This window comes from Hydra vulgaris, chromosome 12 (genome assembly GCF_038396675.1).
Source record: "Hydra vulgaris chromosome 12, alternate assembly HydraT2T_AEP".
NCBI lineage: Eukaryota > Metazoa > Cnidaria > Hydrozoa > Anthoathecata > Hydridae > Hydra > Hydra vulgaris.
The window spans coordinates 31,025,792-31,167,500 of record NC_088931.1 but is presented as its reverse complement, the minus strand read 5'-3'; the positions used below and the strand labels follow the sequence as shown (position 1 = coordinate 31,167,500).

The 141,709-nt window shown below is 28.6% G+C and overlaps 5 protein-coding genes across 8 annotated transcripts in view; 1 reads left to right on the top strand and 4 right to left on the bottom strand.

The window, feature by feature from the left end:
• Positions 1 to 20,449: 20,449 nt before the first annotated feature.
• LOC136088655 (uncharacterized) lies at positions 20,450 to 25,553 on the bottom strand. Of its 2 annotated transcripts, XM_065812904.1 has the most exons (8): positions 22,506 to 25,553; positions 21,955 to 22,052; positions 21,722 to 21,850; positions 21,517 to 21,613; positions 21,233 to 21,302; positions 21,019 to 21,109; positions 20,784 to 20,931; positions 20,450 to 20,639 (listed from the first exon to the last, which is right to left on the bottom strand). In XM_065812904.1, the coding sequence occupies exon 1, from the start codon at positions 25,005 to 25,007 to the stop codon at positions 23,793 to 23,795; it is 1,215 nt and encodes a 404-aa protein (XP_065668976.1). In that variant the 5' UTR covers positions 25,008 to 25,553; the 3' UTR covers positions 20,450 to 20,639; positions 20,784 to 20,931; positions 21,019 to 21,109; positions 21,233 to 21,302; positions 21,517 to 21,613; positions 21,722 to 21,850; positions 21,955 to 22,052; positions 22,506 to 23,792. The 2 variants fall into 2 exon arrangements, with proteins under 2 accessions (XP_065668976.1, XP_065668975.1); XM_065812903.1 differs by lacking the exon at positions 21,019 to 21,109.
• Positions 25,554 to 46,735: 21,182 nt separating this feature from the next.
• LOC100202478 (E3 ubiquitin-protein ligase UHRF1) lies at positions 46,736 to 85,920 on the bottom strand. Its single transcript, XM_065812902.1, has 22 exons — positions 85,782 to 85,920; positions 84,597 to 84,768; positions 83,286 to 83,444; positions 83,082 to 83,117; positions 82,260 to 82,375; positions 73,845 to 73,923; positions 72,919 to 73,008; positions 67,934 to 67,980; positions 67,730 to 67,800; positions 66,162 to 66,203; positions 63,860 to 63,933; positions 62,438 to 62,782; positions 60,575 to 60,679; positions 60,368 to 60,474; positions 60,210 to 60,297; positions 60,064 to 60,138; positions 59,911 to 59,985; positions 59,765 to 59,827; positions 59,103 to 59,211; positions 55,475 to 55,623; positions 55,099 to 55,197; positions 46,736 to 47,097 (listed from the first exon to the last, which is right to left on the bottom strand). The coding sequence occupies exons 2-22, from the start codon at positions 84,747 to 84,749 to the stop codon at positions 46,951 to 46,953; spliced, it is 2,229 nt and encodes a 742-aa protein (XP_065668974.1). The 5' UTR covers positions 84,750 to 84,768; positions 85,782 to 85,920; the 3' UTR covers positions 46,736 to 46,950.
• A 13,860-nt stretch (positions 85,921 to 99,780) lies between these two features.
• On the top strand, positions 99,781 to 118,746 carry LOC100200675 (endonuclease III-like protein 1). Of its 3 annotated transcripts, none has more exons than XR_010642363.1 (5): positions 99,781 to 99,913; positions 102,612 to 103,017; positions 103,111 to 103,281; positions 116,810 to 118,154; positions 118,258 to 118,746. XR_010642363.1 is itself a non-coding variant. In XM_065812901.1 (5 exons), exons 2-5 carry the CDS (start codon positions 102,616 to 102,618, stop codon positions 118,643 to 118,645), a joined length of 963 nt encoding a protein of 320 aa, XP_065668973.1. In that variant the 5' UTR covers positions 99,889 to 99,913; positions 102,612 to 102,615; the 3' UTR covers positions 118,646 to 118,746. The 3 variants fall into 3 exon arrangements, 2 of the variants coding, with proteins under 2 accessions (XP_065668973.1, XP_065668972.1); XM_065812901.1 differs by having other exon boundaries at positions 99,889 to 99,913; positions 116,810 to 117,069; positions 118,516 to 118,746; XM_065812900.1 differs by lacking the exon at positions 99,781 to 99,913 and adding an exon at positions 102,207 to 102,268 and having other exon boundaries at positions 116,810 to 117,069; positions 118,516 to 118,746.
• Positions 118,747 to 123,638: 4,892 nt separating this feature from the next.
• Positions 123,639 to 131,306, bottom strand: LOC101234786 (putative ankyrin repeat protein RF_0381). Its single transcript, XM_065812899.1, has 9 exons — positions 130,825 to 131,306; positions 130,608 to 130,706; positions 130,365 to 130,463; positions 130,128 to 130,226; positions 129,937 to 130,011; positions 128,598 to 128,610; positions 126,610 to 127,794; positions 126,272 to 126,525; positions 123,639 to 124,137 (listed from the first exon to the last, which is right to left on the bottom strand). The coding sequence occupies exons 1-9, from the start codon at positions 130,990 to 130,992 to the stop codon at positions 124,087 to 124,089; spliced, it is 2,043 nt and encodes a 680-aa protein (XP_065668971.1). The 5' UTR covers positions 130,993 to 131,306; the 3' UTR covers positions 123,639 to 124,086.
• Positions 131,307 to 135,009: 3,703 nt separating this feature from the next.
• Positions 135,010 to 141,709, bottom strand: part of LOC105848083 (protein-serine O-palmitoleoyltransferase porcupine) — a 13,660-nt gene continuing 6,960 nt past the window's right edge. Inside the window, exons 5-12 of the mRNA XM_065812898.1 lie at positions 138,026 to 138,156; positions 137,601 to 137,795; positions 136,335 to 136,435; positions 136,014 to 136,090; positions 135,850 to 135,913; positions 135,605 to 135,690; positions 135,374 to 135,478; positions 135,010 to 135,260 (exon numbers count right to left, since the gene is read on the bottom strand). Coding sequence (XP_065668970.1) covers positions 135,144 to 135,260; positions 135,374 to 135,478; positions 135,605 to 135,690; positions 135,850 to 135,913; positions 136,014 to 136,090; positions 136,335 to 136,435; positions 137,601 to 137,795; positions 138,026 to 138,156 — 876 coding nt within the window. The 3' untranslated portion in view covers positions 135,010 to 135,143. The remainder of the gene's footprint in view (positions 135,261 to 135,373; positions 135,479 to 135,604; positions 135,691 to 135,849; positions 135,914 to 136,013; positions 136,091 to 136,334; positions 136,436 to 137,600; positions 137,796 to 138,025; positions 138,157 to 141,709) is intronic.

The following is a 141,709-nucleotide window of genomic DNA, read 5'->3' as shown; positions in this document are numbered from 1 at the left end:
TAGAAATGTAGTACAGAACTAGCATGACAACTATGGTCAAGAACTAATTTTAATCTAAAGATTTAATTAGCTTATTTCTGACCAGTTTTCAACTTCTGACAATTTTAGAATGGTTTTGAACTAAATTTACCCCCTAAATTTTTTCAATTACGCCTATGGGGATACACATAACGGTTGGTTTTATTTTGTTTTTTTGCCGCAGTTGCAGAAGAACAATTGATATACATATTCTACTTAATGTAAGTAGTTCTCATATTTTTTTGTCTCCGTTAATCTAAATAGTCACAAACAGCAAAACTTCTAGTCGGCAGCGTCTATTTATTCACTCAATTCATTTAACAACCTATTTATTCACAGAACTTTTACACTCGCGTCAAACTATTATCAGAATTCGTAGAAAGCGATTTCAATAGAAAGTCAGATTAAAAAGAAAACTGTAGATCTATAGACGCATTAAAAAGAAAACTGTAGATCTATAGACGCATCTTTTAAAATAATTTTAGAAGTACTTTTAAGACCGAAGTATTATCTACAATTTATACTTAAAAAAAATAAAAGTAAAATTATAAATGTAAAAAAAAAAAGTGAACACAAATTAAAAACTTTTTTGATAATTTTGTTTATAATTAACTACAAAAACGGTATTTATGTATGGGGACGTCCATAAAGTACGTGCGCAGTAAAATCAATACTTTTGGATCGCCCTCCCCCCTTGTACGCACTTGTACGCTTTTAACCACCCCCTCCCGCTCTGCGTACGTACGCGTTATTTATTTTAAAAATATGACCCCCCACCCACCAAAAAAAAAAAGTTTTCAAAACATTAAATACAAAAAGGATCTACATTTTTAGGTAGAGATTTTTCTGTACTTAACTAAAAAACGGGCAATTATTAACAAAAGGAAAGAAAAATGATTTAAAAAGGATTTAAGGATTTATGTTGCGAGTATTTTATATTTAGCCTTTTATATTTCCACAGATGGTGACTCAAATAAATTAAAAATGTCATGGAAGACAGGCATGAACTCTGCTTCTAATCTTTCAATAGTAATCTCCTCACTAACTTCCTCACTTTCACTTAAATCACTCTCCATTTCAATCTTTATCTTTTGTTTTTTGTGTGCTTTCTTGTGCCGTTTCATTGCAGCCTCGCTCGGCCAGTATTTGTTGCATTTGTCGCAAACTCCGTTATAAAGCTTTTTTTCCAATGAAGGACAATGCAGATCAATACAGCTATATCTTGTAGCAAAAGTCTATGCGCTAGAGGTACAAAGTTTGAATGGTTTGATACGTTTTTCAAATATCGAGGCGGTTCCATCGCTTTGTAACCATTCTCGCAGCACTCGTAGATGGCCGGAAATGGAATGAAACGTTGGGGGATGGTATTAAACCAATTTATTGAAGCAAGACATCTAAATTCAGCAAGCGGAAGAGATCAACAGCAGTTGCTAACGTTTTAAGGAAGCGTGGTGTCTCATTTTGAGCTCCATCAGTCTCCATTAACATAATTGGTTTACGTCTGACCAACTTAGTTTCAAAAAGCTCCCTAACATCAAAAGCATGTGTAAAAGCATTCGATGTTTCGTGTTTCCCACTTCTTATGCGTATGAAAGTATCTCCACTGTAGGATACATTTCCATTATTGTTAACTTCGCATATGTCATACACAGATGGGATTAACTTGTGCTGTGGGCCAACGACAAAGTCATGATCCATAAGTTTGACCTTGTATTCCATATGCATCAGCAACGGCGCTTGAAGGCTTGCAGCAGTAAGGCCCAACGGTACTCTGGCTTTATCACCATTGGACATGAAAAGCACAGCTTTTGGTCCAAACAATTTGCAAACTTCAAACATGTCATCAATAAAAGATTTGGCAAACATTCTATCATTGTTTGTTTTTCGCAACGAATTTTCTGGACGTAGCAGCTTCACTGGAACTGTGTTGACATGCTTTTTTCCTTCAAAAGTGTTTCCACGTTGTGGTAAAAGACGAAGGTACAAACCACTTCTACTCAAGTTGAAGCCAATCTTCGTCAGCTCTTTCTAAAGGTCATCCAAAGTGGAGACACTACGAAGACATTCTGTTCTTCGACGCTCGTCTGCTGCTGACGAATTTTGCACAATTTTTATGATTGTTGATAAAAGTTCTGGTTAATTAATTTCAAGCCGTGGTCGTCCAGGATGGTTTCGCATAAACTGTTTCCAAGCACTTGATACTTCAGGGTTGTTTTGACAAACTGTTTCGATGCCCTCTTTAAGTTTTTGTCTCCGTTTTCTTTGTCGTGCCGATTCACGAATCAATCTGAAAACAAAAATTACACAAATCTTTGATTCCGTTATAAAACCTTCTATACTTAAGGTTTCCTGGATTCTGCGAACTTTGTAAATCCTCAATTAGAAATTCTTATTGACAATAAAAGTTTGAAAGTTTATGGCTGTTTAAAAGTTTGGTTTTTATGGCTAAGACATCTTTCTATATTCTTAAATAAGCTCTATTCGATATATCTCTTAACATTTACCTGTCCAAGTTTATTTTTTTCTCTTCTTATGCTTTTTTTCAAACTGTCTAATTGTTTCCTTGTTACAGTAGACAAACCAGAATCGCGTACGGTTATCAAGGATTAAAGCTGTTATTCAAGATCTGAGATTTTCTTCCAACTTTTCTCTTGCCCCGGATTTGTTCCTTCCTTCTCGTTTGATGTTAAATCTAAATTAGGAAATACCCAAAAATGAACTATTATAAATTCTTGACAATTATAGAGATTTGATGTAGAGAAATTGGTCGAGTTGTCAAATTATGATGAATGAATCTATGCGATTGCGATACAGTCGTACAATGTAGTTTAATTACCTATTCGGTTGAATTCAATATATAGAAAATCACGAGAGAAAAAGTTTGTAAATTATTACAAAAAATGGCTCACTAAGTTCAATTCTTTCAGGTTCTGTCGTAGTTGCGTTCGGAAAACTTTGTATTTTATTTGACGAAGACGGCACTGGATGGATATCTATTTTCTTTTTTCTAGGCGGTGATAAAGCATTTCCCCAGAATGACATGATTGATCCTTTTGACTTTGTTGCTTTCACTTTTAATTCGTTTTCTTTTTTTTCATAAAAAGACTGATCATATTTTACTATTTTCCACAACTCCTGCGCGTGCTGATACTGCTTTTGTTTTTCAAGTGTTGAATATGCTTTCTTATATAACTCAAAGAGTTGAAGATACTTTTTCTCGTTCCCAACAAATTCGTTCGACATCTTGGAAATAAACAGTTTTTTTTTTTTGCAAAGCATTCAGTTATTCGAATAGAAAGATAAAAGTTTTTGTTTATTTGAAAATAAACGATTTAATAATAAGATTCAGTGTCGTTAAAGCGAAAAACGTAAAAAAAAATAACCTGACTCAAATTAATTGCAGTTACATTTTGCAATGAAAAGTATTGGTCTCTATTAGCATTAAAATAGTTGTTTTTAAAAATAATTGTTTTTTATAATCAGAAAAAATACATTTTAACTTTAATAATAATTTGAAGTAGTGCATTGTTTATTAAAAGTTATTAATAAAATATTAATTTAAAATGATAAAAATTAATTTGTTGCAACGTTTTAATTGAAAAGATAAAAACGAGGTTGTGTAATTAAAAAGAAAACAATTCAAAAAAAAATTTGCTTTTCATGTATAATCGACTTTACTGAAGATAAAAAATAATTTGAATAGCGATCGCTCCCTTTCTATTTTCTTTCAGTGACCGAAGTCAGAAAAAAACAAGATTTTTTACATTCGAGAAGTTAATTGCTTTTTGTTTTGTTTTTATTTTATTTTTGTAGATCAAGTTTTAGGAATAATTCTCGAGAAAGATAGTCAAACCGCGTACGTACTCGCTGTCTTGAACACCCCCCTCCCCTTGTAGGCATTTGTACGTTTTTTGGTTTGCCCCCCCCCCCCTATATCTGCGTACGTACTTTATAGATGCCCCCTATATATGTATATATATATATATATATATATATATATATATATATATAATATATATATATATATATATATATATATATATATATATATATATATAAAGGTACAAATGCGTACAAGGGGAGGGGGTGTTCAAGACAGCGAGTACGTACGCGGTTTGACTATCTTTCTCGAGAATTATTCCTAAAACTTGATCTGTATATTAACAATATATATATATATATATATATATATATATATATATATATATATATATATATATATATATATATATGGGGTCGTCCCAGGGCCACCGAAAGCTTTCATGACGCCCGAATCATAACAGCACTTATACGCCTCCCAGGTAGTTCCAAAGAGATCTTAAAGGGGGTGACGTATCAGTTTTTTGCCGACTAAGGACTTAAAAGGACGTAAAAAAAAAGTTCTTTTTTACTGACATTTGCCGACTGCCGCCAAAAATGGTTTAAGCTTGCTTTCATAAGGTCCAAATTTGCCGAATAATTTTTGAATAAAGTTTTTGTTGGGGGAGGGGGCTATGCTCCTTGGGAACAACCCTGGAACCCTATAAGCATGCATTATTTCAAAAGAAATTTAAATCAAAAGCGTCTGCAATCATATAATTATTTTAAGGTGGCACACAACTGAAAAAAAGCAAGTTTTTTGAAAAAAATCAATTTTTAGATTTTTGGGTATTTTGATTCTATAACCATTCCTTGAACATATAAAAAAAAAATTAGTCTCAAAAATGATATAAAAGTTGATTTAATATCATTTTAGTAGATGACACTTGAAAATAAATTCCCTAACAACGCCTTAGCAACCATCAGTCATAGGAGTTTTTCTGAATTCAAAACAGTAAAACACCATCACAAACTTGGTTTTAATTTGTTATACGCAGACTCTTGTTAGTTTTCAGTTTTAAAAGTCATAATTCAAAATTTTATTTACGAACAAGAGTGTTTTTAATCTGTTAATGTTAGTCTTTTATACTGTAACTTTTCTCTCATTTTATACCAAATAATTTAAAAATTGATTTCAATTTAGTTGGAATAAAGTTGTTTTTAAATGAATAAACAAGGAAATAAAACCAAACAAAATTTATCAAGAAGGATAAAACGAAAATGGAATGGTGTTGTTGGAAATAAAAAATCATCTTCTTCTTACATCGACGATGACATCATCCACAACTCAAGCAGCAAGTAGCTGTTCTAGTGAAAGGAAAATCAAACCCAACTACTCGAATACATTTGATTCTGGAAAAGATAACTATTTTGTTTTTATTAATTTTTCAATTCTTAAAGAACTTATAGCTAAAACTGCATGCAACAACTGCTTTCAGCCATTACTTTTAACAGATGTTGATTCCAGTAGAAAAGGATTTGCACATTTGTTTCAATTAAAATGTGAACACTGTGATTATGTTAAAAGATTTAATTCATCAAACAAATCAATAAATGCTAAATTTGATGCAGTAACAGCTAACTCACCATATGATGTTAATATTCGTGCAATAATAGCTTTTCGAGAAGTAGGCTGTGGTTATGGAGCTATAAAAACATTTTCATCTTGCATGAACTTAAAATGTATATCTGAAAATGGATTTCAAAAGTTAAACAAAACTATTATGGTAGCTTATAAAAGTGCTTCAGAGAAAAGTATGTTATTAGCGACTAAGGACTCTAAAAAAGTTGACATTGCTCAGGATATACCATGTGTAAGAGTTTCAATTGATGGTACATGGCAGAAACGCGGTCACAATTCATTGCACGGTGTAGTTACTGCGATTTCTGGGGATAAATGCATTGATATTGAAGTTTTGTCTAAGTACTGCATGGGCTGTAAAATGTGGAACATGGAACAGTAAAAAAGGAACTCCAGAATATCAGTGTTGGATAATTGATCATCAATGTGAAATAAATCACAAATCTTCGTCTGGAAGTATGGAGTCTGCAGGAGCAGTAACAATTTTTAATCGCTCGGTTAAAAAAAATAATCTAATTTATAAAGAGTTTCTAGGTGATGGAGACACTTCTTCATTCAAAGATGTCAAAAACTCAAACCCTTACCAGGATTTTGACATCACTCCAATAAAACTTGAATGTGTAGGTCATGTGCAAAAAAGATTGGGTACACGACTTAGAAATTTAGTCAAAGCACACAAAGGCACTAAAACACCTTTATCAGGTAGAGGTAACCTAACAGAAAAATGTATAAATTCTATGCAAAACTATTATGGCATGGCCATTCGTCAAAATGTCAACAACTTGTATGCTATGAAAAAGGCAGTTTATGCTATTTTATTTCATTTTACCAACTTTGAAAACCAGCAAATGCAAAATCAGTTTTGACCAAGAGGATTGGCAAGTTGGTGCAAATATTGGGCTCTAAATAATACAAATTACAAATCAAAATCATGTATACCTATCTGGATTAAGAATCTTATTTTACCAATCATCAAGGATCTTCAGGCTGATGATCTTCTAATTAAATGTTTGCATGGAACGACGCAAAATGCCAATGAAGCATTAAATTCTATTATATGGTCTCGCGTACCAAAGCACACATTTGTTAGTAAGTCTACAATTGAAATGGGAACATACTCAGCAGTGCTGCATTATAATGATGGTGCTAATGGTGTATTAGAAGTTTTAAAATACTTTGGCTTGAGTGGAATTGTTACATTAGCTTCGTCAAGTAAAGTTGACAAAACCAGAATTCGACATATGAAGTCAAAGTCAACGGATAAAAGTAAAATGCAGAGAAAAAAAATAAGAGCAGTTAAAAAAGGTTTCATAGACGATCAGCAAATAAAAGAAACAACTGATAGTTACATCTCTGGTGGATTTTGATAATTTTTATGTTGTTATATATTTTTTTCTTATTTTTGCTTTTTTCTCAATATGTATTTTTTTAAACTTTGAAACACATTTTCTCATTAACAAAACAGAATTACATAATACAATTTTCAGGATTTGTTTATCATAATATAATACTTTATTTAACCCTCAGAATTTTCATAAAAAGTTATAGAAAGTGAAATATTGATGTTTATAGTGCTGAATTTATTGATATTTCATATATATATTAGGTGATTTTGTTAGAAATGCAATATTTCATGAAATAATTTAAATTATAAAAATTCCCACGGTCAAACAGGGTGAAATATGATTAGGAAGCTATGTTCAAAATTTTAGTTTCAGTAGTTGAGGCAAAATTAAGTTATTAGGTTTTGAAGATTTACTAAAAACACATGTTTTACAACCCATTTTTGGCCATTATGGATAATAAAATTAATTAAAAAAAAAAATTATCTGTTTTTTATTTTATTTTAATATAAAATAATTGTCATTAAAAAAAAAAAAATCAAAATTTTGATTATTTACAAAAAAACTTGTTTTCAGTTGTGTGCCACCTTAATGACTGTGTTTTGTTTCTGTTGTAATTATTTTACATAATACCAAATTTTTATGAAAGGCTTGAACAATACTCCCCAGTGGACATAAGATGTGTTTAGTACATATAAAATGTTTTAAATGGTATTAATACGTTTATAAAACGTATCAATACGCTTTATAATCGTATAAAACACACTATATGTCAACTGGATTATGTAACACAGGTTCTTTGAAATTAATATTGAAAATACTCTTTATGCTTTTTTTCTTTCAAACCTTATTGGTACGTCATTCTATGATAAGAAAAGATGATAAAGGACAACAAATTATCCCAGCATGGTGCAAAAAGAAACTGTTGAAAGTTTGCCACTAGTTGATTTATTCCCCACGAGCTAATGCTATTCTTTGTTTTGCCTGATTGCTTTTCAGCAATAGTGCAAACTCTGCTTGGAACGATTGTCAATAAAGGTTGTATATTTTTACATATAACAAAACGGTTTTTGCAAATAATGCATTCACATGCCATGTTGCAAATGTTGCATTCAGAATAACCTTAAACAGTTTTCGCATCTGAAGTTAAAGCAAAAATATTTTTAGAAGTGAAGAGTATTTTTTTTGTCTTCACGATAAGTTTCAGTGATTGAGGGTTCAGTTAAAAGATTTACTCAGTTCTTAGAACTACCAATTGAAAATACTGAAATTTTTTTACCTTTTTTACTTTTAAAATTTTTAAGTTTTTTTTCTTTCTGTTTTCAAACTTTTTAAGTTTTACATGACCTTGGTATCCTAGCAGAACTTTGTTATGGTAGTCAAGTTGTTGCACCGCATGCTTTGTTTACATATTGCTGCGCCCACAACTTGAATCTTGTGATTGTTGACGCTGTAAATTCTCATTTATAATCAAAATTATTTTTTAAAATTTAAGATACCATATACACGTTTTTATTAGCAGTTTGTCTAGGTTGACGTTATTCAACGTCAGAGTGACAGCTTTGCCTTAAGCCTAAAACATCTTCGTGACACAAAGTGGGAATGTAGAATACCAGCGGTTGATACTATATTATAGAATCATCCAGTAGCTTTAGTACTAATCATTGGTAGACGCTTCAAACAAAATTCTTACAGAGAAAATAAAAAAATTGTAAAGCCAAGCATCTGGCAAAATCAAAATAAATTCTAGAATCTTTTATGAAATTTGAATTTGTGGTTTTTTAAGTGTTTTGGAATAAGCTGCAACACAAGATCTTCAATTATCTCAATACTTATAAAAGAGTTCTATAGACATGATTGTTGCTTTGAGTTTTATTAAAGTTTTTAAATCGTAACTTAAGATTTTGAGAAAAGACTATGGAATTTGTTTGCAGGATTTGGAAAAAGAATCAAAAGACTTTGCAACTTAATAACATATTATAAACAAAAAATAGTTCGAAAAAGAATCGGCATTACAACAAGCTCACACTTTGTAACTCGCTCCAAACAAAACTTCTTTTCTTTTAAAAGTTTATTTATTAACCTGAATTCCACTCATCATTACAAACGTTTTGCATAAACTTATATAAAATAACTACTCACAAAAGTCGACATTACAAAAACAACTAAATACATATTTACAATTAAAATAATTAAGAACTATTATTAAAAAGAAACCACATAATTGCCATAGAATGTTCTTGAACTTTCAAAACGAAATTTTCAATCCTCATTGGTCCTTAAGGATCATACAAATAATAATCGTCGTATTTTGGGGGCATACACCGTTTTCGAGTACTTCGTGATCTTTCTGCAATTGATCTTTCTGCAATTCTCTTAATTGTACGATGGTTTCTTTCCACAATTCCATTTCCTTCGCAATAATAAGCAGCTCGAAATCTAATGCGTACTCCCCAACCATCAAGGTAACTTCTCAACTCCTCAGTTTTATTAGTTGCTTTGTTATCTGTCAAAATTTCAGATGGCGCTCCTCGCTAACAATAGATCAAGCGGAGTATTCGAGTGATGCCATCACTTCCGTATGAACTTAAAAGTTGTTGCCACAGTGCGTATCTTAAAGGTCCACAATCAATTAGAGTAAGATATTTTTCTGTGCTAAAATGCGTGATATCCATGACCACCCTTTCCCAATTTTCTTTAACGCTTAATTTTCCTTTCACCCATTGTACAGTTTCTGGATCTATTGATTGACATCGTTCGCAATTTTAAATTACAGCCCTAACGTCATTTTGGGTAGCGGTTGGAATTACTTTACGAACAAAGTTTAACTTTCGATTCACTCCAAAGCGTCTGGTTCTCTTGTGAATGCTAGAAACAGATTCAGCCTTTGCAACTACTACACCAACGGAGTTATTCAAAGTCTCAGCCTCTATCAAATTATTTAACCATCTGCTTCGAACTCTTATCAATGCGTCAGCTAAACTATCTTTTGAAGGAACAAGTTTTACATTAAAATCAAGATTATATTCTTCGATAAATTGTTACAGAACGCTTAATCTTCTTCAAATCAAAATTTCGCCCATTGCTTTTGAATTCAATCTTGACTTACCAGTAAGAGCGTCAGAAACCCAGTGGAACACTGTCATAGAATCTGTGAAAGTAGTTACTTTCTTTAGATTCCACGTCAAAGCCATATTTATTTCTCGCATTACAACACCCAGCTCTTCCATGTTTATGTGATCATCAGACATTTTTTTCGTTTCCACGATGCATTTTCTTAAGTAGTTTTTCCAATTCGAATAAGAGCACCAATCGCAAAAGAACTAGCGTAAACCCACACATCACCCTCATTACCATGTACAGCCTAATCACCATATACTGGATCGTTCTTTCCCACCTCATCATAAACTTCTTGAAGTACACATGTTAAATGTTTATCGCAAACTTCATTGCCCCAACCCTTGGTCAAACTAACGACTCTAATTTTCAAAAAGGCTGAAAACTGCATGTAACCAACCACAGACTGGCAAGTGACCTATTAACTGCCCACAAACAGAAAACACTACTCTTCTGTTTAACTTTCTCGGAATTGCATCAACTTGATTCTCTTTGGTCTCTGGACCACATCAACTTGCCACCAATCTTGTACACACATAATCCTAATATATGAACCCCATTGCAATCTGTTCACCTTCCTTCCTCTCCAGACCATATTTTTTGAAATATTTTCCGACATAATCAAGACTCGCTCCGTCCTCATTGACAAAAATGTCGTCCACGTAAGCGGATGCTCCCCTCTTCACCAATTCATCTTGATCAATAATGGCTCTTACAACAGATTTCATAACCATTAGCGCAACATTCAACCCAAAACCAAGTCGTGTCAAACAATACTTTTTGTTTCGAAATACTACTGTTTGGATGGCCAAAGAGATTTTTCAGTTTTTAAATGGAGATAAGCCTTGCGTAAATTAATAATTGCTGGTCTGTTTCCTATTCTTCTCCTTTTTCTCAGCTTCTCAACACACATATCTGCATCTCTTGTATGCGTCTTGATAAAATTGTTAGTTTCTATCCAATCCAAACAGTTGAAAATCCACAAAAAATAACTCCGTTTCGTACTTGGATACCATCAACCTCAATAGTGACAACTGCTGATCCATTAAATTGATGAACTTTACCAAGAAAAGTTACTTCCTTCGGAGGAGTCTGGGGTTTATTTTGATTTCTTGACAACAGTTTTTGATTTATGATTGTCTTTGAATATCCCATGTCTACCATAGTTGTCGCTAACCAGCCATTAACTTTTAGATGAATAATAGATTATGCGCTAATTCCACCATTGTTAAGGAGCGAGGTAGCGCATATTCCTCGCTCTTGCACTCATTTCCCTGCGTCTATAAGCATTTTAAAGCTACGTGTCCTTCATCCCCACATTTAGAACATCAAACATATTCTTCGGAGCCAGGTTCTTTGCAAAGAAACAGTTTCTTGCAATATGATTTAAATGCCGGCTGGGTAATTTAATACTTGGAGCCGTGCCCGGTTAGCTTGTAATTTTCTCGCTCCAGAAAAACTTCTTTTTTTTCAAAAATTTATTTATTAACCTGAATTAAATTAACTCCCCACAAAAATTGACTATAAAGAAACCGCTAAATACATAATTACAATTAAAATAATTAATAACTATTAATAAAAAGAAACCACTTAACTGCCATATTATTCTGGAAAAATGAAAAGTTTTGAATTAAACGCATACGAATGAAGCTGAATTTAGTTTTAGATACCCAAATTTTGATGGTTGTGGTTGATTTGATTATGCATAATTTAACTTACTTTTGTTTTATCAACATTAGTAACTAATAAGTAAAGAAAAGAAATCTATTTTAAAAGATACTTATACTATATTCTTTATTAGAGTGAACTACAAAAAAATAATTTTTGAGTTCCCATAACAGAAATTGCCTCACTTATACTCAGCATTTTTTTTTCATGGCGCCTCCTCAGAAAACTTTAACTTTCTTTGGAATTAAATCCGAACTACGTCTCTGGCTTAAAGAGATTCCAGAGTAAAAAATAAAGACTCTTTCAAACTACCAAGATGCAAAACTTTTTCTATAAAATTGTATTCTATGACATCTTAAGCGAAGAACTGTGTTAGTTCTTTTTAGATTTGAATGAAAATCTTTAAAAAAATAGTTTTCGCAATGTCAAATCTCGATTAAATTTTTTAAGTAAAAAGATCAAGCGCAAAGTTAAAGATATTTACCTCAAATTATTGTTTAGGGATCTCATGAAGAAAAGCTGCATTTTTAGGTTCAATATGACACCATTTAGCCTTTTGTTACTGCTTGGTGTCTAAAAGCTCGTAAAGTAAGATTTTGCACAATTCTTGCAGAACTTCAACCTAGCTGGACTGGTGGTTAAGAATACGTAAGAATGTTCGCGAAAAAACCTTGATCTCAGCGTTTAATTCAACTGGATGTACTCCAGCTAAATTTAGAATATGAGTGCCAAAAAAAAAAGGTGAAGGGTTTACCTTTAAAATTAGTGCTAGCACCCTGGTATAAATTCCAGACATACTGGAGTTTATATCAAGGTGGTCGTAGCCTAGACCGCAGCGTTTTTGCAAGTCAAGTCTTACTTCACAAATAAAATTAGCCATGACCTTTCTCTGTGGTTCTCTACGCCTTTGACATCAAAAAAACAATCTTTTAACTTAAAAGATTGTTTTTAAAGCGAGCATCCGGCATCTTATTGATAATAACCGCAAAGTATTATACTTTTCTAAATTCCATTCATAGAGCTTATTGCAACAATGAAGCACACTTACTTATGAACTCAATAACTCTGTAGTTTTAATAAGACATAGTAGGCCTGCCATAAACCTTGAATCAAAAATTTTCCAGGCGCAAATATTTAAAAATCTTTCAAAACCTCCCAAACCATATCTGTAATTAATAACAGATAAATCATAACCTAGATATAACGTTTAAGTAATTAAACTTTTTTGTTTCTTTATCAAGGTGTTCAAGAACAATATCAATTCATTTTAAATACATTATTAAAAAAACACAAAATAATCTTCTATAATTTTATAGCACAGGTAAATAAAAAGAGAATAAAAAGTTATCTTGTTTAATTAAAAGTTGGTTTTACGTAAAGTTTCATTTCGCTGAACATGGCAATAAATCATGGTTCAATTAAATATTGTTTATGTCTTCTGCAGTTTTAAAAGCTTTCTTAGTGTAGCTGTTACTTTAAAAAACTCTCATAGTTTTTCTTTTTTTTCAACTTTTTTGCTTTGTCATAATAAAACTTAAATAAAAATACTTGTCTTTTTACTCTTGGCTTGACTAATAACATTAGAGCCTATTAACTTACTTGACAAATCTGGTTCAAAAGTTGTTTAATTAATTATAAAGACCCAAGAATATAAATAATTATTATAAAGTTGATTTCTTGGTAATATATATAAAGCAAAGTTAATTGCTATTGACATCACAAGTAAATTTATTTTGTACCTAAACAACAAAAACAACTTTTTTACTTTTTTGTTATCAAAATCATCATGTTATATGAGGTTGAACCCTAAATTGAGAATTTTACACAAATCGGCTAATAAATGAAAGTTTATTATCTTGTTAATGGACGAATGAATATTTCCTTTTGGCCCTACCTTTTGGCGTTCCTGGGTCGTCTATAAAGTACGTTAAATACGTAGTGTTTTTATTTAGTCATTGAATTTCAATGACTAAATAAGTTGTAATAAAATAGTTATTCTTATATAATTGTATCTTTATAATTAATATAATTAATAAATAATATAATTGGCATCTTTATATTTATTTGTATTTTTAATAATCTTAAGTTTTAAAACACTGTATCGCATCACCAAAATCTTTTAGTATATTTTACGCAAAAAAACTGAAACCACAGTAATTCAATTCTTTGTATGTATAAGTATAATGATGTTATTATATTATTGTTATATCATATAAATATATATGATATAACATATATATAAATTATTGTTATATCATAATTATGTTGTATGTATCTTGTAACTACCGGAATAAAATTTTTATATAGATGCGGGAGGAAGGGGGGTAGGGGTGGAAAAGGTATACATCCTATGTAGAAATACGACATACTTTGAGGGAAGAGGGGAGAGGCGCAGAAATATGTATCAGTTTGTGATAGGAGAGAGGGAGGCGGATATATATATATATATATATATATATATATATATATATATATATATATATATATATATATATATACAGTATCGGACAAAACGAGTGCAACCAAATAATGCTAATTTAGTTTCTTTATAAAAAAGTGCTGCATTTTTTCAATTTCGAGAAATAACTATGTAACTGTTTAGAGACAAAGTTCTTCAAGTTTTATTTATCACAAAGTTCATTATTTGTGCACGAAAATTTATAAATTAATCAAAGGTATTAAAAAAAGTTGATTTCTTTCTGGACAAAACAAGTGCAACTCAACAAAATGTTGACCAAGCTGTATTTCGCTATCAGTATAGATTCGATCAGGTGATCAATGAAACTTTGTGGAATCGCTGCCCAGGTCTTTTGGATTTGTTCCAACAGTTGATCCTTATTACGAACACCTTCACCATTAATTCTGCGGTTGACGATCTCCCACAGGTTCTCGATAGGGTTGAGATCCGAAGATTGAGGCGGCCAATCCATCACCGATAGGTGGTTGTCTTGAAACCACTGCTTGACTACTTTTGCAGTGTGTTTCGGATCGTTGTCTTGCTAAAAAACCCATTTTATTGGCATATTTCTTTCAGCATGAGGTAACATAACATCTTTCAGGATATTTTTATACATAAAACGGTCCATTATTCCATCGTTTCGATGTATTGGACCTAGACCATTAGCAGAAAAACACCCCAAGATCATTACATGGCCACCACCATGCTTCACGGTCTTATGGCAGTCACGTAAATCGAGGCGTTTTCTGGCCGGTCGACGTACACGGCAAATGCCATCGCTCCCAATGATGTTGAACTTCGATTCATCACTGAACAGGACAGTTCGCCATTTCTGCACATTCCAGTCAATATAAGATGTAGCAAACAGGAGTCTTTTCTTCTGGTTTTTAGTGAAATCAGCGGTTTTTTTGCAGGGCGTCGAGAAAACAATCCGGCTTCAACAGCACGTCGTCTGATTGTTCGGTCCGATACAGGCAGCTCTAATTGCTTTTGTATCTTGACTGATGATATCCAGGGATCCTTCTTGACTGACGATCATGGAATCCTCTCTAGAAGTGGTGGAACGCGATCTTCCACCTTATCTGCTGCCAACTTCCCCGTAGAACGATTTTTGGAACATAGTCTTGATACGGTCCATTTTTTCACGCGATATTTATCACAAATACTTTTTTGTGACATTCCACTTACTTAATTGCCAATAATTTTCTTTCTTAGTTCCAATCCAAGATCGTCGGGAGTCATTTTTGCACTTGAAGTCATAAAAATAATAAAAATAAATAATCACGCTTCTCAAGGCTTACCCTGTTACATTTACCTTGTGATGATACAATAATGCTCTGTGGAACACAATGTCTTGGTTGGATGTGGACTGTATTGATGTAATGAAACACTTGTTGTATTTTACTTTTGTACTGATGTTCTTCGATAAAACACTTTGATAAAACTCACTTCGATAAACTGTCTTGATAATACTGACTGATTGACTTCCATATATTGACTGAATTACATGTCAATTTACATGTCTCTTATATAGTAAAATGAACCTGTGTGAACCTGTTCTGGAAGATTCTAGATGCTTCTTTTCGATGCTTCTGGAAGCTTCTGAATGCTTCTGAATGTTTCTAGATATTTCTGGATGCTACTGGATGCTTCCAGATGATTCTTCTGGAAACTTCTGGAAGCTTCTGCATGCTTCTGGAAACTTCTGGAAACTTCTGGATACTTCCTTTAATTATTAAAAAACTTTCGTGACGTGGACACGGACCAGACTTAAGAAAATGAAACAAACCAAAAAAGTTGCACTTGTTTTGTCCGCTGCAAAATGGCACTTGTCAACAAAATTCTGCCTGTGTGCTGTCACCTGTCAGCTGATTGCTCATTTCATGGCATGCTATGACTAAAGACTCCTGAACTGTTTGCTGTGGTAGTATAGTTCGTTTCGTTTTTAAGACATGTAAAATTAGGAACACTTTTTAGCATTGTTCGATGTTGGTTGCAAATGTTTTGTCCAATACTAAATATATATATATATATATATATATATATATATATATATATATATATATATATATATATATATATATATATATGTATTTGTGTGTGCGCGTAGGTGTGTATGTGAGCGCATTAATAATCTTTATTATTAATGCGCGCACATCTAATAAAATAATATTAATTTAGGACTTTTAAAAAAATAAGAAGATTTGTTGGAACAATATATCACAAGTTCTTCTGATGAACTTTCTTTTAAAATAACAAAAAGATTTGTTAGAACAAATTGTTCTAACAAATCTTCTTGTTTTTTTAAAAGAAAGTTCATCAGAAGAATTTGTGATATATATATATATATATATATATATATATATATATATATATATATATATATATATATATATATATATATATATATATCACAAGTTCTTCTGATGAACTTTGTTTTAAAAAATGAGAAAATTAGCTCGTCAATATGGAAAAGCAGTTAACATAAAAATGCCACATAATTAAAGTAAAAATGACGCAGCTGGCAAAGACTGGTTTACTGCTCACTTTTAACGCCTCACAAAGTTGTGAATAAGAAAACTGAAGAAACAAGTGTTTCTAGCTTCCATCCAACAAACACTCAAAAGTTTTACAAACTATTCTTAAATGTTTAAAACCGGAAAATAGAGATATTGAGAACTTAGATATGGCTATTTTTTTTCTTTTACTTCGATAACAGTTGGATACCTGTGTCTTTAATTGCAACGCTGTTCTTTTGCTGTTCACACAATGGTCTTTATAAATATATTTTTCATTTATTTAATTTTTTTGTTGTTGTTGATATTTGGTTGCATTAAATCGTCACTTTTTTATATTTATTTATTTACTTCTGCTTTAGTTTACCTATTATTTCTCTATATTTACATTATACCTACAGTTTTGTTATATACTTTCGCTCCCGTAACAAAGTCTTTTTTTTTTGTCCGTGCTTGGTAATTATTATCAAAGTAGTAATCATACGTTCCCTTCCCTTCATTCAATAAATACACCATAAATGGGCAAATTGGTACTTTTTGTACCATCAGTCGGCAAATCGGAACCTACTTTTAGAATTTTTAGAAATTTTTTTACAATTAGAAAAATGGGACTTAGACTATTAATCTCTAGTCGGCAAATAGGAGAAATTTTTAGTCAGCAAAACTTGTAAGACTCTTCCTACTCCATGCTTGCAGGCCTTGTCGTTATCATAGAAGGATGACATTTAGATTCAGCGATACCTTTTACTAGTTTAAAAATGTGTTTCTTTCTCCCAATTTCTGAGAAGATAATGTTTTCAATAATTTTGGCAATAACTTATTGCTAAAAAAATCTGATCACCCAATACTTATAGCAAAAAATCGCTTTTGTACTGCATTTATTAGTAGTTGAAGTTTTAATTCAAAAAACAACTCACACAAACATAAAAGAAAAAATAAGTCACTATATAAAAAATATTGTTTTTTTTACCCGCTTCTCGAAGTTTTAGAACAGCCTGTATTTTTAACAGTTTTGAGGCAACAAGAGATTCACAATATTCGGACGTTAATTTATGATATACCACGCTTTTATTATGGCTTTTATTAGTTCGGCTAGTGAATTTTAGTCTATTTAGAGACTTTTCTAGTGAGTTTTTGTCTGTTTAGAATGTCTAGCCACGGAGTTAAAACATTAGTTGTATTTTCTTGGAGCCATGTTTTTTTTTTCAAATTCCAAAGCAATTATAAACATTGCTTTTCAAATAATTCTTCGAACCGACTGTCCAACCTTGTTGTAAAAAGTGTAAACTATTGCAATTGTTGGCAGTGATTGCACACATAAATCATAATTGCTGGACGTTGCTTAACAAAAAGCAAACATTTAAAAATCCTTGTGTTCATTGCAAAACTTGAGGCAATCACGGACATTTTTTTGAGAAAGCGTAACTTTAATGCAGCACGATATAATGGGAGATTAAAGTCTTTGTTTAGGTACCTTAGAACAGTGCCTTTGTACTTTAAAGTTAAGCGGCGTATCATATTGTTGATATTTGAAGTATTAGTTCTTGGTCTCTCATAGGAGTTTTTCGAATTGATGTAATCATGACATGATGTGCTGATTTATATCATGTGCAGCTGTCTCAGGTATCTTCCGACGTGCAGCAATTATTTGTTCAGACTTAGCATTTTCCATTAAAAGTTGTACTTGTGGAAGTTTAGCTGATGATATTGTAGCTATGCTTCTTGATAAAAATAATTGAATTAAACATGATGTATGTAGAGCATATGAGATTTTTTTTATTAATCGGATTATTTTATATACAACTGTACAATAAACAGTAATGTAAAGTTTGCAACTTTCTATAACCAACATTAGCAAACGAAAAACAAACAAAAAAGCTGAATATGAAACAGCATCAAGAAACACATTCCATAGTCGAGTTGAACCTTTTTCTATAGAAAAATACTAGGATGTACCTGAATCATATAACAAATGATTGTCAGATTGTCTCGTTTGACCTTTTTAAAAAAAGATGCAAAAACGCGCTAACGCTAGAAAAAAATCTATACTTAAAATAGCCAAAAAATTCAAACATTTGATTACAGTTGTATCAACAACAAATGTTGTCATGGTGAAAACTTATTGAAGATCTTTTAACGCGAATTTTTTTAACGAGTAGGTGTTGTCCGGAAATTAAGGTAATCGTCTAATTAAAATTTTTTTAATAAAATGAAATTTTTGTTATTACTGTAGTTTAAAAAATTTATTTTAATATATATTGTTTTCTTTTAGAAAATATTTTCGTTTAAATATATATATATTTTTTTAATTTTTTTGAAATTTACTTTCAATATGGCTTATTGGCAGTTTTGAACCTTAAAGAAAGCCTTAAAGAGAGCATTAAAGAACCTTTAAGAGAACCTTAAAGAGAGTAACAAAAGGGAGAGAGAGAAAAGGGAGAATAATGTTATAATTTTTGGGCTAACTGCATCCACAAAAGCAGATCCTATAATGGAAAAAAAAAAGAAAATAAAGTTATAATAAATAAGGTAATAAACAAACTTAATATGAATGTTACCATACAAAATGTTATAAAGTTGAAGCCTAACAATGATAGTAATGCTCCATTTATAGAAGTGCTAAAGGATAAAGTTGAAAGAAATACAATATTAAGAAAATCTAAAGAATTAAGAGATTCAAAAGAAAATGTATACATCAACCCCGATCAAACCCAAACTGAAAGATGTAGTTCAAAACAATTAAGAAAACAGTGCAAAGAGAAAAACAATACTAGTTCAAATGGAGATTTTTACTATGATATTAGAAATAATAATGTAGTTAAACTCAAGAAATAGCAATTATCAGTTCAGTTAGTGACACCCAGCAAATTAACTATAACAGCAACACCAATTGTTTACCAACCATCATACAAAACCAACCTTTTAAAAACATCAAATTCAAATAAAATTTCTTGTAAAAAGCGGAATGCCTCAACGGATTGTTTTGGGACCCATCTTTTTTTTAGTTTTTATAAATGAAGTAGCTACATGTATTGATGGTGATTGCAGCATTAAGTTTTTTGCTGGTGACAGCAAGTTATATCAAGCAAGCAATGATGCAAACAACATCCCGCTAAAAAATGAGTCGTTGATTTGATGTTGATTCAATGTTTCTCGTCAACATTGATTCCATATTGATTTTTTGTCCAAAATGTTAGCCACTTATCAACGTTGATTTGGTGTTTACAAAAAACGTTGATCGAATGTTGCTTTTCAACGTTTAATCAACAATCATTTTTTCCTGGTGATTCAACACTGATTTTTATAATACCTGACGGTATTTTGATATCGCTTTTTGATGCATGTATCAAAAAAATATATATCAACAGTTTACGAAATATATATATATATATTTAAACAACTTTAAAATGTATTCTACAAAATAGAGTGCTCAATGTTCTTAAAAGAACTGAGCAATTATAAATTAGTAGAAAATCACTTAAGAAAATTTTTTTTCATTTAACACTGTATTTCATCGATAAAAAGACTCATCAGAAATGCTCTCATCAATAAAAAACTCAGTATTTCTGATGAGTCTTTTTATTTATGAAACACAGTGTTAAATGAAAAAAAACTTTGTTAAGTGATTTTCTACTGATTTATAATTTATATATATATATATATATATATATATATATATATATATATATATATATATATATATATATATATATATATATTATGTATGTATATATATATAAAATATTTGTATATAAAATTTATACTTATTGCTCAAATCTTAATTTGTTTTGTAAAAAACAGGCTGTAAATAAAGGATTTAGCAAAAAATTTATTGATAGAGCAATTCAAAGCTAACTCAAAAGAATAATGAAAGAAAGTAGGCACTACATTAAGTAAGAAAGTTTTTTTATTGAATTTAACACAAAATTTACATTTTCAAACAATTTATTTAGCGTTTGCAGCATTGTTCATTTTCAAAACTTTTTGATTGAGTCGTGTTCCTGATTGACTTAAAAATTTCGAAATGCCTGAATAACATTCGCAAATATTTGCATCATGATGCTGTCGTGTAATCGCATCTAAATCAAAAATTCAAATCAAATTTGAAAAAAATCAAACTGCAGAAATTATAGCAAATAGTTACATAAATGACTGACTAGGATAAACAAAATATATTTCCTGTGAAATAAAAAATCTAAAAAAATGCATAAAACCATTCTTACCCACTATCATATGATACAGGGTGTATGTTTTAAAATTTATCTTCAATGAACCACCCGAGACATTAAAACAGGCCCCAGCGTCCTCGCTCATCAACAACTTTCCAAAAGCAAAAGCCAATTTACCTCCACAACGACTAAGAGAACTTATCTATTATTAAAAAAATAGAAATTACTTAAGGGTCAGAACACATATTATGTTTATTCTATATGAATGAAATTATCTTAATTTCAATACATGGATTTTTAAAATTGACTCTTGAATCACTTTTCTCTTTTATCTATTTTTGCCATCTCAACGCAACTCAACGCAAATCTTTTTTGAAAATCTTTTAAAAAAAATGTAGTAAAATAAACAATATTATTATTATTTATGTAAAATATTTTGTAAAAAATTAACCATGAAAAAATACCTAAATGGGAAAAATAAATAAAACTTTTATTTAATTTACCCTGGCAAGACAAATGTCTTTCTTTGCTATCCTCTTTATCCAAAACACAATTTTTAGAGCCATTTTCTACCTAGGTATAGATAAATTATACATACAAAAATTAAATAAAATTTTTAAACATTATATAGTGATTTTTATTTAAACTTGTCAACAAACATGTATTTATAAAATATTTGTCAACAAAATTATATTCTATAACATATAGTTCTGATTTCTATTAATTTTTTTACTGCACACGCACACAGAATTTAAAAAACAAAAGCAACATTAGGACTTTTTTTTACCAATATATTTGAAGACAACATCATTTTCCCTTGAGATAGATTAGTTTCTTTCGAGAAGTCATTGTTATTTTCAGCAACTGAAAAGCTTGCTATTTCACTATGTAAATGGGGAGTTAATATTGATTTAAAAACATCTATAATTCAGTAAAAAAATAAGCATTTTATTTTAACAAACCATTATTTTACTTTTACAAAAATAGTTAACCTGCTATTTGGAATCACGTTAGATGTTCTTTAGCTATTTGAACTATCAAAATAGTATCTTCCGTATAGTTCTTCATCACCAATCACAATATCTTAATCACTTTCACAAAATGTCATTGCTGTCTTTCTCCTTTAATATAAACTTTACTTTATAAACAAAAAAAGTGCATGATTTGTGTAATTCTTTATTGCAAAATTTTTTATTTGTTAAAAACTAATTTTAGTAAAATTTACTTTTGCTTTGTCCCTTTTTTCTCTTTGATGTCAGTTTCAATATTTGAAGTATCTGCTGCTTTCTCTAAGTGTGACTGAGCTTCTTCATAAACACAAATCTATGTACGTAAAATCATTTATCAATATCTAATGAAGATGTAATTGAAATTTTTGGGGCAAAAGCAGGCCCTATGAGAATGGAGTGCAATTGGTGCACCGCATAAAAATTAATGAATTTTAATGAAAAACCCATGAAAATTAATGAATTTTTTAGTTTTTAAAAAACACTAAAAGTTTAAAAAAAAAACTAAAAACATAGTTTAAAAAACTTTTTTTAATCGTTGGAAATCTTCTTTAAACATTCTAAAGACATTCAGAACATATAATTTAAACAAATGCCCGTTGGAATATTGGATTTAAAATAAGTGATATTAAATGAGACTATAGTCGTATTGTAAAGCAGGCCTAAAATAAATTTGCACCAGCACATGATTATCCTCTTCAGTGCCCTGGTCAAAACAGTTCAATATCTAATTCAATTATTTTACATTTTTTTATAGTAATATGCAAACCTGTAGTGTATAAAATCCTAGCAGGGTATATCTTCCAATCAGAGGTTGATGCCTGCAAGGTTGTGACAGCTTTACGAATTGCAGCGGAACTTTTAAATGGCAGCCAGAAGCATTTCCCATCATTTTTCATCCAACTTTTAGCAATCACTTCCACTTCTTTAATTTTTCCATTTAAAGTTCAACAATGGCAAATGAAATTTCAATATTCTGGTGCAATTTAATTCTAAACAATCTTATATAAGTTACAAAATAAAATTAAAAATACATTAGAGATTAAAAACAATGAACTTCGTAAAACGCTTTTTAGATTTATTAATGTAAAACACCAGTGTAAATATTTTATTATTTCTATAAACATACCAGGTATTTGTTTCACACAAAAAATTTATAAATTAAAATGCATTAAACTCACTTTAAATTTGTTTAATGAACTACATATTTGACAAATTTACAACAAATTTTACAAAATGACACATGCACAGACATTCTTTAAAAATTGATGGTCTGCAAGTATAATCAAAGTTTGTGTTTTTAATTCAAGAAATCAGTGATCATAAGCAATATCACAATGTCTAAGCACAAAAAAAGCATAATCACCTTTTTAAACAGGTATCATCAAGCCTTTCTTCAAAAGTTCTTTTTTTTTCGGAAAAATTGTTTTTAGGTTGGCTAATGAATTTACATAACAAACGTCTAAATAATATGTTTCAAAACAATCAGGAAAAAACTTTCGAACTGAATGAGGATTTAGAGCCTTGCATTTTACAAGATCTACCAAAACCTCTTCTACTAAAATAAACCCTTTGTCTTGAATAAAATAAACTCTGTCTCATAGATTTGATGTGATCTTTTTATTTACCACTTGAGCAGAAATTTCTTTACCATTCCTTTCTCTAAGAAAAATATCCAACTTTTTTCTCTCATCTAATTGATTCACTATTTGGGCAACAGTCTGATGTGATTTTTGCACCATTTTTTTAATTCAACCCAAAAAGTTTTCAAAAGGAAAAGCTGATAGATGATCAAGACTCTCCCCAAATTTAACACAATCATCAGCTAAATGAATCATGCTATGAACATTGTATGTTACCACGATCTCCCCATACAAAATTTGTACTTCTCTGACAAACTATATAAGCAGCTGTTTAGCAAATGCCACTAACAATTCATTTTTGGCCATTTTATTAGAAAGCAGTATGTGCATAGCAATTGAAAGAGAAATAAATAAGTCATAGTTTTATTTTTTTTTCCTTTTTAAAACAACAGGTCCAGCATAAAGCAGAATAATCAAAACTCTGTTGCTTTCCACTTCTCAAGTTCATTTAAAGAGCGTGGTCTATGTTGAAAATTGGATGGTGTATAACTTCGTAAATTTATGAGTTCATTTGAAATACTGTCTTTAACAGATTGACTTATTCTAATACATCGGGGACCTTTACACCAGTTTATTAGAAGTTTTTTAACTACCCCAAGACATACAAGGTGCATATAGTCTAATGGGAATTCAGTTACCATTGGGAAATTTAACTGAACAAGTGGAGAAAGACTCTCAAGCTGGTGACCTTCTTTATAAAAAATATTTTTAAAAGCCATGTCAGTACAAAGTAAAGTAGTCGTTTTCAATAATCTTACGCCATGTTTTTGTGTGCCAACTGCCATACATCTTTCACAGCTATGATAGCCACTATGCCCTATAATGCATTTAACAAATGCTCTTGCAGACACATCACAAACAAAAGCTTTAATAGTCACCAGCAGCTGTTTATACCCATTAGTTTGCAATTTTTTTATTTCAAGAATAAAATCTTCAAAGCACTCATCCAAATTGTTTGGTTTTCCCTGACCATGCCAAATTGCAACAGCATAGGATCCTTTTCTGTTAATTGTAACTAGTATAGGCCAAATGGAAGTCTTTTTACTATTGCACATAGGTGCACCATCAATACTTACAATTAGATCAAGCTTTTCCTTATTTCCAACTGTTGATATGTAATAATCAATTGCACTTTTAACTCCAAGATATATATAATCGCCTTCACTGACATATAAAACATTAACTTTTTGAAGAGATTTTTGTAATGTCTGCCAGCATTTTGGTATAGATGGAGTAAATTTATTTAAGTGAAATAAAAGTGCATTTAAAGCATCATCTTTTATACAGTATTTTAATAACCACTCATATAAAAAATCTTTTGTTGAAGTTAGAGTATCAATACTACTGTATAAACTATTTTTAAATGCAATGTCGTCAACATCACAATAATTAGATTCAACTTTACTTAAACAAAATTTATTTTCTGGCGAAGTGATTGAAAACATCAACATATCACTGTGCACATCTTCAGAAACTTCAAAAATCTTTTGAATGTCTAAATCTAGATGAACGCAATTTCCTCTACCAACAATGTTGCACTCTTCAAGAAGATATTTTATTCTTTTTTCAGTATTTCGTTTTTCTTTCATAAATTCTCTCATATATAGGCTTCTGTCATATTTAGGCATTATTATCTTTATTTTATTACATCACAAAAGAAAAAAAAATAAAGGCATTATTATTCTTATACAGAAAAAATCAATTTAAATTGCATTTTGTACTATATGATTTAAGTTTGCAGTCAGAATTTATCAGGCAAATACTTGCAGCCATTAATAATTTGCTATGATAATAGTAATGTTATTATAATAAGCATTAATAAGCCAAATTGCTGCTAAGTTGTGACTTTTTCATGTTAAATTGTTAAAATATTTATATTAAGATGTTCTATTATCCTCAAATAGTTAAAAAACTACCCTAATTTCATTAGGATAATCTTTATTCAAGAACTGAAAAAATAATTACTTAATAAAATATATGTTTTTCAATAAGTTTATACTCATTTTATACAGTATAATACAATTAAAATTTGAACAAACGTTTTATAACCACCAAAAATAACAAAAATATCCCAGCAGAAAATGCTCAGCAAATTACTGTTAGTAAACGGCTTAATAAATTTGTTTTTTGTCAACAGTAAATCAACGAACGCTCAGTGTTTGTAAATAAACGTTGATTTGCTGTTGATAACATTGCTGTTGCAACAACATCCATTTATGGTTGATCGCCGTTGATCGCTAATATCAACGCAAAATCAACGTTGATCAACATCAAATCAACACTTCATTTTTTAGAGGGATATACCTCATCAATACATTAAAAAATATTTTCAGAATGGTGAAAAGTTTGGCAACTTAATATAGCAACCAAAAAATGTTTTCATCTACGCTATAGAAACAGTTCTTTACCATTAAATTTATACTCAATGAACATTGGTACATCTATTGAATCTATAAGTTCAATTCAAGATATCAGTATAGTCGTATCTTCGGATATGAAGTTTTGTAATCACTGTTCTTTCATTGCAAGCAAGGCACATTCTCGTTTCTACTTACTTTTAAAATCCTTGATCAGTAACAATTTCAAGCTTCTGATCAAAGCCTATAAAGTTTATGTTCGACCTATCATAGAGTCTTGTACATCTGTGTGGAATCTTTTAAAAGATATAAGTTGGTTAGAAAAGGTTCAGAAAACTTTTACTAGAAGTGTCTTTAAAAGATGTTGTATTTCTTATAAAGGTTATTCTTCAAGACTCAATATCTTTAATCTAGAACCTCTTGAGTGCCGTAGAATAAAATTTGGTCTTGTAATGACCAATAAAATTATACACAACCTTGTCGATCTACCTTTTTCTGACTTTTTTACATTTTCTCCATCGTACTATCCTACAAGATGTCATGCACCAAAACTTTCTTCACGAATTAAATGTAAATATGGTTCACGAAGATTATCCTACTGTGAAAGAATTATAAAGATATGGAATTCTCTACCTTATTATATTGTTTACTCGTCCGCTTTGTCTTTGTTCAAATCAAATTTAAAAAAGTACAATGTTCATCACCATTGCACACTATTTTAACTAGTTTTTTTTTTCGGTGTTAAATAAGTGTAATTTTGATATTGTAATTTTGATATTTTGATATACCTGTATCACCGTTTTGTATTTCTTATTTTTAAATACAAATAAGTAAGAAAATAAAGAAAATAAATAATCAATTAATCATTTACATCAGCACACCCTAGTGGAAATGTTTCTTACAAAAAAAAAAAGTACACCAGAAACGGATTCCATTTTCGAAACCACCGTACTTTGTTCTGTTATGACCTAGATTTTGAAAATATTCTGTTGACATCTTTCAAAAAAAAAGGGGGTTAAACGGGCAGGCTATGAATTTTTGGTGTTCAAAATAGGTAACTTCCAGAAATTGTGCAAACTTTAAACTTTGTAATATTGGTACTGGTATCAAATAAGAATGTTTTCCAAAAAATTACAATGATAGGAGCTTGGGAGCAATATTCATCTGAAAAATCAAGACTCACTGTCCCAAATGTGGAAACAAGAAAAAAAAAATTTTTTTTTTGCATTGCCTTATAATAGATCCAAAATTATCAGGAAAATTAATTTATCTTTAAAAAATTTCTTATCGCTCATAAATGGCGAGAAAGGAAAGTTTGAAACCCCCTCTATTTGAAGGGGTTGTCAACTTTACAAGGTCATAACTTTAGAAAGTTGAAATAGTTTTTTCCTAAATGAGAATTTTATCGATGCATTTTAGTCGAGTTCATATTGGTAGCGTTTTTTTTTAAGTGCTATTATTTCCTCCTTCCTTAACACATCCTTGGACCTTTGAGGCCCAAATTTTATGGAAAATTTTAAACAATACGTTAATTACTGTAAAAAAGCGTTTCCATTACAAGTTAAATGTATAAACAACATTCCTCTGTTTTGTATACTTCCTTGTGGTATACCGCAAAAAAAATTTATTAATAGATTCTATGAACTTTTTTTATCTGCTGCAATATTTAATAAAAAATGTTTAAAAATTGATAAGTATTGCTCATATCGTTTTAAAATGCCAAACATTAAAAACTCTCAAAAAGATAATAGAGCTTTAGTCTGCCTAATTTATTTATTTAAAAGGATCAGGAATGACAAAAGTTAAAGAAGGAAGTATGACATTGAACAGAATACATAACTTCTTTTTAAAATCATTTGACTTAAACAATGAAAACTTTCCTAATGACATTCGTACTAAATGTAGAAAAACATTAGAAAGACTTGAAAAAGGAGATAAAAACATTATTTTGAGGAAACCGTATGAATTCTCAAAAGTCAAAGTAAGTATGCTTACCAGAAACCAATCATTCTGTGTTTGTGACATTTGTGAAATTGCTCGAACTACAATTGCTTTAAAAACAACATCTGAAAATAGAGGAGAATCAAGTTGGGAAGGGTAAAGGCATCATCACTTGGAAAAATAAAAATATGTAAAAGTTGTAAGGTTATCATTGGAAGAGGATTACCCCACCCTTGCGCTCTCACAACGAGAAGAAAAATTTAAAAGAAGAACTTGACAAAGGTAGGACGAACCTTTCATTTTTGATTTAATATTTTAAACTTGAAATGAAGAAATTTATGTAAAATATTTGAAATATAAAAACTGAAAACATGGAAGTAAACTTCTTTTGATATTAAGATATTAAGACTTGGTGCTGAAGAAGCTCTTCGAAAGCGCTTTTTCCAATTGAAAAAATCCTAATATTGGAAATAAACAAATTTAAAAACACTTGTAGGCTTAGTAATGCACAGGGAGCCAAAGTTCTTTGTATATTTAGAAGCTGCAAGAAAAGAGAATTATTTGAAAGCATTGTAAGAGAGAAATTAAGTGAAGAAGATAGGTTTTTAAATAATAACTTTAATGTTAAAGAAATGATTTTTGAAAAAGATTGCAGACAGTTGGTTTATTGTAAAAACATTTAAAAAAACATTTGTTGAGACAGTAATAAAAGAAAGAAAATTGTCAAAAGTGTACATTTTAAAGACGGTCATTGTTGTTGGAGGCGGAATTTTAAAAGTTTATTTAAATATTATAGAAAAAGTGACAGAATGTAATGTCAAAAAAATTTTTTAGCTATGAGGAAGGAATAGGTAATGAAAAATACAAAGATGGTGGCGTAAACAAGTTGTTTATTATTGGCTTAAAACAGAAAACGTCGCTGATTTTCATTCAAATCTTGAAAAAATCACTATTTTAAAGCTAAATAGTTTAAAATACTTTTTGTTCATTTGATATAAACATTGGTCAATATTCTTTGGAAAGTGCAGCATCAACACATCCTTGCCTTTGGTGTAACAGCAAAGAAAAAATGCAAGATTTTGAAAATTATGGTGAGCTCGGAACTCTAGGAAGTATCCGTTCATTAGCTAATGCCTACAAAGCCTTCTGTAAAGACTTTTAAAAAATTCAAGCTTTCAGCTGCATCTTATATTGATTGCGTTAACCTTCCACTGGTTGATCTGCCTGATGACATAAAAGTTATTGAAATTCTTGCTTCAATGTAACTTCATTTACTTTGAAAATTTTTAAAAGCCAAAGCTGCACAATGTTCAAATTAAACGTGTTCAAAACTGCAAAAAAGTATACATGTGTTAAAAGAATTAATAAAATCTTCCAAACTGGAAAGAGATTAACATATTATTTCTATAGATAATTCCTTTAAATGTTTAAAATCTGTTAAAATTGTATGTCTTGGTTTAGTTTGTTACCTGAATATGAGTCAACCATTAACGAATACAAAGATGCTTATGCTAAACTTGGTCTACGAGTGTCACTGAAAGTGCATGCTCTTATCAAGCATATTGTGAATTTCTTTTACTTCTCACTTTTTCATTTCTTTATTTGGATTGGAATTTTTCACAAAATTCCAATCCAAATAAAGAATTATGTTTTTGGTCTGAACAGGGCTCTGAACCTGTTCATTATAATTTTTAAAAATTTTTGGGATACAAAGTTTTTAGTAGCCCTAAAGACTATTCATAAAGCCTGCTTAAAGCCACTACTACGTACAACAACCGACCTTCTTTAACAGTTTTACTTTAAGATTAAATATCTTATAATATATATGCATATCTTTTATAAACTTTTATTGATTGTAAATGGAAATAAATAAAAAGGTAAGCATTAATTTGTGTCGTTTAAACCATTCTCTAATTAAAAAACAATTGAATATATACTAAAAGATCAATTTCAAGATTTTTTATTCTTTAAAATAAGTAACCTCCAGATATGCATTTTTACATTAAGACTTATAACGTGTTAAAAGAAAATCATGGTGATCAGAGTTTGGGAACAAAATTATCCTCAAATAATTTTTAACCCCAAATATTTTTTAGGGAAGCCCCAAATATTTTTTAGGGAAGCCCCAAATATTTTTTAGGGAAACCCCAAATATTTTTTAGGAAAGGGGGCAATGATAGCACTTAAAAAAAACTCTACCATTATGAACTCGACTAAAATTCATCTGTAAAATTCGCATTTAGTAAAAAACTATTACAACGTTTTAAAATTATGACCACGTAAAGTTGACAACCCCCTCAAACAGAACAAAAACAGTTTCAAACTTTCCTTTGTCGCCAGTTATGAACGATAAGAAATTTTTTAAAGATAAATTAATTTTTCCGATGATTTTCGATCTATTTTAAGATACTGCAAAAAAAAATTTTTTTCTTGTTTCCACATTTGGGACAGTGCCCAGTGGGCACAGGACGTAAAAAAGACGTCTTTTAAACGTCTTTTGAAGGTTTTGGACGTCTTTTGAACGTTCAAAAGACGTCTTATTTAGGTCCTGTGCCCACTGGGTGGATCTTGATTTTTCAAATGAATACTGTTCCCAGGCTCCTATCATTGTAATTTTTTGTAAAACATTCTTCTTTGATACCAGTATCAATATTACAAAGTTTAAAGTTTGCAACATCTCTAGAAGTTACCTATTTTGAACACCAAAAATTCATAGCCTGCCCGTTTAAACCCCTTTTTTTTTTGTTGTTGACAGAATATTTTCAAAATCTAGGTCATAACAGAACAAAGTACGGTGGTTTCGAAAATGTAATGTACTTTTTTTTTTCGTAAGAAATATTTCCACTAGGGTGTGTCAGTAATGGTTGAGTAAAATTTAAGGTGTTTGAATTGCTGTTTCTTAATATGAAACAACTCATTTTCTTTTGTCCTTCGTGTCGCTGAACCTTTATGCGACGTTGACTTTTTAGGAATTCCCAGTCAATAAGCCACTAGTCGTTACAAGAGTGTTGCAGCAATGTGTTTGTATGTGATTTATTAAAAAGACTGTCCAATTTCGATGTAGTTTTTAAGTTTTAAAGTTGTAGTTTTTTGCTTTACTTTTCTTTCTTGTCTTTTATTTTCAAGAATTTTTTTCAGTGTCTCATTCGGTTAAGAACAATCTGATCAACGCAGTCCTTTCTGCTAGACTTCATTGGAATTTGAGCAGGCAACTAAATGTTTTCAATGATATTGCTAACTTCATAATTTTGAAAAAAAAATCTTAAAAAGATGCTTTTGCAATCCAGCTCTATTTAATGATAGGTTTTCTCCTCAAAAGTTTTCTAAGAAAAAAACCAACAATCCAATGATTTTATATTGTTTATTGCAGTTGCTGGAATACGTATTGGATCAAATAAAAGTTGTTTTCCTGATTGTAGTACTGCTTCTTCTGCTTCAACAAATACATTATTTTCCAGACTTTTACAAGATCTACCAACTTTCTTTGGTATAGGCAAGGGCGCAGAGGGCGCCGCAACCCTAGTTGGTGCCCCTATTTTTAAAATTTTTTTATATTACCAGCGAAAGAACTTTTTTTTTTAGGAACTTTTTTTTTATATGGTGACCCTTGGACATCTGTCGGCCGGGACAAACTGTCCCTTACGATCCTCTCTCTTTGCGCCCCTTGGTGTGGGAGTTATTGCCATCGTTCAATACAAGACTGGAGCTTTTAATACAAAATCTGTTAGTAATAATACGTTTAGATATAAACTTTGTAACATTAAAAGGATATAGAGTAAGGTTCATTAAAAACTTTATAAATTAAACTGTAGCAACTTATTAACAAGCGGTATGTTTTTAAGAACAATTTTTTACAACAATCATTATTATATATTTCAAAAACAAATAATATTTACATGTCTCCGGTTTATATAAATGTCCACCACTTATATTAACAATACCTAAAGAGCGTTAACAATGCTGTTTTACGCATGTGCGTTTGGCATTAAGTTAAATAATAAATTAAAAAATTCGTGGTTTATAATATAAAGTACTGGCTTTTACCCCGTGCATTTAAAAAAACATATATATTTTTAAATGCAAGTCCGTCGCACGAAAGGGCTACTAGGGACTTGCTTGTGGTTGTCGTTAAAAATATATATTAATATTATAACTATTATAATAATACTATATATTATATTATAATAATACTATGTAGTTGTAAAGAAAACTTACAGAAGACAAAGAGAAGTCTTTTCATTGAGAACCTTTAATATATAAAATAAACTAAAAATAGAACGTATTTTTATTATAAATCAATCTTGATGCGTGTTTCTGGTGTATATATATAGAATTTATTTTAGATTTATTTGTACTTCCCCAGGCAATATTAGCATATGTTAGATAACTTTGTATAGAAGATTTTTGTATTTAATGTTTTTATATGAGCTTTCCAAGAACTTTGATATTTTTGTATTTAATGTTTTTATATGAGCTTTCCAAGAAATTGTTTTGTCAATAATTATACCAGGAAATTTAATAGTTTTAGTTCTTTCAATGTTTATGTAATCAATTTTTAGTAATGGTCGCATGCTTGGTATTTTGTTTTTTTGCTGGTTGGAATGAAACAAGATGTATTTTGTTTTGTCTGTATTTAAAGATAATTTATTTACTTTAAACCAAATGTTTAGACTCTCGAGATCATTGTTTACAGATTTTCAATTGATGTTGATGAATAAAACAGATTTGTGTCATCAGCAAACATTATTGCATCGATTTGTTTTAGTAATTGTGGCCGCTAATATAAATTAAAAATAAAAGAGGACCAAGAATGGAACCTTGGGGAACTCCGCATTTTATTTTTCGTAAATTTGAATATTTATTATCTTTCGAAATAACACATTGTTGTCTTTAGACAACTTTTAAACCTAGGCTTGTATTTTTCTAATTATTTTAGTAAGATATTATGACTAGTTGTGTCAAATACTTTGGAAAGGTCTATAAAAGTTCTTAATACAAATTGCTTTTTATTAAAAGAATCACTTATGCTATTAGCTAAATCTAAAATTTCATGCTCTGTTGAGTGCTGGACTTGAAAGCCGAACTGTTTTTTATTTAAGAATTTGTTTTGAATTAGGTATTCATATAATCTATTGTAGATTATTCGTTGAAAGTATTGAGATTGGTCTGTAATTGTTTATTAGAAATGTTTCACCGGTTTTAAAAATAGATACAATTTTAGCTACTTTTAATTTATCTGTTACAGTTACAGTTTTAATTGATGATTTAAATATTTCAAAAATAGGTTTGCGTATCTCCGAAAAGACATTAACAACAATATTACTGAAAATGTAATCTATACCTGGAGGCTTGTTTATTTTAAGAGAGTTTGTTACATTTTCGAGTTTTTAGTTCTTTAAATATTAATTTGTTGTTGACACTAGTTAGATAAGTTTCAAATGAGTTGTTAGGACAATGGAATTTTGAAGCTAGATTTAGGCCTATATTGACAAAAAAAACTTTTAAAACGCAAGTAAGCACTTCGCATGTGGGGTGTTTATAGATTTGCAGAAAGCTTTGATACTGTGGATCACTCAATCCTTCTCACAAAATTGGAATACTATGGAATCAGAGGCATCCCACTAAAATGGTTTACTTCATATCTCCAAAACAGAACACAGTTTGTTTCCATTAATGACACTAAATCTGACTTACAGAATTGCTCAAATGGCGTCCCACAAGGTTTAGTTTTAGGACCACTTCTTTTTCTTCGATTTATTAATGACTTAAATACTTCTTTTAAATTTGCTACTGCTTACCATTTTGCTGATGATACTAACTTGCTACTGGTTGACAAATCACTTTAAAAAATCAACAAATATATTAATCATAATCTTGGAAATCTTGTTCAGTGGCTTCGTTCTAATAAACTGATTATCTGATCTTGAAATGTTATAACTTGTTTCGAAATATATTTGATTAAATTTTTTAAAGTTGCATTATTATTATTCAATAATAATAATAATTGTTATTATTATTTAAAAAAATATCATCTGTATTAGGTATTTTATATAAATGTCGCCCGTTTCTTGATTTCTGTTCAAGAAAAAAACTTTACTTTAGTCTAATTCATAGTCTAATCTTATATGCTAATATAGAGTGGGCTAATACACACAAAACAAAATAATCAAACTACAAGGCTTGCAAAACCATGCTTGTAAAGCAATTCATTATCTAGGTAGAATAAACATTCCTTTTAATGCGATGAAAAATATGAAAGTCTTAAACTTGGAAAAAATTAATTTATATCAGATTTTTATTTTTATGTTCAAATATAAAAATAATATGCTACCAAATTATTTTTTAGACATATTTTCGTCATCATTTTCTTAAAGTTTTAATCTGCGATCGAATAGCTTCCATAACTATAATGTTAAAAAAACTAAAACCCGGGGTTCTGAATTTTTAATTATATCACAAGGTCCCAAAATATGGAAAAACTTGAAAAATCAAAAATTAAAAGACTTAAATGGAATATCGTCGTTCAAACGGCAAGCGATGCTGTATATTATTAGTTTGTAAAAATGATTGCAATAAATTAAACAAAATAAATAAATAAACAACAGTAGAAATAGTAATTACAAAGCTAAATGCAAAAAAATTATTTACAAATTTACTAAAATTAACTTTTTACATAGACATAGATATACGCCAAGTGGCGCTGTTAAGGGATTCTGCGAAAAGATTTTTTTTGGAGTTTTATACCCAAAAATGCTGAATCTTCTTTGATTTCCTTTTTTTATTTATTAAAGTATAGAAAAATAAATATATATAATAGTTATTATATCAGAATTTATATTAAAGTTTGCATCAATATTATATTAATGTATTTTTATCAATCTGATACGTAATAATTTTGTATGTATATTTTCTTTTTTCACGATAATAAATGTATATTTTATATGGTATACCCAGAGAAAAAAAAAATTAACTTAAAAAAACCAGTTGTCTCTTTATTATCTATGACAATTTGAGCAGGTAAACTATTTATTTGCAGTTTTTTTATCTCAATTATTTCTTTCATGATATCCCAAGTTTTTTAAATATAACCATTTGTGTTTTTTATTTTATTTGTGTAATAGTTATTCTTTGCAATTTTTTATTTATTTTTTCAAGCAAGTTTTTATACTGTTTGTAAACATTTAGTTATGCCTCATTTCTATTTTTTAAGTATTTAATATAAAGTTTTTTTTGTTTTTTTTTTTGATGATTTTTAATACCTTTGGTGATCCAGGAACATTTTAAATATTTTACTATTATTAATTTTACTTTAATTCTGATTGTGGTTCTTTTGTTCCTTATACAAATTGCTTTTTAATAAAAAGCAATTTGTATTATGAACTTCTATAAACCTTTCTAAAGCATTTGAGACAATTGACCATGATACCTTATTTAAAAAAATGGAAGACAGTATGGAATAAAAAATACTAGCCTTGATTGATTTAAAAGTTATCTGTACAACAGACAACAACGTGTTATTTCGAACAATAATAAATATTCAAATTTACTAAAAATAAAATGCAGAGTTCCCCAAGGTTCCATTCTTGGTCCTCTTTTATTTTTAATTTATATTAACGGCCACAATCACTAAAAAAACTTTATGCAATAATGTTTGCTGATGACACAAATTTGTTTTATTTATCAATATCAATTGAAAATCTCTTTGAATCTGTGAACGATGACCTTGAGAATCTAAACATTTAGTTTAAAGTAAATTAATTATCTTTAAATACAGACAAAACAAAATACATCTTGTTTCATTCCAACCAGCAAAAAAACAAAATACCAAGCATGCAACCATTACTAAAAATTGATACCATAAAAATCGAGAGAACTAAAACTAATAAATTTCTTGGGATAATTATTGACGAAACAATTTCTTGGAAAGCCCATATAAAAACATTGAATACAAAAATATCAAAAGTATCGGCATACTTTACAAAGTCAAACCTATGCTTTCCCAGGAGAATCTAAAAATTCTCTAATTTTCTTATATACAAAGTTATCTAACATATGCTAATATTGCCTGGGAAGTACAAATAAATCTAAAGTAAATTATCTATAATATACACCAGAAACACGCATTAAGATTGATTTATAATAAAAATAAATTCACACATGCTGATCCTTTACTTAAAAACTTGAATGCTTTAAATATCGATCAAATTAACATCTACCAATCTATATTTTATTTATGCTCAAATATATGCTCGGACTTGTCCCAACTCATTTTACTAATAACTTTTTTCAAACCAACACCAACAGATATATCACACGAGGATCAGGAAACTTCACATTGCCCATTAAAAAAAAAAGTTTTCGATTGTAAATATTAAAAAAAATTTTCAATTGTATACCGTGACCCCTATTTATACAAAAAAATAATACTTCAAAATATAGAACTTACTAAATTGAATAATCTTATTGACCTGAAGAAAAAACTAAAAGATCTCATAATTAACAAAAACAACTTTACCAATATGTATGATATGTATTAAATGTTAAAGATAAATAATATTGATAATAATTAAAATAAAAGAAAAATAAAATAAAAAAAAAAAAAAATAGTAAATAAACTATAAAGAGTAAAATATTACTGAACAGTAAATCTCAAAAGGTTAGTGTGTGTTTGTAAATATACTTTTTAAATTTTTAGTTTATTTATTATTAAATATTTTTATACTATTTTTAAATATTTAGTTTATAAGATCTAATAATTAACAAAACCAATTTTATTGATATGTATTAAAATATAAAAATAAATAAATAAAAAATAATAATGATAAAAACAGGGAGAAAAAAAAAAGAATAGATATAGTTAGCAACTATACATAGTAAAATATTACTGAACTGTAGACCTCAAAAAGTTAATGTGTGTTTCATAAATTTACTTTTTAAATTTTTAGTTTATTTTGTATTTTAAAGCTTGATGAAAAGACTTCCTTAGTCTTCTGCGAGTTTTCTTACAACTACATAGTATTATTATAATATAAGTATATATTTTCAACGACAACCACAAGCAAGTCCCTAGTAGTCCTGTGGTGCGACGAACTTGTGTATATTTTTTAAATGCGTGGGTTAGTAGCCAGCACTTTATATGATAAACCACAAATTTTTAAATTTATTATGTTAACCTCAATGTCAAATGCGCATGCGTAAAACAGCATTGTTAACGCTCTTTAGATATTACAAATTTGTATGATGGATATTTATATAAACTGGAGACATGTAAATATTATTTGTTTTTGAAATATATAATAATGATGGTTGTAAAAAAAAATTGGGAAGTGCATACTATAGTTTTTTAGGAAAATGTTTTCAAAGTTATTATAAGAAGAGTTAATGTGTCCAAGATTGCATTCATGGTATACGTTATTCCACTCTTCTGCCGACAGTGAGTCTTTAAATTGTTGAATAGCAAATATATTGATTTTTCTTTTATAAGATTTAGTTTTACAACTATTGATAGATTTTATATTTTGTGTCAAGGAGAAGAAAATAGGAAAATGATTAGATATATGTCTTTATTACTCCTGCCTTTAGTGAAGTATCAAAGATTGAATTTGTTCATATATTGCCTAATGCAGTGATTGAAGTTGGAGTTACTCGGGTTGCTTTGTTTATAACTGGGAAGATATAATGTTAAAGCATTTTGTCAAAAAAAAGTTTAGTATTGGCATGTTTATCATCAGTCTATGTTTATCTCCAATACAGAATTTACTTTTTGCTTATAAAAATTTTTATAAGCAAATTTTTATAAATTTTAGTTTTTATAAAAATTTGTTTTAAATAATTGGAAAATTTAAATAAATCACTTTTAGGTGGTCGGTATCTTGTAGATCCCAGTACGTTTTTTGATTTGTTGCTTGTTATTTCAATTGTAAAAACCTCATTATCGTCATCTGAGGTCAAAAGGTCATCTCTTATTTTATTAACTTGATCATCTCTAAAACAAGTTATAATTCCACCTCCTCTTTAGTTAGTTTTTTTTACAGTTGATAATAATTTGTAATTAGAAATTTCTAAACTTGAATTTATTCTGCATGATTCGTCCGAACACTACGTTTCTGTTAGGCATATCATATTAAATAAATAATCGCATTTAATAAGAAAATGTTTTAGCTTATCCATGTTGCTATTTAGACTTCTTATGTTAATGTGTATTACAGTAAAATTATTTTTTAAGGTTTTTAGATTGCTTTTAAAAGTTTTTATTTCAAAGGATAAACTAAAATCGTTTTCGTTAAAAAAATGCAAACCAACGTCGGAAATATCATGAAATCAAATTAAATCATTAAAATCAAATAAATGCAAGGATCATTACAATATCTCTGCAGAACATTTGAAACATGCCCATTGTGACACACTAACACAAGGGTTAAGAAAATTATTTCACTTTTCAATTAATCACGAATTGACATCAATGTCAACGTCATCAATGTCAAAATCAACTATTATGCCTCTAGTCAAATCCTATAAAAAATCACTTACCGATCCAAACAATAACCGCGGTATCAGCATTATTCTGATACTAAACTTTTAGAACACCTTATCTTACTCATATGCCCGGAGATAAAAGAAACTTATCAACTTCAATTTGGTTTTAACAATAAGAGCTAAAACCTCCATGCTGAATTTGTTGTAAGCGATATAATTAAGTATTATAACCGCAACAGTTCGCCTATTTATTTATGTTCACTAGATGCTGATAATGCTTTTGACAGCTGCAACTAGGATATTTTTTTTAGTAAACTTAATTTTGATAAAAATCTACCTCTCCAAATAGTTAACACTATATCTCCTCTATACCGTTGCCGCAAAGCAACTGTCTCATACCTAAGTTCCAAATCAGTCTCATTTGATCTCAAGCATAGAGTGAGATAAGGATCGATTCTGTCACCATACCTATATAAAATATACACTGAAAAGCTAATCGAAACTATAAAAAATGATGTCATTGTCGGTATTAATATATATGTAAACTTGACTGGTGTTGTAGCTTATGCTGATGATATCATTCTTCTCAGTTCTACTCTCTCGCGCCTAAAAAACTTATTACAACGTGTAAAATGTACAACAATTTAAACAGCATTAAGCTTAATGCTTCCAAAACGGAACTTTTACTCTCCGAAAAAAGACAAATAACAAACTGCACAATATCCCTACACTTAATAATCTCGGTTTTACTTGGAATACAAAAAAAATTAATTTTTACTTCACTTAATAGAATGAATATTGACAGTAAGATATCAAATTTCTAGGTGCAAACTCTGATTCAATTTGGAATCCGGCTTGCACATCCAAGGCCTGTTATCTAATTATATAAATCATTAGCAGTTCCGACGTTAACCCACGGTTTAGAGCTCTGTGAAAATAAAGAGTCAACAATGAAGTGGCTTGACACACTTGGAAGGAACGCAGTAAAATAGTTTTTTAATGTCTCCAAGTATAGTTAAAACTATATACACTCTCTATTTGAGATTAAGGAGAGGTCAAATTATACACACCAAAACAAAATAAATCTATTTACCCGCCTTTTAAACAATAAAGTAACCTTTGAAATTATTAATTCCCAACTTAACTACTATTCAGTTATATCTTTTTTTTTTAGATGATATAAAAGAATTATGTGATATTCATAAAAAGGGCCGTCCTGAACTGGGGGTGTCATATAAGCTGTCATATAAGCATTTGAGTGGGCACATTTCGCAAGTTTTGAACTATAGTTGGCAAATTGAAAATATTGAGGACCTTTTTTTTTTGTCTCTAGTTGGCAAAAAATACATTCAACACCTCCCTCCCCCATGAGAGACCACTTCGGGACGGCCCTGTTCATAAACTGAATATATAACTGGTTTAAAACCTTAATGCTGGTTTAAAAAAAAGTAGAGATTCTGAGAATGTAATTCCTGCTACTCTTCATATTTTGGTACAGGCGATTAAATGTTGGAATGTAAAACAACAGCGAACAATTTTTAAAAACACACTTGAAGAAAACATTCATAAATGATACTTTTTATATTTCTCTTTTTTTCTTAGTTTGTATTTTTACCTTGTAAATATATTTTATAGAGGGTGATTAATGAAATAATATATATATATATATATATATATATATATATATATATATATATATATATATATATATATATATATATATATATATATATATATATATATATATATATATTAGTAGAAAATCACTTAACAAAAATTTTTTCCATTTAACTTTTTGGTTTACAAGTAATTAAAGAGATCGGACGTGTTATTGGAGCTTAATAAAGTTATTCAGTTTTTTGGTATATGTATACAAAATATATTGTATAATGTATACTTTGTATATTGTTTTCACCGTTTGGAGCAGATTTATCGGTTACTAATACTGGTCTACTGGTTTTGGTATACTTCTCTGCTTTCACGCTGTGATTTTTAACAGAACTGGTAAACTCAAGTTATAAATTTAGTTTCAACTTAGCTTTATTTAATCTAAAATCACATATTAATATATTCAACCAACCGTATATACTCCCGAGGGACAATTTAAATCTTATCTCAATTAACAACAAATATCGTAAAAAATAAAAATAAAATTGGCTGCTTGGATACCGTCACCACAAAAAAATGGTAACCAAGACGGAAATAGAAGCGCTAATCAAGAGAATATCTGTTCTTGGAACAGCGATTGTTGTGAAAGATAATCAAATTGTGGAATTAGAGAAAAGAGTTAAAACGCTGGAGGACAAAACAACAAATGCTGTGACAACAGTGAACATTTGAAATGATTGGGTTAATGTGGTGTTGCGAAACGCAAAAAAACCGAAAGAACAACTAGTTGTAGTTAACGCAGCAATTAATGAGCAGGAGGAGCGAAAGAAACGCGAAAAGAACGTCATTATATATGGAATTAAAGAGTCGAGCAAAACTGACAGCAAAGATAAAATTGAAGAAGACAAGAAAGCAATTGAGGACTTACTAAAAACAATAGGAAACGAAAATGTTAAACCGATACATTTAAGGAGATTCAAATCAAAAAACGCTGCCAAACCAGGCCCGATTCTACTCGAGTTATCCGAAGGCAAAAGAAATCCTCTCTTACTCGCGTCAAAAAAGCTAAGAGAAAAGCAAGGTTTGAAAGAAGTCTATATATGCCCAGACTTGACAGAGGCCGAGAGACTTCAGGACTTTGAGTTGAGGAAGAAACGAAACGACTTAAATTCGAAGCTTGACGCCAACTCGCCCTTTCGATATGCGATTCGTGGAAACGAGATTGTGCGATTTAAAAAACAATTATAGAGAAAAAAAAAATGAAAGCGAAAAAAAGCGAAAATTTATTGTATTTATCCTGTATATATTTGAACGCCACTTCACTAAACAACAAGTTTGAGGAATTTAAAGTATTGTGTCACCTGAATGAACCAAACATAATCGGAGTAACGGAAACATGGTTTAGTGAAACTTCAATTGCGTGTGTGGAAAATTTTTGCTTATATCGTAGCGACAGAAATGATGGCCGCGTGGGCGGAGGAGTTTGTATTTACGTGAATAGCGAAATAAGGTCTTATGAAGTAAATGAAAATTGGCTATTGACGACTGACTTAGAACAAATCTGGACTGTACTAGTTTTCGGGAACGACAAATATTTGGTAGGATGCATATACCGACCAAACGATGTGGTAGATATGGAACTGTTCAGAAATGTTTTCAGAACTGCAAGAGAATATGTGGACAAACGGGGTTTTAAAGATCTTTTAATAATGGGTGACTTTATTTTTCCGAAAATTGAATGGTCAGATGGAGCAGTTCATGCAATAAATTCCAGTGAACACTCGATAGAACATCATTTCTCGGAAATAATAAACGACGAATTTCTAATTCAGCACGTCGCGATACCTACTTTTCAACTAAACGAATCAACGTACGAGAATACATTGGATTTACTGTTCACAGTAAACGAACAAAGATTATTTCATGTTGAGACAAATGCGGTATTAGGGAATATAAGCAAAGGACATCTTGTAATTTGCTTTAAATATGCACTCAATCACCATGAGACAAAAACTGTAGCTAGCAATCGGAAATATATTTTAAAAAAAGCTGACTTCGCAGGAATGAACAAATTTTTTACAAATACAGACTGGGTAAACATTTTTGATGCAATTAATGTCCAGGAGATGTACGACACGCTCATTTTTTATGTTAACGAAGCTTGTCAAAAATATATACCGTGTCACAGCTCGAAAAACAGGACTCGTAAAAGAATTTTTTGGATTGACAATGAACTAAAAGAACTTGTGAAGAACAAAAGATGAATGAGACATTTAAACTGTTGCACAAAGTGGAAAAACAAAAATATGGTAAAAGAATACAAAGCATTGTGTAAAGCAGTTAAAATTGAAACAAGAAAAGCCAGAAAAAAATACGAACGCGAACTGGTCTACAAATCGATTAGAAACAAGAAGATACTATTTAAATATGTGAACGATCAACAAAATGTAAAGAGCTCAATTAAAGCGATAAAAAACGTCGAAGGAAATGTTACAAATACGACTAGTGAGATTGTTGACATTTTAAACGAAAATTTTCAAAACTCTTTCACTAGAGAGGGCGACCAAGTATTACCAGAATTCGGATCGAGATGTGGGGGTAAATATTTAGATTTTGACGAGAGTGCAATTAATTACAGTGACGTAGTAACAAGATTAAGCATATTATCCATTGAGAAATCATGTGGAGTTGATCAATTGAGTACTATCATTTTTAAAAATTGCGCTGAAGGACTAGCAATGCCAATCACATTGATATTTATGTCTTCGATTGATAAGAGCGAACTACCTAAGCAATGGAAATTTGCGAACATTACCCCAATCTTTAAGAACAAAGGCAGTAAGCTAGAAGCGAATAATTATCGACCAGTATCACTGACTTTTGTGCCGTGTAATATTCTGGAGAGCATAATAAAAGACTCACTTTTGGCACATTTTTCGAACAATAAATTTTTATCGAAGTGTCAACATGGATTTGTTAAATCTAGATCATGCACGACAAATCTCATGGAAACTGTGGATTATTTAACAGAAAATATCGCACTGAATCGTCCGGTAGATGTGGTTTATTTAGACTTTGCGAAAGCTTTCGACACAGTGCCGCACAAAAGACTCGTTTTAAAATTAAAAGCGTATGGAATTACAGGAAAGCTGCTAAAGTGGCTAGAGGAATTTTTAAAAGATAGAAAGCAACGCGTAGTCAACGGTGATACTGTTTCGAGCTGGCGCGATATCTACAGCGGAGTTTCGCAGGGATCGGTAATTGGCCCGATATCGTTTGTTTTGTTCATAAATGACCTGCCGGATAGAATACAAAATGTAGCCAAGCTCTATGCAGATGACACCAAAATAATGATCGATGTGAACTCAATAGAGAAAATAAACAGTCTTCAACGAGATATACACAGTGCTTGGGACTGGTCTAAAGAATGGTTAGTGAAATTCAATAAAGAAAAATGCGAAATAATACATTATGGAAGTAACAATCCAAAACACAAATATTCTATGGATAATGTTGTCCAAGGACAAACTACTATTCAAAAAGATCTAGGCGTATTATTCTCAGCAAACATGAAATGGAGACAGCAAATTATATCTTGCAGCTCGAAGGCAAATAAAATGCTGGGAATGATTAAAAACACATTTGTGAAACCGGATGTGCAGACTCTTAAAGTCTTAAACGTGACGTTTGTTCGCCCAATAATTGAATTCGCGGTTCCAGTGTGGTCCCCTCAGCTTAAAGGAGAAATAGAAATGCTCGAGAAAGTTCAACACAGGGCTACGAGACTCAATCCGACTCTAGCAAAAATGAAATACGAGGAAAGACTGGAGATTCTTGGCCTCAGCCCATTATGTGAACGCAGACTTCGTGGAGATTTGATCCAGACTTATATGTTATTAAATAAGATTGAAAATGTGGACTTTTTAAACGGTTTCAAGCCTAATGATTTTCAATTATCTAGAGGAAACGGTGTCAGGTTTGAACGCGAAAAAACAAAGTGCAACTTAAGACACTCATTCTTTACTAACAGAATAACAAAACCATGGAATAAACTACCTAAAGATGTAGTCAATGCAAAATCAGTAAACAGTTTTAAAGCACAATTAGACAATTGGCTCCTTTTAAATAAAATTAATACTGACACGGCTGTCTAAGTGTGTTATTAATACACACACTCGTCGTCTTCGGGCGGCTACAGCATCTACTACTACTACTACTACTACTACTACTACTACTACTACTACTACTACTACTACTACTACTACTACTATTACACTGTGTTTCATCAACAAAGATTCATCAGAAATGCATTTCTGATGAATCAGAATTCTGATTCATCAGAAATGCATTTCTGATGAATCTTTGTTGATGAAACACAGTGTTAAATGGAAAAAAATTTTCAGAAATGCATTTCTGATGAATCAGAATTCAGAAATGCAATTCTGATGAATCAGAATTCTGATGATGCATTCAGAAATGATGCATTCAGAAATGATGCATTCAAAAATGATGCATTCAGAAATGTATTTCTGATGAATCAGAACTCTGATTCATTCAGAAATGATTCATTCAGAATTCAGATGAAATGATTCATTCAGATGAAAGTCAGATGAAATGATTCATTCAGATGAAATGATTCATTCAGAATTCAGATGCATTCAGAAATGCATTTCTGATGAATCATAATTCTGATTCATCAGAAATGCATTTCTGATGAATCTTTGTTGATGAAACACAGTGTTAAATGGAAAAAAATTTTGTTAAGTGATTTTCTACTAATATATAATTGCTCTGTTCTTTTAAGAACATTGAGCCCTCTATTGTGTAGAATACTTTAATTATTCATCAGGGCCGTCTCGAGGAGATTTTAAGGATGGGGGGGGGGGGATTACGTATCTGTTTTTTTCCGACCAAGGCCAAAAAAAGCTTTTTTGTCTACTAAGATCTAAATAATAATAATAATAAAAAAGGTCCTTGTTAACTGATTTATGCCAACTGCCAACTATAGATCCAATTTTGACGACTCTAGTGTCCAATATGCCGACTAGTAAATTTAGTAGGAGGGCTAGACACTGGTAGTTATAAATTAATAAAGTTTTATAGTTTTATTTTTCAGTGGTTAACAATTAAATTGTGCGAACTTCCCTAAGAAACAATAACAGTTAGTAAACAAAAACGTTGCGCAACACATGCGCGTCCCGTTACTCAAACTTCTAATGTATTTTGAAGGTTCTAAAAATCTTCCTAAATTCGAAATTTTTGATATTTAACCGACTTATCCATAAGTAAACCAAATCCAAATTAAAAAGAGGAGCAGATACTTATGAAATTATTCTAGAAATACTAAACAATGATAATAACTATTTTTTAAACAACTTAAAAATGAAAAATAGTTAGCAAAGTAAAATGCGATTTATTAAAAAATTTAAGTTGTAACAAATGAAAATTTAAAAAGAAAATTTGACAAATTTGAAAATAGAATGTTCATAAATTCCAAATTTAAAGAAAGACCAATAAAATTTAATATTTATGTAGTCTATCCACCCAGCAATTTAAAATCCTATTTAATTTTGTAGCACCATACTGTCACCTAATTGAATATCCAGATTGTAAAAGAACAGGAATTATATTCCTTGATAAGAAAAGCGAACTGTTGTCAGTTTTAATAATATGCATACATACACCTCAACCTAATGTTATTGGAATTATGACGTGTGTGGCTAGAAGCACCATGTATCGTGCCTTTACTGGATGGGATGTAATTATAGGCACAATATTTTCAGAGATAAACTTAAAAGTTGAAAAAAATTTAAAAGCTGAATTCACATATTTCTGTGATGATGATTTCTGAATTTATATTTCAACAACCAATTATGATCTTAACACTTTAATGTCTTCAAGTTATAGTGCACAACAGCACAAAAGTTATAGTGCATAGTAGTGCACAACAAGGAAAGCTTTAATTGGAGCCTCTCTGCATGGGTCAGGTTTGCCATTTGATAATATATCTGTATATAATGGAAATGTATATGGAAAATGGTTCAATCACAATTTCATATTTTAGAACTTGTTGAAAAAAAAAATGAAATTGTGACAGCTAGAGGGTTTTCTATTCAAGATTTATGCGCTTTAAACAGAATATATCAGAATCATCCCTCTGAAAAATCAAGCCATCTGTTCCCACGAGTTAAGTTTACTGGTAATTTTGATGTAGCCTCTACCTGTATTTATGTAGAGAGATTCATAGGATGCGCAAGTGATTGGTCTATTCTTTTTTTTCTTTCTTTTAAGGTTATTTAGGTGCTCCCAGAAGTCCTTGCGGTCTTATCACGGAGCACCGCGGAAGAGGATTTGAAGTTCACGCTTCCTTGCTTACCAATGTCGCTTAATGAGCTAGAGCCGGCGTTAAACCTAGGACCTCTGGGTTCTGAGCCAGTACTCTAACCACTGCGCCACGGCTGCTCTAATTTGTATCAACTAAACACCATTCTCAATGGTGGTTAGTTGATACAAAGAATAGATATACTTTTTTGAACATGGAAAATGTTGTCATGTTGTGAACCTTACGATGCTTTGTAATATAAAAATATTCTTACAGTAATAATGATTTTTTTTAAATTTAAAGCAATTTTAATTGAGGAACTGATGTTTCTAGAAGTTCTTTTATATATGATCTTAGTGGTTTTAGATAATAAAATGGAGTTTTTTCCTAAAATATTATTTCCAAGTGGATTTCTTGCCATTTTTTAAATTGGATTTGAATGTAAAATGCTATCTGATATTTCCTTGATAACTGTTATTAGTATATCGCTAATTTGAATAACTAAGTAATTTGAGTTCTCTGTTTTAGAATAAGCTTCCCGTGTGAAAGTCGCTAATGTCATCACTGGTAAAAACCCCGGTTAAAATTTCCAAAACAAAAGTTTAAAATGGACCACCGCTGTCGACATTGAAGCTGTATAATAGATAATAAATACTAAAAAATGAAATTATATTTTGAACAAGTAAAACGCTAAAACATTTTTTATGATTCTTTAGAAAAGTTTTCAAATTACTGTAGGCACATCATAAATCTACCGAATTATTTACCATCGTTTCCGTCGTATCGCCTGTATCGTATCAAAATAATAGCTTATCGATTTCAACTTTAACTAGCAGCATAGTATTCAATACAATATATTGTATCATTCTACCTGGCAGCGTCGTATCCAGGAAATAACTTTTTTAAAGCGTTAGAAAGTGATACATTTATCGACATACTAAAGTTGTTTCCCAATTCAAATCGGCACGAAGGACACGAATGGATACCAGCTTTAAACGCTCGTTGAAGACAAGGCTGTAAAAAATGTACATAAAATAATCAGCTGTGCTTTATATTGCAAATTGTTTACTCAAAAATTAATAAAGGTTTAATAGTAATATTACTATCTCGTTTGCCTTTTTTCAGAGAAATAAAAATCTATACATTATAGAGTTTTTGTAGATACACTCCTCCTTAATTAACTTAACTAAAGTAAAGTTTGAATATATTGATTTGCAGGGACAGAATGTTAAAAAATAGTTATCAGAAAAAAGCTTTTATCATAGATAGGGAAGTTACGAATAGAAATTAATAAAGTTTTTATGAGTAATTTTAATTTTCAAGTGCTTATAATCTAGATAATACTTTTATAATATATTTTTGAAGTGAAGTTAATACAGTGGGCGGCCAAATTATTAGTTACATTTGCAAAAAATATAATATTAACCATTATAAGCTCATTTACGTATTCTTATGTTAAACTTTTATATAAATATCAGTGCTACTAGCTTAAATATTTTTCTTTATAAAGTAAAACACTTATTTAAACACTATTACTATTTTTAAGCATTTATTTAAGAAAAATCATAATACAAAATGTTTTTTAGTATTTGGTTGGGCCGCCTTTTGCATCAATTACTGCTTGTGTCTTTCTTGGCATACTTTGGATGCAATTCTTTACATTTGTTTTTAATTCCTGATCACACCAGGCATTATTTAGTGCCTCTATGAGATTTTTTTTGATGGTTATAGCTTCATGCCTAATTTTCCACTTTAAAAGTTCCCAGGCATTCTCTATTGGGTTTAAGTCGGGAGAATTGCCAGGTCATGGTAAAACAGTAACATCTTTTAACTTTAAATATCTTGTCACTAATTTAGCTTTATGGCATGGGGCAGAATCATGCATAAATGATTTTATTCTAATAGGAGACTTTAATATACAACCTTCAGAAAAAAAAAATTCCTTCAACTTTATCAATGTATTAATTTAATTAAACAACCGACTTGTTTTAAATCGGTCAATAACCCTTCCTGTATAGACCTTATCCTTAGTAACAGAAAGATGAGCTTTCAACATTCAAATACCTTTGGTACGGGTGTGAGTGATCATCACCATTTAATATACACCATGCTAAGATCCACTTTTTGTAAGTTACCACCTAAAAAACTTATTTATAGACCGTTCAAAAATTTCTCAAGTGAGATTTTTGCAAAAATACTCCATTTCAACTTAAAATCTTGTTATGATATTAGTACTTTTAATGAGATATTCAGCAATTTGCTTAATATTCATGCCCCTCTTAAATCAAAAATCCTAAGAGGTAACAATAAACCTTTTATCAAAATCAGATTTTTCAGCTCTAATGTACAAAAAACAAAGGAATTTGGTGGTTAAGCTTAACCGAAAAAATAAGAAGTACTTTGAGCAAATCAATACACATTCGACTTTAAATACATCTCTCTGGAAGCTAACTAAGCCTTTCTTTTCGGACAAATCTACAAATTCTAACGAGTGTATCACTTTGACTGAAAATGGCAATATTATCTCAGACAGTTCTTTGTTCACTAATATTTTTAATAAATATTTCATAAATGTTGCATTGCCATCAAGTATGGCCGACCATATTAAATGGTCTTTTTCTCCTTGCACTTCAGACCCAGTTGAGTCAGCCATAAAAAAGTATGTTGACCATCCTAGTATAAGAAACATTAAAAATAAATTCAAAATGAATGCACATAACTTCAAGTTTCATTGTATTACACCTGATGATATTACAAAAATTATAGGGTCTATAAATGAAAAAAAAAAACAAGTGGTGAAATACCAACTTTTATGTTAAAATCTTACTTAATATACTTTAGGGATAGTCTTACAGATTGTATCAATAATAGCATCTTAGATGGAACATTCCCGTCATTTCTAAAAATGGCGGATGTTTTACTGTGTCTTAAAAAAAATGACCCAACAGATAAGGCTAACTATCGCCCTATAAGTATCCTACCCGCTCTCTCCAAAGTTTTTGAAATGATCGTTTATGAACAGATTTTGTTATTTATGGAGCCAAAATTTGACAAACTTTTGTGTGGTTTTCATAGAGGTTATAGCACTCAGCATACACTTATTTTTTTACTTAATAAGTGGCATGAATGCATTAACAATGGAGGTATTGTTGGAACATTATTAATGGATGTATCAAAAGCGTATGATTTTATTCCGCATGACCTACTTATTGCTAAATTAGAAGCGCATGGTTTCTCTAAAGAAAGTCTTAAATTTTTTATATCGTTTATTAGTGGTCGTAAACAGAGGGTAAGGATAGGACCTTCTGTTTCTAATTGGGTTGATATTTTGTTGGGAGTGCCTCAAGGTTCCATTCTTGGCCCCATCCTCTTTAATATCTTTATAAATGATATATTCTTCTTTATTAAAGATACTGAATTGTGCAACTTTGCAGATGATAATACGCTGTATGCCTGTGATTACAGCTTAGAAAAGGTTATTTTTCGATTGCAAAAAGAAGCAACTAATACCATTGCCTGGTTTAAGTTTAACTTGATGGTTGCCAACCCTGATAAATTCCAATTACTTTTAGTTGGTTTAAAAAACACAAAAAATCAATACCTAAAAATAGGTAATATAACTGTTTTTGCCTCTGATAGGGTGAAACTACTTGGTGTTACAATTGATAAGAATCTAAATTTTGGAGAACACATTAAATACTTATGCAGTAAAGCTAATGCCAAATGTTTTGCTCTTTCACGCATAAAAAGTTTTTTATCCCGTAATAAAGCTACATTGTTGTTTAACGCCTTCATAATGTCAAATTTTTCTTATTGTCCCCTAATATGGATGTTTTGTTCTAAATACTATGACAACCTTACAAATAAAATTCATAAAAAAGCTCTTTGTATTGTCCATTAAAGGTTTGACTTATCTCTTGATGAATTGTTAAGTTTTGATAATAGTCCGAGGATCCACTTAAGAAATTTGCGCTTTCTTATGATAGAAGTTTTTAAATCAATTAATTGTCTAAATCCACAGTTTATGAAGGATTTATTCAATACAAAAAAACTTCCTTTTAAACTTCGTTGTAGCAAAAAAATGATTCTACCTTCAAATTGCTCCAAATATAAGGATACATGTTGCACTATATTTAGAGCCATCTCGTTATGGAACACTCTAGATAACAAGACCATGTCCTCTAAAAGTTCTGAGGTGTTCAAAAAACATATTAAAAATTGGTATGCAAAAAATTGTTATTGTAAAATCTGTCGTTTTTAATTACTATTTTTATTTATGCTGACATTATAATACAATATTTACTCATTTTTCTGTAATGAAACGGTTGTAATTTGAATTTGAATTTGAATTTGAATATTTTTAATGTTATTTGTAACTTATATTATAATTTTGTAAATTGTAGTTTGTTTTTTGTTTTCAAATACTTTTTAAAAGATTAATCAAAAATTGACTATATATATGTGGACATATATATAGTAAATTTATTTATTTGATTTTTTTTGGTTTATTTATTATTTATTGTTTTTAACGATTTTCATGTGAGTGTGTATTGTCTATAATTGTTAAAGTGTTGATTTTAATTAGTTTATTCTTGTTAAAACTATTGTAACCATCAACAAAAAATAAAGTTTTTAAACTAAATTAAATTAAATAAAGATGCATTTAGATGGATTAGAAAACCAATCATGTAACTGAGGAATTAATTTGGTAGCTAATACTTTTTTATATTTATCCTGGTTCATCATCCCTTCAACTATATAAAGAAGGCCACTGCCCTTACCACTTATAACTGACCACACCATCACTTATAGAGGTTGTTAACCATCTCCATAACACAGTCCGGGTTATATTTTTCTTCTTTCCTTCGTCTAACAAAAAAAGACTTATTCATTAATATTTTAAATCGGGACTCATCTGAGAAACACACCTGAAAACAAATAAAAATAATAATATAAATACTCATATAAATGTTTTTATCAGTGATGCTGTTGCAATAAACAACTAAATTAGTATTTCTTTAAATTTTCCCAATCTTCAGCAGACATATGTTGGTGTTGTTTTGTCCAAGTGAGACGTTTTAATTTCATAGCTAGCATAAGTTTAGGTTTCCTCGCAGGTCTGTAGCATTTAAACCCCAGTTCTGCTATTCAACGCCTTGTAGTTCTGTAAGAAATCTTGATACCGGCTTCTTGTATGATCTTAGAAACTGCTTTTGTACTTTTTCTTTGGCTTTTAACACAAATATTACGAATTATCGGTTCATCTCTCGGGTTAGTGATGCGTGGTCTACCACATTTTCTACTTCTGGCATTTTGTACAGGTATTTTTTTATCAAGTTTACCTTTAATTCTGCTTACTGTCATCACAGAAACTTTAACTAAATTTGCAATTTTTTTTTGGGAGTGATTTGAATGTTTTAACAAAGCAGATATTTTTAAAATTTTTTCGTTTAATATATCTTTAGCTTTTCCCATTTTTAGGCACCAAAGTTCAAATATTTTTAGTTAAAATTACTAACTAATGTAAAAAATGAGTCAGAATCACAAAAACAATAAACAGTTGACAAAATTTGTATTTATTACGCACACGTTATCGCGCAAATATCAATTTTGCCACGAATATGTAAAAAGGCGCATTTCGCATGCATTTGCATATTCTAGCTTATCAATTCTAAAAATTGCCACAATTATTTATATATGTTACACTTCATAAAAAAAACATAGAAAACTATTACTGATATTAAAATCCCAAAGAATGTAAGAATAGAAGCAAATTTATTCATTTAAAACTCATATTTAATTGCATTTTTTGTGAAAAAACAAACTGTAACTATCAATTTGGCTGTCCACTAAAGTAGAGGTCTAAAAAATGAAAACATTTATTCAGGAAGGTAATCTGGGTATTTATAACAAGGTATGTTTAGAAAAAGAAGTGTTATATGTAATTTTAGTTGTATGTTTCACAAATTGAACATAAGGTAAGAAAAAAATAAACTTAAGGTAAGAAAAAATTAAACATAAGAGAAAAAATTTCATGTAGAGTCAGGAGTTAAAATATTTAATGATTAATTAATTTATCAACATATGATTTAACTTTTTCAAATTTATTATGACAATATTTGATCATAGCAATAAGCATCAGTTTTTGAAATTTTCAGCTTACTAACTATTTTGATAGACAAAAATTTTTTTAAATAACCTAAAATTTAAATCAATATTTTGATTTCTAGTACACTAATATAAGCAGAAAATGAATTTCAGTAGATAATATAAGCAGAAAATGAATTAAGTAGATAAACTCAAGTAGATAAAAGTAAAGAAAAAAATTATAAAAATAATTAATAACTATAATAATAAATAAAAATAGAAATAAAAAATAGAAATAAAAATTTATGACATGAACCTTGTTCATGCTGATATAACCAATGGCATGAATTTTAAAATCTTAACTTTTTGAGTTTGAATGCTTTAAAACATTTTTTTTGGGTCAAATTTTTGTCTTACTAATGTATTGTTAACTGCATACAAATTTTCAAGCTACTTGTCATTGAGAAGCTCCATATTTGTCATCATGGTCTTTATGATCAAACAGATTCGAGTTTTAATGTTTTTAACAGTCAACTTTTTTAGCCTTTCATCCATTTTATTTGACTTTTTAGTGGCCAGATTCATTCTCAGCATAAATTACTCTATAGAACTTTTAAAGATATTTCTAGTTTTAAAGTGATAAAATGTAAATCACAAAGATCTTTAAAAATAAAATAGAAATCATAGTAATAAGAGTGATAAGAACACATTAAAAAAATGTGTTTTTACTAAAAATCCTTGACTTTTAATACATTTTATTATGACAATTCATGGTCACATCATAAAAATGTTAGGGAAAAAATGCGACAGTTGTCCAAAAAATGTCAACTTGGGTAAGTTTGTAAAAATTAATTAAGTTTTAGCAATTATGTCGCACTAATGCTGATTTGCACTAATGCAACTAGTTTGCCTAAATATTTTTCTCAATGAATTCAGGTGAAACCCTTTCATAACTATATATTTTCCTATCTCAATGAATTCAGGTGAAACCCTTTCATAACTATATATTTTCCTATCTCAATGAATTCAAGTGAAACCCTTTCATAACTATATATTTTCCTATCTCAATGAATTCAGGTGAAACCTTTTCATAACTATATTGGTATAAACTGTCGATATTTGTTAACAAAATCTATATACCAAAAATAAATTTAAAACTTCCTAAATTGATTTTGTCATTCTGTTTACTCAATAAAATGATGCCGATGAGAGTTTATTTCATTTAAAGTTGTTTAACTTAATGCAAAAGTTTTTTAAAAAAAGTTTTAGTTGTAGTTGACTAATACATCGTCAGTTACTGTAAATGTTTCTTTTAACAGTTCTCTTCATGGAATTCTCAGCATTTCTATAGATTTGCATAGGCACTGTTGCATAGATACTATGTTTTTTCTTTCACCACAAACTACTTATTACATTCATTTTTTCAGTAACGATAAAAAAAAAAAAGATGTTGCATAGATACTAGATGTTTTTTCTTTCATTACAAACTATTTATTACATTCATCTTTTCAGTAACATTTAAAAAAAATTTAGTCATAAACTACATTATGCCATCAACTACATTACGATGTTATCAACTACATTATCATGTCATTAATTACATTAACATGCCATCAGCTACATTATCATGTCATTAACTACATTGTCATTATTAATGGTTAGTAAAGCTCTCTTCTAACTAGAATTTTGTTGATTCCAGCCAATAAGCCCACTTAAGGAAACAATGTTATTCTTGTAGAAATTCCTGGCCACACATTGTTACTAACATGTTTCAGCAATGTGGGTCTGTGTGAGCTATATCAAACAGACTGTTGAGTTTTAATTTAAAAGAAAGTTGTTTTTTTTTATCTTCTTGTTTCAGGAACTTTGAGTGGCTCATACTTGGCTACCAAATAATCTAATTAACTTAGTTGAGTTAAAACACAAACAAGTAACCAAAAGTTCTCAAGGATATTGTCAAATAAGTGATTTGCAATCGATCTTGATTCTTTTTTCAAACTTTTTTTCTTTTTTACAAAGATATTTTATAATAACAGTAGTTTTCTTTATTCAAAGTTATAAAAGACAAGAAAAAACTAACAACCTTACAATTTAAAATAACAAGCTTCTTTTAGCTATAACTGAAACATGTATCTAATAAACATTTTCTTTTTGATCTAAGTCTGTCTTTTCTGTTTTAATAAAGATATTTTATTGAGACTTATCACTACCTCTACCAACTTTACTTTGTTGTGGAAGCTTCTCCCATTATTTAAAACAGGTCTAAAGTCTATAATGAACAGGATTAGTAACTACAAATTTGTATATAAAGTTTGTAATACTGCAATTAAATAACATAAAAGCATTAAAAACCTACTTGATCAAAATGTAGGTGGAAGTACTTCGTTTAGGTTGTGGCATGCATTGAAAAATGAATATTGTTAAAAAATGAATATTGAAAAAGATTCAATGACTTCATTAAATACAATTTCATAGTATGAACATTTCATAGGAAGTATAAATACTAGATTATAAAGAAAGTACAAAGAAAAAGTATGGAAGTACTGAGGAATAATGTATGAAAAATATTAGGACTATTTGAATTAACTTATGTTATGCAACAAAGTGTTAAAAAACAAATCTTTGTGGGATAAGTACAAATAGTCATAAATTATTCAATGTTTTTATAATTATTCCTTAGTCATTAATAAAGACAGTGCAAATCCTGCAGAAAAACAATAAATAATGCTACAAAATGTTGTTCAATACTTAGGTGCAATTAATTACTCAAACTTCCAATATCAAAATTAATTTATTGGCATTTTTAGATCAAATCCCATTACTGGTTAAAAAAAACTCCCAAAGACCACCCAAAGAGAACAATACCTTTCTTTGTTCTTATTAAGACTTATTTAAAAACTATTTTCTTAAACATATCATTAAAAATACCTTGCATGTATTATGACCACAATCAGTAGTTATTGGTTGATAAACAACTTCTTGGCAACAAATACACACAAAACGATCTTCAACTGATTGTAAAAACCTCTAAATTAATTGAGTAACTTTGTTTATATGTGCTAACTATTTTGTTTTAATTTTGAGTATTTTTATTCACAACATTAACAAAAATTAAAAAAAATTTAACTTATACTTACTGTATTAAAACAATAAGTTTGAGTTAAAGAACATAAAAATAAAAAATTATATAAATTTTGTGAACTAAATAAATCCCAAGAAAATAAAATGTGTTAAAAATATTTAAAAACACATATTATCTCATTAATAAAATTTTTTACATTTTACAAATAGAATTAAAGCTAACCTGGTGAGATTCAGGTTTTTCAATAAGTTCATCCCATATTTTTTTATTTTTTGAATCATCTTTTATAAGAGTCAGAAATTCAGTTTCAACTTTGTACGTGGTCTTCAATTTTTTAGGTGAAGATTTAGTAGAATTGCTGTCTGAACTATCTAAATTATAACATTTTATTTGATAATTTTTTTAAAATTCTATCAGCATTCAATGTTAGGCAAGTTAAAGAGAGATTTTCAGATAAAAAAAAGATGGTCTGTGGCATTTGTTGACCTTAATAAAGCTTTCTACAATATACAAAAAGACATTGTGTTGTGGACTTTATAAAATTTCAGTTTTTTCTTATAAATAGTTGTGTTTTTTTTTTGTCACGGATGATATTTGGAAGTATATTTCAAAGTTTAGGACCATAGTGGGATAATGCTCGATACCTGAAACAATTTTGTTTCCTTTCATTTTAGTATGACTATGAGAACTGAATTAAATGAAGTTGGAGTTTCCTAGATAATAGGTTTGCCCATTATTGAAAGAACCTTGAAATAGACTATTTCTCTAATTTTCAGTCAACGCAAATTCGATTTTCTATTCCGGTTTTATATATTAATCTTGCTGCACAATTTTGAACAGACTGCAGTTTTTTTACTAGCGTCTTTTCAATTCCAAAGTAGAGGGAGTTGCAATAATCTAGCTGTGAAATATTAGTGAACATAGTATGGTGCACAAATCTTTGCGCAATAAGAATTGTTTTGTTACAGATATTTTTCTCATTATATTGTAACAGTTTTTAACAATCTTATTTGTTTATATTTTTAAAGATAACTCATTGTTGAGTCAATAAATTTAATGCAAATCAAATCCTTGTTGATAAAAGTACCTTTAATAACAATATCTTTTTGATTGTTAGGTGGTGCCATTATTATTATTTTTGTTTTCAATTGGTTAATACATAAAATGATTCACACTCATCCATTAAGATAGGTATCCAAGACATTTTGGTATATCCAGGACTAACGCATTATATCAAGATGAAGGAAAGAATGCTTTTAGAGTTTGATGATCATATGAGTATCCAAAAGTTTTAACATTGATTATGTTTAGATATTTGTATAGTGGTATCATATAGATATTAAAGAGTTTTGAACCCATGACTGTACTTTGCGGTGCTACATTTTTTACATTTTGGTTCGTGGAATATGAGTTACCAATTTTAACTTTTTGAGTACAGTTAACTAAGAATAATTCAAATCATTTAGCTCAAGTAGTTTTTGCTGATCAATAGTGTCAAAGGCAGCACTTAGATCAAGTAACATTAGTAGTATAACAAGTAATTACAAATAACATTATCATAGCTATATTCGAAGACAATAATAATATAAATAAAAGATGGAAAAAGTAATAGTTTTAAAGTTTAAAAGTTATGCATTAGGTTTCAAGTTTTACTTTTTTATGATTGTTTTGAATGCTCTCTCTAAATAATTCTCTAAATAGAATGCTCTATCTAAATATATTGCAATATACAGGTATTGGTTTAGCAAAACTAAAACTGGGAAGTAATAAAACAAAAAGTATGCATTGTAAAGCCAAGAATGAGCAAGCTGATGTTGTTGGTCTTAAGTGTAGAAAATCTTTAACATGAGAAAATCAAAAAAAAAAAAAAAAATTGAAATGGTGGTTATTTTTTTTATCTCAGAGATACTGTTAAATTAGCTGATGGAGCAGAGGAGGCATCAATGGCAAAAATAAGATTTTCTTTAACCATGTTTTGGAATTTTCTAAAAACTTTTGGAAAATCTTCAACAGTATCATTAACAAAGACAAGCCTAAAATTCCATCTCTAATACATGGGTCTGATAAGATTTTCAAAGAACTTTTCCTCCAATTCATCCCTTGAATCTAATGACCACACACTCTTTCTGTCATCCTAAAGAAATAGGTTTATCCACTGTTAGACATTTAAATCGCTTTTGCTTCTGTAGCTAAATTGTAGAATCCTCTTTAATACTCTCTAAACTACTAAATAAGTACTTAACTCTTGCATTTCTATCTGATGTTAAATGGCATCTATGTTTCCAACTTTTGTAAACTTTCGAGAATGCTGACCCCTCTAACTACCATCTTTTCTCTATTATTAGCAAGATCTTTGAGTCTTTAATTAACAAACTTCTAATACCTTATTTTGAGTCTAACATCTCTGACAACCAATACCAATTTTCCTCTTTTTCTACAGCTGACTTATTTCTATAGCAGAAAGTATCTATAGTGAAATAGATGTAGACAACAAGGCAAGAGCTATTGCTCTTGAGATGCCAAAGGCTTTCAATATAATCTGGTCTTATCTATAAACTTGCTTCATATGGTGTGTCTGGGAAAGATTTAAAGATTATATACCAATTATTTTCTAACCGTAGTATTAAAAATCTCTCTTATGTCACAGCTTGAGGCTTACAGTGGCTGTGAATTTTAACTCCAATAAAACTAAGTTATTTACTGCAAATAATTATTGTAATATTGTTGGTATTCCTATATTGATGAATGGCAATACTCTCACTAAGTCCTCTACTTTACATCATGGAAACCATACATACAATCAAAGTTAGCTTCTGCTAAGGTTTATTGTACTTGCTCTTTTCTTACTCATGCTTCAGTACTCTAAAAAATTTATTTTTCCCTGTACTTTTATTGTGTTTAGGCTGATTCTTTTAAAGATGCCCTTTCTCTTCTAGAAAATGTCTGAAAACACATTGCAAATGTATTTTGATCTGCTCTTGCTGCTTAGCTTAAGTTACTGCCCCATCATTGGTCTCTTTTTCTTTTGTACAAACACTATTACGGTTGCTGCTCAAACAAGTTATCATTTCTAGTATGATCAACCAAAACTCAGTTTCATGTAATTGTCTTATTCTTTTACTATATCTGCTCCTGTCAAGCACTAAAAACTTTCATTCTTTAGTTTTTTTCCTTGCACATAAATGCTTTAGAATTCGCTTGTCTTCGTGTTTTCCTGACTCATTCAGTTAATAGATTTTTAAGCCTGCTGCCAACCGTTTGCTTGCTTTTTATAACATTCTTTGTTTTCTGGTAACTCTCAACTTAAATAGTGGTTGCTTGCAGTTTTGTTGGGAGCAAATTAGTTGAAAAAATAAAAATATTTCTAATACCAAAAGAGCATCATCAAAGCATAAGGAGCATCATCATCAAATCATTGAATAATGAAAGTTACAAACTACTGTGTCAAGAGTGATATGTCTGGTAGTGAAACACAGGCAATAAAGGTTGATGATGTCCAACATCCAAAGAGTATAGAGACAATGACCATATGGAAGCGTGTTGTGACTCTAATGAATAAGAAAAGAACCAATAATCTTAGATATTGTGAAATAGTGAGGGTATCAAATAAGATATGATTAAGGTGGTTTAAACATGTAATAAAGATCCATACAATTAAGTATCAGCATGCAGAGAGTTGGAAACTTTAGGAGAAGAAGGCAAGAAAAACAGAAATAAGAAAATTTGGAAAGAATTCTTTACAGATGACATGAAAAAATATAAGTTGATTCAGTTTTAAGAATCCTTAAAAATGTGTATATTGAAAAAAAAATGAAATTTTGAGGAAAGGATTAAAAGTGTAAAAAGTTACCATCTTGCTCTTGACTGTCATTTAGTTTTCGTTTAGCATTTTTTTCAACTTTTGCATTTAATTTTTCAGCTTCTTTCTTTGCCTGACCTTCTAGATAACCTTCAGGGTACTTGAAAATAAACAGTTAGGTAAAGTTTAATTAAAAATAAACGGTTAGATAAAGTTTAAATGTTTAACTTAAACTGTTGAAGTTGTATTATCATGAGACTGTAATAAAGATAACAATCTGTATTGCTGTATAAAACATAAAAAAAACCATATAAGACATAAAATTTTAATGCTTTGTTGAATGTTAAACAGTTCTTTAAAAATATTTAGAAAGATTAAAAAAAAAAATGAAAATAAAAGTTTAATGAAAAAAACTGGCATGACATAATAAAATTTTTATTTAGTATTTAATAAGAATAAAACAAAAATAAACTGACATATTAACATCTTTGAAATAACGACAACAGTTTTCAATCATAAATATTTTAATTTAACTTTTTTATAATTATATATTTTTGATAATAATTTTTATTTTATTTTTTATTTATTTTATATCTATTATTTTAATTTATTATTAATATATATTTTAATAACAATTTTTTATAATAACTATTTTTATAGTAATTATTTATTTATACATAACTATAAATAAAAGTTTAAAAAAAAAATCAAACCTGTATTTCAAGATTCATTTTCTTAATATATTCTTTACCTTTCTTTGTCCAAGGGGCTGGTGACTAATTTAAACAAATTTTTATAGGAAAATATCTAATTCTATAAAATATTAAAAGATAAAAAGCAATTAAATCAAAGAAATTACATCATCATCTCGACGAAGTCTGTACCTCCAAACAATAAAACCTGATTGACCTTTTTCAGGCCAGTATTTAACTACCTGTAAGATAAAAAATTTTAAATAATAAAAGAAATATTTAAAAAACGAAATAAGCAGCTTCTTAAATAGTATACTTACTTTGTATATGCCATCATATCGTATTCCTTCTTCTGGAGCAAACTTGGAATGCTTTGCAAACTTGTAACTTCGAATCTAAAAAATTTATTAAGTATTTTTAAAAGCAACCATAACCTTTTTTAATAAATTAAGAGTCAAAAACATACCACACGTATTGGCTTTCCTTCTTTCCAATTAACTGCCTCACCACCTTTTTTGTCATTGACAGGGCAATCACAATTCTTAGCCAATGCCCTAAAAAAATAAAAATAAAATTTAATTCTAGCAAGCGCATATTAAAATATAATTAAAATCAATACTTTACCTGTTTGTTTTTGTAAGCTTTTGGTCAAATGATTGTTCAGCTGTTCTTTTATTACCAGACAAATCTCTTCCACCACTTCCAGTATAGGTAAATTCATCCCCCTCATCCTTAAAATAAAGCTTAAAAATAAATTCCGGATATTTAGATATGTAAATTACACATTTTAAACAAATTTACAACAATAAAGCAGAGCTGAGTAGAACTTACAGTATCGTCTTCATATCCGCCAGCTAAAACAATTGAATATGCTCCTTCAGAGTCTCTTCCGTGCATGCCACTTACATGAGGTCTGTGAACTCCTGCCTCACTCGCCTATAAATATAAACTTTTTAGTGAGGATTTTAAACTGTTTCAAAATTAATTACATTTATTACAAATTATCATAAAACCAATTAAATAATTGTTTTAAACTTAATCTAATTTAATGATCCTATTCAGGTCAAGTTACCCTGACCTGAGTTAAATTCTGCTGCTTGTAACAACTTTTAAAACAAAGACTAAGAAAAAGTAATTCAAAATATAAGGGCACTCAAAACAAAATCTCCTCTGTCTTGCAGGAAAAGTCTCTAAAACCTAACTTTCAAATTAAAATACGAGATTTAGTAAACTGAGAATAATGGTCAGACGGCACCTGCATTGATTTCTTCTAATAATAAAAAGATATTTATGCTCAAGAGAGTTGAAAAAGATATTTAAAAAATTACAATTAGAAACAGCAACTGTACAAGAAGTTCTAATTGTTGGGGTAGAATGAGGCTTGAAAATGAAAAGAAGGAATAAAAACTTCTATACCTGCCAGGATCCAGGAAACTAGATAGGTGCAATTATCAGTGGAAAGATGAAAGACATCAGCCTAAGGTCTGTCACAAAAGAATCCCAGTCAGCATTAAAGTAACAGTAAGTATTTGGTAGGGTAGTAGTAAGTAGCAATTATAGGGTCCAAAAGTACAAATCAAGGTCAAGGATAGGATCAAGAAGTACAAAATAAAAGATTTAGAGAGTTCATTCCTTGGTTCATATCACCTAAAGCTGAACAAGGCAATAATGAATACAAACTAGAGTCAGAAACATGATACAAATCAATGAGTAAAAGTGACTAAGTTTGTCTGGAAAACGAGTCACAAGTTTGTGACTCGTTGACCCCACTCCTCATTGCATAATTTATGTTATTAATCATTTATGCTTGTGATCCCAACAATATTCCTGTCATAATCTTTTTAAAGTATTCACCTAAGTAATCAAGATTTTTTAACAAATGCTTGCCTAAATTTTATTAATTTATTGCTGGAAAGTAAAATGTCACAATCTTATGTTTAAAAACTCTGAAGATAGCAGTAGTAAAGTGATTTTCAAAATAATTTTTAAAAACATTTAACTGATAACTTTATGGTAAATCGTATCACAACAACACATACATAATTGTAAAGACTGTTGGGGTGTAAGCAGTTTAGTACACAGATAAAATTTTACATGAAAAATAACTATAATAATCATTCTTTGTAACATTGCAGTGTAGCTGCAATGTTACAAAATGAGATAAATTATAACATTTTCCTGTTAAATTTTAGTTTAAAAAGATATTTAGAATACAATTAACTGTATTAAATGTAAGTGAAAACGCTTTGAAGGAGAAACTCATGGAAGAGCACACAGAAAGAGTGCTTATCAAGGGGAAAAAAATCAATATGTAAAAGTTGCAATAAAAGACAGTTTTGAAATTTCAAATACATTATAAGGACAAAAATAAACCTGTACTTTAATTCTATTTAATTATTGTTTGATTGAATTATTTACAAGGACACTGACAAAATATTATTGAAGTTTACTAATATTCCAATATTCTATAATTTTCAGACTTTATCAACTCTGAAAAAAATGTTATACATGTTAGTTCTATTTATATAGCATTTTTGCAAATTTAAACATTTTATGCATAGTAAATAAGCTACAACATAAATCTTTAAAATTACTAGCTATAAACAAAAGTAAAATTTATTTTTTTTAATTTTAAGTAAAAAAAAATAATTTTCTAATCTAAAGATAACTTTTCTATTATTAAAAACTCATTACCTGTACACGGAACTTCCAGCAAGACCCAACAGGTACACCAGGGATTGGTCCAAAATGATTAGAAGGGACAATTGTACATATTTTAGTCCTTCCAACACATGCCATACCTTTTCCCCAATCACGGTTTGTTTTGGAATTAGCAGAAGCCATCTTAGCTTTCTTTGAACTTTCTTTGAGTTTTTGACCAGCCTTGATTACATTGGAACCATCATTTTTACATTCAGGACAGTACCATTCATCTTCTTCAGGTAACGTTATGAGAGGAGGGTCAAGACACTTCATATGATATGCCATATCACATTCATCACACATCAGTGTTTTTTCTGGTTCATCTTTACCAGAGCACTATTTAGAAGAAAAATATTAAATTACTTTTTTCTCTATATTTTTATAAAATAGGTTTTTAAATTCATTTTAAATGAATATATTTATATATATATACACACACACACACACACACACACACACACACACACACACACACACACACACACACATATATACATATAAAGAACAAAATGAGATAAATTATAACATTTTCCTATTAAATTTTAGTTTAAAAAGATAGTAGTTGCAAATGACTTTATTATACTAAGAAAAAGTAAAAAAAGTAAAAAAAAAAAATTGAATAGAAAAAAAGAGAAAAATTATGTTATAATATTAATTCATAATAATAACAATAACAACAACAATAATAATAATAATAATAATAATAATAATAATAATAATAATAATAATAATAATAATGTGCAACACCTAGCTTAAAAACTACTCTATATAATGTCATTTTAAAACTTTATTTGATATTATCAAAACTTTTAGTTCACAAATTGTAAACAACTTTTAATAAATTTTTTTTTTTTAACTATTTAATAACAAAGCAAAATTGTTTTGCAAACCACTTTAAAGCTCAATAAAATGCTCTGCGTCCTAATCTTAGATCTTTGCTGTATTTTTCGATTTAAAACTGTTTGAGCTGGAGAAAATCTATCAAAACTTCTGATGTTTTGGAGCACGTGTCAAAGCTCCATAACATCTTTAATATATTTGTACAATGCTATAATGAATGGATTTCAATAAAGTAAATTATAAACCATCGTTACATATCTAATGCGCTTCAGTTACATCCCTAACAATAATAATGAAAAATAATTGGATTTTTTTATTCTAACAATAATGATAATAATTGGACTTTGTGATTAAAATTTTTTTTTTTTTTTAAATATCATGATAGCACAAAATATCGAACCGATTGATAGCACAAAATATCGAACTGAAGGCAAATTGTTATATTAAATTTTAGTTTCAAAAGTTTAACAAAAATTTATAAATAAATAAATAATAATTCAGCACTAAGTAAAATGCCACCTGTTATGGATCCCACAAGTCACATACAATACTAAATTAAAATATTTATATTACCTTATGGCAACCACACTCTTTGCATTTTATATTTGGATTATCTTTACAGGTATCACAATCCGGCTTGTTTTTCCCTGTGAATAAATGACATTTGCATTTTTAATTTGAAATTAAGACAACACAAAATACAAACTGAAAATCTCAATTGAATTTTTTACTAAACAATACTGAATATAATGCTTTGCTACCCATACTCTTAAATATAGTCTAAAAAACTTTATATAATGCTTTATAACTCATAAAACTACATATTTCTGCTATTATTTTATCATGCAACAATTTATAACTCCTCGGTTGAAAATACTACTAAAGTCATGTTGTCAATTTATTTCTGCTCGGTTTGTTTTTTCTGCGCAGCAACACTATTTGTCAATGCTCTTGTTTCTGAGTTGAAGGGTTGATTGAGTTGGAAAAATAATAAGTAGCCAATTAGAGTGGCTCAAAATTCACACAGTGAAAAAATAATTAGTAGACTAAGAATAAATTATGGAAGCATCAAAGCAAACATCTTTGGAAGAACATCTTAAAAATACATCTTAAGAAATGCTACTTTCTATCAAAAATTCAATAAAATTAAAATTAAAGTACATAAAAATTTAAAAAATGATACATAGTTGTACTTCTCAAATTCTCATGCATGACAAACAATTATGGATATCAGTGTTATATCAACATGTTAAGCACCACACACAAAAAAATTGTACTTAAAATTCACATTTCCACATCAAGTCAAAAAAAAAAAAAAAAAATTATATGCAAGTTAACTCAAAGCTGCATAAATAAAGTTTTTTGTTGTTGTATCAGTCATTTTGTAGGTTCAATACCGTGATTTGAAATTATGATAAGATCGATTATGAGACTTAAACTCTTAAATATTTTTTATGATTGTTGTCTGAAGAATAGGAATTTTTGGTGAAGTTGTAGCCAAGTGCAAGGAGGGTGTAAGGTAAGTTAAACATGGAACAAGCCATTTACAATTTATCTTTTTTGTACACAGTATATTTTATCTATGCGTGTATTTATTCATAAAACCTTGTTTATATAACAATACAGACAATAAAATGTTACATGCTACATTTAGGCATTAATAGCTTTTGTTAAAACAGATTGGCTTAAAATTTAGAAACATTTTAATATCGAATTGAAAGTTTCTAAATTAGTCAGTGCAAATTTTCTGATTTGTAGTTTTTCAAGTATGCAGAATCTTGAAAAAAATTTATAAACAAATTAAAATTAAAAAATAAAATTATATTTAAAAAATATGTGCCATTAAAATAAACTCTTTTCTAATATATCTTTATATTAGTATCAAAATACTAACAAAATTTATACTGAACAAAAAAACATGCTAGATAAATAGACATTTTCTTCAATTGTGGTAATTATTACATTTAAAAATATTTGAATCAACTACATTTGATAACATTTTAGTTAAAAATATTTTAGTTAATATTTTTATTAACTATTATTTTAAATAATTTCAGCTTTTTAATTTTTCCCAAACTTTTTAAATATGCAATGATACAATTAATGTGTTAAGCACATGATAAATGCAAGATGCATCTGGGGAGGGGTTTTACAGTCGGAGGAGAATCTTTTTTCTTTCTTAAGTTGTTGATACAACTCTCTTTTAACTCTTTAACATTGAAATACTTGATGAAAAAGTTTACTGTGTGGAGAAACAACTTAAGCGTGCAATATGTTGAATTAAGCTAATCTTTTCAATCAGCATTCAAACAATCAGTAACAAAAAATAAACATTTGTTTTAATACAAAATTAATAAACAAAACATTGAAATAAGATATAGCTTAATAATAGTGCATGCTAACTTTTCACTAATTGACTATTTTTATAATTTGATTTAAAAAATTTATTTTATCATTTGAAAAACGTAGCTATATAGATTTATTAAGGTAAAATATAGAAAACAAAAATTGAAGCAAATGATTGAGTTTAACTTTTAATTTTGAGAAAAGACCTCCATTTGGGGGCTTTTTTTTTTATTCATAAAATATTTAAAACTTTTAGTTTTTTATTTGATTTTTTTAAAACAAAAATTAATTGTTATTTGCAAAGCTGTAAACACAAACTTAAGAAATAAAATAAAATCAATTGTTAGCATACTTTCATTAATTTACCAATAAACAATATGCTTCAAATGTTGAGAAAAGAAAGAAATAGCTTATATTTTGACATATATATTAAATATATATTCATTAACATATGCATTGTGCAATATTTAGTTTCATTGTATTTTAGTATGCTGATTCACAAAAATCTATGCAATAAATACAGACTTACGAAGTTCAGGAGTATTTTTATCATTACATTCCAATGGACTATCTAAAATAGAGACAAAAAAAATTTTTTCCTGAAAAAATAAAAACTAAAATACTTTTTGTTTTTAAAAAATTTCACTATAAATATCAATACGAAAATTTTTTTAAATTATCAAACTTCTTTATTTATTAATTATACCATAAATTATAATAAGTAACTTTAACACAAATTATAACAAAAAATTATAATATAAATCATAACAAATAATTAAAACATGAAGCCAAAACATGTCTAGATAAATTAAAGAAATGGCTTTAAAAATTAAGAATAATATCTTTTTAGTTAAATATTGATAATTTTCATGCTGCAAAAAACAGGAGTAAACATACACCTGTGAAGTGTGAGGCACAGTCAGTCATTAAAACTAAGATATAACAAAAGGTTTGAAAACTGGTGTACTCTTTTAAACTTAAAAGATTGAAAAACAAGAAAGAAAAAAATACTGAAAAATGAGGAAAAAATTGTCAATGCATTGTACTAGTGATAATTTTTTTTTTTTTTAATATTAAAAATCCAAGAGCTCTAAAATAATAAAAATTGGTAATAATAGATTTACAAATAAAATCATATTACATATTTGACAATTTAATGCTCATTTGTGTGAGTTTGCACCAAACTCCCGGCAGCTATTAAACCCAAATTAATGATGAGAATCGCAAAGATTAAGGTGCTGATCAAGCTAATGCCTTATGATGGGGATAATAGATCTTGGTAATAAATTATAGCCTATAATAAAGAATAGCCTATAACTCTGATCAAAACATATCAAACAACAAATGAAACTAATCAAGGACCAAACCTAGCTTCTTGGAGATCTTAAAAAAAAGAGCTCCTATTATAAACAGAAAAAATATCAAAGCTTAAAGAAACACAAAAATTTAACAGTCTTTGCATACTTCTCCAAGTGTATTTGTCAACTTGCAGTTATTATTAATTGGGGATAATAGATAGCTATAATTTATTACCAAGATCTATTATCCCCAGTTAACAATAACTACCTAGACATAATAGTTTTAAAGAAAAATAACCTTTTTTAAACTAAGTACTGTTTGCTACTTACTTTTAATTCTTATCTAGATATTAATGAGCTTATAAAAGTTAACTGTAAAACAATTTTTAAACAAACTTTTTAAACAATTTTTAAACAAACACTTTTTACAGGAGCTGTAACATATCAAGAAATACTTCAAAGTTGAAGATATGTTATTATTCAGACTGTTTTACAGTTCAAGACAAGAAACTTGTATGCAAATAAAATTTTTATATACTATTAGTCTCATTTAAAACAACCCATTTTAGGGGCAATTATATGAAGGGTGTTAAGTGATAATGCATTTAATTATTAAAATTTCGAAAATACTTTAGGGGTAAAATTTAAAGTTTAAGATTAAGTATTAAGATTTTAATATTTAAGATAATTTAAAGATTTTTAAGAAAAGCCAGTTAACTTTTGCTCTTTAAAATTTTGGCATCATTGACAGCGCCAAATATATATTTTCAAGTTACATAACTCTTTTTAAAAAAATTACCTGAATTCTCTATTTTAAAAATTTCATCTGTGAATATACATTTGCACTCTTCTAATGTTGTTTTATCTGAACTAAATAGTTAAAGTAATAAATTGATTTTATCTTCTTCTTCCTCCTCTTCCCCCCCCCCCTCCTCCTCCTTCTCCTCCTCCTCCTCATCATCATACTTTCATCAAAGAACTTGTTGGGTCACAAAATCATTACCTTAACTGAACTGTTCCAGTAAATTCCTTGGAATTTCTTTTGTTAATCTGTAGATGAACAAATAATATATGACCTAACCTAGTCAAACAATTTTTTATTTTTTATTTCAGAATTATATATATCCACAAAAAAAGTGTTGCCAATGGGAGGACTTTTTTGTTTTTTTTTACAATGCGATTGGTAAAATAACATCAGGTGGCTCAAAAAAGCACACAGGATTTTATTAAAAAGACATATATATGCAGAATTTATGCAGAACTTAACCATATATGCTCGATGTAAAGGCTCATATATATATATATATATATATATATATATATATATATATATATATATATATATATATATATATATATATATATATATATCGCCCACACTCCCCTAAAACGGTTTACGGGAGGAATTTACAGCTCTCGCAAAAAAATTTTTTCTCTCAAAAGTATAATTAATTGGTTAATAAACAGTTTTTGCAAAAAAAAAAAATTTTAGATCTACAGAATTTTTTCACGGCACAATAAATAACACTTGTTATGTGTATATTATTGTAACATTAACGTTACAAAAATATGCTTGTAACAAGTATAAAACCAAATTTTGTATTTAATAAGTAATTTTTATATAAATAAACAGATAGCTTGTGCAAAAACCAAAAGCTCTTGTAAAAAGCAGTTTAGAGCAGCAGCATGCAGAGCTCGCCATGTTTGTTTCAGTAGTACTTTTCTCCACTCTCGCGCTCATTTACTCCTGCCGAGGCCTCTATATCTATCTATCTCTAAATATATATATATATATATACACACACCATTGGACATAAATAAGAGCTTACTTTTTTTTTTTTAAACACCCTGTTTGATTAAAATTATTTTAAAAACTTTTAAACTTTTAAATATTTTATTAGTTCTAATTAATAAGTATCACGTTTATTATTTAATTGACGTGTTTTTTCCTTAATATTTATTTTGTATGCCTAATTATATGTAACTTTATAATATCTACTGTATTATTTTGGTTTTTTATGTTGATCAAAAGTTAAGGCTCACTGCATTATTTTTAAAATTAATCTAATATATTGATCACTTTCTTTGATAATTTTGATTTAATTTTTGTTAGCATTTATTAACTCTAAATTTTTTATTTTGTTTTTTATTTCTTAATTTTATTTTTTATTTAGTAGTACTAATGAAAATATGAATAAATTAAATAATAAAAAAGTTGCAAAATGAGCGAAGAAATACAGCATAAAACTCCAAAATCATGGTTGAGAACATTAGAAAAAACATGCTATGAATCTATTTTTCTTCAAAACCAAAATCTCATTGTCAAATAGCCAATAATTTAAATACCACATATTTGGTTGTTGCACATATTTTAAAATGTTATACTGAAACAGTGACATTAAGGATCAGCAACGATCTGGTTGGCCAACTATAACAACACAAAAAGATGAACGCTGATTAATTCACTTATTGAAACATTATAGAAAATTATCATCAAACGCTCTCTGCTATAAATTGAACAATACTTCTGGAATATATGTGAGTGAAAGAACTGTTCGAAGAATTCTTCATAGAAATAACTCTGGCAATCTGCATGCAAAAAGCCAAGACTTTCTAATAAATAGCAAAAGGCAAGGATTGCCTGGTGCAATCAACATAAAAATTGGTCCGATTGCAAGTGGCAAAATGTTCTTAGACAAAATGAATGTTGAGGTAGATATGCGAAAATGCTGTGTTATGCTACAGCAATTACCTCAAGAAAAATTTGATTTGAATTGTTCATTAAAAATGAACCAAACAAGGCAGTGGCAGTGTAGGCATTTCGGCCTGCATGAATTATGCAGGACTTGGATGCTATCGATTATTTGAAGCTTGATTTAATGCTGATAGATATATTGAAATTTTAAATAACTGCCTTTTTCCCTCAATCGATATATTTAAGAAAACAGCAATATCATATATCAACAAGATGGTGCATCATGCCGTACTGCAAAAATATGCAAACAATGGTTTGAAGACAACAAAATTTCAATAATGTTGTGGCCTGATAACAACCCAGACTAAAATTGTATTGAAAATTTATGGTATGATTAGATCATCATTTTGGAAAAATTGAAATTTCAAATGTTGAATAACTAAAAATTGAAATAAGGAAATTGCTTGATAATGTGCCTAAAGAAATACCTCAAAATCTTGTAAATTCAATCCCAAAGAAAGTAAATCAATGCTTACTACAGAAAGATGGTTCTACAAAATAATAAATTTTTTTTCATGCTGTTCTATTTGTAAATTGTTATTTTAATATATGAAAATATATCCTTAAGTTTTGGCCAACCGTTTTTTTAAATCAAGATAACATGCTTCATTATTTTTCAATTTTTGGTATCAAAATCATTATGTTTAGATTTTTTTTATAAGATTTCCATAATGCATATAGATTTTACCTATAATGTTAAAAAAAAAATACATTTTAGGTTTTATTTTATTTTATTTTGGATTCATGTTTTATAGAAATCCAAGTAAGCTCTAATTTATGGCAAATTGTGTGTGTGTATTATATATATATATATATATATATATATATATATATATATATATATATATATATATATATATATATATATATATACCAAGTGTATAGGTTTTGAAATTCAAATGAATATCTATGCAACACACCATTTTGTTTGTTTACGTGACATTTTGTTTACTTAGTGAAGGTTTGAATATTATATATAATTTCATGAATTTTGTATATATATATATATATGTATATATATATATATATATATGTATATATATATATATATATATATATATATATATATATATATATATATATATATATATATATATATATATATATATATATATATATATATATTCAGTGCTGGACAATGAATTAGAAATTTGTACAATTTCTGTCTATTTCAGCAAGTATATACCAAATAGCCCCATAAAATATATTAAATATGTTAAAAATGACAAAACCAAGTGTATAGGTTTTGAAATTCAAATAAATATCTATGCAACACACCATTTTGTTTGTTTACATGACATTTTGTTTACTTTATATTTTGTATACATTTTGTTTACTGAATATTATATATAATTTCATGAATTTTGTAAATATAAGTATTGTACGAAATGTGTTTGATGAGTGAACGGTATGATGTTAGTGGTATGCAATCTTTATTTGTGTAAATGTATGATACAGTTTTATTGTTTCTTTAAATTATTGTAATTAGATTAGTTTTATTGTAATAATTGTAAGTTAATTGATACAATGGGAAAAGTTTCTGATCTCAGCCCTGGTGAAAAAAGGTGAAATTAAAGCTTATCTCCAGTGTTCTTCAATCAAAAGTAAGGATATTGCAACAAAACTAGGCATTTCACCAGCTTCTGTCAGTAGAATTAAAGAAAGACTTGAATTTGACGATGATATTCTGAGTTCGAATAGGAAAAACTGTAAACTAATGAGGAAGACAACTCGTGATGATTGTCAACTCATATCTTTATGTAAGATGAGTCGCAAATCATCCTCTGCCGAGCTGACAAGGTAATGGCAACACTATGATGTCAACATCAGTAGTAGAACAACAAGGCTTGTGGAACAAGGATACTTGGCCTACAGACCAACTGTGAAGCTTTTTCTGAACAATGCCATAAAGAAGAAATGCATTGAATGGGCTTTGAAGTATCGTGATTGGACAGCTGAAGATTGGTCTAGGGTAAGTATTAAGTTTTTACATTTCCTGATGTACTTTATTACTCTTACTGTACTTTTTACTAATTTATCTACATGTACATGTATTAAGTATGAATATTTATTGGTTAGGGTTAAATAAAAACTGAATAGAAAAATAGTTAAGTAAATTTTTTGTTTTGTTTGTTAAGGTCTGCTTTTCGGACGAGTTGTCGATCAAAACCATGCTGGAAAGAGTGCCTTTTGTTTGTAGACATTACACTAAACATGATTTACCGGCCTGTACAGTTTCAAAAGTGAAACATGGTGACAAAGTTATGGCGTGGAGTTGCATATCCGTGTTCGGTACAGGACGGCTTCATATATGTCAAAGGTACTATGAGATAAGATCAATACAGAAACATCATCCAAGATCTACTTTATCCACAAATGAGGGAATGGTTTGGACAAGGGTGAAGAATATTTATGCAGGATGGCACTCCATGCAATACTGCAAAATCAGTGATGGCGTTTCTTCATGCTCTTCGCATAGTTATTTTGGACTGGCCGGGGAACAGTCCCGACCTCAACCCAATAGAGGGATTGTGGAACGAACTAAAGCATGAAATCATCTAATAGAACATTTGATACGAGTATGACACCATGACGAATGTCTCAAACGACTTGCTGCCGAATTTATTCAAGGTATGCCTAGACGCGTTACTCAGGTCATCAAGAACAAAGGGGGATCAACTTAATATTAAAGACTGTTTGATGATAAACACTTATCATATACTAACTAATTATCATATATGTACATGTAGTTATATACCCTACATACTTTTGTGCAAGTATTGCTGTTATTTTGTAATAAATTTACTATTCAAAACGTAATTTTGTGCAAAAATTAAAAATTTCTAATTCATTGTCCAGCACTGTATATATAAATGCAATTTTTAAACTTTCCAAATTTAAAAAAAAATGTTTCAAAAAGAAGAAAAGTAATGAAGGAACATTTTAAATATGAAAATAAGCAGAAACAAAACATTAAATAATAACATGTTGCTTAGTGAAACTGTCAAATTTTGTGTTTTAGAGTTAATTGGTCAAGAGAGAAAAAAAAAAAAAGTTGAAATGTCGAAGAAAAAAGTTTTAAGATAAAAGTATAAAATATTTTTATTTCAACAAATTACAAAACCTTAGTACTCCCACATTAAGCAAATATAACATCAGATCAGATGGCTATATAAAAATATATCACTTGTTTGAAAAACTTTAGTAAAAATAGAGTATCAAATAAAATAAACCTTTTTTGTAACAGTCACATCATACCAAAAACCTCTCTCCTTTGGAGAGTCAAAATTATAATTTGCCATTACAATCATACCTGGCTGTAGCTAAATATGAATAATAATATTAATTTTATTATTTATTTTGAAAACACACACATAAAGGTGTGCAGAAAATTAGATATTATATAAGATGAGTATATGTGTGTGCATATTATACATATGTATATATGTGCATGTGTATATTAAATTAACCAATTAGTAAATGAAACAAATGAATTTTTTTTTTTTAAATGGCATTTATTTCTGAATCAGCATTTTGACAATAGTTTTTTTCTATTCTTTCAAAATATGGAAAAATAACTTGGGCATTTGTGAAATGGCCATGACGATTTCTTAGAATAAATTAGGTTAGAAAAAGATTCTAAAGTTCTGTTTTAATAATCAAATAAGTTTAAAAAAAAAATTTCAATAAAGATGAAGAGATCTCAAGGATTCCCAATAAAGACTGATAATCTTAAAGTTCTGTAATGTTTTTATCTAATAATAAAATGTTATGAAACTAAGTTACCCAGTAAAAGTGACAGACTAAAAGTGACCCAGTAAAAGCTAAAAATTTTAAAAGCTCTAAAACTTTTATAAACATCTAGTAATAAAATGTTTTGAAATTTAACATTAATTATTCAAAAAGTATAACATAATATAATATAACAACATTAACTACACAATAACTTATTTAAAAAATTTAAAATAAAAATTTTAATGTGCTTTCACAATAAAACTTTGTCAAGTATAAAGTATAAAATGATTAAAAGTTATACAAGCTTGTGGTGAAGAAAACAACATATTTTAACAAAAATTGTTGTTTATACAAACACTCAAATTAAGTATGGTACAACTTTTTTCCATTCTAATAAATATTACAATAAAAAGCTATGACAAACCTCTTCAAAAGGAATTTTTGTCCTTGCTCTAGGACGTATGTTTTTTTCAGAAAGAGACACTAATTCGTTTTCGTCGTAACTATAAAACAAATTTAATAAAAATAAAAAATCATTTAATCTGATATTATTCATATAATTATTTTTAAGAAAAAGAATTTTTGATAATTTAAAATTTTACTTAAAACTGTATAGAATAATTAGCGATGTTATCAATTACACTATTGCAATCAATGCACAGGGTGTTTGCCAACCCAATGGCACCGCATATACCTCCGAATTCCCAATGGGTTTAAAACCCCCAAAATGCAAAGACCTTTTACCTTTTTTTTTATTTTTTTAAATAGGAGAATATTAATAAAAAATTCCTTATATTTCGTAGAACAATAACAATAAATATTCCGATAATTGCAAAATTGCTGTAAAAAAAAGTAATAGGACAACATAAATAAAAATTCCCAATATTTTGTAGAACAATAACAATGATAATAAATCCCAATATCACAAAATTTCTGTAAAAAACATATTCCTGACTAACACTCTGATGCAGTGTACACACACATACACACACACACACACACACACACACACACACACACACACACACACACACACACACACACACAAAAGATTTGGTATTGATAAAGGCTCTCATTACATGTTGGTTTTTTATAAGCATATGAAATTTTTGAAACAGGCTCGGGTATGCTTAAGCAAAAAGTTAAAAGAGGCTCAAAAATATGCTTAAGCTTAAGTATATTTCTAATAAAATATGCATATGTCAATACTTCCTAAAAGTGTGCGCATTACTAAAGGTTAATGGGTATAAGAAAAATAAAAAGTTAACTTATGCTTGTATTTGCTTTGGTTTAATGTAGCTGAGCTAATGTTGTAGTATAATATTAAAAAATAAAACATATATATTATATACAAATGTCATCAATGAAATCAAAGATATGAACTTCGCATTCCTTCTCGTCCAGACCAAAAAAGGTGTCATCTGGAAGAATTTCGTTGGCATCTTTATTTATAGCATCATCTACCTACACCGGTTGAATATCACTCTGATTTCCTATGGGTTGATCACTGCCAGGATCAATGATGGATGGCGGGGGCTCTTGGTAACTATTAATGCCCTCTGGTTTAACAAGCGAATCTTCTAAGCCATCAGAAGTCATTAAACACCCAGTCATCGTTCAACATTTTTTTGCTAGTCATACTTTAAAGTGTTTAAAGCTTTCCATGCTTCCCCTGCCCAATGTGTAATTAAAATTTGTTTTTCTTTTGCAGTGTAGGGCATTTCATTATGGAACCATCTATCAGAATGATATCTCTATCAATCCATTTTTGATGTTCAATGGCAATAAGTCTTTTCAGAGTGGCAGCATATCTTGCGTCAACTGGTTGCCAAAGGTCAGTGGCAATTGGTAGACCGTACCAGAGAAGTCTTTTAGCAGCAGCCAGAGCATCTTTAAAATCTTCCTGCATCTGTCCATTCAAATTGTCCAGCAAAAGAACAAATTTATTAAGCTTTTGTTATTTGACAAATTGAAGGAGTGTTTTATCACACCAGTGCTTACAAAGGTTTTGATCTAACCAAGCATTTTGTTGGAAGTAAATGTGAATATCTTTGTGCCATGCTAACTTTTCATCTTTTGAAATGCCTTGACCTCTAAAAATGATGGCTAGCTTTAGTTGCTCTCCTTCTGGCCGAAACATAATTTGAAGGGAACATTGCCTTTTTTTTTAATCCTGAGCCCGGTTATGAGATCCATGTATTATGTGTTGTACCTTGACCCTTAGGTACATACTTGTAAGTTTTCCTACCATGAACAACAAAAAGAAGAGGGCTTTGATCAACATTGAGCCTTTGTACCAACTTTGTCCAGGTTGGTACCATCCCCATTTTTTCTTTTTTTATGTTTCCATTTGTTTCTATGTTTCGATCTCATTTTTAACTCTTTTTTTTTTTTGTAAAAATTGAACTATAACATGTTTTATTTCCACGTTTGGATCAATGTTTAATTGTATATTTCTAGCTTTACTCTAAAGCCAGGAAAAGTTAACAATATGACCTTTCGATATGGCTTGTAAAACTTCTTTGTAAATAACTTCGTATAGTTCAAGATACTTTGTGGTACGTCTTCCCTTCAGAAACAATTTGCGATAGGATAATAAGGCATCTTTAATAATAGTTTTTTTTTTTTTAAGCCATCGCGAAATCTGACTTTGTGTCACACCAAACAACTCTGCTATAGTTTCTTGTTTTGCCTCATAACCATAGGCGTTAATTGCTTTCGCTTTAAAGGCAGCAGTATTGGTGGCGTTTCTTACCAGCTAATTTGCTAGAATCTTCACTTTTTTTCATTGCACTAACAACTTTGTTGACTATGTTAGTGAGCACATCTTTCACTGCTAGAGTGATAAGCTCTTCATTACTCTGAAGAACTTGTGATTGTGATGTTTACAACCTTGTTTGCTAACTCCGTGAATAACTTTAACATGAAAAGCTAGTCCTTGTTGGCTTTTAAATAATTTTATGCAATGTTCACATTCAACACTAGTTTCAACAGCTTCTAAAAGCAATCAGATTGCACTCATTTCCCCTCTGTGTATAACATTTTTTGTGAAACCAAACGCTGCCAAAGTAGGCTGCTTTCTCTTCATTCTCTTTGACATTATTATTACTATTTTTAATAGTATCTGAAAATAAGTTTTAGAAATAAAATAAACATTTTGAATATGGTATTGAATTAACTACACATTAAAAGCGAGAGATAAAAAAGAGAGAGAAATAAAACACTTCAGAGCGACTCTTAAACTTAATGTTTTTCTGTTCAAGTATTGAGGTTTAGGTTTTGCAATACAATGACTTCATTACTTCATAAAGTCATTGCATTGCAAAATATAAACTTTGATTTTTGTTGTTTTTGTTGGTTTAAATTTAGAAATATATATATTTAAAATTTTTAATTAAATAAAATTTGAATTTTTTAAATAGTTTATCGAGGCTCAGGAATATGCTTAATTATGCTTTTTTTTTTCCTCCAAATCTGAGCCTCCATATGCTTATAAGTGTTATGCTTATAAAAACAACAACATGTAGTTAACCAATTAACAGGTTTGTTGTTTTTTGAAATTTATAACATGATATGTAAAGGTCTATAACATAATACCTTTTTGTGAAATCTTTTAATGTGAGCAGTAATGTCACATATCCTGTTTATATTTAAATGGATAATCTAATTTGTCAATAGATAATATGATTCATTGTATGTCAATACTTAAATGGACAATCTGATTCATCATTTGCCAATACTTAATTGACCATCTGATAATTTAATAAAAATATGTTTGATATTAAATAAAACACATTTTCATTTACAATTTAACCACTACTAATCTTCATTTAATATTTGCACAACTTGATATACTTGTTTCAATATTGTATTACAGTCAACTAAAAATATAAGTATAGTTATTTCATCTTAGAAAAAAATTCTTTAAAAAAAATATCAACAAATTTAATAATAAAATGTTTTTATAATCTATGTTTCGTTTTCAAAATTATTTGATAATAAAAATTTTTTTGATATAAAACTTAAATAAGATTTTTTGATCCGAAGTAATTCACTAATTTAATAAAATGCAGTTGAAAAAAACAAACAAAAAAAACAAAAACAAAATGTGATTATATATGCACAAGCCATAAGAATAACGCAATCACAAATCACAATAGCTTAACTCTAACACAATAATGTGTCATAACAGTTAATGAATTGGTACTACCAGACTTAGAGCAGCAAAACAAAATTCTAAACTTCTGTTTTAGTATAATTTGACTCATTCGCTACTGCAAGCCTCTGACAACAGATTTTGGTCAACAAACTTTGACCACCAACCGTTGGCAGCCATATTCTAATATGTTTTACTACTGCTCTTATTTTTACATAAACATTTTTTTAACATGTTGTACTAATTTTATTTTTAAAAAATTTAGTTTTTTAAAATAAAATTAGTTCTCTGTGAAACTTTTATTAAATAAAAAAAATTAGAAATATGATTCTTATTTTTTCATTGTGTAATTATATTAAACTATCATAGTAAATAGTTTGCCATTTTTAAGATAATGATACATAAAGCCAGCTAAGGTATCATGTAAAATCAACAAAGTTTTTAAAATAATGCTACAATAGTTAAACATAGATCATAGATTTTGAAATCAAAATCAAGGTTTGAAAGTACTTTTAGCTTTGAAGATATAGAATCTTCAATTGAGGAAGAAACATATCTCATTCTATGTAAGATGAGATATTTCTTATAGGAGGGAGCAGCATTTTTTTTTAATTTTTATTTAGGCACCCCAAGAAGTCCTTGCGATCTTATCACAGAGCACCACCAATGAGCATTTAATTGGAAGTTCACACCTCCTTCCTAACTGATGTAGCAAAACTTTCCCAGAGGTGGGTTTGAACCACAGATCCTTTGTTTCTGAGGTAAGTGCGCTACCACTGTGTCATAGCTGCTCATTTCAATGAGAAATTTCTTAAAGTAGGGAGCAGCATCAGTGTAGGATTCTTTTGCAGAGGAGCAGCATCTACAGAGGGTTCCATAAAAGCTCCAAAAATCTAAAGCAAAGTTGATAAATAGATTCACGAGTGTATCTTGAAGAAGATTAAAATGATAATTTAACACATTTCATTTTTATAATTCTAAAAAGTTAATGCAAACCTCGATACCTTGTTGTGATAATAACATTGTAGTGATGCAATTCAAGATAAATTAGTTCTTGTTATCAACCTGTTTCTCTGCACAGCAGCCTTGTTCATCAAGGTTCATATTTTGGAGTTAAAGAGTTTAGAGAGAGCAAAAATTAAAAAAAAGCAGCCTCATTGATTGTAGACCCCTCAGCCTTGGGGAGGTAAAAAAAAAAGTTTTTAGCCACCTACAAAACATAGACAAACAATCTGTCTAATTTATTCGATATTTTCTTCTGGGCTCCAATCAATAAATATAATTCTTACTCGTATATTAGACTGGTTCATTTTGAAGTCATAAAAAGATCTAAAGTACCAAAGTTTCATCTGCTGCGCAGACCCCTGTTTTATTAGTAGAACTTTTTTATTTTGAACTTTGATTACTTTTAGGGGTTGCTTAGGTGTCTCGTTGATCTTATTTTAGTACTTTTTCTTCCCTTTTTTAGGCCCAATTTGAGCACAATTGAGCTAGTTCTGTATATCAAAATAATTTAATTTTTTATTTTCAAATTTAGTTCTCAGTAAATAAAAAATGCATGGTAATTTGATTAATTGAAATATTTATTGTAAATCTGTCTACAAAATTTCAAAAACATGCAACTTTTTCAAATTTTGGCATTTTGCTGTAATTTTTAACCAGAAAAATTACAGTAAAACGCAAAAATTTGAAAACACCAGATATAGCATAAAATGTTTTTCAATTTCAGTTGACAAAACTTTCTAATGATTTATTCACTTAGCAAATGGCTATTTTATGACATAGATTCAAATGAAAAAGTGAAAAATTTAAAATGCAAGTTTTGTATTGTTATAAGTTTTATAGTTTGTTGATCCAAATATGTTCATATTTGGATCAACAAACTATAGAAAATCAAATGGCCTTGATCATTGTAAGTCTCAACTGCACTTAAAAGCATACACTCTTTTCTTAAAAAATATAATAATTTTCCAAATGCATTTAAACCTTTATTGCTCTGCGAAAACAACGTAACAATCATTGATGGTTTGGAAAAAATGGGAAAAAACAACCTTGAAAAAACCCTTTAAAAATTTGTTACACGATAGCCTTATAAATGCTAAATTTTATAGTGTATTGTGTGATGGTTCAACAGACAGTTCAGTTATTGAAAATGAAGTGGTTTATGCATTATATTTTTAGCCCCAACCAGTTGGTTGGGATGCAGGTGAAATCAGGACTTCATTTTTAGATACAAAACATTTGAAACCTGGAAAAGCCCAAGGTGTTGTAAAAGTTTTAGAAGAATGCTTTCTAAATTTGCTAACACCTATTAAATGCATTGTTTTTATTTTAGATATGGTTGCACTAAATAAAGGCGATAAAAATAGAGTTAAAACCATTCTTCACAAAAAAAAGTCTGTGGCTTGTGTTTATTTGATTTTAATCTTGTAGATGAAATTATATTACATAGTTATTGTCTGTACCAATGCGCACCAAAAAAGTTTCGAAAACTTCATGAGTTATATACTGTTTTAAAAGACAGGATGGATACGCTGGATGAAAGTTGCAAGCCTAAAAAAGCATCTGGAACAGGATAGATTTCATATAAAGTTAATGCCATAAAGTTTTTCCTTGATAAATGGGGTTTATACATTACCCATCTTGAACATCTAGCTGAAGATCCATCAATTTTAGCCCCCAACAAAGCTAAAATGTAAGGGTATCTTATAAAATGTAAAAAAGGAAAAATATCACCTCTGTTGGCATTTTTTATTTATTGGCAATTTACTCAAGATTCCCTCAATTCTTTCAAAGACCTTTCAGGATGACCAAGTTGATCAAGTTCAAGTAATGACCTGTCTTACAAAAGCAAAGGAAAGATGGGAATTATTTGAGATAAAAAGTATTGAAAATTTGCTAGGAGTTAAAGATTTTCTTTCACAATTCAAAAAAACAAACAGCAAACATTATCATGGCATTGAACTTAAAGATTTTGAGCGTGAGTTTAAAATTTTCAAAACAAAAACTGTTGAGTATTTAACAATAGTCAGGGACTGCATTATATAATGTGTTGAAAACGAAGAAGAAAGTAATCTAATTTTAAAGTATGCATCCCAATTATTAAATTCCGTTAGTAATGGAATTTAATACTTGGGATTTTAATGAAAATTAAAAGAAAAAAGTTTATTCGTGTAAAAATCATTAAACTTTAAAATAAATACAAAATATTGGTGTTGCTTTTATAATCCAACATATTTCTGTTCGTTTATGTAGAAACCCATTTGCACAATAAATGGCGTTAAATAAAAATAGCTGATACCAATAAGTTTTAAACTTGTAAATCTAACCATGAAAGTATAAAATTTTTCAACTTTTTATTTTTATACTTTTTATACTTCCATGATCTAATTAACATGACCACACGTACAGGTTGTGAATAATAAATCGGAAATTAGTTTTATGGTAAAGATATTTTTTGTTAGGATTTAACGGTCATGTCCGACAAACAAAACTATTTACCAGACAAACTGTCCGGAATAAAAAAAATTGTTATTTCAAGCCATATATATATATATATATATATATATATATATATATATATATAATGTTATTTACCTCTCCAATGCTAGGCCATGAGAGAGGGCCACTACAGTCAAGGAGGCTAGAAGGGATGTGACCACTTTTTGTGGTTACAACCTTCTCTCAACTCTTTAACTCTGAAACACAAACCTTAAATAACAAGGGCGCTGCACAAAGAAACAAGTAGAATGCAGTCCTACCAGGGATGTGGTGGGGATCAAACTCAGAACTTCTCATACTTTACTTTTATTTTCTCCTATATTAATTTTAGGATTGCAATAGAACTAGATAAAAAATTTTTAATTAAAGACTAATGGTCAACAAGATAACAATCCTTGGAAAAGTTCTATGTTTCTGAAAAATAGATTTGAGGTAATATAAACTACCATTCTCTATCTTGAGAAGGCCATGCAAACGAATAAACTGAATAATCATGAAAAATCTTATCTCAAATTATCAAAAAAATATTTTATCCATATGAAAATGTTTCTGTTGACAAAATAGTCATTAAATTTATGATGGAAAAATAAACAATATAACCCAAGCAAACCAGGCAGATAATAATAAAAGATATGGTTTTTGTGACTGCTACTGGTTATGCCTATAAAATTGTTAAATACTTTAGAAGGAATATATCATATAACCAGATATAAAAGGAATGGTGAATATTTGAGCATTTATTAAAACTTCTTGAGAAGATTCCCCACATTTTTGCTGATAAATATTAACTAAAAACACTTTGATCTTCTACCTAATAAAATAATTTCATTATACCAAATAAAATTTTTCATTACACTAAATAAAAACATTTCACTATATTAGAACCTTTCAAACCAATTACAAAATCTTTTCCAGTGATATCAAGTTATAAGACTATTTCAGTTATCAACAAACAAACAAAAAAATTCTAAACAATTGCTGATAAATCTGATTTAAAAAAACTTATAAAAAATAAAATGATTTCTTAAACTTATGAATCCTGTTTAAGTAAAAATTTGAAATTCAAAAGAGCATTTTACATTTAAAAAACATTAGTAAAAAAACAAAATTAAAAAAAAAAAAAAAAAAATTAATTTAATAAAGAATAAAATTTACACATTTTAATTAAATGATAGAATTTACCCGTCGAAAGTTACATGATATAAAACTTCATTGTTTTCATCAAATGATATTTTTTCTATTTTTCCTTCAAACCAAGCACCCATAGTAACATCTTTACCATCGATTAGTTCTGAAACCTTAAAATTAATTAGGTTTGTTTAAATATCATCAAACAGGTCATTAAACTTTCTTTTTTTTTAACCAGATATATAGAGCACAACAGACTGCAGAGAAATATAGCACAACGCACTGAAGAGATATACAGAAACATGCACTGCAGAAATATACAGATGATATTTATTATACATTTAAGCAAATGATTCTTTTAAAAATTATCTAAATTTACTGCAAAAAATAAAGTCTTTACTTCTCTAAACTTGATTTACATTTAATAATGTAAATAAATTAATAACTTTGAACTGAACTTCTTTATAAATTAATTCAAAATACTTTATTTTGGTAAAGTTTCCGATCAAATATAAAACAAAATAAATTTATGGAAATATTTCTTATTGAAAATAATTTATGGAAATCTTAATGTAACACCCTTAATAAAAATTTATTTTTCCCATAATTGGGAAAAACCTGATCTTAACAAACAAGTATCTATTTAAATACTTTTCTGGTCTCACCCTATTTCTAGTTTACATAATTTAATTGTTTGTTTTTGTCTATATTTTTACACCTTGATACCTTCATATAAATAATGCTTAAAACAAATATTCTTCATTAACTGTAGAATAAATTTTTGTATTTTTACTTAGTTAAAAATAATTATGGCTTCAATTGAAACATGTTAATTAATGTTGTTATTTTTATAAAAACTAAAATTAATCAACATACCTTCCATCTTAAATTTGAAGTGTTAAAAGTAGACTTCTAAAAAGTATATCATTGTATAAAATATCTTGGAAAATAAATTCACGAACCAAATTGCTGTAAAATCTGAATTGATTCTATATTAATTTAATGACAAGAATTACTGTTATATATTAAATTATTTCACTTTATTTCAAATTCAAAATATGATAATATGTTTAAACATACCTTTTCTTCAAGTTTCACGGAGTCATTATTTATGCATAAATTTTCTTCAAGTTTTGTGAAACCAGAGGGAGTTTCATCGGGAATGTCAATTCGAATCATCACTTGTATAAGAGAATTTAAGCCAATGTTGTAATCAAATAAAGTATGACCATCTTCTAACTAAAAAAAATAATGATTCTTCTTTAGATAAAAATTTCACCATTTTCACATAAACAAATGTAAAAACTATAAAACTACAACGAATCTAATTTATGCCTGCTAAAGTGGCCTAGGCAGGATTTTTTGATGTTTCAAATATGACACTTTCAGGCATTGTGCAAATTTTAAAATAAAGTATGTTTGTACTAATGTCAAAATGAGAATGCTGACTTATGTCAAATGAGAATGTTAACTTATGTCAAATGTTTTGCCAAAAATGGCAGTGATTAGAGCTCAAGAACACAAATATTTTTAAAGTTGAATCATCCAATCCCTATTGTGAGGGTAATAAGTTAATAAAACATACTCCCTATTTGAACTCAATGTAAACAATTATTGAAAATAAATTATTTTGTTAATTTTTTTATATAAAATATATATTAATTTATGTAATAAAATATACATAAAATATATTAACAAAATATATTAATAAAATATATATAAAATATATTTTTTAGTAAAAAATAAAAAAAATTAACAACATAATTTAATTTCAATAATTCAAAACAAAGAATTATTGAAAATAAATGAACGGAGGAAATGAACAGAAAGTAAATGAACTTTTTAGCATATTATGTTAAATTTAAATTTATCAAGAGGTTTTAAATTTCATTTTATAATGGTTTACATCTTTATTATTAATATCTTTTAACATTCAAAAATTACGATCATGTAAAACTTCCACCCTTCTTAAAATTAGGCTGCTGTAAATTTCACATGGTCATAACTATTGAACACAAAAAGAATATTGAATTAAATTTAAAACTGTAGATGAATTTATTTTTAGTATAATATGCTGAAAAAAATATTTTATTAACTCATTACCCTAAAATTTGGGGTAAGGGAGCAAAATTTTTTGGGCTTTTTAATCCCAGGCTTAATTGTCTCATTGTTTAACACAATTGCAATTATTTACATCAAACTTGATTGGTTTTCTTACTTAATGCTTAAAAAAGTATACTACATACATAAATTAACAATAATTTTAATGACATTTTTTGCAACTAATAACTATATATTATAAATCACAACAGTTCTTTTTAAAGTTATTTTTGAATTTTAAATAAAATTAAAGCAAATAGTATTGAAAACTTTTAAGTGTAAAATTTTCACCTGCTTTCCTGCAAAAAAAAGTCTTTGCTTTGAAGGTGGCACTTCAAGTTGATCTTTCATTTTTAAACGAAGATCTTCTATTTTTGTAAGTTTACTCAAACCATCTAATTGGAAGCTTTTTTTACCGTCCATTGTTCGAACTTGTATCCACATTTTGAAGGCAAAAAATGAACTAAAATATAAAAAAAATTAAAAATTATATAAAATGTTTAACTTTTTATAAAAAATCAATAAATTAGCTTAACAAACTTGATTATATAAAATCCATAGAACCCTGGTAAGTTGGAATTGAATTCAATTTTTAGACACTTGCAAGATCCCAGTATCTAAATAACTAGTTAGTTTTAAAATATATTATTCGATTTTTAGTGGTCCTCAACTACGGTTAGATTTTCAAAAGTGGTCTCTGCAAATCTTTATAAACCTAAAGTGGTTTAATAGACATTAAACAGACATTTTAAAATTAATGAAAAATATAACTTAATGAAAAATATAAATTAGAACCTTTCAATTGCGAGTAATTTTTTTTTTGTTATTGAAATTTTATTTTTATGTATGCTTGTATGTATGCTTATAAATGGATACCTTATTATATAAGAACTTTGGAATTATTATCAGCATTGCTATTTTTTTTTTTTTTTCAATCAGCATTGACAACTTTTAAATGCACAATATATTAATTTAAAAAAAAAGTTTATGCTTTGAAACACGAACTTGCTATAAACCCCAATGTTAATCTTACAAAAGTTTAAGTTAATGACAATATAAAACTAGCCAGAGTGAAAGACAAAGTATAAAAACGCTACAATTAGGCAACTATTGCTTAATTTTATTTAAGATTATTTAGGAAATAATCTTAAATTGAATAGAAAAATTTTATATTATTAATAACACTGTTAACAACAACTTTTTTTCATACTATAACAGTGTTATATACTTAAAAAAGATCTATTCAATTTAAAAAACATGTTTACTATAAGGTGCGTACTAAAATTAACCTTTTATAGTAAAATTTTATAATTTTTACCCCGTATGTTGTACTATTAGGGGAGCTTTTTCATTATCTATGGCATAGACCTATACATAGTCTATAAATGAACAAGAAATTTGTATAAAAAAAAATTAAATGAAAAATTAAATAAGAAAACGATCATAACAATAACTTATTAGGAGTTTCATCATCACCTTATTATACAGGATCCTATCTAATAAAACCAGCTTACAGACAGTCTAATATCCCATGGAGCGCTTATGAGTTGCGAAAAAAGTTATTCTTTTTTTATAAAACCTCGCGCGAATTTTAAAAATTCGCGCGGGGTTCAATAACAGATGACCGCATATCGTCGTATCGTAGGGATAGTGAAAACCCGCGTAACTACCATTGGATAATAGAGCGTATCTGACAAATGTAGCCAAATAATATTGAGCGTATGAACTAATAACTTAAACACCTAATATCTATTATTGAAATTAGAAAAAAAAAAAACAGGAGTAAAACTCTCTATACAAAAATAAGCCTAAAACCTAGAATATAAAGTTTTAACCTTCTCCTCTCAAACTATCTGTAGTGCAACTTGTTTCTCCGCGCAGCGGCCTTGTTCGTCGAGGTTTGTGTTTCGGAGTTATAGAGTTGAGAGAGGGTTGTAACCACATAAGTAGCCTCCTTGACTGTAGCGGCCTTCTCGGCTATAAGGAGGTGATCAATTAAAAAAACAAAAATAAAAAAATAGATACGCGATATTTTTTAAAGCTAGTTACGCGGATTTACACTTACGGAGCGCTTATAATATCCTGACGATATTATTAGCGCTAATACATGAGGTATTAGAATGTCTATAAGTTGCTTTGAAAAATTAGATTTGTATACCCCGTTCATACTAAATCTATGTTTTAAATGAAGGGTTGAGCGTGGCATACAAGGATACTTAAGAAACAAATGCTTGTGGATAAACTAATCATCGTTAACACCGTTTTTTATAAATTTCCTAAAATTCATTGATATAAAAAAAATAAAAAAACCAAAACAACAAACCAAAAACAACCAAAGTAACTAAACTCTAGACTAGCAAAACTTTCACATTTTGCTAGTGGGTGGTGGTGGGTGCTAGTGGGTGGGGCAAAACGGGACAGTTAAAAAGCAGCATTTATTCGTCAAGTGTAAAGCTTAAAAAATGATTATAAATGAGGGCTATCTATCGTCAAAATAGGTTCAGATATTAAACTCTCAAAAAAGTAACATACCCATAGAAACTACACGCTCTTACACCCATACACCACAAAAAAGAAAACAAATAATTTATTCTCTGTATTATTATAAAATACCTCCGCTTTACTCTAACCTATATATTATTAAATTGGTTACTACTAGTAAATTTGAAATTAAACAAAAAAATTTTTATGGATCACATGAATCACACAAAAAATATCCTGAAACTATTTGGCAACATTTTTGATGAGCTGGCTTATTAGCAATATGCCAATGTAGAGCAAACTTAGATATGCCATATGTATCAGCAGCTTTTCTAGTTTTAAGTTCCTTTCCCTCGCAGCTAAAACTGCATTTCATCTCATTTTGGATGATTGATCTTTCTTAAATCATTTCTTACCTTCTTTGTTTACATTAAACACTATAAATAATTGAAGTTAAGTTATAAAAATAAGAACTTTTTTTTGAATTTATTACAAAAATTGCTTTTCTAAATAAGAAAAATAATATTTTAGATTAATAAAAAAAATCATTAAACTGTAAAGAGTATCACCAAATGGTAGTAATATATTCAATTATATAAATAGCTTGTTGTCCCGATATGCCCCAGAAAAGTAATTTTACTGAAATTATTACTATTCAAAAAGTTTAATTCAAAATATTTTTTTTAAGACCAGATTCTAAAAGAGGATAAAAAATACTGTCTGAAAAATATAAACTTTTTATAAATAAAGCAAATTCGCAATAGTTCAAGATAAAATTTTGTCGTTGCATCGCTTAAGAAAATACGCAAATTTTGTTTTTCACAAACTTACTGATGCATTTTGGCTTTTTAATGCATTTTTTGGCTCTTTTAATGCATTTTAATGCATTTCTAAATTAAATTTTATTTACAATAATAAAGCACAATAATTTAAAATGTTTTATCAAAGAACAATTTTGAAAAAAAAACTTTTATCCCGTTATGCTCCATTGTTCTGATATGCCCTGCTCTACCCTAATGTGCGTTAACTAAATAACTTTAAAAAAAAGAAAAGAAAAGAACATCAAAATGCTGTTAACAGCTTTTTAAATTAAAAATATAAAACGCATTTCAATTACGACTAGTACTTAGTACCTAAAGTACGACATGTACTACAACTATGCAAATTACGAAAACTTTACAAACTATAGCTGCATATACAAAAACACAGCTCGATTGTAATGCGACTAATTCCGCATGAAGAATATCCACTGAAAAAAAAGTCTAATGCACTACTTGGGTGTTTCATGTTCAACTTTACTCGCACAACGATGTTATATTAGGTAAAAAAAAAAACTTCTGTAATTTTTTCAATTACGATTTTTCATCTTGATAAAACAGCATTTTTGTAAACTTTTTTCAAATTGAAAAAATTTAAATAGTTTAGAAAATTTTTACTTTCACCAAGGACGTAAAATAAGATTATTTTACGTCTTTGCTTTCACAAAGAGCTTATTGAAAAAAACATCGAGTACATTGAGAATAAAAAAATCTCAACAAACGAAAAACATAAAAACATTGAGTTTATCGAATATTAAAAAAAGCTAAGAGGATTGGTCAGGAAAGGAAATGTCTGCTAAATGACAATTAAACAAATGTAATGAAATTATATGAAAAAACTTTAGGTTAAAATGTAAAACTTCAACGAGTGCATCGCAGTGGACTTAAAAATGAAAAAAGTTATGAACAATCAAGTTAAAACTGTCAGACTATAAAGAAAAGTAGACAATTGTTAACAAGTTTCTAAATTATAGGGTGTTAATACTCAAATTTATGAAGGCTTTTGTAAAAAAAAACTGAATAACATCTGAATAACTAATCACAGATCATTGCGGAAAAGCACCTATCCAGGAAGTTCATCCCTCCTTTCTTACCAATGTTACTTATTTGGCTAGAAATTTAAAACTTGAAGACTCAAAGACTGTATAGTTTTTCATATACGTTTTAATTAAAATTATCTGTCATTAAAGCATACGATCGTTAAATTCGGAGTGATGAATTTCGTTTTAAAACTTGTCATTAACACATTTTAAAATTATTTTTTTACGTAATTACATTAAATAATGGTATTATTAATTAAAAACATTAAAAAACGAGTCAAAATATTTATTTTAATTAAAATGTCATTAAAACAATCAAAAAAACAAAAAAAAGTTCTGCACAACTATCTACAAATTCTTCTATATCGTTACTTTCAATCGCTAAATCATCTGAATCTAGCAAAATTACTGTTGATATGGTCATAAAACAATGTAAGAGCTCCCTATCTGTCAAACGAGCAAAAGGATCTGAAAGAAAGAGTGGCTTTAAGGATAAGAAAGCAGCAGTTAGTAATCGACGATAATTCACGCAAAATCCCGGCTTATCGAATAGAGAACAAGCCAAAAGGTTAAAAGTTTCAGAGTTTTTTGTCAGGAAAATTAAGAAATTTTACAATTTCAAGTCTAATCGAGCCATTAAATATCCAAATCAAATAGATGAGCAATCACTGATTACTAAAACTCAAGCTCGAAAACTTTATGAAAAAGTATTTACAAAATTTAATTGCTGCATGCTTATGGATAACAAACGTACATTAAATGTGACTTCAAACAAATCCCAAGTCCAAAAATTTATACTTCAATTGTTTGTAGACGTGTCAATAACAAGTTTAAGTATAAATCATTAAATAAATTTGGTAAAAAACTTCTTTTGTGGCAAGCAATACGCAGATGCGGTTAGAGATCTTTAGCTTTCGTCATATTGTCAACTTTAATCTCAAAGGATTACATCAAGGAATGCTTGCGAGATAAGCTTTTTCCATTTTATCGAAGTCGCAATGTCCCTTGTTAGTTCTGGCCTGATATTGCTTCTTTTCATTATTCTAAGAAGATCGTAGAGTGTTACAATTCGAGAGACATCAAATTTATCCCAAAAAGCTTGAATCCATCAAACACAGTTCCGCCCCATTGAATTAACAAATGATATTTGCGTAATAAAAAGTTTTGTGTTGGAAAAATAATAAGTACAGCTAAAGATTAGATAAGAGAGATAAAGATAAGAAAAAAAAAAGATAAGAGAGATAAAGATAAGAAAAAAAAAAGATAAGAGAGTAGGAATGAAAATTGACACTGTGCAGAAGTTGATATCGTCGATTAGTATAAATGTGCATTTATTTATTCGAAATAATGAAAAATATTTAAACAAAAAGCATTTTCATAACCTTTAAGTTCCTTAGATTAAAATAAGTATTGAAATTGTTTTTGCATTAGTTTAATTATTTTATATATTTTTTGAATTTTTCATCGTTCCGATTTCAACGATCGCATGCTTTATCGCCGCCGTTTAACATTTATGTATGGCATTTTTATCATGTTTTTATTATAAAGTTTTCCTCTATTTAAACCTTAATCCTTACTATTTTGCACGATTTATGGCATTCTTCCGTTTTCATCGATACCTAATCACGCACGATTAGCTTACCACAAGGTATAAATGCAATTTTTCAGTCGCCGTTCAGTTTAAATATTTTAGAGCTGGTTCAGAACCAAGATTATTTTTTTTAAGAATATTTTTCATAAAGGTAACAAAGAAAAGAAAAAAACTTTGTAATTGGCGATTTAAATATGGATTGCTTACGATATAGCAAAACAAAAAAATAAAAAATTTTATTATGAAATATTTGTATCAGGAGCAACATCGCTTATCAACCGGCCTCAATAGACAAACTCAACCACCCTAATAGACACTATTTTAACAACAGATTTATATAACAATGACATACAAAAAGGCATTATAAAATCAGATATATCAGACCACTTTCCCATTTTTCTAACAACCAACACAATTTTAACTCCTAACACTAATAAAAGTCAAACTATAAGAAAAGGTATTTTCAATAAAAAAAATTTAGAAACGTTAAAATATCACTTATCATTGTTAAACTGGAAGCATATAAATTTTAATGAAGACATAAATGTAATCTATAATAAGTTCTTTAATACATTCTTCTCGGTGTACGATGCAAATTTTCCCGTTTCCGAAATAACCTTAAAACCAAAAACCTTTGAAAAGTCCTTGGATTACCGAGGGTCTTAAAAAATCATCAAAAATTTAACAAAAATTGTATATAAAATATTTAAAAACAAAATCTCATGCTAATTTACACATATATAAAAACTACAAAACACTATTTGAAAAAATTCGTAAAAACCTGAAAAAAATTATTACACTAATCTAATTACTAAATATAAAAATGACTCAAAACAAATATGGAAAATATTGAAAGAAATAACGGGGAAACAGAAAACCTGTTCAAACTCCCTTCCGAAAATGATTAAAATAAACAATTTATGTGTATATAAACCAAATGAAATAGCGGAAGAATTTAATAAATACTTTTTTTTTTTTTTTTGTTCTTTATTACAATATTTATTACAATTTAAATAAATAAAACTTTGTTACAATAATAAAAGTTAACAAGTCAAGATATCGTTAAGAAAATAAATATTAAAAATAAATATAAAGAATTACTCAAAGAAGACCATCAGGTCTTGTCAAAGAGAAACCGCTAATTGCTTGTGGATAAAAAACAAACAAAAAAATAAATAAAAAAGAATATACATTAAATATATACATATACTAATATAGATAAGGGATTTTCAAAAAATTTTAAAATTTAAAAGTAGATTAGTATATTATCAGTTGAAAAAATGAGTTTTTTAAGATTTTGTTTAAAAGAATCAAAATTACATTCTTGAGAAAAATCTTTAGAAGTATTTAGAACTATACTATTCCATAAAAATGGTCCGCGAAATGAAATAAAAAATTTTCCAAAATTGGTTTGAGAAAATGGTTGTCGAATTAAATTATCGTTCCTTAAAATATATTTATTTCTACCTCTTTGTAAATACAAGTTACGAAAAGAAACTGGTGATAGGTGGGTCTTGCATTTATACATAAAACAAAGAATGTTAAAAACATTTAATTCATATATATTGAGTGCTTTCATATCACATAAAAGACGCTTGGCGTGAGCAAAACGGTCCTTGAAATTTATAAGGCGTGCTACATGTTTCGGTTGCCGATAGAGAGGTTTAAGTTTAATTTTATAAGTGCTATCCCAAGCAATGTTTGCATAATTAATATGGCAATTAATTAACGAATAATATAACTGAATTAAGGTATGTTTATCTAGAAAGTTTCTTATTTTGTATAAAATGCCTATACTCTTTGAAATTTTATTGCACAAGTTAGCAATGTGGCTTTTCCAATTAAGACTTTCATCGATATATACACCTAAAAATCTTGTCACTAGAACTCTTTTAATAATTATGTTATCGATAAAAAGAAAGGGTAAGTTGCTAGGCAGCTGGTGCTTTTTACCATAAGGATGAAAAAGAATCCATTTAGTTTTATCATTATTTAATGATAGTTTGTTTAATCTAAACCATTCGGAAATTTTGGCTAGTTCAATGTTCATGTTGCTAAAAAGTGTAAAAATGTTTTTATGAGAAAGAAATAAGTTAGAATCATCAGCAAACATAATTGTCATTAGGTTAGAAGCTTTTGGTAGATCATTAATATAGATTAGAAATAAGAGGGGTCCTAATATGGATCCTTGAGGAACTCCACATTCCGTACCACTCCAACTATTTAAAAAGAATTTTGTGATCAATAGTATCAAAAGCTTTTGCCAAGTCAATGAAAACACCTAAAGTAAATTGAGAATTTTCAAATGAGTCAGATATATTTCTTGTAAATTGTAAAATGGCATGTTCAGTGGAATTGTTTTTTTGGAATCCATATTGATTGCTGTATAATAAATTGTTTATAGTAAGATGATTATAAATTTTATTGTACAAAATTCTTTCTAAAACTTTAGAGAATACAGAAAGTAGTGAAATTGGACGATAGTTACTTATATTCTCAACGTCACCACCTTTTAATATTGGTATGACTCTTGCTAATTTTAGAGCTTGTGGAAAAATTCCCTGATTAATTGATAGCGAAAAAATCTTAAAGAGTATATCTTTTAAAACATCAAATGAACTTATAATAATGTTGCCGTTAATACCATTAGGGCCTACTGCTTTGTTAGATTTCAACATTTTAAATGCAATTTCAAACTCTTCAAAAGATAATTCAAAAGAGTTCAAGTAAGAGTTTAGAGGGAAACATAGATCAATCATTAAACTGTTTGCTATAGGAATGTTTTTTGCAAGATTTGGTCCTACAGACACACAATATTTATTAAACTCTTCCGTATTTTGTCTTTTATCATATAAAAATTCATTATTATGTTTAACCATGTTTGGCAAAGGGTGAGATGTAGTTTTTTTGCTGCCAGTAATTTCTCTTATTATAAACCAAGTGCGCTTGAAATTTAATTTATATTTATCTAGTAAATTTAAATAATATTTTTTTTTTGTTTTTTTTTTGAGGCTTTTAAAAAGTTTAGCGTAATTTTTATATATAATTTTATTTTCATTTGTTTTACATTAATTAATGTATAATTTTTGAAGACTTACGCAAACCCTTTGTAATCCAAGGCGATTTAATACTTTTAGCTTTGAGATTTAAATTAACTTCAGGGAAATTTGTGTCGTAAATATCAAAGTTTAAAAAAAAGGAGTTATAAACTAAGTTTGTATTGTCAGAGGCGTTAATAAAGTTCCAATCAATTAAAGATAATTGTTCTTTAAAAGATTCAAGGTTTTTATTTGTAAAAATTCGCTTTTTGAAAACTCGTTTTTCATTAGGAAGTAATTTATTATCTATATTTATAGAAAAGAAAACAGGAAAATGACCAGATATGTCATTTTTAATTATGCCTTTTTTTAAGGATACGTTAAAAACATCAGTGATTAAAATATTATCAATTAAAGAAACACTTGATTGAGTAATTCTTGTCGGTTTGCTAATCAAAGGATCGCACCAATTTCGAGAATGCCATTATAAAACTTTTTAATGTTATTATTGACGTGTATTGAAAACAATCTAAAGTCAGATCACCCAGTAAGTAGATAAATTTATTTTCGCGCTTACTTTTTTTAATAACGTCATTACATAAAAACGAATTAAAATTTTTAATTTCACCTGAAGGTGGGTGATAACAGCAACTTAGAATTTTATTTTTTAATTTATTGGTTAAAATTTCAATCGTTAAAACCTCTTTATCAGCATCAGTGATGCTCATGTCATGCCGGATAAAATATTGTAAGTTATTTTTAACATAAATAAGAACGCCTCCGCCATGCTTATTTGTTTTTCGTGCCAATAAAATTACATTAAAACCCGGCAGTTCAAAATTGGTAAAAGAATTTACGTCATCCGAACTGCACCATGTTTCTGTTAAGCAGATTATATTAAAAAGATTACTAGTTTCTTCAATAAAATTACTAAAGATTTCAAAAATTTTTTTAAAACTTCGAATATTAATGTGAATTGTGTTAATATTATTTTGATCAAGAAATCCTTTAATTTCATGGGTATAAAAGTAGTTGCATTTATTTTGCAAAACGTTAGAATCAGTAAAATAATTAAGATCAGGATCAGATTCCTCGTCTAATAAGAAATCATTAGTTCAAAAAAAATCATAAAAACTAGACTCAAAATTTAAGGTTTTATTAGAATCCATTTAATTTTTGTTTTTCATATTCGAAATGAGATCAAAGAATTTCTTTTATAAATCCCGTATGATTAATTTATTATATACAACTTTAGCGTACTTACCCTTCGCCCTTAAATCTTTTGCCTCATTCAGGAGTTTTTTCCGCAATTCCAGCGTATGTTCATTATAATCTTCATTTATGTAAACCTTTTGAGTCCATAATTTCATCGTCGTATATTTTCTTAATATTGTGGCTTTGTCTTTGTAGTTAAGAAATCTTACTACGATCCATCTTTTTTTTTTTATTGTTTTCAGGTAATTTTTTGCCACCTCGATGCGTCCTTTCAATTTCAAAGTTTCTGTGTAGTTGAAGTTTATTATTTAAAAATTCCCTTACTTTATCTTCACTGTCTTCCCAACTTTCATTTTCAATTTCTTCAATCCCGCAGAACCTTAAGTTGTTGCGTCGACTTCTGTCTTCAAGTTCTGCCAATTTGTTAATCATTTTAGAATTTGAATTTTCATTTATCAATGATGTTTTTGATGTTTGATGATCAGCGACTATTTTATCATAATTATCACTCACAAATTCAACAGCTTTATGAAGTTCACGTAATTCCTTTTTTAGTTCCTTGTTCTCGTCAATTACTGAGTTTAAATTGTTTTCAAGTTTTTCAATTCTATCATTGAACATCTTCATAATAGTATTTTCATGAATTTCCGAAATATCTTTTAACTGTGCAGATGTAAAAATTTTAGTAGCCATTTTGAATTTTTTTTTTATTTTTATAACCAGTAAGTAAAAATGAACACGTCCGCTCGCGGTGAATGATAATAGCTAATGATTTTTACTGACTTTACTGATATCGGAAGTAGGCTGGCTGATAGGATTCCTTCTACAAATATTTCCTTTAATTATTTTTTGACAACTTTAAATAATCTACTTTCTCCCCATGACTTATTCCTAGATTGTCAATTAAAGAGTTTGAAAGAGCCTTCAAATCTTTAAAAAGACACAAAGCAATCGGTGCGGATGGAATAAACGGGAACATAATTTAGATATAAAAGTTTGAAAAATATTCTATTTAAAGTTTTCAAAACATCTATACAGCAAGGGGGTTTTCCCTGTTCTATTAAAAACTGCCAAAGTTTTATTATTAAAGTTCCGATTTATAAAGACGGAGAAAATTATCGCCATATTTCTATCCTTCCCACGTTTTCAAAAATATTAGAAAAAATCATCTTTGAAAAGACATACAACTACCTGATTTCAAATAATTTACTATATAAAAATTAATTCGGCTTTAAAAAAATAGTTCAACTGAACAAACCATTATTCAGTTTACACGTGAAGTTTCAAATTCTTTTGCTAAATCACAATATACACTTGGTGTTTTTGTCGATATATCAAAGGCTTTTGATACAGTCAATCATGATATCTTACTTAAAAAACATGAGTTCTACGGAATTACAGGTAAATTGATTAAATGGTATAAAGCTACTTGTCAAATAGAAAGCAATTCGTCTACCACGGAGAAAAATTGCTTCCTATTGATTTTCAAAATAAAACATTAATTGAAATAAAATGTGGTGTTCCACAGAATTCTATTCTTGGTCCACTTCTCTTTTTAGTATACATCGACGATCTAAATAAGACTTTTTTTCAATATGAATAAAAAACTTATAAAAATTTCTATTTGGTTTAAATGCAAAAAACTAACCTTAAATATTGAAAAAACAAAGTGGATCATTTTCCACTCCTCAACAAAAAAACGTTTTTTGCCAAATGATATTTCTAAACTTTATATTGATGAAGTAGAAATAAAAAAATAAAAGAAGATATTTATCTTGACGAAAACATGACATGGAAAACTCATATTGATTATATATCAACAAAAGTTGCAAAAAGTATCGAAATCCTCTATAAGGCCATAAATTATTTAAATAAAAATAATGTAAAACAACTATACTACTCATTTTTTCATAGCTATATAAACTATGCAAATATTGCCTGGGGAAGTACAGGTAAAAGTAAATTGCAATGTCTTGACCGCCATCAGAAACACCCAATGCGAATAATATATTTATTAAATCTATTTTCAAATACAAAACCTTTATTCAAAGATATGAATGTATTAAACGTTTTTGAACTTAACTTGTATAATATGTTTTATGTTTTGTTGTATGAACAACCCTTTATTACATGTTTTTTAAGATCTATTTACCTTTAAAGTAAAGAATAAATATAGTTTGCGAAATAAAAACTATTAAAAAGAACCCTTTTGTCAAACAAAGTTTAATCAATTTTGTATAGATTATCGAGTACCTTATCTCTGGAATAAAATTGTCCAGCCTAATTTTAATTCATCTATCTCTTTTTCTGTTTTTAAAAACAAATTAAAGAATATTATTTTTTCAGCGGATAATATATTGAAATATTTTCGAGATATTATTTTAACCATTTATTATTTAAAATGTTTTGGACTGTTATTTTGTCGTAAACTACTTGTATTATTTTATATTATATTTATATTGTAATTTTTATATGGTTCTGGCGACAAGATCGTTATGATCTTCTTCCAGATTCCAAGTTTATATGTTTATATTACATGTAAATCACGACATGTAAATAATGTAAACTAAAACTAAATTAAAAAAAAAAAAGAGGCTCAGGTTTAATACCAGCAACTGGGAAATTACAACTGAGCGGTAACTGGAAAATTTCATTTATACCTTGTGGTAATAGCGTGTGCGTAATTGGGTATCGATGAAAACGGAAGAAAGTCATAAATTGTGCAAAATAGTAAGGATTAAGGTTTAAATAGAGGAAAACTTTATAATGAAAATAAGATAAAAATGTCATACATAAATGTTAAACGGTGGTAATAATGACTCTGATAATTTTATTCAAAACGTTTTTGAAAAATATACAGTCTTTAAATCTTCAAGTTTTTAAATTTGAACAATAATATTCAGAGTTAAAATAAAAAAAATTTAATTTAAATAATTTTGAACCTTTTTTAACAAGCCAGCTAGGAACCAGTGTCAAGACTTCTTAAATCCATCATTTCTGAATAATTGATCTGCATATTTCATGAACTGTTCATTTTATTGTCATTTTGAGTCATTCATTTTTAATCTATAAAGTTTAGAGAGCGTGATTTTTGACCAATTTTTTAATCGTTGATCAAGTAAGTATCAACTTTATTTATATTTGTTCAAAACAATCAATAATTTATTGCTATTTTTGTTTGGTTTAAATGTGCAAAACATTATTCGATTATTGAAAATGAGTTATGTTCACAGTGTAAATAAACAAAACCGTTTTACATAAAATGTGGTACTAAGGCCAATAACGCCAGACCGCAAACGGCCGATAACGCCAGATTATTATTTTTAATTTTAAAGCAAATCATTAGTTCTTATTTGTTTTAATAATATTTTTACAATAATTAGTAATTAAGTATACCTCTTTCAGTGACGGTTCCAGGAGTTTTTACTTTTATTTTTGGAGGAGGGGGGGAATTGAGGGGGGAGGGGAGGAGAATGTTGAAATATTTTTGTACTATGTACCATATTTTCGTCTCCTAAGAAAAAAGGTCCTCAAATTCTAAGATATTTTAGGACTTTAAGATTTTGGTACCTGGGGGGGGGGGGGGACCATACTCCATACCCCACCCTTCCACCCCACCCCCTGGATCCGTTACTGACCTCTTTTGATTCAAATTATGAAATTGCAAAATTATGTGAAGTGTAATACTGAGGTTACGTGATACGATATGATGTTCATAACTGCATTCATTGTCACTAAATAAATGCAATGTTGATTTTTCGATTAAATTAATAATATTTTTTTGTTAAATTTGTCAAAAAGTATTTTTATTTTTTTGTTGTTTTTAGAATAACCAAACCCAAATAAGTAACTATTAGGGAAAAATGTAAAACAGATGATCGGAAAAAAGCACTGTATTCTGTTAGGTTCTGGAATTTTTCGAAGACTCTCAGAGACTGGTTATCGAGAGAAGTTAATTCAAAAAAACGTAAACTAGATCAAAAGTGCAAAATTCTGAAAACAGTAGAAACAGAATTAAAACAAAGAGTATTTTTACATCAAAAAATAGGAGCTGGCTAAACAAAAAAATAACTTAGAAAATATACATATGAAATATGTGTTCAAAAAATATACATCATTGTTTCAAGAATAAATCACAATCTATGGAGACTAGGTAATGTTATTACTACAGGGAATGAGGTGATGAGATTATCTATGGGAATGAGACAATGAGATTAATCTATAGAGACTAGATTATGTTATTATTATAGGTGTTGAGATGATGAGATACTACAGGGGATGAAGTTGGGAACTTGGTAATGTTATTATTATTAGGTAATGTTAAAATTTAGCTAACGCTAGTAGAGTCGGTGAATGTGAAAGTCCGAGAACAATAGTAAGACATGCCAGATTTGTTAGACAAATATTTTCTATATCTTCTTCAAAATAACAGGTGTAGGATATATATATATATGAGAAGGGGAATACCAGTATTAATACTATGTCAATACTATGTGATAAGTTATTTAAAACTGATACACTCAAAATAAATCAAAAAAAATTGTAACAAGATTCAAAATATCTAATAATAGTTAATTCAAAAAATTTTTGAACTGATAATATGATAACAATTCATTCAAACTTAAAAAAGAGTTAGTGAAGCAAATGTTTAACACCAAAAGCAATTTTGACATGACTATGGAAAATAATTTACTTAAGGTGGTTCATGCTCTTATTTTTAGTCGAAAATCCAAAAAAAATTTTTTGGCTTTGTGTTATACAAAATTTAATGATAAATATATATTTGGAATTTATAAAAATATAGAATACGTTGACTAAAATTTATTTTTATGTAACCCTATAAAGATTACGCCCTTAGCAACACCTTAACAACGACTCCTTAATATTAAAATAATTATCAAGTTGGAAAAAAGTGTTATAGGAGTGTCCCCACCCCCTCGCCCAAAGCTGTCATATAAGTATTTGAGTTGGCACATTGAGCATGTTTTGAACTGTAGTTGGGAAATTGCTAATATTGAGGACCCTTTTTTCTTTTTTTTTTCTTTTGGTGTTTCTTGTTGGCAAAAAAATACGCCCCCGCCCAATGGAAGACCTCTTCGGGACGGCCCTGACTGTGCGTTGTGTAGTTTATGGACATTCCCTAAAAACTATAATTTATTTGGTTCGTGAGTTTTTTAAAAAGATGTGTCTTAAAATTATTGTCATTTTTTTTCAAAATATAAAAGTTCATAACTAAGTCACATGCTTATTTGAAAATCTAAAATTTATTTTTTATTTTATACCCCTAGTTTGCACGTGCCTAAGCGACAGATATGCAAACACATTTTATAGACATAAAACATTTGTATAAAACATGAAACAAGTTTTACTAGTGATCAAGTATCAAGAAAGGATCGCATTTTATTTATGAAGTATCTTTCAAGAGGTATCCACTATCCAGAATAAACACGTAATTATTTATACGAAAAGTGCATTATTGTAATGTTTGCTGCAACTGGAAAATTAATTTTTTTGTCATTTATATATCACAAAAACTTCAGAAACATTAATACAGGAGGTTTCAAAAGTAACATAATGAGTTCTAAGAAAGTTTTTGATAAAGATATTATCGATGTTTTAAATGCACCTGATGAGTTAGAAATAAAGGGCGCCCATTCTTAATGTCAATATTGACGCTTATTGAAATAAATGTTCAAGTGCCTAAAAGTGTTAAAATGTATTTTTACTTAGTAAATTTTTTATTATTACTAACAAATTTTTTAACACTTATTTCAAATGAGTGTTAGCAGATTCTATCTATAAATCTATCATTTTTACTGTTTTACCATTTTTTAAATTTATCAAATAGCTTATATAGTCTGCAGTTTGGATTCCAAAAGAAATATTCTACTAACCAAGCACTCATAGCTATAACTTAAACCATAGGTGAGGCTTTGAACCCAAGACAGTTTGCTGGTGTAGTGTTTGTTGATTTACAAAAAGCATTTGACACTGTCAACCACAAAATTCTATTATCAAAACTATATCATTATGGTGTAAGGGGAATTGTTTTGAACTGATACAAGTCATATCTAATCCATCATCCACAAAGTATTACTATTAGTAATATCTCTTTCACTACTAAGTTTATGTCTGTAGGTATTCCTCAGGATTCAATTCTGGGTCCCCTTCTTTTTCTCATCTTCATAAATGATTTAGACACATGTGTTAAGTACTCGAAAACGCATCATTTTGCTGACACCAACCTCCTGATAGCAGAAAAATCTTTAAAAAAGCTAAATAAATACCTAAATTATGACCTTGCATCACTGGTTCAATGATTGTGATCAAACAAAAAATATTTAAATGACAAAATAACTGAATTAGTTCTATTTAAACCTTAAGGCGAAAAAATTAGTAAAATCTTAATTTTAGAATTAGTGGTCAATAACTAAATATTGTCTATAAAATGAAATATCTAGGCATATTATTGGATGAAAATCTTTTGTTCATCCAACAAAATAAATTCATATCAAACAAAGTTGAGCAAATGGACTGCTTACCAAAAAAAGGCATTTTGTGAATTACAAAAGCCTTGTGAATATTTGGCACGTTATTTTTAATTCCCATCTATGCTATGGTTGTCAAATATGGGGAAAATGTTCATCCATTTATAAAAAAACTCTTCTCCAACCAATTCTCCAAAATAAATCATTAAAAATAATTCAAATTTTTTAATAAAATAAAAATTTAAAACTCAAAAATATGAAACTCATAAAATAGAAATAAAAATATAAAACTCATAAAATAAAAATATAAAACTCTAAAAATAAAACATAAAAAAATATAAATATTCATTTAGTTTTAATCAAATACCCTCATCTTCATCATCCGTCAAAGTTTAAATGGTTGTAAAGTTTGTGGCGTTGTTATAAATCCATAACATGTAACATGTATTTAAAAAAAATCAATGAGCTATTTTCTATGTGATCTATGCAGTAATTATTCTCTATTACTAAAATTTTTTATTTATTTTATTTTAATACATATATTTTTCTATCTATTTCTTTCAAATATATTATGCTTAAAAAGCTCTGATACATAACAAAACTCTCCTAGAGGACTTCTACTTCTTTAACACTTTTTTCCAAGTCATTAACTTTTCTTCTTTTTCTTTTCTCCTTTTTATCTGTTTTAATTTTTGTCATTAATATTATCATGACTTTTATATTTTTGTTTTGCATTATTACAAATGATAATCACTATTTGCTACAAATGTTTTATTTTGAAAATAGTAAAAAAAAATATATACTGTTCCATATTATTGTATTTAATATTCTTATTTTTTTAATTGTTTCATTATTATTGTTATATTGTTAATATTATTATTAATATTATTATGCTATAATTTATACCATTATTGGTCTTTACACGTCATCAGTTTAAAACTGTTTGTAAATTTAAGTTTGTATATATATATGCACTTATTAATGTGAAAATATGTTGATTTGATTTTGATTTGGTTTATAACAAATAATATTTGGTATAAATGGTAATCTGCTATATGTTGCTTTGCAATATGCAAATTTTATTTATACCAAATAAATGTTACATGACTTAAATGAAATTAGTTATTAAATATTAGTGGCTACTTGCTGATATTACTTATCTACTCATCAAAGATATTTATTATTTTATTAACTTTAGAAACAATTTATACACACTTTATAGTTCACATTTAGGCCATAATTCATCTAACTGGAAAAAGGATAGTAAAATCTCTTTTTAAGTAAAGTTATGTGTAAATTTATTGCTTTTTTTAATATGTAAATAGCAGCTAGGTCTTTAAGATTTTTTTTTGTTTTAAAAAGATGTAATGCTGTATTTTATATAGTGATGTACAGTAATAATATAGTGACTGGTGTAATGTTATATCAAAATATTATTTTAGTAATTAATCAGAATTTATTCTGATATATGATTTCTTTTTGAATATTAATATAAAATTCTTCTACACTTAAGAGATGATAGTTCTAAAAGAAATGTGTTACAATATCTTTATTAAAATGTATGTTAAAAGTTTAAATCATAGTTGTTTTATTATTCACAAAAAAAGTTATTTGTTCAGTTTGATTTTCAATTAGTAGAATGATGGCAGCTAAACAATCGCCATATTTCACAAGCTTAAACAAAAACTCTGTAATGAAATATCAAAAACGGTTACAACGCCCTAAAATAAAAATAGAATACGATAAAAATTTACCTCTCCAACAAGAAAACTTATCAGTGAAACTAGACACTTCATCTTTGAAAGAAGAAAACCTTCCTGGGAAACAAAGTTTATGTATAAAAAAAAAAAAATCACTTGTAAAAAAAAATAGTACAGGTTTTAAAGATACAAAGATTGAAAAATCTGATTTGGGAACTTCATTTTGCCCAACAAACTGGGAAGTGATGTTAAATAATATAAAAGAAATGCGCAAAAGCAGGAATGCAATAGTAGACTCTTATGGATGCGAAAGGACTGCTGATGAAAGAGAATCTCCTGAAGTAATATAGTTGTACAAAAATTAAAGAAGATTCTATTTTTTTATTTATTAAAAGTATTATTTTTATGAACAGCATTCTTTGTTTTTTGAACAGGTTAAACGATATCAAACTTTAATATCATTAATGCTTTCTTCACAAACAAAAGACGGTGTTACATTTGCTGCAATGGATAGGTTGAAAAAACATGGTTTAACCATTCCATCTATTTTAGAAACATCAGAGTCTGTTATTGAAGAACTTATTCATCCTGTTGGGTTTTGGAAGGTATTAAAGTTGTTTACATTATTTGATTTGGGTTTTAGATAAACAAGGTGACTATAATCTGGTAATTTTTATCAGAATAGACACTTAACAACACCACAAAGGTTTTAGGAATCAGCTTATCTGTAATGTTTATTTTGTTCTTGTCTTTTTCTATGTTTTTTTTTTTTTTTGCATAAAAAGATACAAATTATATTTTATCAATAGCATGAATAATGCGGTAGTGGTGTAATGGTAGAGCGCTCGCTTCATAAGCGAGAGGTTCCGAGTTTGATTCCCACCACCTCCCTGGTAGTACCGCGCTCAACTTGTTTCTCTGCGCAGCGGCCTTGTTTGTCAAGGTTCTTGTTTTGGAGTTATAGAGTTGAGAGAGGGTTATAACCTCATGTAGCCTCCTCATCTCTAGTGGCCTTCTAGGCCTTGGGAAGGTGAATTAAAAAAAAAATAAAGAAAAAAGAATAAATGTGCATAAAATAATAATTATTTTTAGATTTAAAAAAATTTTTATAAAAAAAGTTTTAGTTCATGAACTCAAAAAATTTTTTTATTATATCAAAGCCAGATAGTAAAGTACTCAAAAATGATTTTTTTTTTTTTTACAACAACACAGTTGATGTATGTTCTGCAAAATACACTAGTTTTTAATACTTATTCTTAGTGTTTTAAATCAAATCAAATATTTTTTAAAGAATTGTCTGGTTTAGCTATAAAACGTAGGTTTATATTCAGTTGTGTAGCCATAACTTTTTGATGCTTTAGACATGACGCATTCAAGCATTGTGCCAACTCCAAACTCAATTATATTCATTTTATTTCATGCAAATGCAACTTGGAAATGCTATCACCCAAAATCCCTGACAAAAATGTTGATTGTAAACTATTACTTTATTTTAGGTCTATTGAAAAAAATTAAGTTCATGCATTGTCTTTGTAATATTTAATTAAAGTAAGCGCTTAAAATTAACTTCATTTAAAAAAAATTTAAAAAAACTTCAATTTTGTAATGAAGGAAATAAAATGTTTTTTAAAACAATTTTTTAATTAAAACTTCATTAGCTTAGGGTATATTTAGTCATGAGCATACTAAGGGGGCAAGGTTGGTGTAATTTCTTTCCTAACCCCTTCCCCAATCCTCACTGGATTTGGAAAAAATAGAAAAGAAAAGAAAAACAATACTAAATTTAATAAAAATGTTCAAATAAAATTATGACATGTATTTTAAACGTTTACTTTTTAATATATTTTCTGTAACCAACTGCTTTTTTATTTATTTAATAATATTGAATATTTCATTATTTATTGACTTATTGTATAAATTAACTTATTCTATTTAAACTAATAGGAATAAAATGATGACATCCTTGTGCCAGAAGCTGTTCTACCATCTAAATATCTTTTTCTAAATGTGCTTGAGTTCAGACAATTTCCTCCTTAAAAAGTAACTTAAAACAAATGCCAGTTATTTTGGCTTATTACAAAATTTAGTACATTTATTACAAAAAGAGTACATCGTTTAATAATTTTTTTAAACTTTCTTGACAAACTGCTCTTTTAACAGTTCTGCCCATACTATCACAAGGGAGATTTACCATAGCTGGTAGCTATGGTAAATCTCCCTTGTGATACCCATAATAATTTAATGAAGACATTTAAATGCAGAATGAATGAATGAAAAATACCCATTTATTCATTCATTCATTCTGCATTTAAATGTCTCTACTGTGATGACAAAGATTAATGAATTTTTCATTTCAAGTTTTTAATTTGTGTTGCACAACCACAGCTATCAGAAAAATACTTCACACAATACATCAGGTAGATTTTCTTTGATATATCTAGTTACATCATCTTGAATTTTATAAACAAACCGTGTTTGAACATGATCAACATCTTCTCATAAATAACAAAAAGATTTTTGTTTGAAAAATGATATTCTCTCGAAAATAAATTACAATTGTGAAAAGTGAACACTGACTTTTTTCAGTGATAACTGACACTTCATTCTGGACAACAAATTAATAATTTTTTAGCAAAATCTCCTAAAATGAAGCAATTGTTTTAGTTTAGATTTTCTTTAGATTTTTTCAAGTATCTACTTTGTGTTATTGCTATAAATGATTGTGTGGTAAGGTTGTAAATACAACTTTTTAAAACCAATAATAATTGTAATATGCTTGAATACCAGTGCATAGCTTACATTTTCAAAAGAGCAAACAATTAAACTAAAAAAATTAGAAAAATTTACCTGATGCATTAGTTGTAATGCTTTACTTAGAGTACAAGACTTTGACAAACTGACCTTGACAGTGGAATAGTCGTTTTAAAATGCTACATGCAATTCATTAAGATTGGGTAGTAATAACCTTTTTTGATCATTCTTGAAAACTCATTATTTTGAATTAAGTTAATTACTAACTTGACTGTTTCTGATGAAATAGGGTTTTCAATTCTTTTCTTCTTGCTATGATAGAATCTCTTGCTCATTTTTATTGTCTTGAAGTTCGAACAAGATACTCTGATACCTCAAAGTAATTTGATATCTTTTTCCAGTACAATTGCTTACATTTGTACTTTATGGTGTAAAGAGTCAGTTACAAAAATTTTCTCTATCTAATGATAATGTCTAGATCTTTTTTTAAGTTATTATTAGAAATGGTGCTGTTTGTTTCTACTGTTAATGAAGCTTCATCTATATCATATGCTAATAAACCATATTTGCAACTCTGTCTATAGTGTAATCAAACTTTTGTTTTAACAAGAAATTCTATAGAGGTATCATGGGGCAAATTAGGCAATCACAAATTGTATTGGGCTGAAGCCGTTTAGCAATCTTGAAAGCATATTATTTGAAGCAGTCATGATTGCTAATTTTTTAAAATTTGCGATCACTAATTTTTATAATTCTTTATGAAAAAAGGTTTCATCATCATTTAAAATAATGTTGATACAAAATAACCTTGTCAGATGTATATTACCTACATATATTACCAAATGTATATTATAGACATTATTTTTCAAGGCAAAGTTGGGCAAAGCTAATTAACGTGATGTACTTTTCAGACATTTTAAAATTAACGTGTGTACTTTTCAGACCACGAGTGTCACCAAGAAATTTAAGTCTTAGTGACACTTGTGTCTTGTCTTTTAAGTTTGTTTATTTATATATGCTTTTGAAGTTAATTTTTTTTTTTTATTTTTTTATTTTTTTATTTTTTTTAAACATCTTCGCTTCCAACAAGGCTGCAAGCAGCCACTAATTAAAGTTGGAAGTTACTGTAAGAGAAAAGATGAAGGTTGTAGAGCAAGATAACGATTGACAGACGATTTAAAAGATTGCAAATTATATGAATCAGGAAAGCAAGATGAAGGAAACGAATTCCAAAGAACTGATGTTCGAGGAAAAAAACTAGACGAATAAGCGTTTTTGGAGCACTTAGGAACAGTCACAGAAAAAGGATGACACTTAATTGAATGACGAGTAACACGAGAATGAATTTTAGTAGATGGCACAAGAGACGCTAGCTCTTTAGAGCAGTGCCCATTATAGTATTTGTAAAAAAGAGAAAGAGAAGCAACATTACGACGATGTGATAATGGTTGAAGGTTGGCCGCAAGAGCAGGTCCAACTATGTTTACAATGCATTTTTGCACCTTGTCTAAAAGAGAAAGGGCATCATTAGAAGATCCGCCCCAGATATGGCAACAGTATTCCATACAAGGCCGGATTTGAGATTTATAGAGATAGAGAATAGAATCCAGAGTAAGAAAGTGGCGAGCTCGATAAAGAGATGCAACCTTAGCAGATGCTAATTTTGCAACCGATTTGATATATGGTTTCCAAGAAAGATTGGAAGTAAGAGTTAATCCTAGAAGATGAAGAGTAGGTGACTCATCGAGTACATCACCGTTCATAAATATAGGAAGATCTAAATTATTGCGATAACGATTGGCTGAAAAAAATTGAGTTTTATCTGAATTAAAGTTCACCAGCCACTGTGAGCCCCATGCTGTAGCAGAAGTGAGATCCTTTTCAAGCTCAAATGCCCCCTCCAGGCAATCAGAGGGTGTTGGTTTCTTATCACGACAAGAATAAATGGTATTATCATCAGCAAACAATGCCACCTTAGATGTGAGAATATCTGGAAGATCGTTAATATAAATTAAAAAGAGTATAGGGCCAAGGATAGAACCTTGAGGAACCCCTGAAGTTACAGAATAAGAAGAAGAGTGTTGTCCATCAAGGACAACTTTTATGCTACGATTGGAAAGGAAGGATTCAATGATCTTAAAGATGTTGCCGGATACACCATAAGAAGAAAGCTTATGGAGAAGACCAGCATGCCAAACTTTATCAAACGCTTTTGAAATGTCAAGAGCGATGGCCTTAACCTCTCCACCTTCATCTAATGCACGATAAAACCTGTCAGTTATTACTGTTAGCAAATCAGCTGTAGAACGAGAAGATCGAAATCCATATTGATGGTCAGAAAGCAAGTTATTAGATTCAAGATGAGAAATTAGGTGTTTGTTAATTAAAGATTCAAAAACCTTGCTTATGATAGGAAGAAGACTTATGGGACGGTAGTTAGACGAATCAGATTGCTCCCCAGAATTTTTGAAGATAGGGATAATAGATGCGGCTTTCCAGCAGGCTGGAAAGCAAGACTCTGATAAGCACTTGTTGAATAGTTTTGAGAGTATAGACGACAGCTCCGGAGAACACTTCTGCAAGACAATAACAGGTATGTTGTCTGGGCCACAAGCTGTAGAAGAGTCTAGGCAGGAGATCACTTTAGATACAGATGCTGGAGTGATATGAATGTCAAGCAATGGATCAACCTGTTTGTTGGCAATATCAGGTAGAACGCAATTAGTGGAATCAAGAGATGATATTGATGAAAAGTTTTTAGCAAACAGTTCGGCTTTGTCTTTAGGTGAGGTGACAAAGTCTGAACCATACAAGAGAGGTGGAATTATAGATTTGCCCTTATTATTGATATTATTAAAGATTCTCCAGAAGTCACGAGAGCCTAATTTTTGAGATGAGATACGAGATTTCATGACCTGAGAATAGCGGGTTTTGGTGTTAGACAAAACCTTTTTACAGTTGTTTCTAGCAGTAATAAACAGACGTCTGTTTTCTGGAGAATTGTTTTTCTGATAAATATGGAAGTAACGGTTTCGATTGGCAATCGCAGCAGCACAGTGTGAGGAAAACCATGGAGGAGAGTGAGACTTGACCTGGAATCGTCGAGAGGGAATAAAAGATTCCATGCCAGCCTGAATCCACGAAGTTATGTAAGAAGCACATTTGTCGACAGGAAGTAGAAAGATTTCTACCCAAGGGCCATCACGAAGAAAATCACGGAAAGAATCCCAGTCAGCTTTACTGTAGTTGTAAGAGGTTCGATAATAGGGGGATTCAGGTGATGAAGAAGAATGAGATATTAGTTTTAAAGAGATCAAACTGTGATCAGAAGCACCTAAGGGTGAATGTGGAGAAACTGAGCACTGACTAGGATCAGAAACAAGACATAAGTCAAGTAGAGAAGGTAAATGATTCGGGTTGTCAGGAAAGCGAGTTGGAAAGTTGACTATTTGAGTTAGGGATTGAGAAAGGCAAAAGTTGTGGGCTTTAATGCCTGCAGAGTCACTGACACTAGAGCCAAGCCATTCAGAGTGGTGAGCATTAAAGTCACCGACAACAACTATATTAGCTGATGGATAAAGAGAGAGGGCTTGGTCAATATGATCAGAAATAACATCAAAAAGAGTGCAGTCTTGAGATGAAGGAGAGCGATATAGAACAAAGAGAAAGGCAATAGAGTGAAGTGGTGCTAAACGAAAGCACATGAAAGAATAGTCTGTGGATTCAAACCTAGTTTCACGACAAACAGGTGAATTCTTACGAATGTAAATGCCCAGGCCAAGCATGTGACTATTGGAGTCTTTACGAATCAGAGGAAGATAACCATCAACACTAAGATCACAAGATGAGACAGCTGAACTCAAATTAGTCTCACAAAGAGCAAGTAGGTCTGATGAACTTTGCAAGAGATAAGACTCAACAGAAGAAAAGTTACTTCGAAGACCACGAATATTAGTGAATGATAGGTTTAGAGAACTTGGTGATGATGATGTTTTTTTGTGTTTTATAGTTTTTGGTACTTTATTCATTTTTAAATTAGTTTGAAGAACTTGACTCAAAGCATAGATAGTACTGGGAACACCGTTTAATAGCCCAAGCAATTGCCTCATTACTACTAATAAACCCTAAGCCGTAACAAAGGGCTCCAAATGTGGCCTCCGCAATGCACACCAAAAGTACAAAGAGGGACACCATCCATGCGCAACATGGCACTGTTAATACTTTGATATTTTTCAGCTGTTGATGGAATCAGCCTCTCTGAGAGCTACCACAGAGTTCGGGAAACCTGACTACCAGCCGGCCTCAGAACCATAAAACTGAGTTTTAGAGCTGTACCCTCATAAGGAGATAATAGAATGAGTTGCCTAGTCGTAAAAACAGTGACACAAGCAAACCCATGCATTGAGTCAAGAAGATCCAGCATTCAACATCCTAAACTGGAAACAATGTATTAAAAATACATCTGCGCCAGCCTAATAGATGAAGAAGGGGTGCAAGGCTGGTCAACAGATAGAATCTGTTTACCCCTTAAGTCTTTGCCTAGGAGGCCTTCTACAAGACAGTAGCTGGGTGCATTTAACATCTGCCCAAGATGAGTATTTTTATCGAGACACCATCTCTAGCCTTTACTCAACCAAGAGCCCCAAGGCAGGGGGTGTTTTATATCGGAGTTGGCATCTCCTAGCCTTTGCCTAAAAATGCGTATCCTACAAGGCAGCAGGACATGAAGCAGATTGTACTGGGTTACATGTTACCAGTAGCAGGATAACCTGATCTGACAAAATTAAAGTAGTAACAAGCTTTTATTTACCGCATTTTCTCACTTTTAGATTCCCATTGCTTCTGCAAAATAAATTATACATCAGCTACTAAAGTACTTCTAACCTAGTGTTACATATACTTTTTTTTTAAATTATTGTTTTTTTAAATTCTAATTCACTTCCAACAAGGCTGCAAGCAACCACTATTAAGTTGGGAGTTTCTAGAAAACAGAGTAGAGTTATAGAGCAGGGAAGCGATTGACAGAAGACTCGAAAGGTACAACAATGAAAGAGAGGCTCAAGTTTGGCAAATAAAGTCACTGTTAAGCCTAATCTTTTACAGAAGTGAGATTAGATTCCAGATTGGCTGCCTGTTCTAAGCGATTGAAAAGAGAAGACATCAAAACAGGAGTATAAAGTTGAGTTATCAGCAAATAGAGCCACTTTAGATGTAAGGTTGTCAGGAAGATCAATAATGTAAATAAGAAATAAGACAGGACCAAGGATAGAATCTCGAGGTACCCCAGAAGTTACTAAAAATGAAGAAGAGTGTTAGCCTTCAAAGATGACTTTAGTAAAGCGCTTAGAAAAAAATCTTTGAGTCACAGCGGGTAGAAAATTAGCCGTAAAACCAGAAAATTGAAAACCATGTTGGTTGTCAGGTAGTATATTATTTGACTCAAGATGGGATGTTAGAAATTTGTTAATGAAAAACTCAATGACCTTACTAATAATAGAGAGAAGACTGATCAGACAATAGTTGGAGAAATCGGAATGTTCTCCAGAGTTTTTAAAAAATGGAACCACAGATGTCATTTTCCAACAGGCAAGAAAATAAGATTCAGTCAAGCACTTATTAAATAGTTTAAAGAGAAATAAAGATAGTTCTGGAGAACACCTTTGTAAGACTTTGACAGGAATGTTATCTGGACCACAAGCCATAGAAAAGTTTAATTAAGAAATCACTTTAGTAATAGAAACTGGAGTGGTTTGAATGTCTAAAAATGAATTAACCTGTTTAACTGGAATGGCAGGAAGAGTAAGGCCATAAGATTCAAGAGTCGAATTAGAAAAAAGGTTCTTTGCAAATACTTCAGCCTTATCCTTGGGAGAGGTAATAAGATCAATCCCATGAATTATAGATGGAATGTTAGACCTTTGTTAATTAACAGTATTTTCTTGTAAAATATTTGCTGAAAATAAATTTTCTATTGACATTACCTAAAAAACAGGTTTAAATAAGTTTTTAAATTAACTGAAAATTTAATTATTATCATAAATAAAATATATTTCTTTTCATTAACATATTAGTTCTATTGTAGTTATAATAGATGTAAGATTTATTTTTATTCTTTTTTCATTTCTCCATATTCTAAATATTTATTGTTTACAATATTGCTAGCCAAATAAAAAACTAAACAATAAAATTCTTGCACATGATTTTATAAAATTCTTGTTATATGATTTTTAAGGATAATCTAAAGTCAAACTTTCAAAACACCATAGTGTGTATTCCAATAATCTAAAGTGTTAGGCTATTAATAATCTGATATAAATAATGAAAATGAATTAAAATACAAAAAAACAATTTATTAAGTTTAAAATACAAACAAATCAGTATGAAAAATCTTTTTTTTTTCATTATGTTTTAAATTCTATTTTAGAACTAATTTGTCACTATTAATTCATTTTTATAAAGTAATAGTGACAAATTAAAATAATAAAGAAAATCTAATGAGGAAGGGGAGGGGGGGAGATGCCCCATTCCCTTGTCCACTTTGCATGGCCATGTCTATGGCAAATGAGGAAGGGGAGGGGGGCCATGTCTATGAATATGTCTTAAACTAGTTATTAAATAACTTTTTTTATTTTAATAAATTTAATTTTTGTTATCATCAAAGAAGTTGTCAAAACTAAAAAAATGTCAAAATTAAAAAAAAGTTTAAGTGTAAACCGGTCTAAAAATTAAAAATATAAACTAAATGATAAAAATAAAAATTACCACCCACCTGCTTATTAAGACCCCCTTGTTTATTAGATCTGGAAAAAAATTACCACCCACCCGTTTATACTCACCGCACCTTGTAAACACCTGAGAGCAACGGGAATAAATCAACAGTTCAAGTATTTATTAACTTTTGTTTCTTCATCCCCTATCTTCTATTTAATTTTCTTTCAGATTGATGTACGAAAATTTACAAATATTTACAATCAATATTTTTGCCAGGGATTTTGGGTGACAGCCTCCATTTTTTCTAAAAATCCGTAATTTACGTCAATAATTTTGAATAAAATTGGATAAATGAAGCATTTCTTGAGACTATCAAATCTATATAATAGTATGTTTGAATTCCTTGAGCAAAAATCTATTTGGGTTTCAAATTTTAGGAAAACCCTCCAAAACATTATCAAGATATACGGACTGCAAATGATGTAAAATAAAACAATTATGAGATGTAGGTGTGACGTGGTTTAGATGGAATGACCGTAATATCTTATTTGTAATATCCAATGAGATTTGTAGTGATAAATGTATGTGTGCTTGTATGTATGTATGTATATGTGTATGTATGTATTTGTGATGGCAAAAATCCCGGACATTTTCAATCCGGGATTTCGGGATTGAGAAACTTGTCCCTGGGAAATCCCGGGATTGAATAAAAAAAACGTAATCGTAGAAAGCGAAGCACAAGAAGAACTAATGTTCTTCTTATGCTTCGCTTTCTACGATTACGTTTTAGGATTTATCAAACACTTAGAAATGATTAATATAATGATAATATAAATAAAATACTTTATTCATTAATGAACCTAAGTAATTTAAATTATAAAACAATACCATGAAATAATAACACAGTTTAAATAAAAATAATAACTACAAATAATATGAACATGCATGAATATACATGAGTTGTATTTATTTTTGAAAGTGCTACTCTAAAAAATCAAAGTGTCAATCATTTCATCGCTTAATCGTGTTCGATTTCTTGAACATAAAAACCCAGCGGGTGAGAATGCTCGTTCGGACTACACTTTTGTTGGCCGTACAGATAGTATATATTCATGTTTTTTAAAGGTGATCACATCTTAAGCTAATGCTTTTAAAGAAAAGTATTTCTTTTTAAATTTTAGAAGTTATTTTTCTACCCTTATAGGTTGTTTTCGTATTGAATCCTTTTTACATAACTTCATTCAATTGTTCACTAATTGCTTTGACATTATTATTACACTTGTGGCTTAAAAAGGCCTGGTTCAAATGAACACAGCTATCACTACTCAAGTCTGCTGCTGTTATTATATCTGCCGAGTTTAAACATTTTATCTGGTTTATCATAACTTTTTTTATTTTGAGTACTTGTATTTGGTACAAAAACTTCTGAGATTTTTTATGAAGTAACCTGACCATGAAGATATACTAAAGTCCTTAACGGTGTTCCCTCTCTTTAATTCGGTAACTCAAAGCATCATACACTTATTTTTGATTCCAGATTGTTGTTCTTATCTTTTTGTCAACATAAACTCTAATCTCATGTCAGAAAAAATTAAAGTCGAGTTTCGTTGACAAAGCAAAATGTACTACTAAATCAAATATCATTTTACATTCCTTTTCATTTATCTTAATTGAATCATCAATATTGGAATTCAATTCTAAATGTAGAAGTGCCTTTTTAACACAAAAAATTTTTAAATTTTAACTTCACAAATCAGTCTAGCATAAGCAACAAGCTGTTCCATCGGGTTTTGCAACCCAAGATTAAATGGATGACCTTTCCAAACTCAACTTTTACATACTTTTGTAAATAATTTTCATTTTTGCTTGGGTCCTTTTAAACATTTTTACAATTTTCCTGACTTGTTATAATGGGTCCAATAGTTTGGTGCCTAATTTTAACTTTAGATGTTTTTTTTAATTAACAATAAATCATTTGAGTTTCGAATATATACTTCCTCTTTAGAAAACAATTTCTACTTTAAATAACGATAACTAAAGTTTATTTAATAAACCTTCTGTATTTTGATAAATTCATTAATAAAACCGATGTTAAAAAAACTTTTGTAAAAAAATTGAAATTAGAATGAATTAGAAAGTTCAAAATAAAATTAAGGTATTCCTTATATTAAAATTTTTTGATCTTCCCATCAGCAAGCGATAAAATTTTATTTATTTTTAATAGCATATTAGTTTTAATATTAACTATATTAACATTTTTTATATGTTTAATCATACATATTTTGCAGAAAAGCATTGTTTTTAGTTTGTATTTTCGATAAAATGCAGAAAGGGAGAGGATAAAAAGAAAACATTGCAAAGAGAATAATTACAAAACCAAACAGCTACTATTCCAAAACCTATATTTACATTTTATGATGTACACATTTTTTAATTACAAATTAAGTGTAAACTTTTTGTTCTTTTACTTTTTTTATCACTTTTTTTTATCTCGAAATCCCGGGAAATTTCGGAGAGTACTCCCAGGAATTCGGGATGAAAAATTTGTACGGGATTGCCATCCCCAGTATGTATTTAATGTATGTATGTATGTATGTATGTATGTATGTATGTATGTATGTATGTATGTATGTATGTATGTATGTATGCATGTATGTATGTGTTTGTATGTATGTATGTACATATGTATGTAGGCTTTTGGCCTAATCCTACATACATATGTATGTACATATGTATGTAGAATTAGGGTATTATGAGCACCTTAAGCAAAAATTAAAATATTTCCAAAAATAATAATGCTGGATCCAAAATTTTTTGCGAATAAACAATTTTTAGGGATACTACTCATAATCCACTTAGATATTTGGGCACCTGAATTTTTTTCTTAAAACACAGAGGTTTTAAAAAAGTAGCAAAAGTAAAAAAAACTCATATTTCCCAGACCACTTGGTAATATGAGCACTTTAAGTTAGCTCAAAAAAAAATACCAACCTGACAATTAGAACTAATTTGTGGAGTAAAATGATTCGTTATTAACATAACTCTTCATTAAAAGATCAAAATAACATTGAGTAAAAAAATACCAACCTGACAATTAGAACTAATTTGTGGAGTAAAATGATTCGTTATTAACAAAACTCTTCATTAAAAGATCAAAATAACATTGAGTAAAAAAATACCAACCTGACAATTAGAACTAATTTGTGGAGTAAAATGATTCGTTATTAACAAAACTCTTCATTAAAAGATCAAAATAACATTGAGTAAAAAAATACCAACCTGACAATTAGAACTAATTTGTGGAGTAAAATGATTCGTTATTAACAAAACTCTTCATTAAAAGATCAAAATAACATTGAGTAAAAAAATACCAACCTGACAATTAGAACTAATTTGTGGAGTAAAATGATTCGTTATTAACATAACTCTTCATTAAAAGATCAAAATAACATTGAAGCCACTTTATTGAAACAATACTACTTTTTATTGAAACAATACTACGCAACAACAACAACAACAACAACAACAACAAAAAATTTGTTATTTTTTTCAATTTTATTAATTCAAACCTTTAAACAATAAAATTACAATTTTTTTTGAATTTAAATTACAGTATTTAAGTTTTATATTTAGTATTGTTAAAGTATTAAGATTTTTAACTATGTTTTGTTTTTATTCAAAAAGCAATTGAAACCACTGCAATTTTTAGGACTTTAAACTAGGCAATAAAATTTTTAAATAAAAAACACTTGTTAATTTGGCATGCTCATATTACACAAAAATGGTATTTTTAAATTAAGTCAAAATTAAATAATTTATATTCATTGTTTTTCAAACAAAAATAAAAGTTTCTAGCTAACATATTTTTCTTTATGAAAAATTAAATTTTATTTTAGCATCAAAATTCTGCGCCAAAATTCATTTTAGCATCAAAATTCTGCGCGACAGATTTTTTCATGTGTGATGATAATATTTTAACAACGCAAAAAATGTAATAGCGTTTTAATAAAATGAGAACCGCTAATTACTGCATATAGATTCACGCTAATTATACTGATTCCTGTTATCACCACATACAGTCGATTCAAAAAATACAAAGCAACTTTAACTTCGCTGCTTACATTTTAGAAATTTTTTAGTATCTCATAATACGAAGGTCCTCGTATTACCCGAATCTACCCTATGTATGTATGTATGTATGTATGTATGTATGTATGTATGTATGTATGTATGTATGTATGTATGTATGCTTGTATGAATGCATGCATGCATGCATGCATGCATGCATGTATGTATGTATGTATGTATTGCAGTAATATGAAAATGGTTCGGAAAAAATTTTTTTTCAAGGGGAGAGAGGAGGGAGGATCACATTTATTGATAAGGTATCGTCTGCACTGAATTTTTTTGGATTAAAAATATAGTTCTATTATGAACTAAATTCTTAATCCAAAAAATATCAAGTATTTTCAAACTTTTATTTTTGTTAAGATTTTTTTTATTATCTAAATTTTTTCTATATTTACTTAATTATTACAGTTTTTATGTTTTATTATGAATTGTTTCATGATTTTTTTGTTTTAGTTACTGTATTTTTATGAAGTTTAACGCATTTCTATTATAATAAATTTATTCGAATATTTTTTTTTAATAATTTAAAGTTATTTTTAGAAAAAAGCTGCTTATATTAAAAAAGCTACTACTATTTGTCGTGATAAATTTAATAATGATATTCCGGATTCGTTACAAGGTTTACTTTCTTTACCTGGAGTAGGACCAAAAATGGCGCATATATGTATGAATGCTGCTTGGGGAGTTGTGACAGGCATAGGAGTTGATACTCATGTTCATAGAATTTCAAATCGATTGAAATGGGTAAATACAAAGACGCCAGAAGAAACTAGAAAACGTTTAGAAGCATTGCTACCAAGGTTATTACTCTAAAATTTATACCAACCATGCATTTTAATGTTCATTTTCCTTAATTATGTAAACTTGTGTTTTCTTTAATTGTGGAAATTCAATAGCCAAAGGGTAATTCTACAATTTCTTCACTTTTTGAACCTCTATATTTTCGTTGAACTTCTTTGGAATTTTACAAAATAAAGTTCATTTACTAAATTTTGACCGGAACAGTTCAAAAATGTGCAATTTTAACATTAGGCCGGTTTCTGAAAATTTCCGGTTTTTTCATCTTTTTTTTTCAAACTTTTTGCCTAATAAAATGTGAAACGACATAAATAACCTAATAAACAAATAAATGGCGAAAATAAGAAAATAAACATTTAGAATGCTTTTTTTTTCAATGTAAAATTCTAAACATTTGCATTTTTAATGCTAAAATATGAAGCAAACATGCTAAAATATGAAACAAACATGCTAAATGTGTTAAAACATGCTGAAAATAACTAGTTTATATAAATATCGGGGTCAAATATTTTGAGCTTTTGTAAAATAAATTCTTTTTTGTTTTTAATATTTTCAGTTATTTATAGTTTAAATTGTCTAAAACACATCCTGTTTTGTTTTTGTAAAACTAATTCATATAAAAACTAATGAAATGCCAATTGACGTGTATTTGTTTTTTAATTTTTGTCAGTTTTTTGTTTGTTTTTTGTTTTTGTCAGTAGTCTATAAAAGGTTCATTTGTAAAACTTTATTGGAATAAAAGTAACATCATCTACCAGAACAAAGCAGAGATTTTGTTAAAATTGGATCTAGAAAGGTAAAAATTATTTTTACCATAAAAATTAGGCGTTTAAGAAGAATCGTTATTCTTATTTGTTTGAAGAAATCCTTCGTCCAAATTAAGTTGTTTATTTAGATGTTTTTTATTCGGTTTATGACATCAGAGGCATGTGAAACGCTATTAAAATAACGAAGAAAAAACGATTTATATCTTTGCGCTGTAACATCAAATTAACAAGCTAAACAATATTATTTGTCACTCCCAAAAGTATTTGAAAATATATCTATATGGCAGAAGGTTTGTTGTGGTCTAATGCACACTTCAATCGTAAGTAGTTAGAATATTTTATTATATATACTTTTAAATTTACATTTTCTAACATAGCAAAGTAAAGTTTTAAACTCATGTTGTTATTTCTCATTTTTTTAAGGAAAACGTTTTTTAAAAATGTTTTAAAGCCGAGTCATTTTGAGAAGCCAGTCCGATATTAAAAAATTGCGATATCTTGAGACGCCCCTACATTTTTTGGCTGAAAATTTGCATACGACATTTTTTTTCATAAATATAAAAATTATGTGTCAAAATATGAAACTAAAAAAATGCACATGATTCAATTTGTGGAATTACCTGAATGGCAATTACTCTCTGTAATAAAAATACTGTTAGTTAATTTTTACATTTACTTTAGATGTGAGTGGGATGATATTAATATTTTACTAGTTGGATTTGGTCAACAAATTTGTCTACCTGTCAATCCGAAATGTATCTCGTGTTTAAATTATGATATATGTCCGTCATCTATTAAGAGTATTCATTAAAAATGCTGAAAAGAAAGTATACTTAGTGAACATAGCATTAATCATTTTTCTAAAATATGAAGATTTAAATATAAAAGATTTTTAAATAACATCTTGATCAATCCATGTAATCGGTTGTTAGTAAGTACGAAAATATGAGTTTTAACCCCTTCCCACCGGATGATTCATAACGAGCTCTTGAGTTTTCCACTCACTCAAGCGTTTGTACTTTCCAAAAGTACAAACGCTTTTTATCTACTCCTATTATGTCAAACTCAAAGAAAAGTCTCCTTCCCATGTTAAGCTAGACTAAATCGAAAAAATTCATGTTCAACAAAATTCAAGTCAAACATCATCAAAATCATTCTACTTGAAGAGCTTTTCAAACATCATCAAAATCATTCTACTTAAAGAAGCTTTACAATGATATGTATTACTTGTTTCAAAGAATAACAGTTATTGAGTATTTTTACAAGTAATAAAATGTTTATACGGAATAACTATAAATAGATATAGTTTCCTGGTGTCCAATAATACTAAAAGTGTTAATTTGCTCTCATTGCTCTCTTGAATTTTTACATTTAATGATAATCAATACTCATAAGCTTATTATTTATAGTTTCGTTTTAAAATTTTACTAAAAATATTTTTAAATTGAGATTTTTTTGCACAATATACTTGTAGGACGTTTATTAATTAACCCCTCCCCCTCCCTCCTCCCGAGCTTATTAAGAGCTTTATTAATTTTTACTTTTTATCAGCAAAGAAATTGTAAAAATCAAAAAAAAAAATTTTTAAGCGTAAACCGGAATAAAAATTAGTAGACATTAAAGAAAATTCCAAGAAATGTTAGTGTCATTGGTTTTATTAAGAAGTGATTAACTATCTTTTTATGAATTGGCGTACATCTTAATCTTGTTTTTATTGGAATAATTGCAACATCTAATTACGCTCTATTAATAAACTATAGGTGTGTTTCATAGATGTTGTGGTTTTTTCTTTTCTGACTAATTATCATTCTAATAGACCACATACTAAGGACTGCAAAGATAAGATCAGCTCATTAAAGCACATCATTACCCGCTTCAACAGTTTAAGTGTAAGTGAGTTTTGAAAAGAATTTAAGTAAAAGTAAAAACCAATCAAATAACTTTGGTCATCTTAAACCTGCAAGTATATCGATATTTTGTGTATCTTTTTTCTCGGTTAATCAGCTGCTGCAAATTAGACCTTTTTGTTCACTTTACCTCTATATTTTTCATTTATTTTTAATGGTTTTCAATAAAATATCTAATTCTAAAACTGATACAAAATTTGCCTATACTATTCATAACTTACACATACAACATATCTAGCTTACTTACATAAGGTAAGCCATACGACTTACCTGTAAATTGCATGGTCTACCTTTATTAACGCTTTACCCTCATTAAGACCTAATATCAGGTTTTAAAGTTGTCTAAAGTTCAGCCACATAATCTAAATCTTTTTTGTCAGTCTTTTTTGTTTAGTTTAAAACATGTTTAGTTATAGTTTTAAAGATATATTTTAAATAAAACGATTAAAAAATACATTTGAAAAAATAGGAAAATCTATTTTATTGTGAAAAATTGCAGGTAGTCAAATTAAGCTGAAGGTATTGAATAATTGGGGCAATTTTTTTTGAATAAGCAAGTGATGGGATAGATGGGAGCAAAATAATATTAAAAAAAAATTGATCGAAAAACGGATTAAGATCGACATTTTTTTGATCGAAACATTTTTTTTGGATTAATTCGAAGAGAGAAAAAAAATCAAAATTCATTTAGAAGGAGTATCGAAAATGCCTATACGAAATAATATCGAAACTTGAATTTATGAATAGTATCGAAAAACAAGCACAGAGGTAGAAAATGCGAAGAGTGTTGCTACACCGACTGACAAATAGGTAGAACATACGAGGAGTGCTGATACATCGACTTAAAGTTTGGTTTGGGCAGGCAGTCTATCAATTAAAATTCAAAAAATCTTTTTGGGCTCTATTTCGATATTATTACGAAAAGTCCCTTTTTGAACTTGAGCTATTTCATCCTTATTCTGCTTTCCATATTTTACATACATTTCTTTGTTTACCATTTCGGTTTTATTCTCTATTTCAATTCTATTCCAGAAAGTCTCCTTTCGAGCTTATTCAATTTGGCTGTTTTCAATACTGTTACTACTACCCAATTTTTTTCCTTTTTATTGGTTATGCTTCTAGGTTAATTGACAAGACTGTTAGGTCTTCTTGGGGAACCTAAAACTTTTAAAATCAAAAGTTAAAATAAGTTAAACAAAATGAATTAATGGGTATTTTTAAAATATTACATAATGCTATCAAACCGAAAAAAGATGAAAACGATTAGGGGTCTTTCAAAAAGTGCGTGCGCAAGTAGGGGTAGAGGGTTACCCAAAAACGTACAGATACGATACACGTAAGCGGTTTGAGTATCTCTTGTTTTCCATGTCTCCTTAAAATTAAAATAATTTAATCTGAAAATTAAGAGTAATATAATGCCAAGCACGATAAAGAAAAGCAACATTAGCAGATGCTAGCTTTGCAACGGCTTGTATATGAGAGGTCAGTAATGAATAATAATCCAAGAAGACGTCATTACTATCAACTATATTGAGATATTTTGCAGTGAATAACTGAGTTTTGTTGTTGTTAAATTCACAAGCTTCTGCAAGATACACCATGTGAAGTAAACTTATGGAGAAAAAACTTTATCGAAAGCTTTAGATTTGTCAAAAGCAATCTTTAAAATAACTCTTGCCCCGTCGCCCCTATCTAATGCTCGATAGGATCTTTCAGTCACAGCAGTTAGCAAATCAGCCGTAGAACAAGAAAATTAAAATTCGTATTTATTTTTAGATAGTAAGTTATTTGACTCAAGTTGGTATGTCAGAAATTTGTTAATTAAAGGCGGGCGTCTATTTATAGCACCCTCCTCCCTCCTTAAGTAAGTCCGTAAAAAATGAGTCATGTTTTACGCATAAAATTTATGGAAAACTATACTCTTACCATGAACCCAGCAATAAATTTTTATTAAAAGCAATACCCTAACCAAAACCTGAGCCTACAAGCTGTAGAAGAGTTTAATTGAGAACTTCAGCAACAAAAACTGGAGTGACTTGAATGTCTAACAACGGGTTAATCTGTTTAACTGGAATGGCAGGATTCAAGTATCGAATTGAAAAATAAGTTATATAAATATCTGCCTTATTCTTGTATTAAGTAATAAGATCAAACCTATGAATTAAAAATGGAATGTTTGATTTACCTTTGTTAATAAAACTGTTGAAAATTTTGTATAAGTCTCAAGAGCCTAACTTCTGAGATAAGATTGAAAGACAAAGGAAAAATTAAAAATAATTTTACTACTCTAATTTACTTGAGATGAACAAGCATAGTTGTAAACGCACAAGAGAAATTCTTAGAGAACGTACTGGCAGGCAGAAAATAAAACCGTGCTCACTGCCCAAAACTATAAGAATTAATGATGAATTTTCTTCTGATCCAACTGTAATAAGTAATGAATTAAATAGATTTTTTGTTTCTGTTGGCCCTGGTCTAGCTAATAAAATTCTTCTTGTGACTAATAAAATAGATAAGTATGATTTTCCGATTGCTGAAAATCTTCATAAGATGTTAAGACTTCGGTCTTAACATCTTATGAAGATTTTCAGCAATCTTTTAAAATGCTTAAGTGTAATAAATTAGTTGATCATGATAAAATAATGTTGTCATCGACTATTATGAACCCCTAAAAGATGTACTATTTAAAGTTTTACATTGTTCAATAAAACAGGGCGTTTTTCCTGATTTTCTAAAAAAAGCTAAAGCGACACCAATTTTTAAAGCTGGCGATGCAACCAATGTTTTTAATTATCATCCAATTTCTGTTTTGTCTAAAATTTTAGAGAGAATTTCATTTAACGTAATTTATGATCACCTTTCTTCAAATAATATACTGCATGTTAATCAATACGGATTTAAAAAAATAACTCAACAGAGCATGCAATAATCCAAACTACTCGCAATATTTCTGAATCTTTTGAAAATTCTCAACTCACGTTGGGAGTTTTCATAGATTTATCAAAAGCATTTGATACAATTGATCATAAAATTCTCCTAAAAAACTTGAATATTATGGAATTAAAGGAAATTTTTTACTGTTACTTTAAAAGCTGTTTATTTGTTTATAGTAATTTAACTGACTCATCCGATCTATTAAATATAACCTTTGGTGTTCCCCAGGTTTCTATACTTAAACCCCTTCTGTTTCTTATTTACATCAATGATTTACATAAAGCTTCGAACTTGATCGCTGTCACGTTTGCAGATCACACTAACCTCTTTTTATCTGATAACAACATTATAGCATTATTTCAAAATATGAATAATTTCCTTCAGACTTTTGCGATTTGTTTCGGACATTATTAGCGATAATTCTTTCAAGACATTGATGTTTGGAACACAAATAATCACATTTGGGTAATAATAAATAAAATTCGTAGCGTTAAACGTAAAAATCAGATGATACGAAATAAAACAACAAATAGATGATACGAAATAAAGCAACAAATCATTATAATCTTTCTTAAAATAAAAAATTCAAAAGTAATATAATTCAAAAATTTATATTATTATAATATTCTTTGATCTTTTGTTGTCGTATACCCTACAAATAGATAAAGGAGATAAAGCGCATATTAATTGAGTACGCCAAGCAAAATTGAAATGCAGCATTCACGTATATGAGTAAGTGCTTATCCCGACAATCAATATTTTTTTAAATAACTGATCGCGTAACACTTTGATAAAAGTCAACCTACATTAATTTCGGTATCAACTTATGATTTTCCTACATGTCCGTTATCATCAAAATGCACATATTTATTTATATGTACGAAAAAATTAAATCATTATTTTATAAAGACTTATTAATAAATACCTAATTAAATAAGTTAGTAAAACTCAAAATATGAAGTATTTTCAAAACGTAGTATTTATAATATGAAAAATAATACAAACACGTATTTCAATTATTTACTTTTATTAAATAACAGTATTCTATCGATTTTTTATACAAAACATAAAAAAATAAATATTATAAAATCTGAGTAGAAAAATATTTACTTCTGAGAAAAAAAATTCGAACAAAAGTCAATAAAAAATTTAAAAAATTTAATTAAAAAATATAATTAAAAAATTGCTAAAAGTTTGACTTCTATTTTTATACCATACCGTCGTAACACTTGGCGTTGTAACTTTTGCTTCGTAACTTTGACGACGTAACACTTGACTAACACGCACGTCTAAATCATTTACAGTCAAATTAAATTAGCATCACAAAATCATTTCATTGCCATTTTGCAGATAGTTTTCATTTAGCACTGATTTACGCAAAGTAGTATCGTTTTAAAAAAGCATTTTTAATTTAATTTGAAGGAAATATACTTTCTGTAGATGTCTCTTTTGAAACAGAGGACTAAAAAAAATTTAAAAAAATATAAAGAAAAAAACTCACTAATCGAACAGTATTAAAAAATAACAACTGTATTAAACAACAACGAATAATTATCAATATAACAAAACCAAAACACAAAAAGCATATATAATTGTAAAATGGACTAGTTATGATGTACATACGTTTGGTACAGATATCTACGGGGTACTACGGGGTAAAGATTAACTGCGGGGTAAAATTTAGAGCTTTAAAGCGTGTACACGAAATAAATGTAAAAGTAGAAAAACAACTAAAAAAAAGTACTCCTCAATTTTTATTTCGAACCAAGTAATAATTTTAATACAATAATTTAAGATCAAACATTAAAAAAAAATTAATTATTCCTGTGGGAATCTAATAAAATTTCGAGCTTTTGCTTTAGTGGTACCCATAAGCTTGCACACAGAATAAGAATTAAAACTATTTAATGCTTTTTTAAATGATATTTTAATATCTTTAATGTTTCTGCAAAGCTTTTTTGTTTTTTTCATTTTTCTTTTAATAATAGCCCAGTACTTTTCAATAACTCTCAATTCTGGCCAGTTTGGAGGATTTTCTATTTTAGGCACAAATTTCACATTATTCTTTTTATACCATTCCATAGCTAGTTTACAATAATGAATTGAAGCTAAATCAGGCCAGAACACAGATCTGTTATTGTGTGATTTAATGAGAGTTAAAAGACGTTTTTGTAAACATTCTTTAACATATATTTGACCAGAAGGTGTGGGCTGAGAAATATAAGGTGCTGATTTTTTGCTACAACTGCAAATAACTCGCCAAATCAAATTTTTTTTAACGAACTTGTGTTTTGTGTATTTAAATTTCTATTTTTCCTCTATATTTGGCAATATAATAAACACCACCAGGAATTCGTTGATGATCGTACTTGATATAAGTTTCATCGTCTTCAATAATACAGAAATTTTTAGAAATAAAATTGTCATACAACTTTCTGCCGCGGGTTCTTGCACTTTTTTGTTGATTTTCAGAACGGTTGGACACTTTTTGTGCTTTGAAAGAATGAAAACATGTTTGTTTATAACTTTTGCAACAAAACTATGAGAAAATCCATATGTTTTTGCGCGTTCCCTTATTGAAAGGCTTGGGTTATTCTTAAAACTGTTAACCAGTTTTCTAACTAGTTTTATATCTTTAAAACCTTCTTTTCTTCCACCACCAGATTTGCGTTTGATCGATTTTGTTTGAGAAAAACGTTGAATAACACGACTAACGGTGCAGTAACGACAACATGCTCCAATAGAAGAAAAAAAATGGAGCAAATATGAGATTAAAATTATGTCTAAAAAATATAGAATCACAAACTTCTGCCATTGTTAATGAAAATATTTATTTTACAATTTAACAAAATGCCTGGAAATGCTTTTCTATCTACTCTCTACTTGTAAAGTAATTTGAAGTAAAAATAATTGAACTTAAAATAATGATCTGTTTTTTTTTTAAAATTTTTTTTCTTTCTCAAAAGTGAAGAAGATTCCCCTCTTTTTCTCTACCTCTTGACCCAGTAATAATACTAAATATGACAAGCGAGACAAAAAAGCGTTTGTACATGACCCGATTGAAGATAAAATAATTGCTCAATAGTTGTCTATTTAGAAATAAATCAAAGTCAAATGATCATTAAAATTTAAGATAATGAACTTATACCATTTTTTGTTGTTGTTTGCCTTGTTTGACAAGGTTGGTGCTTCAGAGTTAAAATAAAGAAAAACTTTACAGTGGCTTAAATCAGTATGCTTTAACATACCAACTGCATTTAAAACAGTTTAAAACAAACTGACAGAGAGGAAAAACACAAAAGCCTTTACCATATATATATTAAGAAAAAAATTGATAATAAATATTACAACTATACTAAATATTTCAATTATTTAAAGTGTTTTTACTCAAGACATTTTATGATAATATGGTTACTACCACATAATACTGAATACAAAACAATGAGATTTTAGTGAGACATTTACCCAAGTACTCCTACTTGTTAAAAGTAAGTACTCCAAGACATTGGATTTTTAAGTTATGTCTATAGCCACTTTTAATAATTGCATTGATAAATAAAAAAATAAAAAATTTACAACATAAAAAATAGTCATACTTTGTACACTGATGGTGAAGAGGTCTGGTGTAAAAAATCTGCAGAATAAACAGAGGGCATAAAAATAGATTGACCAGAATAAGGAAAAAGAGACAATTGATTAACTATTGAGTTGTTTACAGGAACGTAAATTGGACGCACGTGATTTTGCAATGATAAATCCAATGATTGAATAGGCGGAAGTATTGGATGGCAACACTGCTTGATGTAAGGCTGAAGACACAAACCATTTGAAAAAAATACAGGAGTCGGACCTAAAAAAACCCAAAATAAGTTAGGTTTCAGAATATTGTATAAAAGAACATTTGAAATTTAAAAACCAAACAAATTACAATTACTTTGCGTAACAATGTTCTTTTGATCTAAAATATTATTTGATAATTGATATGTTCCATGCTGACCAGAAAATAAACCAGAATGATGTATGGGAACAATGTTTGTAGAATGCGAATGAAGCAGTAAGGGGGCTGACTGATTAGATATCACTTGTTGCAATTGAATATTCGAAGAGCAAGCAGGATAATATGAGATCATTGAAGGTACTTTTTCCTTTTCATTTCCAGCAAACAGCTGAAAACTCCCTTCAAGGGTACTTTTATTTTCCAGTGTACAATTAGGAAAGTCAAATCCAACATTACCCATCGTATTTATTCTAGGTGCTCCCATTGGAGTTCCTATAGGATATTGTGAAAAACCATGTGATCGAAAATGCAATGGAGTAGAGTTATGACTTATTTGAGGAAGTGAATCAACTGCAGATGGTAAGTGTGAGCATGGAAAAACTAAAGAAGATGGTGTATTACTTTCGTTACCAACAGCTATGAGTTGAAGTCCATCTTCAACATTACTAGGTAAAATGGGTATTGTTCCCATTGGTGTATCTATGCCAACAAACCCCATTCCTGATTCTGATACAGACTGACGAGCATACAGTTTAACACCACTATCAATTATTTGGGATAGCAGACTGAAAGGAATATTTATAGGAACAGTAGGCTCTTGCAAAAAATTAGAGGTCAACACTGTTGAAGGTTGAACTGTTGGAATTATGCTTGGAGGGCACATGTTTGTTTGAGTATTGTAATTGTTTAATGAATGACTAACAGCTTGTGCTAAAGATGCCGTGAATGCTTGAGAAGCTGGACAACAAATATTATTATTGCCAATGATATTTGATGTATTGTTTAGTGAAATTGGCTGATTGCTTAAAGTAGAACTTACATTTAATGGAATTGCTTGGATATTTGGAGGAAGCATACTTAATGCTTGTGAAGTGATAACTGGAATTCCACTGTGCAGAACATTTGGATTAAAACTGTCTTTAGATAATGCAGCAATTTCAGATGGCATTTTAAGAGGAATATGAATATTTGATGCAGGCAAATAAATGGAATGAGCAACTTTATCCGTCTGGAGCTGAGAACTACTTTCAATCAACTTTGATATGTGAGTAGAATGTGTACTTGTTACATTACCACAACTAAAAGTGGAGGCAAAATCGTCTAATCTTTGGTATGATGATGCTAAAAAAAAATAAAAACATTTTTTTTTTGTAAAAGCTTAAATGATGTATCGTGTATAAATTAAATTCTTTTAGATTGTTCTAATATATTTTGTATAATTGAAGCGTTAGAATGCCTATTTAAATTCAAATAAAAGGCACCAACAAAAAATAGTTTTTGCCATAAATAAAATTCTTTATATCTAGATGCCAACTGCTCTAATTAGCCAGCCATTATTTTTATTTTCCAAGTTAAGATAATAACATCTATCATTTTTGAGGAACTAAAATAGTAACCTTTTGGATTATTAAACTCAAATCCTGGAATTTTGTTTATGATTTTTATTTAAATTTATCATTATCAAGATTTACGCAAAAAAAACTTTTTAAAAACTTAAAGCGAAAGTAAAATTAATCATTTGGATTGTTTCATTTACGATTATGATAGCTAAACAAAGCCTTATCTAGATCACTCAAAGCCTTATCTAGATCACTCAAAGCCTTATCTAGATCACTCAAAGCCTTATCTAGATCACTCAAAGCCTTATCTAGATCACTCAAAGCCTTATCTAGATCACTCAAAGCCTTATCTAGATCACTCAAAGCCTTATCTAGATCACTCAAAGCCTTATCTAGATCACTCAAAGGCTTATCCAGATCACTCAAAGCCTTATCTAGATCACTCAAAGCCTTATCTAGATCATTCAAAGCCTTATCTAGATCACTCAAAGTATATTAGAAAGTCAAACAATATTACAAGTAATTTAAATATTTATCTACTTTCAAAAATGAAAGTTTAATAACAAAAAAAAAAAAAAAACATACCATTAATGTTCATCTAAAAAAGAAACATAAGTTTTTAAAAAATAAAAAAAACAACCAATATTAAAAAAAGAATAAAATTACAATGAACGCGCAAAACCAGATAGTTATCTATTTAAGTTTAGGTATTTTAAGTTAGGTGGTTTATCATAATCTGATGTTAAATCTGGATATAATTTTAAACCAAACCTTTTGAAATATTAAAATTTGTTTGCATTCTGTTGCTTTTTTCAGAAGTGAATCTAGTAGTCTAGTCTGCAAAATTATTCTTTGTTTGCATGGATGTTTATATATATATATATATATATATATATATATATATATATATATATATATATATATACATATATATATATATATATATATATATATATATATATATATATATATATATATATATATATATATATATAAACATCCATTACACACACACACACATACACACACACTTATATTAATTAAAGTATAAATCAAATTAGCACAAATCTCAATAACTATTGAAACACAAAATGCAATCAAAAAATTTAAAAAACTTTGTGAAATATTAATTAAAATCAGAAAATTATACAAAGAAGCAAACTCAAGAAAACTAAAGAATCACTGTATGATGCAATTTGTTTATGAAGTTGTACCTAGTATAGTTTTAAAAACTCACTAGATACAACTTCATAAACATGGCAATATTTCTAAACCATCTAACAGACCAGATATAGGGATCTTCAAAAAATTTTGTGATTAGTTAACAATTAACAGAGAACATTTTAAAAAAGTTTTTCCAATATTTTCTAAAACACTGAAAAGCTTTTTTCAACAACACTTAAATAAAAAGCTTCTTTCAACAAAAAAGGTAGCAGAAAATATAAAAGCTCAACAATGTTGAGCAATATTTTTTATATTTTCACCAACATTCATCATAATTTTCTGTTAAACCTTTATTTAAGGCTATTTGGGCTCGATAAATATTTCTGAACGGAAACTTTTAAAGAAAATCTGAATGGAAAATGTATGTATGTATGTACTTAATTTTATCAAAATAAAATAAAAAACATTCCAGTCTATTAAATTGCATTTTTGTGGTTTTTTAAAAAACAATAAAATTTAATTAATTTTCTCAGTTAAATTTAATGGTTTAACATAAAGTGTAATTGATTTTGTAATTTTTAAAGATTGAAAGTTGTTAAGGCTAGAGCCTAAATATATAATAAATGTATTATTACTAAATATATTATAAATATATTATTTTTCAAATGCCTTATTTGCCTAATATTTATTTGACTTCATATTTGCTTATTCGACATCATATTTGCTTATTATTTTATTTGATATTTATGAAAAAAATTACCTCCTTAACGCAGAGCAAGTCAGCAATTGACAAAAATGATTTTTCTTTGGCTATTTGAAATGCAGTTTTTCCAAACTAAACATTAAAATAGAAACTTTTTAATAATAATTTGATCCTTCTTCATTATTTCCATTTTAATTTGACTTCATCCTTATCAAAAATTAGAACTAAAATTTGAAAAGTTTAATTACTTTATTTTGCAGAGAAGTCTTTGCACCCATCTTGAGAAGTAGTAAACAAATTTCATAATTATTTGCTTCAACTGCCCAATGCAATGGAGTCATTTTTAACTAAAATGTAATTTTTCAAAAATGTCTAAATTTTAAAATTAGGATTTACAATATTTCAAAAAATAAAATCTTTTAAACCCTTATGTAAGTTTATAACATGCAGATTAATTTTAAAACAATTTACAATGTCACACATACCATATCCAAAGAATTTATATTAGCGCCATTATCTACAAGTAACTTGACTATTTCAAAATGACCATGCTGACATGCAAAATGTAAAGGAGCTTTATCGACCTATTCATAAAATATCTGTTACAATTCTATTGCATGAAAGCTTGAGCTCAATTCTATTGCATGCATTCATGAGTTCAATTATAAAATTAAATACATAATCAAAATTTAAAGAACATTCAAAACTGAAAAAATAATTAAATAAACCTTATTACGCCCATCTCTACTTATTCCAGATTTAATAAGAATTTCAACAACTGAAGTGTGACCATATATAGAGGCAAGATGTAATGGTGTTGTTCCTAACTAAACATAACATAACATAACATTGTTCCTAACTAAACATAAGAAAAAAAATTCATCTTTTACTTTAAATATTACAACGAATTTAAATTTTAAATAAAAAATTAAATTCTATATTTACCCAATCATTAGTAAGTGGTGCTCCATTACTCATCAAACTACTAACACGACTTATATCTCCTAGTCTGGAAGCTTCCAGTAATTCTTTACCAAGATCATTATTTTCAAGTGTAGTTTCAGATGTTTGATGATCACTTTCCGAAAAACATGGACTATCAGATGAGCTCATAACAAGAAGTGCAACACAACCATCACATGTCTGGAGAAATAATGTCAACACCCAATTTCATTTCAATTGTCTGATGATGAATAGAGTATATAGTGGTAATTATCTGCAAAGAGTCAGATAAAAGTTTTTTCAATGATAAAGTAAGTCTAATAAATAACTAATGGATAATAGAAATTTGTTTTTTCACAACAACAATAGGGCAAGTCCATGTGAAAACATCCAGGGGATGCAACCTCAAGTGATTTGGCTGATTTTTGCACTACTTAAAGATTTTAATAAATTATGAACATCCTTAAAACTTCATCATCTATTTCTGACCATTTTCAAAGATAACTACTTTAACTTTACCTTGAGCCAACAAAAATCTGCCATTTAAAAAAATGGTTTTGGCCTTTGTTTCTGTTCTGTATGCAATGGAGCTGAAAATATGAACACTTAATTATTTTGGGGAACTTAATTTTTTTAATTTAGTTACAGTTATCACAAAGAATTGGATTATGGTCTTTCCTAAAGAGAAATAAAAAAATATTGTCAAATGTACTTAAATTCATTACTTACAAAACATAAATTTCATATTTATCAAACTAAGACAAATAAGACAAGCAATCAAAAAAACATTTGAAAGTCAAGAAACAAAAATAATATATAAATTAAAAGGTTTTCAAATTCTACAAATTACAATTTATTAGTTATATAAATATAACCATTCACTTCAATATTACATATTCACCTTGATGTTGTTAGAACATTGATTAATAAAATTAAATTACACAATGGTACCCAACAGATGTCATCTCTTGGTGGCCAATAATAAAGTTTTAAGATAGACTATGAGGGTAAACAAACTTATTTTAGATATTATTTGTAGTGATATCTCTATAACCATGCCTACCCACCAAAAAGAATTATACTTACATCATTCAAATTTGGTACAACTACAACAGATACTGCTGCTATTGACAGTATAAATCTGTCTGCATATTGATGCTCACTTATTCTTCTAAAACTAATTTTAAAAGTTTTTCCGAATTGTTCCTTTTGTTATTATCTTGCTGTTTCTTTGGTAATCTTATTAAATGTCATTGTGTTTATATTGGTGATACTAAAGCATACCACCAACTGTCAATATTAGGTTTTCCAATGGTCTTTATAAACTTACTCTTGCTGTTGATCTCTTAACGATACCACCTATACCATCATAAGGGGAATTTCAATGACTGGTAATATATATTTAGACAATATTGTTGTTTAGTCAACAACAACTAAAGCAACAGTTTGGTCTGTTTCAGTTAAATTGCTATCAAGCTACCACCTTTTTTTTTGCTTTGATTTTTTATAATTCCTGTTTTATAAGTAATAAATTTAAGTAAATTTGACCATGTCTTTTTTCTGCTTTTGAAACTCTCTAACTTTTGTAACAACTCTTACTAAACTTTTGAGAATAACATCTAAAAAAAATCTAGATGCATCTGCATTTTTGTAAATAAACTTACCCCCAATAAAATTGTGATAAAGGTTTAAATTTTAGGTACTATGTTCACTTTTTAATGTTTTCAGCTGTTGTATTGGATTTCTTGTCCCAAAATATTTAAGTGTATACATTTTTAGCTTTCCATTGCATACAGACCAAAAACAAAGGCCAAAACCATTTTTTAAAATGGCAGATTTTTGTTGCTTCAAAGCAAAGTTAAAGTAGTTACATCTTTAAAACTGGATAAAATTAAATGATGAAATTTTGGGGATGTTCATAACTTATTTGAGTGGTGTTGGGGATCTTCATAACTTATTTGAATGGTGAAAATTAGCAAAACCTATGAGTGGTGTAAAATCTGAAATTTAAGGTTGCATGTCCTGGATGTTTTCACATGAAATTTCAAATTTAAACTGAAACAAACTGTTTCAGTTAAATTGCTATCAAGCTACCACCTTTTTTTTTGCTTTGATTTTTTATAATTCCTGTTTTATAAGTAATAAATTTAAAAATAAAGTAAAATCTGAAACTTAAGGTTGCATGTCCTGGATGTTTTCACATGAAATTACAAATTTATGCTAAAAAATTCAAAATTTAATTATTGAATTAAAAGGAGACATAAAATTATAAATATATAGTAGAGCAACCTGACATGTAAAACTCATTGCTTCACCTTAAAAGAGAATCAGTCCCCCAAGTTAATTACAAGGTACCTTTTTTTTTTTCTCTTTATGTTACATTAGAAAATTTTATTTGGAACAAAAATGCTCTGTTTTAGACAAATTAATATTAAAAGGTAACAATATAAAAATATAACATATATATATATATATACATATATACATATATATATATATATATATATATATATATATATATATATATATATACATATATATATATACATATATATATATACATATATATATATATATATATATATATATATATATATATATATATATATATATATATATATATATATATATATATATATAGATCTATAGTTTGTTGTCTTTGGGAAGAGCGGAAGGAAAAAAGTGATTCTTACGCCAACACATACGTCACTTTTAATTACTTTTGACTTTCGTCCAACATTTGCGTGTTGGACAAAAGTAAAAACCATTATTTAATTACAAATAAATCGTTTTTTAAAAAAACCACACAAAAATGCAAATTTAATTGACCAGAATGTTTTAAAAACATTCTGAATGTTTTTAACAATATCAACAATGTTTTTATTTTTATTTTTTTTAATAAAATGTTTTTATTTTTAATTTTTTTAATAAAATGTTTTTATTTTTATTTTTTTTTACTGTAAATCATGCGCGGAGTGTTGCTACATCGACTATCTTATAGCCTGACTCGCAAGGGAGTGCTGCTACATCGACTGACAAATAGCCTGACCCGCAAGGGAGTGCTGCTATATCTACTATCTTTTAGCCTGACCCGCAAGGGAGTGTTGCTACATCCACTGAGGGTTCGGATGGGGCAGGCAGTCTATCAATTAATACAAAAAAATAATTCCGGTCTTGCATTTTAATTTTTACTTTTTGTCAACAAAATATGGAAAAAACTTTCGGACAACATCTAAGGGTTGTATATATATATATATATATATATATATATATATATATATATATATATATATAAACATACTTGTGCATATATACAATTGGGTGTATTTATATAAATACTTACAACATGGAATAATTAAGAAAATCTTTTTTTTTTAATATTGTCAAACATATTTTCCTCGGACTCAAATATTTTAGAAAACTAATGCATTTGATCAGTAAAATATTGAAAACAATAAAAATAAACAACATGATGATAATAATAGAATAAAGTTCGTAATAACAAATATACGTAAAATATAAATATATAAAAAGTAAAAAAAAAGAGTGTCTGATTTTATATGCAAAAGATGATTTTATAAGTTACAACTAAAATAACAAAATATAAGACTTCCCAGAAAATAATAAATATGTTTACTTTGCATAACTAGTACATAAAAGTTGAAATAAATTATAGCTACAACATAACTGTTTGTATCTTTGTGATATTTATATATATATATATAAATATATATATATATATAAATATATATATATATATATATATATATATATATATATATATATATATATATATATATATATATATATATATATACACACACACATATATATATACATATATATATATATATATACACACACATATATATATACATATATATATATATATATATATATATATATATATATATATATATATATTATATATATATATATATATATATATATATATATATATACATATTCAGCTCAAGTTTTTTATCTTATTAAACAATTTTAATGAAATTAACTAAAAACTTGTAATAATCAAATATTGAAGGTAAATTAAAAAAATATATATATAAATTTAAATTATATAAATAGTAAAATAAAATACCAAAAAATGTAAAAAATAGTTATTTAAAAAAAAAAACTATGCAAATATTAGTTATGTAAAAAAATAACTAAAAAATAGTAGTTCAAAAAAGCCCCAAATAATAATAAAAATAATAGTTTTGTAAAAAATGAATCAAAATAAAAAATAATAGTTTTGTAAAAAATAAATCAAAAGATAGTTGCTAAAGTAAAAAATATTAAAAGAAAAAAAAATGAAAACACGACTAAAATGAATGAAAAATATTGCAAAACCAGTTAATAGCAAATATCAATAGCATGACGAAATGATTCAAAAATCCATAACTTTGCCACTTCTTTATCGTATGATGTAATGAGTACCCCTATGTATACAAAAATGTTAAAAACTGAAAAAAATTTCACTTTCTTCTAAATTTGATATGATTGATAAGATGAGAATAGCAAGCAATAAAAAAAGCTATAACAACAGGTTTACCTTTTCTTCTTCCCCTCCATTATCAAATAAACAACCAAGATAAGAAAGGTTCCATAAAGCAGTAATTGTGAAGAACACATTAAGCATCATCACCCATACTGTGTTCTATGAAATTATATAAGATAAACAATAAACATCATCACCCATACTGTGTTTTATGATAAATTACAAAAATTTTTAACAAACAACAAATTAAAAAGCTTAAAATCATATAAATTTCAAAAGCCCTACTTTTTTATGCACATGATTACATCCAGGTTGGCACTTGCGAGCCTCTACACAAGCACTAAGTAAAACTGCAACAAAATTGCGGAAAACTAAACATAAACAAAAAAATTTTTTATTCTTATTACTTTATTATTTATGTATTATTTATATAAAATTTATGACTATATAAAACTGAAAATAAACTAGAATATTATTATATTCTATATATATAAAAGAGAAAATAAATTAAATAAACTGAAATAACTCACCGCTTTCTACATATGCAAACAGACCGATAGAGAGTAGCACAGCAGATAATTGAAAGTTTAAGCTCTGAAAATTTCCAGTTTAAAAATTAACCATATTATAAATATAAACAAAGTATAAAAAAAGATTAGTTGAAGTAGAAATAAAAACAAAACAAAAAACTTGCATGCAAGAATGAACTAGCTATATATGTAATCAAAATGGCTGGTAACACGCCAAACCTTCGTACAGGTTTAAAAATGTCTACAAAATAAAACTTAACAATATTGCAAATCTTAATTAAAATAATTTTTATGTATTTAAAATAATTATTACTAAATTATATTTGAACTGTTTACCATAGTTTTATTGTTCAAAACAGAAATCAATTAATTTTAGGCATTATACAAAACAGAAGTTTTTTTATCTTGCTTCATTAATTTAGCACTGAAACATTTTGATTTTTAATTTGAATCATTTGACACATTAACTAATAAAAAAAGAATACATTGTTTTAACCAATAATGGTGAGGAAGATTCCAATTTGTGACAACATCTACTAGAGATCGTGGAAGCTCAATTTGAATCATTCTAGCAACAGAATGAGACCTAAAAATTAAATATATACAAATATATATTATTTTAAACTTCAAAAATTAAAGTGGGCAGAATATGTTAGTGATACCAGAATATATTAGTATACCAAGTGAACCTGAGTTGTACAGTAGACTCAAGCTATTGTGTACACTTGATCAGGGAAAAAAAAACTCAACAGAAGATTTCTTTTGTTGTCAGAATACTTTTACCAAAAAATTAACATTAACACTATACACAGTATAAAACACGATGAATCAGTAGAATTGTCACTTTTTATTTTCAGTTTACTGTTACTTTGTCAATACTATACCTTAGCAGAATACACTGTTACTTTGTCAATACTTAACATCATTAAAACTAATATACTGTTCCTTTGTCAATACTATGCATCAGTAGAACTTATATACTGTTCCTTTGTCAATACTATGCATCAGTAGAAAAGTAAAAAGCCATTAAATATAAAAATGTATTAAATTCATGGTAAGTGGTTACTTAAAAAATTTATTTAAAACTTTCATGAGTTATTATGTACATGGGGGATATTGCATACAGAGGGTATTACTAAAAAGATTTTCCATTTTTAAATGAATAATTTATTAACCTTTTTTTTCCCATAATAACAGGGGCATAGATAAAAAAAAACTAGGGTACAAGTCATACAAAAAATGACAATATAAAGAAAATCACATCGCATAAACCTAGGTTAATCTAAATACATGTCAATATATTGTCTGACAAGTGACAAGCAAGTAACAAACACAAAATCGTGGTTTTGACATTTCACAAACAATCCCAAAGCAAAAACCTAAATCCTAATCAACCAGAATACCCACCAGTTTTAACAAATGGCGAAAAAAACTTCTCAAAACACAGGAGCCTTAAAAAACCCTATTCATTCAAAAAATAGCTGCCTTAAGAAGCCTCATAAACACAAAATATAGACTAAGCACTAAGCAGATGATCTGTATAACAAGGTAGATAAATAAAAAATCATGAGTTTAAAAAAATACAAACTATAACGAAACTGAAAACTGTAACTCTGCATAAAAACAAAATCCCATTTAAAAATGTATTCAGTTTACTATGTAAACAATAATATTTAGTAAATTTTGGAATGTAATAACATTATGCAACATTTTTTTACTTCTTTGCATATAGATAATGCCGAATCACTTACCACACAATTCTTTTTGTGCTTTCATTTTCTTTTGTGTTTTTTATATCTTTTTTAGTTTCTTTTTTGATTGCAATATTGTTTTCATTAGTGACTATTATTGATATGCCAGCAAACAAACAAGCTGATTCTGATATATAACATACAAAATAATGACTAAATCGAAATGACTGTGCAGTTTTGTAAGCTTCCCACCAACTGTATTCATAAATAATATAAATTTATTTTTAAAAAAATTTTAAAAGAATAAATAAATAACAAATGTGATTCCAAGTAGACTTATAAATAGGTATAATAATAATGACAATTAGTAAAAAATAATTAAAAAAAAAAACTGTAATGTTATAAAACTATTGCAAAGTAAGAAATTGATTTTACTTTATTTAAATTGATTTAAATCAAAAGTAAAAACTTTTACAAAAACAAACCTGTTATTTTTTAGAGCAGGTATATAATTTTCTAACATCGGTAAATAGTAACTTATACCACAACTTGACCATAATACACAAAGTAATGAAATAATCAAACATTTCAGGCTATTTAATAACCAGCTGAGACTCTAAAATTTAAAATTTTAAAGATTAGAAAACATTTATCTAATTACACTGTAGAATTTGTTCTTTGTTTATAAAATTGTATATGCAGTATCAAATTCTTGTTCTATCTAGAAAAAGTCTTTCCATCTTAAAACTAAAATGACTGAACACTGTAAGAGAAACTTATCTACAAATATCTACAAACACCTTTTTTTTAATGTTACATTACGTCTCAATTTGTTACATTTAAAAAAAAGATGTAATGCAATGTAAAAAAATTTATATTTGTGACGTATTTTAACTACGTTAACTTAATTAAAATATGTCAATTAAATACATTTAAGAATTAAAACATTTTAATTCTTAAATGTTTTACATTACAATACGTCCGATTGGTTATACTTTTAAAGGTAATAAGTACCTTAGATTGCTTAACCGTACAGTAAGTTATTTTAACTTTTAAAGGTACTTTTTTTTTGTTTTTTACGTTACTTTTAAAGTTTTAAAAGTAACGTAACCCACAAGCATGGGTTAATTTTTAAAACACTTATTTAATTACAATAGTTTTGACAAATGTGTTAATGTGTTTTCAAAAATCATATGCATAAATAATCAAATACTTAAATAATATTGTTAAATACCTTAACTAAAATTTTTTTTTAAAAAAGCTGTCAATTATCATTGTTTATTTTACTAATTTGTCACGAGAAAAAAAAAAGTTTCAATTTGCAAAGTTACATCTCAATCATTTTATTTAAACTTATAAATGTGCAATTTTAAAAAAGTGTAAACTGAAACATAAACAGATTTCAGCCACATTATCTGCAGCCTTGCTGCTATGATTTACTTTCCTACACAAGCATGATAAATTCTACTGCATACTGGAGTTTTAAATGCTTTTTCTGATTTTTCTCTAGCATTAAAGTTAAGGCTATGGCAGTATCTGGTATGAAGTTGTAGCTGAAATTGTACGGTTTATATTAGTATCTGTATTTTTCAGTATCTTATCAGAACAACTATTTGTTTCTCTTTTTTGTCTGTGCATAGAGTTATTATTGCAACTTCAAATTTCTCCTGCTTCTACTTGTCCTTTTCTAAATTCTTTATCTACCAACTCTAGGTCACCTTCAACTACCATGTAATCAGACAAAGTGTTAGTGACTGTAGTAACAATTTTGGCATGGTCATGAAAATTGTGTACAACACATATAACTTTGTTTAATCTCTCAGACTTTCTCTTTTTTCCATTGATGTTCCTAATTATTTCATTAATTTATATGGAAAAAAAAAATCTGAGAGATTTTTTTTTTCCATATAAATTAATGAAATAATTAGGAACATCAGTTTGGGTTGATGAAAAAGTAGAATGGAAATTAATTAAAAAGTTTGTGCGTCTATTTTTTAAAAATCTTTTCTGTTATGTTTTCTGCATTCCTTTGAAAAAATTAAATTATTAAAAAAAAGTAACTAAATATAAAATTTGTTATTGACATGTTAGTTGCAGAGAAATAATTTTCCTATTGTTCAAAAAAAAAATTTTTCAGGAAATATGGATGGGTTTTTACGATGTTTCAAAAAAGAAAATCAACTAAAAAATCAATTAAAAACTCACAAATACAACTATAAACACATGTTTAGATAACACCTCTGATGTCACTATCTTATAATCTGCTGCCACAAAAGAGTGTCGCTATATCGATTGAGAGTTTGGCATGGAATAGTAATCTTTTCTTTCATTATTTTTCGTTTTTTTGTGAAAATGCTGTTTGCTATGAAGGTAAGAAAAACAAGTAGCAATTTGTTATCTAAATATGCTATAGTACATATATATATATATATATATATATATTATATATATATATATATATATATATATATATATATATATATATATATATATATATATATATATATATATATATATATATATATATATACAGTATCGGACAAAACAAGTGCAACCAAATAATGCTAATTTAGTTTCTTTATATAAAAGTGCTGCATTTTTTGAATTTAGAGAAATAACTATGTAACTGTTTAGAGACAAAGTTCTTCAAGTTTTATTCATCACAAAGTTTATTATTTGTTCACGAAAATTAATAAATTAATCAAAAGTATTAAAAAAAGTTGATTTCCTTCTGGACAAAACAAGTGCAACTCGACAAAATGTTGACCAAGCTGTATTTCGCTATCAATATTTTGTGGCCAATCCTTTGTTGTTGATCACAGCCGTGCATCTTCGAGGCATAGATTCGATCAGGTGATCAATGAAACTTTGTGGAATCGCTGCCCAGGCCTTTTGGATTTGCTCAAACAATTGATTCTTATTACGAACACCTTCACGATTAATTCTGCGGTTGACAATCTCCCACAGGTTCTCGATAGGGTTGAGATCCGGAGATTGAGGCGGCCAATCCATCACCGATAGGTGGTTTTCTTGAAACCACTGCTTGACTACTTTTTCAGTGTGTTTCGGATCGTTTTCTTGCTGAAAAACCCATTTTATTGGCATATTCCATTCAGCATGAGGTAACATAACATCTTTCAGGATATTTTTAAACATGAAACGGTCCATTATTCCATCGTTTCGATGTATTGGACCTAGACCGTTAGCAGAAAAACACCCCCAGACCATTACATTGTCTCCACCATGCTTCACGGTCTTATGGCAGTAACGTAAATCAAGGCGTTTTCCTGCCGGTTGACGTAAACGGCAAATGCCATCGCTCCCAATGATGTTGAACTTCCATTCATCACTGAACAGGACAGTTCGCCATTTCTGCACATTCTAGTCAATATGAGATGTAGCAAACAGGAGTCTTTTCTTCTGGTTTTTTAGTGAAGTCAGCGGTTTCTTTGCAGGGCGTCGAGAAAACAATCCGGCTTCAGCAGCACGTCGTCTGATTGTTCGGTCCAATACAGGCAGCTCTAATTGCTTTTGTATCTTGACTGATGATATCCAAGGATCCTTCTTGACGGATCTGACGATCATAGAGTCCTCTCTAGAAGTGGTGGAACGGGGTCTTCCATCTTTGTTATCTGCTGCCAACTTCCCCGTAGAACAATATTTGGAACATAGTCTTGATACGGTCCATTTTTTCACGCGATATTTATCACAAATACTTTTTTGTGACATTCCATTACATTACGTAATCGCTAATAATTTTCTTTCTTAATTCCAATCCAAGACTGTCGGGAGCCATTTTTGCACTTGAAGTCATAAAAATAATAAAAATAAACAATCATGCTTCTCAAGGCTTACATTTACCTTGTGATGATACAATAATGTTTTGTGGAACACAACGTCTTGGTTGGATGTGGACTGTATTGATGTAATGAAACACTTGTTGTATTTCACTTCTTGTATTGATGTTCTTCGATAAAACACTTTGATAAAACTCACTTCGATAAACTGTCTTGACAATACTGACTGATTGACTTCCATATACTGACTGAATTACATGTCGATTTACATGTCTCTTATATAGTAAAATGAACCTGTGTGAACCTGTTCTGGAAGATTCTAGATGCTTCTTTTTGATGCTTCTTGAAGCTTCTGGATGCGTCTGGATGCTT

Bases quoted from the DNA above. Each gene is read 5' to 3' on its own strand.
- LOC136088655 (XM_065812904.1), bottom strand. From the start codon at position 25,007: ATGCCTAAATATGACAGAAGCCTATATATGAGAGAATTTATGAAAGAA.
- LOC100202478 (XM_065812902.1), bottom strand. From the start codon at position 84,749: ATGTGGATACAAGTTCGAACAATGGACGGTAAAAAAAGCTTCCAATTA. The intron at 83,445-84,596 runs GTGAAAATTTTA...TATTTTTTTTAG, and splicing joins TTTTTTTTGCAGGAAAGCAG to TTAGAAGATGGTCATACTTT. The intron at 73,924-82,259 runs GTAAATTCTATC...TTTGTTTTATAG, and splicing joins TATCATGTAACTTTCGACGG to TTACGACGAAAACGAATTAG.
- LOC100200675 (XM_065812901.1), top strand. From the start codon at position 102,616: ATGATGGCAGCTAAACAATCGCCATATTTCACAAGCTTAAACAAAAAC. The intron at 103,018-103,110 runs GTAATATAGTTG...TTTTTTGAACAG, and splicing joins ATGAAAGAGAATCTCCTGAA to GTTAAACGATATCAAACTTT. The intron at 103,282-116,809 runs GTATTAAAGTTG...AGTTATTTTTAG, and splicing joins ATCCTGTTGGGTTTTGGAAG to AAAAAAGCTGCTTATATTAA.
- LOC101234786 (XM_065812899.1), bottom strand. From the start codon at position 130,992: ATGAGCTCATCTGATAGTCCATGTTTTTCGGAAAGTGATCATCAAACA. The intron at 130,707-130,824 runs GTAAATATAGAA...TGTTATGTTTAG, and splicing joins CACCACTTACTAATGATTGG to TTAGGAACAACACCATTACA. The intron at 130,012-130,127 runs GTAATTAAACTT...TTTAATGTTTAG, and splicing joins AGACTTCTCTGCAAAATAAA to TTTGGAAAAACTGCATTTCA.